The 136,697-nt window shown below is 34.4% G+C and overlaps 3 protein-coding genes across 5 annotated transcripts; 1 reads left to right on the top strand and 2 right to left on the bottom strand.

Annotated features, from left to right (window-relative positions):
* Nucleotides 1-2,854: 2,854 nt before the first annotated feature.
* On the bottom strand, nt 2,855-14,516 carry LOC149078217 (mitochondrial tRNA-specific 2-thiouridylase 1). Its single transcript, XM_089241813.1, has 8 exons — nt 14,223-14,516; nt 13,550-13,715; nt 13,010-13,176; nt 12,113-12,285; nt 11,181-11,301; nt 9,925-10,025; nt 8,421-8,648; nt 2,855-3,009 (listed from the first exon to the last, which is right to left on the bottom strand). Exons 1-8 carry the CDS (start codon nt 14,311-14,313, stop codon nt 2,863-2,865), a joined length of 1,194 nt encoding a protein of 397 aa, XP_089097939.1. The 5' UTR covers nt 14,314-14,516; the 3' UTR covers nt 2,855-2,862.
* A 158-nt stretch (nt 14,517-14,674) lies between these two features.
* Nucleotides 14,675-33,013, top strand: slim (scruin like at the midline). Its single transcript, XM_089241812.1, has 10 exons — nt 14,675-14,932; nt 18,015-18,169; nt 18,703-18,787; nt 20,454-20,608; nt 23,929-24,065; nt 24,158-24,242; nt 25,809-25,863; nt 28,326-28,373; nt 31,245-31,384; nt 32,520-33,013. The coding sequence occupies exons 1-10, from the start codon at nt 14,803-14,805 to the stop codon at nt 32,763-32,765; spliced, it is 1,236 nt and encodes a 411-aa protein (XP_089097938.1). The 5' UTR covers nt 14,675-14,802; the 3' UTR covers nt 32,766-33,013.
* Nucleotides 33,014-49,276: 16,263 nt separating this feature from the next.
* Nucleotides 49,277-132,106, bottom strand: LOC149078215 (uncharacterized). Of its 3 annotated transcripts, XM_089241810.1 has the most exons (25): nt 131,774-132,106; nt 121,398-121,706; nt 118,404-118,542; nt 116,977-117,137; nt 116,578-116,625; nt 112,296-112,435; nt 111,202-111,371; nt 106,336-106,383; nt 105,037-105,189; nt 104,400-104,584; nt 103,968-104,088; nt 97,101-97,210; nt 95,175-95,258; nt 92,217-92,355; nt 91,223-91,321; nt 86,492-86,850; nt 85,880-86,123; nt 85,260-85,484; nt 76,937-77,084; nt 75,898-76,178; nt 69,336-70,196; nt 64,363-64,573; nt 64,004-64,132; nt 60,062-60,243; nt 49,277-50,874 (listed from the first exon to the last, which is right to left on the bottom strand). In XM_089241810.1, the coding sequence occupies exons 2-25, from the start codon at nt 121,511-121,513 to the stop codon at nt 50,578-50,580; spliced, it is 4,650 nt and encodes a 1,549-aa protein (XP_089097936.1). In that variant the 5' UTR covers nt 121,514-121,706; nt 131,774-132,106; the 3' UTR covers nt 49,277-50,577. The 3 variants fall into 3 exon arrangements, with proteins under 3 accessions (XP_089097936.1, XP_089097935.1, XP_089097937.1); XM_089241809.1 differs by lacking the exon at nt 131,774-132,106 and having other exon boundaries at nt 106,336-106,386; nt 121,398-121,633; XM_089241811.1 differs by lacking the exon at nt 131,774-132,106 and having other exon boundaries at nt 69,336-70,193; nt 106,336-106,386; nt 121,398-121,633.
* Nucleotides 132,107-136,697: the final 4,591 nt, after the last annotated feature.

Raw genomic sequence — 136,697 nt, 5'->3', positions numbered from 1 at the left:
CGCCTAGGTATCTAGTGTAGTGCATGTATTTTCAGTGCTACCATCTGTATTTCAGAAGTGAAATGTAATGATTGAATATATGTACAGTTTGTAGGCCTGTCGCGAAACTTTTTAACAGGAAGATCGGCTCAAATTGCGAACCACAGAAAACCAACATCAGCCGACCACTAAGGTGGAACCAGTGGGATGTCCGTCACTATGACACCACAGTGGCAAAAACAAAAAATGTAGCAACTGCCCGGGTAACAATTGAGGATTTTTGAGTTGATCAGAGGATTACGTTGGGAAGGGTATAGAGAGTCCACCTCCCACATCAAGACGATCAAAAAATTAAAAATATGTATTAGTTAGTGTTTTGTTGAAAAATTAAAAATATTGAAAGAAAATACTTTTACATGTTGTCGTTTTCAATTTCTGTTAATTTAAAAGGCTTTTTAAAGGTTGGTGACTGAAAATTCTTCTGGAAGGGATTCCTTTTGAAATATATATAATAAATATATATAATCCTATCTCCTTGATAGTTCGTTTTAACGGAATAACGGGCCCCCGGACAAAGAGGTTTTTCTGAGGCTCCCTTACCTGGCTAAAAATACCAGTTACCCAATTTGTATACTCACTGCCGAAAATTTTACCAGATCCCATTGTTATGAGGCTCCCCGGCCGTGCCTAGATGAGCCCATGCTTTATGACAGCATTGTCTTTTTTTTCAAACCCAGTGTGCCCCTCCCACTAACGGTCGATCCTGCTACCACTCCCTAAATTTTGTCGCCTGGGGCAGTTGCTTCCCTGCCCTGCATTTGAGAGTCAATTTCTTCCAATTTTTTTCCCTCGTGAAGTGAACTTGATGCATTTTGAATTATCGTTATCTATCGTTTATGCATTGATGTAAAAATAGCTTTGATACCATCTGTTGGTTGATATTGAAAATTTAATAAACATACATTGAATTGGATATTGTGCACATGCTGACATCTAGAGACAGCTCATAATACTCGAGTATATCAGATTGGGTTGCTGTATTTTTGAAATATATGACATCCATATTTGTTATGGGCATCTTTTTCTCAACCACTTTATTGGGCATTTTGGCTGTTATGGTGTTGTATTTGTCTTTGGAAGAAGAGTATAAATTTTCGCAATTTGCAAACACCACTGATGGCAACTGCTAAACTTGACTGATGATTTTCAATGTTGTTAAGATATAGATTAAGCTCACTATGGAAACTATTTACGTTAATGTTGCGTTGATAGAGCATTATTATTTTTATACTGTATAGATATACAGATGTGAAAATAATTTCATAAACAAAAATAAAAGTTTTCAATGCACTGCAATACTTTAATAATTGTAAATACAGTAAAACCCCTTTTAATGGACATCCCTCAGATTTGGTCACCCCTCTTTTATGGCCAAATAATAATTTCTTCTTGTATAATAAATAAATGCATTTCAAACCCCTGATTTACGGTTACCCCTCTTTTACAGACAAATTTTTTTGCCCTGCCAGTGTCTGCAAAAAAGACGTTTTACTGTACATGTACTTGACTACATATTTTCCTCGATAGATGGTAGTATATTTTAGGAATTCCGCCCCCCCCCAAAATATCAGACCACAAGCTACCACTGAATTATTACACTTCATGCATAGTTAGAAAAATTGATGGCAGATGGTAGCACTACACATAACAAGCCTTACCGGAAACAAACTTCACGTTAGGTTCAAAACCCATACACACACATTCTGGCATGTACCAATTTATTAGAAATTCCGTAGAGGAATGTGCACGGGGTGCATGTATGGTTAAGTAGCGCCAACATATCCAGGATGGTGGATTGGCCACAGTGGACCTGTGGCATGGCCTGCATGCTTCCTGCACTTAATGAATCCACTAGACTTCTTCTGCGGCAACCCAAAATCATTAATCTATGAATACACTTGTGGAGTCTGAGGAAGAACTTGTTGCCTAGATTTCTGTTGCTACTGGCAAGATTAACTTGAGACCAGGCCTCTGCAAGCAGGTATGTTATATGTAGGTTGCACCATTCCTTGTGCAACAGTACCCTACTACAGTAGATGCCACTTCGAGCAGCTACTGTGAGTGCTTGCATAGCCTGTCACATTGGTATGTTTTATTTTCTCTGATATCCACGACCTACGACTGTTTCTGTACTTAAGTTTTCCAACAAATTTTTTTGCCCACCAGTGTCTGCAAAAGAGGGATTTTACTGTATTCCCAAGAGTATGTATCTTTGAATATGACCAGATGCATAAATTGTTTCCATGTATATTATGCTGTAGATTCTAAAAACGTGTCAAAAATATTTATGTGGATAAATTAATTTGAAAAATTAATTTTTAAAAAAATTAGTTTTTAGAAATTCAACTTAACAAGTTGGCGAATTAGTCCAATACGTTCCTTCCTCCCTATCTAGAAATTTTTGAGCATGACATATAAAACTTATGCGTGTGAGAGAGTATCTTTTCATTTTTTTATGTTGCACCAGGTATAAGTTTCAGAAGATATGCTTTTATTTTTAGCCTGGAAAGGTACCTAAGTGAAACATAATAAAATGCATATATACATACAACAATAAAAAAAACCCAACTTAATCCTTTATATATGGTTATCACCAAGTGGTAATAACTATAACTAAGAATGGTACCTTGCAATTTAATGCTCCAATATCATGGTGTTGCACAAGTATGGAATTTTGTATCAACTTGTATGAAAAATATTGTCCAGCAATTCACATGTACTGAAATTTGTACGGTAATCAAGTAGGTGTAGAATCGAGAGGCACCACTACACTTTTTACTATACTTGTACTGTAAGTGCAAAAAATATATATAAATAAAATAATTAAAGCTGTATTTTATTATAAAATTGTGGGTATTTAACAACAGTGGATAATTCAGGGTAACAGTTGGATAGATGATAGAGTGATGGTCCTCTCGAAATAATTTTTGCACTCCCTAAGCATTCATCTTCTTTATAAAAGACTGCAAACTGAAAGGAGAAATTACTTGTCACTAAAATTGCTCCATACGTAAAAAAGACTGTACATTACATGTATAAATATAAGTATATGAAGATCACAAAATTTCTGCATTGATAAATGCAGAAAAAAATTTCCATTTACAAAAGCAATTTTTATTTAGCTAAAAATTGGCGAATGCCATCCCACAATTATTGTAAAAAACATTATCAAGATTTTGATTTTTTTTCCTAACACTAAGACCGATATTTCGTTCCACCAAGAACTGATACTGATCAAAATGACCAGAGGTTGATTTTCACTAAAAAATCTCAATTTTCTTACGTTTTTTAATGTTTAAATATAGTTATGAATGTAGGAAAGCAATAGAATATAAAAACTAGAGTTTTCCAAATAAATTTTATAATTAAATTTTATTTTTGACCTCTTTGCTCTAAACGCACATGTGTACTTATTCTTTAATGGTTTAAATGTTTTTTTAATGGTCATTTTTCTAAGTTAAGACTTATTAAGGTATGCAAGGTTTTTTATATATATATATATATATCAAACTAATTGATTAAATACCTAAGTTAAAAAGAAAAAACTGGAAAAATAATCAAAGGCCATTTTGACATGATGAACACAAATCAACCAAAGAAAATTTAATGATCGGTTTTAGCTCAGGTTTAGAGAAGATAATACCCACCCAAAAGTTTGGTGGAAATTTTTGGTAAATTTTCATGGTATCTTTGGTGGTTAATGTTTATAATGTCAAACACATTATAAACATTATAATAATTGCAATTGTATTCACACCACCACACTTTCCAATACCTTCATTACATTAGAAACACATTTTATGCATACAGATTTTTTTACACATTGAAAATTTGTAACCTCTTTTGTTATTGCATAGCAGAACCTGACATCCCTGTCTTTTTGTTGGTGTAAGGAAAGGTTTCTGTCTTAGATAATGCTTGTTGTTAGCAAAATTCAACTTTCAATAAGAAATAAATTAACTTTAAAGTTTCCCCCCACTTACAAATCGACCAAGCATTTCTTGAGACTACGTCAAATGTTTTGGAAAATGCCCACCAGCAAATGAATGATATGTGCACAGAATGTTTTCAAGCCATAACAATAAACTTTATTTCATTATAAAACTTGGTGGTTTCAGAATTTTTCTCACTTTGAGAATATATATTTCAATGAATTGAATGTGGTAGAAGAATATTTTCCTTACCCAGAAAACACTTTCTTTATCTTTATGTGTGAACGAATCAAATGTGTTTCATATAATTTCCCTAATAAATTTCATGTGAAATTTCTTTTCTGTCTTTTATTATTATACCTACCAAGGTAGTATTACAGTGGAACTTCGGTTAACCAGCTTAATTCATTCCGCCAATGTGCTCGTTATCCGAATAGCTCATTATTTGAATCAAACTTCCCCATAGGAAATAATGGGACCTCGAATAATCCGTTCCACAATTATTCATTCTCATAAAAATGACTAATAAAAACGGCATTCAATAATTAAACACAATAACAATAATACATAATAGGTACAATAAAATATACATAATATAAATAAAGCCATAAATAAACATACAATATGATAATGTTTACAAATTAGCTTACTCTAAAAGATGAGAGAGAGGATTATTGTTTAGGACAAATTTACACTCACTGTTGTAAACGTAATTTTTTTGCGTGACTTTCAAAAAGAACGTTATTCAATGACACTTGCTTTTGCTTTCTTTTTAGGATTTCTGGAAAATGAGAAATTAGTGTTCATTCAACAGATTCATTGCTCACACACTGTTACAGCTTTATTTGGGTGGTTCTTTTCTACAAAGTTTTGCACAGCTTCCCATACTCCATATATCTCTCTAATCTCATTTTATGTGAGGGACATCTCCTTACTTCTCTCTTCTTCAGATAGCATACCGTCCATAAACTTTTGCTGGTGAGTGCATGAGATCCATTACTTCATCCACCATCAACTTCTAGACATTTTCCACCACTAGTCTCCATAATCTCCCCAAAGCACATAATGCCTTCGACAAGTAGTGGCTCCTGTTCATGAGCTAGCCTGAATGTCACATTCGATAATGCAATCAGCTCACAGTTTCGCCAAGTAGAAGCGCATATACGCATGGCTGCAATGCTACACATCTAATTTCATATCGTAAATATTCACGCTTACACGTGTGTTAATTTTTTGAGTGAGGCGCGCTTATCACTTATCAGAGACTGCAGGGGAGAATATTACCCACAATTACATAACACGTGTGGGCGAAAGCAAAAAATCATCAGTTCAGTTGTGATAACGTGAAAATAAAGTGCAAAAGTTTTGCTCGTAATGCGAATCATCACTCGTTAACCGAGTCAAAATTTGTTTAAAACTTTTGTTCATTATGTGAATTGCTCATTAACTGAACCACTCATTTACTGAAGTTCCACTGTATTTTACTTCAGTATTTTAGCAAATATTAATAAAGAAAAACAATCGTCACATCCTCAAATTTCTACTAGATTTCAGATAAAATTCAAATGATTTTCATCACTACATTTTTGGCCACATTAGTATTTTTTTGTAATTAGTCAATCATTAAGGATGCTTTCAATTAGCTGAAGTCAGCGTGTCTATGTTAATAGAAATCTGATGCCACAATTTGATGAAATAACTTGTGCATGGCTATGAAAGTGCCTACAATGTTACTATTCAAATTGACCAATGATGGTCCTTCTAAGCATACCTAAAAATATATAGGCTGATTTTTTAAAACATTTATGATAGCTGAACATCGTAATATTTAAGCATTTTCAGGAAAAGTCATGAAATTTCAACATTCTAAACAATCTGGTTCATCATGAAAATAAAGTGAGATTAAAAACGGTCAAAATGGCCAGCATGGTCCTTCTATTGTCGCCTGCAGGGGTGGCTTAAGTGAGGATGCACCCGGCCGGCAGGTTAATAGAGGGCGGCAACTTAGGCTTTAGTTAGACACTAAATTTATTTTTAAAAATTCTAATAGTAAAAACTAACACGACAATGCTTTTGAACCGTACTTTGACAATAAAGAGTGATAAAACTTGAGGAAACGGACAGGGACTAGAATCGTAATACCAGAAATAAGAATATTTTCTGTCATGGGGAGGGGGAGGAAGAGAAGCGTGTGTTTAGTACCCCCCCCCCCACCCAAATTAATTTTTTCTGGAACAATCAAATAAATCAAAGGAAAAATTTGGCTTCTTGTCCGGCTCTGGAAAACCAGAAATGAATTTGAACTACATTAAATTTTTTAACAAAAGATGACACATTATAATTCCTCTTTAAGGGATAAGTGTAAGTAATAATCATGCTACCCCCCACGAGGGTGAGATTGACACGACTCCAATCAAGGAATGATTCTTGTGGTTTTTTTCATGCTATGCATTTACCATTGAGGGCCATGGTAAAGGTCCTAGGAGATCTGCTTGCATGTTGCAGTGGCCATGGTAATGATGACTCATTAATAAAAGCTGTACCGCAAGGATCAAGTTACCTGGTGTAATTAAGCAGTAAAATAAACCTGAACCAAAATATGGGACAGTTTCTTTAAAAGCAGGAGGTATGGTCATGCTTATTTTCACACAATGAATAATGATGCGAGGCTTTGTTTAAATTTTTTTTTTTAATCAGGTTTATCCCAGCGTCACCTAAGCTAATGCTCTATCAGTCAGTCTTTAGGGGAGGCACATGAGGCTTTGCACCTGAGCAACTGGTAAGCTTGAACTGCTCTTATTTACTAAATAACCAGGTTGCATAAAGTACTTTAATCTTTGTGCAAACATATAATTTCCATCATGCACATCTTATTTAACCATGAAAACTAATAGGGTTTGCATTATTCAAGTTTTTGATTATCCAAAGTAGGTCCATCCCTCATTACCTAAGATAATCACTATAGCCTAGAAGTTTAGGCACTATAAATAGTTAAAATAGACAGGCAAAAAGGCATTTATAATTGATGGAGAAAGAGAAAATAGCTAAAAAAAAACTAAGATGTTAAGGGTCTGAAAACTGGCTAAGGAATAGATTAGCCAAGTTAAATTGATAGTATCAGGCTAAAAATAAGCATTTCTGATCGCTCAAGTTTGGGGTGATTCATTTGAATGCTAAATGGTGCGTAATTAGTTAACATGCAAAATAGTGCTCGCTGAAATGGAAAAATAATATTGCAGTGTGAAATTATTTCAAAAGCATTTTCATTATAACCTCATATTTCACATAATTTTCAAATATTAAGCTTTGTATTTGGTCTGGTCTGTATCGATTTGTCAGAAGATCTGTTCAATTTCTGAGATGATTTTGTTGTCACATCTAAAATAACTATGCCATGGGGTTGTTTTTCAGCGTATTTATGGTGCAAAATAATCAAAATCATATGATCCCAAGACTAAAGCCTTTCTGTCAGGTTATGTAATGTGTGAACAAACATGTTATATGAAGCACGTGGAGGAAGAAACAAAACTTCCAATTCATTCCCTGATTTTCTTAAACATGGTGTAGCAATTGTCTGAAACAAAACATTCTTGTCTAGCACCATCCAGCCAAAGCATAGTTCATGCATAAGTAAATAATTGTATACAATTGTGTAATTCTGTTTGTTATAATTAGCACTCTTACAATCTCAATGATTTGATTTCAATGGCTCGAACATAGCTTTCAGATAGCAATCAACATTGATTGCTATCTGAAAGCTATGTATAGCAGAGGAGAAAAGTTTTTTTCCTTTCCATGTTTGACAACACCAAACTTTCTGTCAGAAATTTTTGCCTTTTGTGTTTAAATGGATTGAAAGACTTTCTGTCAAGAATTACTACAGTCAATGTTCATTTTAATGACCCCATATAACAGTGATCAGCAGAAAAAGTCCCAAATGTTTTCATATAACAACTATGCTATATGTTTTCCTTAGGATATAATGGTCTCCCAATATAACACCTGTTTTTCATGGAACGATGAGGGCCATTATAATGAGCATCGACTGTATAATGCTAAAAGTTTAAGATTGTAAAAAAAAACAATTAATTTTGAAATTCTCAATGCTAATATAAGTTCTACGTTCTGCAGAATAGGGCCTCTACAATTCCAGGATAAGCATAAAAAAAGGGCAGAACAGTCATTTATGGCAGAAAAATTAAAAAAATATGTTTTCACAAAAGTTTTAGAAAAGGCATTTATGGCATTTTGCCTGAACTTTCAGGCTCTAATAATCACACATCTATTGTAATTGCAAGTTTCATTCAATTCTGATGCAATGTTTGATCTTATAAAATACTTCAAGTGAAAATCACATATTTTATCAAAACTTCTTTTTAACAGGTGATGAAATCAATTTCTTAGTAACTATTGCTATTTCATAATAGAGATTATTCAGTCAATTTGTACCTGGCCAGGTGTGAGAGCTCTCAAGGGCTTTTCCAAAAAAATCTGTAGACTATCATCGTCTTTGTTTTGAAAAACCATGCATCTCATGACTGGCTCCCTGTGCTGAAATCGGAAATCACAAACAAAAGCTTTCGGTCCTAGTTGCTTAAACATCAAATCAGAAATCCAATGAGGTTTACCAGTCATGACACTTTGATGGAACAGCGCAGGATGATTTCTGCCAGGAACCTTAAAGTAAAGAAACCATGACAATCAGCAAGAATACAATTTGCACATTTTTCCTGAAAGTACCATGACATTTCAATGTTAGAAAGAAGGTATCAAAACAATCCATGAAATAAACATGATGATCTGGTAGTTTTTGTCACACTGGATTGATGCACAAATGTGTCAAATACTAAAATTTAGGAAAATGTGTAAAAAAATTAAATTCACCTATCACATTACACTTTTACTCTTTAAGCACCCAGGTTTTTTCTTCCCTAGATGCCCGAAACCCAGGCTAATTAGAATACAGTTACTTCTCTGCTGCAGCCATATACAGGAGAGCTGAAGAACTGGGGACTATATTTCATGGCAAATTCAAGAAGGCTTTTTTTCCATCTCTGAGATATGTGTGCTAATCACAGTGGGAATTTGCTTGTGTGGTCCTCCTGACGTCTCTATTTCTTAAGTGATAACACCAATCTCGGCAAGGAAAAATTCCTGCTAGGTCTCAAAGTCAGTTTTAAACTCTCACAACTTTGGAACATTCTTTGCCATATTCGATGGATACTTTAGGATATAGTAACAATTTGGGCTACAGCAACTGTAAATTTGATAACTAAGCATGCGAAACAAGACCCATAACATTTGATAAAATATTTACACACTATGATGATTTACAAACTATACATTGACTATAAGCCATCACTTCTAAATATAGAAAGATCTAATTTATGGCCACCTCATGGTGAAAGAGTATTGGGACACTGAAAAGTTATTTATTTTCTACATAAAATAAGTATACCAAATGAAATATAAATATGAGTACGATTTTAGAAAAGATAATGAAGATTTTTGTAAGTACATAAGATTAATGAAAACAATAATTTAATCATGAAAGTACTGGAACAGCCAGAACAAATAAAAATAACAGACCATATGGTCACTGACATTGTATTTATGTACTTCACTGTACTTGTTATCAAAAATATGGAGTCAATGATACAATCACATTAAGCAGCAGTTTTACAACAATCATGCTGTAAAACAACATCACTAGGCATTCAAATGTCATTTATATAACATGATGTTGCTCTCCACTTGTTAATGCAAAATATACAGAAAACTGGATGTTGTCTTCACAACATCGTTTTCCATATATTTTGCAAATGTCATTTATTTTACTTTCCTATACCCACTGTAATACTTTTCATTAAGATAACTATACTGAAGTATGGTTGAAACAAGGAAACTATGATAATCAGTCACACAACAGTAATATAAACAGTCATTAACTCACAACTAAAATTTCGTCAGTTTCAAGAACTTTATCGGCAACATAATATGCTGTTGGTTTCCCAGGTAACATGCACCTCTGGCCTATGGTCCAGTAATGTATACCTGTTTGGAAATGGAAAGAGAGCAAATGATTTTAAGAATTATGCTTACAGCATGAAAATGAGAGAAGGATTCAACTGTGCACTGCCAAACTCTGCAACAAATCATGTATCAAATTTTTTTAAAAATACATCCAAAAAACCTGAATGTTTTTCATCTATAGAAAAATATGGATATTACAGCAAATTAAAAACTAACAAAGTAGTCAACTGAAACCACTTAATCAATAATCTGGCTCAAAAAAAAAACTAATTTTTCATTAAATTTTCTAAATCATATTTATGATTTAAGGGAATGAGCAGCCTGTGGTCAATATTACCACAAAGGGTGTATTACATTGTGTTACGAAACCTAACTATGTAATTACCCACTGATATGTGTAACCTCTTCGCACAGAGAAACTCGATGAGATTGTATGTTATGCTTGTCTATGTAAGCTGTTCAAAAACAGAGGTGAGAATTTGCAAATGGATGAATGTTTCAACCAAGTGTAGTGACTGTGAACTCAAGATTTCAATTTATAAAAATGTACTATTTGTTTACATGAAATGGGGTGAAACGTTTAAAAAATGTCTTTAAATGAAACTGTCTTTTTTTCACTCCGATATTGCCACGATTCCTGAATATGAGTAGCATAAAAATTACTGGAAAAAAGAGTCAGATGAAATATTTATGATACTGTACACACTGCACTTAATCTTAACGTTAACTATCTGGAAGACAGAAGTGTATGGAAGTACTTTTCTTGAAAAAAAAAATTAAGTAAAAACTAAAAAATATCTCCAATGCAATGTGTATGCGAGATTAAATTGACTGCTGCAAATAAAAAGACATGTTTCAAAGCTACAAACACAACTGACAACAGTGGATGATAAAGGAGAGAGTTAACCAGTCAACTGGCTATGATTTTTCAGTCTAATTATGTCAATTTTTGAAAACTAATTAGTTATTATTTCAATTTTTGTAATATTTTTATTGATGATTTAAAAACACAGTTGAAAACATGTGAAGTCAGTTTCAATATATTCATAAAAAATTTTAATCAGGAAATATATTTTATGAGCTTTAAACTTCACAGTCATTTGTGGTGTAATTTTTTAAACCATTGAATAGTCTTGTTAAAACTTTAATCAATTAATTTACCTTAATGAAACAAACCTTTGTGTTTTCCAATAATTTGACCACTACTTATATCAATGAAATTCCCAGGCTTTGGTTCGATATAGTCATGGATGAAATTCTGGAAATTTCTTTTCCCGATGAAGCATATGCCAGTACTCTGAAAAAAAAACCTCAGAAAAATTAAAATGCTAGGTGCAATGTAAGCTGCCACTTATCATATGCCATTTCATTTGATAATTGAGTATATTCATTTTGTCAAAAGAAAACCACCCTACAATAAAACACAACAGTATCAAATATCAAAGAACAAAAACATAAACTACCATGGTATGATTGGGGAATCAAACTCCTCACTGATTCTTTAGAATAGAATTTCTCACAACAGGGGTTACTGAAAAGATCACAAGGAGTACTGTGAGAAATAGTAATAAATAGTAATGGCAAGCAACTCTAGAAAAACTCTAGTACATGAGTAGTTATTTCAAGGGTAAAAAGGTCGAGAAACACTTTAGAAAGGGCATTCTCTTCCATGGGAAGTGTGGCAAATTAACTGTCTCACAGATTTTTATTCTTTTGAGTGTTTTATACCGCACTGGCGAGCTTCTATATATATTCACTCAACTTCTCTAGACAGCCTCACTAAAACCAGATGCTTATCAGTTTATTTTTTAAGATAAGAAGGCAGAAGAATCGCTAGAATGTGACAGTATGGGCAGTTTTTGCAATAATATATAACAAAGGGATTTTGATTTGTTCGAAGAACCTGGGCTTTTGCTGGTGGAATAAAGTTTCTTATCATTTTCACCCATACTTTATATGTGTACAGGTTAGCACATAACTAAAATGTTCTTTTCTTGTAACTGTGATTACTTCTAGTCAACATATCGCTACATAATGTTGCCAAAACATTTTGTTTAAAATTATGGTAATCAACATTTTCAATAAATTTCAAAGGAATTAATAGCCACCTCTTTTTTATCTGCTATCGTGTGGAAACCGCATTCCCTCGCAATCTTCTTCACATCTTTTTTCTTCAGATCCCCAAGTGGAAAAATAACCCTTTGAAGGGACTTTGGAGAAACTTGTGATAAAAAGAATGTTTGATCCTTGTTTTTATCTACTCCTTTGTAAAGATGGACATCTAAGTAATGAACAGGATAAAAAAAAATTCAAATTCTAAAAAAAAAACAGATCAAAGGAGAAAAATTTAGAAAACACATGTTTATTAACCTGGGAAAACTCGCTGCATAAGATTTTCTCTTACACTGTGAAATATTTTGATTCCCACTCATAACAAAGAAAGGTTGGAGTTTCCACTCTTGTTTTGTGAGAGTTTTTCTCCACGCTCAAGTTCTCATGCAAGAGCAAACCTAGCGATTTCTGGGTTAATGATATTTTTAATTTTTTTCATTGACAGCAATTTTATGTATGAAGGGCTAATATAATACACTCAGAATCATGTTTTTCACCATGAATTTTGCTAAACTCTCCCCCCCCCCTCCCCACACACACACACCGAATTGTGTATAATTTGGACTTCAAAGAGTTAATGGTAAAGGTTGCTAAACAAAGCTTCCTTTGGTTCTTAAACAAAGCTTTAAAGAATTGCTGTTTTAATTACACTAAGAGAGAAACCTAGATGGCACAGAGTTTAATACAGCCTTTTTATTCATGGAGGAAATGTCCTGGTTTTTACCAACCGTGCAAAGCTGAAGAATGTTAACAAATATGGCTTACATGGGCATATAATAAAAGTGACATCTGAAATAATTAAAAAAAAAATAAGAAGAAAAGAAGTTTTCACATCGAAGTCAAACAAAATGGAAAGAGCCGGATTTCAAATTACAGAAAAATATAGTACCAACCATCACTGTTATGAGTGCGAAGAATTCTGGCGTAGTGCCCAGTTGCTACTACATCAGCTTTTAATTTTCCAAGGGCAAATGTCACAAATTCGTCAAATTTTATTTTTTGGTTGCATAATATATCTGGATTTGGAGTCAACCCATTCTTGTATTCAAAGAGCATTTCACTGCGGGAAAAAAAACCATCACATTATTATATAAATCAAAAATATTGATAAATAATACTAATGAAACACGAGAAATTTATTCTAGGTTTTAATGTGTTTTTTCCCATCAACAGATTTCATTCAAGAGAGAGAATAAGCGTAAATAAGTTTCAGTCCTATCATTTCATCCTCAATACATCACTTTGTTTCTTATTTTAAATAATTGATGTCCATCTGGTAGTTCAGTTTAGCTTCAAACACATTTAACGACAGGGTAAGGAATGATTACAAAAAGTTTGATTTTTTTAGCACAAAAAACTAAACATAGAACCTAAACCTGCAAACACAACCTACACAACACACAACCCATAAATAAACCTATAAACAAACTTACCTAAAAACGTTGTTCCAATATTTCTTCACAAAATTCACTTCTAAAAAGGGTATTTCAAGTTTTTTACAGACATATTCTGCATCATTCTTATCATCTTCAACTTGACAATGACCAGTTTCATCGGCAATGTCCCAATTCCTCATAAATATGCCTTGAACATTGTAACCTGCAGGAAGAAAAATATTGAAAAATATAATTCGCCGTGGCACGTGAATCAAATGATAAACACATTCAAATAGATTCATCATCAAGACTGATAAAAACCATTACATGCGGTGAGGCAGAATGAAACAAAACAATCTATAAAGAAGGCAGCAGGAGCTTGTAGGTCACGAGCGGCACAGTGGTAAGTCTACCACCATGAAGACTACCATCAGATTAAAAAGAAATAATACATTCTGCCGTTTAAGCGGGTAAAAGCAGGTCGACAGGAACTACGATACGACCGCCCAATGAATTTTCACAATCTTTTTTACCCCGCGATAAAGCGATGCACCATGGACCAGGGTTGTTTGCGCCACGTGAGTCTTTGTGCCTGGGCGGCAGGTGAGCTCGAACCGTCCCTGAATCATCCCTCCCACGTGTTGACCATGAGATGCTAAATAAAAATAAAGTAATTAATAGTATAAAGTAAAAACTAAGACGTATATCAGTAATTAAGAACGACAGTCACCTTTTTGTTTCAGTAGTATAGCGGCCACGCAGCTGTCGACACCACCCGATATGGCACACGCGACATTCCTAACTGAAGGTGCATACATCATTCCAAATCAGGCATTGGACAATTCACGTCTTCTCTTCGCCTGAATCTTGGGCATTTAAAAAAATATATCAACAAACTTAAATGGAGAATTCGAGACGGCTGTGACCCGACATTGGCTCACTCTTACCATAGAATTGAGTCGGCCATGACCAAGGAGGGTTGTCATCTAGTCAGGAATAAAAGACCACCTATATATATTTTGTTTTGGCATTATTTAATTATTTTGCGAAACCATAATAAATTAATTCTATCAGCTGGAATTATTTTCGATAACTTTGAAAAACGTGTTATCCGATGTGAGGTGTTTCTCTTTCGGTAATGTTTTTCCAGCAGCCAGCACAGTAACGATTGATCATCATAAGGACGCGCTCTGTGGTCTGTCGTGAGAGGTGGTGGTAAACATTCCATCAGATGATGTTTGTGTTGAATCTATTTTAATTTTAATCCAGAGGGTCTTCTTATTTATTTGGTGCTGTGTAAAAGTTTCATCATGGCGGCGGAAGATAAAGTTGGACATTTGTTGGACGCGAATTATTTCCCAGCCAGCAAGCGACGCATGAAACAAGCCAGACCTCCCTACAAATTCTCTCCATACAAAGTCATCCACGTACATCCATCAGGCATGTATTAGGCAACCCGCTTCTATATAATTTCACTTACCGCACCGATCAAAACTTCCATCGTTGCGAAATTATTTGTATTGGGTGTAAAGGAAACCGATAACAGTGATATTGAATTCTCCGTAATCGAATGAATTGATATTTTTTTATCGACACCACCGTGGTTGTGAAAAACTTGATGAAATGGGAGTAAAGTTCATGATACACTTGAAAGTTGAAACTATGGCAATTTGGAATAATATTCCTGAGAAATAACGTAAAAACTGAATTTCAATTAAATTTAACAATTGAAGGGAGTTTTTATGCAGATCAAGTACATGCACGTTTTTAAATACATATGCCTAAAAACTGTCCTTTATATTGTAAAATATTGAGAAAACCAGCTGATATTATATAAGCCAGGGATTCTGAAACTTTTTCCACCCACATCCCCCCCCCTTTCCAAAATCAATGCTTATCCAGCAGTTGAAAAATAAATAAAATCTCTTCAAAAAAAACTTTTGTCAGCCAGTGCTACGTAGTCACTGACAAAAGTTGGCGGCACGCAGTTTGGAAACTCTTGGTATAAGCAGTAATAACATCAAAGCTAATTTTTATAGTGAAGATTTTGCATGGCAAAACTCTCTCTACTCAAAAATCGTCAGAAATAAGGCAGATACCAAGAAATAATAAAAAATTCCTTATGTATTTTGACATGCTATGGGTGTAGTTTTCAAAGGATGAGAATAACTCTGTATCAACAATCGCCTCTATGACAATATTATTCTCTCGTCTCAACGCATCTTTCACAGTGTTAACATATTCCATCTATAATGATAACTCATTTATAATGATCAATTTTTTTTCTCCTGCCCTTTGAGTAGCATTATAAGGTGCATCAACGTAGTTGAATACAAGACATTTTCCATATGCAGTGAGACCTCACTAAAACAGTGCTAAATATAACGGCAAATCCCGCTGCAATGATATTTTTTCAAGTCTTGTTTAAAAATGTAATGTTAAACTGCTACCTCAATGTTAAACTGGATATAATGATAATCTCTCTACAAGTTTTTTTCCTTGGTCCACAGAGTATCGTTAAAGCGAGGTTTCACTATAAATGCTATAGTATTCCAATTAGTAGGCTCATATTCTTAATGGGTGGGCTCTTGTAACAAAAATTTTTGTTTTTGATGTGTATAAAAATTAGATTTGAAAGAAATTCTTGGTTTCTATGCCCTTCGATCTCAGTTTGCTTCATGGGGGAAAACAAAACTGGTAACAAGATACTGAGTGAATATGAATAAATATTTTTGCAAATCCAACACTCGACTATCAATATCCTCTTGTTCACTATAACAGTGATTGACTAGTGGCCATGGTGAGCAGAAAAACTCCAGTGCTGCATAAAATTTTCTCCAAAATTTAAAATTGTATGACTGATAAATTGAGCATGAGTGTGTCTTTTAACATAAAATGGTTAGGTTTAACCCCCGAAAAGTAAAAAAAAGTTGAGAAATATTTTCTCAAGCGATAAGCCATGCTTGAATACGAAGGGATTTGGCTGGCGCCTAATTTTTTTTTGATTCTTTAAGTTCTGCATGATAACCCCATCAATCAAAGCACCTGCTAACTTATTAATAAAACATCAAAATTAGGGAATTTAACTTTTTACCAGTCAAATTAATATTTGAATTTATTTTCCTAAATTTTTTTCTGTCATCTTCTCGTGTGATCCTTTAGTTTAGAGTTATCAACCATAAAATTCATGAAAACAAATTTTCTTACATGTTTTCTAGACTTGCTCATGTCCATAGAAACAACATGCCCATGAAACAAAAACAAAAAAGCTAAAATTCATTCATTCTTAAAAATAGGTGATTTGAAAAAATTAAATTTAGTTCATGAGTTTAGAAATTAATGAAATTTTTGTTTTGTAAATTAAGTTTGGAATCTCTTCATTTATTGGAAAACAAGTGCTTTCATGTAAGAAAATATTTTTTTCTAATTCATGAAACTGATGTTCCTGATTGGGAACAGTGGCCATTAAAAGGGTAATGTAAATTAATTCAGATTTAATGAAAAATAATGCCTCGATTGGTGAAATATCGTAATTAATGAAAATTCAAAGTTAAAGAAAAACTATTTCATAATTGAAAAAATAAAAGCGAATTTCTAAAAATTGAGAAAAATTCTGGAGGGATAAAAACTAAAAGGTAATGAAAATTCAGAATTGATGGCAATTTAAGATTTAGAAACAATGGCTCTGATTAATAAAAATTTGGAATCAATGAAAATTCCTATATTAATGACAAATGGTCCCATAATAAATTTAAATTCAGACTGATGAAAATTCAAAACTAATAATGAAAGAATAATTCTGGAATTAAGAAGTAATTCATGATATCATATTTATGTGCAAATAATATTGATTTTCCACAATATTTCCTAAGATAATGCAAACTCCTACAAATTGTATCCTCATGTCTCAATTTGCACTGCCCCTCTGATTTCCGTTAGCTGCAAAAAGAACATGCTGCCTTACATCAGGTCACAAACGCTGCACACAACTCAATTTGTACCTTCCCAAACTTTTGTCTAACATATAGGACTATCCACTCCACTAAACATCTAAAAAAATCTTTTTGCTGACCGAAACGTCTCCCAGAGCAGAATGTTTTGCATTGTTCTGCAACAAACCCTCGGCCAACTGGAAATGGTCTGCAGTGAAAACCACCATATTAGTGTTTTGTACACTCTTCTTCCAGATTGCTTTGCAGTAGCGCTGATTGTATGGTGATAGATTTCACCATATTTTTCTTTGGGGACTGGTCTTAGCCCCTTTGTGAAAATTGGGCAGATTTTCCATTCATTGTACAAACTGTGTGACATTTTATTATAGAAAAAAAAAATGTTGAATTCTACAAATTTTTGCATAGCTAGAAATTACGATGACTTTCTACCTTAATTTTATTTTAGGCATAGAAATCTTTTCTTCGCTGTGAGAACTTGAGTATGTAAAATGATCTGGTTTCATGAAATTTATTATTTGTAACTTGTTTCTTTTTGTATTTGCTAATGAACTTTCCTCGATACCTCATAGGTTTAAGGTTTCCCAGACCTCGCAGTGGCCATCGCATTGTTGCAGATAGCGCTAATATCTACTGCTTTGGTGGTTACAACCCGCATTCTTCTGATATACCAGACAATGAAAGAGGTGACTTTATTTTAATGCAAGCGTGTATGCTATTCAAGGAGGTAAGTTACAACACATTACCATTGGTTTTATTTCTTTAAATTGATGTATGGGCATTCCCCCTTACTTTCCCCCAGTGACAATGATGGATGCAACTGATTTAATGTATGTACAATGCCATGGTGTCTTAATCTCTCCCTCCCCATGTCTATTTTTACTTAGGAATTCATGCAATATTTTATTTCAAATCTAGTTTCTGTTTTAAAAAAAGTTGAAATCATGCACTCATCAGTAAGCCTTATCTATTGATGAGCGTATATGGCAAATTATTTTGTCTAATATCTGAGCGATTCGCAAAGTGGCCAGCCATTTTGCTCATTCGCTAGTTATTTTGCAGATTCTCTAATATTTGCAATTCAGGTTCATTTTTGAAAATTAATTGGTCAAATACAATTTATACTTTTCAATGAAAAAAAAATGGTTATTCCTACGCTTCAATGGCATAGCAGTTCTTTAGTCTGTACTAGATCCTGTATTGTAAAAATGTGAACGATCAGATGTAAAAAATTGTCATTTAATGATTTGATTTGTGCAGCTTTGGAAATTCAATTTTGCATCCAAGAAATGGACCAAACTGAAAACTTCTGGTGGTATGCCGGAGGAATTGGCATCTCATGCAGGTGATAACAATTTATTACATTTCTCCTTATTTAATTTTGTTTATACTTATGATAAATCTATTACATCTCCCATTATAATAATTACCGTGTTTAAACCCATCTGTCAAAATGCTTACGTTTTAAAAGTGCAACTTTGGGGGATTGCAGCAATTATACTGATGCTGTGCCTATGAAAATTTTACTTTCAAAGAACACAATCTTCAAGAAATTTACTTGGCAAACTATAGCATGCTGGGATTTGTGTGCGTGTAGAACTACTTTTGCAATGGCCTTTCTGTAGTGAAGGAAAATGTATTACAAAAAAAAAAAAAAAAAAATCCTTTTCCTTCAGTTTCTTTCAGTAAGCTAGATTCAAATTTCTTTTTCTCGAGAGGCTTTATAAAGGAATCTATGAAATGTATTGTACATTGAAAAATGTGATTCATGACATGCACTAGAAGGTTTCTAACACCTTACAAAGGCTGAGTAAAGAGAAAAAGCAAGATTTTAGCTTAAAGGGAGAAAAAAAAGAAGTCTTGTTTTAGAATTAAAAAAAACAAACCAGAAAAATTAAACATTTTCCAACTAATTACGTAAGAAAGGAAAACAGAGTTGTCACGTTACACCAATATCCAATACCACTACCTTACACCAATACCTTATGTCTCATTTGAACAAACGGGATGTATGGTCACCGTACTTGCAAACAGAATTTTTTTCCACATATAGTTATCATTTGGTTATTGTTATCAGAAACCAGAGTCTTTGTGATCGCATTAAGTGGCATGAACTGTATTCCTAAATGTTAAAAAAATAATAAAATGAAACAAAGTCTCAAATAATTGTCAAAATATAATACAGTTGAATCCCGTTTTAACGAATACCATTATAGCGAAAATCTCATTTTAATGAACACTTTTCTAATCCACCAGATAAGTTCACATAGAAACAATAGAAAAACCTGGAATTCCTTTATAACAAAATTTTGTTATAACAAAGTGATTTCTCCAGTCTCTTGGAGTTTGTTATAATGGGATTTGACAGTATTCATATTTTCAAAAAACAAGGTTTTTTTATTTAAACATTTTTTCCCCCATTTGAAAGAGGTGCAAACTAGAGACAAAAGATGTTTCACACTAAAGATGTCTCTGGTGGAAATTGGTTCGCATGATTTTTTTCATGATCAACACCACAATTTCTTCACGCTTCATGCACTAGACCATATATTTTTTGTCATTTTTGTAACACAAGAGGCATATTTTGTCTTAATACGTGTTCTCTTCGTGCTGGGTCAATGACTCGAAGCAGTTTTATTGAGCCATTAAGCTTCATAATATCAAAAATCTTTATTTACATCATTGGCACCTCTAACAATAAGTTCATTACTCTCTCCACTGTTTGCTCTCTCCTCTTCTGATACCTTCAAAATGTCTTCCACGGTTAGAGTAGTTTTTCTTATAGCTATTTTACTTAGTACTATTTAATTTTAAAGAAAACAAATATTTTTATAAAAAACCAAACTAGAGCCAAGAGCTAGCTAAAGCAATTGCTAGATTTGTTTTTTCACTGCTTGTATTATCTGAATTTGACTAAATTTTTAATACAGTTGAACTCAATATGTGTTGCAATTTTTCAATACTTTTTATTGTTTGTAGATCTTTATTTTCATTCATTGCTTCAATTTCAGTTCTTCTTTTGGGTCATCATTTGTTGGTGTTTGGAGGGACAGGCGTTCCATTCGGAGACAGCAGTAGCAACAGTATGCATATCTGTGATCTCAAGAGTTTGAAGTGGTCAAAACTTGATGCCGGTGGGGAACATCCTCCTCAACAGTATGGCCAGGTACTGAATAGCTTTTTTTTTTTAATTTCTAACAAATACACATTACACAAATACTGGACAATAACACACGAAAAGGAATACAAAAGAAAAAAAAAGACACATACATATGACGAATATACACTATGTGGCCCCAAGGGACACTAAGTCCTTCCAGGAAGCCAAAAAAAAAGACATTGTATTATATTTTTTCGCCGCCAAGTATGCAGTATAATTATAGAAAAACATAAGAAATTTAAGACATGATGTATAACAGTTCAATGTAAAATGACAATCCATATTTAGTGAAATTTAAACAAGATAATGCGAGTGTTCTGGATACAACATTAATACACATAAAAATATATAGTTTTAAGCAGTAATTATGAAAAAAAAATTGTTAATTTTATATTTATCTACCTCTTTTATGAACAGTTTCAGAACATTTCATTATAATTTTGAATACTCTTTGCATATATGTAAATTTCATGTTTGTGGTTAGTATTATCAGTAGTGGGTTTTTTGACTGAAATGAATTCATAAATTTAGGAGCAGTAAATGAGAAAAACTTTTGAAAGAGACATTTTTTTGTTTTCAGCACTTCAAAATCATGTTTGAATTTCGCTGTTGTTCTATTTATATTTCTCTGAAGCCAATTTTTATTTTTCATCGCAAAGTTTATCATTCAGTGAATATATAATTGTCTGATGTCTAGTGTGTGACAGTTAATTTTTCTATTGTTTCCAGTATAGGCCTGTGTTAGCATATTTCTTACCTTGTTATATGTGTTACTTAGTTGCATGATATACAGTGGTATGCTCCACCCCATGCACACAACCCATAAGTTATAATTGACAAAACCCACGCGTAAAAGACATCTTTCAAAAATCCTGCCCTATTAAATACTTGAGCTTGTACAAAAGAGCTGTGTAAAATCGAATTTTTTTGTTATTTTATCTCAATGAATATTCCATTTCAAGTCATTCTGTATTGTTACCCCTAAGTATTGGTATTCATGCACTCTTTGGATTCTTTAGCAGGTGCAGTTTTGTTGTGCTTGAGGATGACAGATATGAATTTTAATGGGGATTCTGTGTTGGAATTTAAGCCTCTCATGTTAGTAATCTGATATTTGGGCTTTTGTACGTTCAGTTCAAGTTTGTTTGCAACCATCCACTGATTAATACGTCTCAGATCATCTTCTGTCTTTGTCATTAAAGTTGTGTCATTATCCTCTATGTACTGAGCTGCATCATCGGCAAATGAAATTAATTGACCGTTTAGTTTCAGTTTACTGAAGTCGTTTATGTAAATGAGAAATAATGTGGGACCAGAAACAGATCCCTAGGGGACCCTTTTTTGAACCTGGAGATAACAACTCATTTTCCGATTTATAACTACTGCTTGTTGTCTGTCAAAGTAATATGTTTTGAAACATTCCAATATTCGTCCTCGTATACCAGCTCTATGTAATTTTCCTGTTAATACAGTCAAATTCACATTATTAAATGCTTGTTTTAGGTCTAAATAAATAATAGAGTATTTATTGTTATTGTAGCCGGTATTTAAATAGTGACAGATTTTGATTATAGCCATTTCAGTGTTTTTATTTTTTTGAAAACTGAATTGATTCAGGGCCAAATAATTGTTATGGTTCAAAAAACCCATTAGTTGTTGATTAATAAATTTTGATTCACTGATAGATGAATCAATGAGATGTTTAAGTACATCAATATTGTAGGATGCAATTATTTTTAGCATTTTTGGAGTAAGGCCATCATATCCAGTTGCTTTAGTTTCATTCAATTCATTTATTGTTCTTTTCAAGAAAGGGATGTCAATATCCATGCATACCATTGAGTTTATAACATCATTCCTGCTTTCACTTTGATAAGTACTTGCACCAAGATTTGCATTATTTAAATTTCTTTCAATAAATTCTCTTTGTTAAATTTGTTTGCTAAAACGTGTGGATGCTGATGAATTGGTAGAACTTGCTTCCCACTATTTTCATTGAGCACAAAATATTTTAAGTATTTCCATTGCTTTCGTTTGTCAGTACATGCAACACATTTAGCCTTTTGATACTCTTGTTTAGCTTTTCATATTGAATTTCCAACATTTTATCATAATTTTTGTATTCTGTTTCATACGATATTATATTAGGATATTTTCTATATTTTTTATACCAAGTGAACCAAGTAACATATAAGCCCCGTTCACATGTGCAAATATTGCGGGAGCATTGGGAGTTCTAGCACCCACTTGACGACTTTTTTCCTTCGTGAGGAAAGAAATGAAGAGAGGTCATTGGTGAAAATTCTTGAAGCAGATTTTAAACCCACTTTTTCTATTTCCCATGTGAACGGGGCTATAGGCTGTGATGCCGTCTGTGAGCACTTGAACCAACCACCAAACTGAAGAGATAACTGAATCGAAGATAAATTTGAATAGCTTTTTCTCAGTTTTGATTCAATGGTGCTTGGTTCCTTTTATATAAAAGCCGTTCAAATATGACAAGGTCACACTCAAAACTTTCCGACATGCACCAATTCATTAAGCAGTTAAAGTTGCCCTTTTTTTTTAGGACTCACGATCATCTGGTTAATGCATCAATTCCTTGGTTAGTGATGCTGAATTTTACTACTTGAATGTCAGTTTGGACAAAGACATACCTATTTAGATTTTCAGAATTGGCTAAATGTTTTCGGTCCTAGTCTATATTAGAGTGCATTAAATTACTCCTAATATGACTGTGATAAAACTTATGTCTATGGTTAGTACAGATAATCTGTATTTTGAAGGTCCTGTCTGCACCATATTTTTTTTTATAAATGAAATATTTTTTAAATATGTTGCACATCAACCATTTCCTAATCAGCAAGAAATTTCTATTGTAAAATAAATTATGACATTACTATTCAAAGTAAAACAAGGAGAGGCTGTAATGTTAATTATAGGTAGACTGGCAATACAGGATGAATATCGAGTAATTTATCAACTTTGGGGTGCCAATTGGTGTTGATTGACTATGCCTTGCTTGCATTCAAATTGAATGTAGTCATCCGAGACTGACCATACTTTGTGAGTTGAAAATCTAGTAACCCAAACACAACAGTCAGTTGGTAGTATCTACTTCTTTGCTGCCTACACGTACTTAGCAGCAATTGCTACTATGAATAAAAGATTATTCTTCGATTGTACAGGATTGCTTATATATAAAATATAGAAAAAAAAAAATTTTCCAATCCTGATCAGAGTGCATTTTTTCTTTTCTTTTTTGCATAACTTGATAGAGACTGCTGTTTTTTCAATTTTGGTGATTATCTCTCTTGTATTGTTAGGCTATGGGAATCAGTCAAGATAAACTTTATGTTGTTGGTGGCACAAGTGGTTACGAATATTCCATGAGTGTGCATTGTTTGGATTTGAAGTCAAAAGCATGGTCCGAAGTTCGTGTGACTGCCCACCCTGAACCAAGGTTAGTAGCCCATGTTTTTACAATTGTTATGAATATAAGACATGTATTAGTTCATTTTTGAAATGACTGCTATGCTTCTACTGATTTTGCAGGTACAGACATGAGATTGCCATACATGACAGCAAACTTCATGTGTTTGGGGGTGGCACAACTAGTGAAACATTTGGCTTGAAAAAGGCAGGTATCTCTCCCGTATGGTGTTTTAGTTATTAACTTGTACTTTTCATTTGACGTATATTGATCCAGTCTCTAAACACTTTGAGACAGTATCAGCAGTGCTAGACTCTCTCTCTGTACTTTATCATATAATTGTGGTCCATCCTCATGCAATGATTATCCCCAAAAAGGATCTGAAATGTAGTGGAACAAAATTTTTTTAGGGTAATTTCCTGCATATCATATGCAGGGCTCCCGCTCAAAAAATGAGAAAAAGTAGGAAAACGCAGGACTAAAAAATGGGGGAGGGTAACCCCCTTAGACAACATAATCATAGCATAATGGAAAAAAATCACTAAAAAAAATTTTTTTTTGCAAAAAAAAAAAATTAGAAAATTAAAAAAAAAAAAAATTTAATTTTGAATTAACTTTCCCCCCCCCCCCCTAGCACTATTTCAGTCAAGCCAAAACAAAATGACAAATGACTTGGTTACAAAACCAATTTTTGGCCAAAACAGTGCACTAGCAACCACAGATAATTCTTTGCTGTCTCTCCTCATATATATTACATTATTTTTTGGAGTCTTCCAAAGTGACGAGCTTGTCTACTCTCTTCGACGAGGCACAGCAAATTTCGAAGACATACATTTTTTAAGAATGATGCACCTTCGAGACCACTTTCGAAAGCACAATGCAAAAAATGTGTAAATTACAAGATCCAATGTATATAAGGTGAATCAGGTAGTTTTACTGCGTTGCTCATCATTTTTAAAAAATTTCTGTTTTGTTCACATTTTACTGTTCAATGCCAGTGTAATCATTTTTGACAAATGAAGCACTTCCATTTCTAGCTCTTTGCTGAGCATTGTAAATATTGTTTATGCCTGTTCATGCCTTAAAAATACAGAAAACAACTGAATGCTATTGGGTAGCATCAGAATCACCAAACCTAGAATAGGCCTAATGTATCCAACTGCTTTGAAATGCAAACTGTTGTTTCACCTATTTGCACCATAATTTTGAATGATGAAAGTTACTGTCCAAGACCACAAAGTAATAAATACAAAATTATTTTTCCATCCAGACAGAAATTTTTAATGACTACTATACTTGTTGAACCCTCAAACTAAGCAAATGAAAAATTAATCAACCAAATGGTCCACATACCCCCACACCCCCAAATTACCTTAAAAATGATACAATTTCTGCTTTGGCAGAATAATTAATTGCATTCTCCAACATTTGTAATATTTGGCAATATATCAATAATTTCCTGCTCAATTAAAATCAATTACACAAATTTTGTCGATAGGATTTGGTAAAAAAGTAGGAAAAGTAAGACAAAAACTAGAAAGTTGGACAAAACCAAGAAAGTAGGACAAAAGTAGGACATTTTACCAAAAAGTAGGAAAAGTAGGACCCCTGCATATGCCATCGTATAGTCTACACCGGTATATAATCTGCATATGCTAATTAATATCATAGAGTTCTGGATGGTCAGATAATTGAGATTCTTCTGTAATAATGAATTATCATTTATTACTTTTCCTATCGTAAAATTCACATAATTTTTTCATTCCGTTGCAGATTCCTGTGTTCAACCTGCATAGCCAGATTTGGGAATGTGTTCCAACGTCTGAAGGTGGGAATTTTTCTTCTGTAAAATATGATATAACATTATTTATTGGAGTTGTGAATTATCGTTTTTGTGTGAATTCTTTGTTGGTGAGAATTTCTGAATTTGCTTTGTCTTTTCTTGTGGGTACAGGGGTCATTCCCGAAAAAAAAGTGTACAAACCGTTTCCAAGACTATAATTTTTTTACAAAATTTCAGAGCATTCTGATAGTAATTTTTATTTTTTTCTAGTTCATTTAATTCTCTATCTTATGGTACTTCTTAATTTGTTTCAGATGGTATCTAATTTTTTTTAGATCGTTTTTTGTTGCAAAACCTAAAAATTAGCTGTCCCAGCTTAAAAAAAAAAGTGTTAAACAAAGAGACTTGGTGCAAATCTGGATTTCCCCCCCCCCCTCCCGTCTTAAAATGTCCACCACCACTCTGTTACATTCATTTGGAAAATATATTTTTATACCCGATTAAATCTGATAACACTTTTCAGCTCATTGAAAGGTTTACTTTTAATGCTTGATCCAACAATTTTGGATTTGACTTTTGTAAAATGACTTAATATTCACGTTATGTCTTTAGTACCAGATTTTTCTTTGTCGGATGTCCACTCTGTTACGTCATTATCGTAAATAATTAAGGTTTTTTCATCTATATCAACATCCAGTGGTAGTACATAAAGATATGCTTCAAGATATGATGAAAGTTTTCATCAATCAATTAAATATCTAATGAAAAAATCATTTGAATCCACTATTCCTCCAAAATCTCAAGCAATGCAACAGAATAGAAACTATGATTTAAAGTAAAGTTTTCTTAGTTAAAAGGTTTTGAAGGTTTAAATTGCATTTAATAAGTTATTTATTCAATTTAAACCCTTTGCCACATTCTCCGTCATGTTATTTTTTCAGTTAAATACTCGTATAAAAGTAAAGTAGTATAGATCGTTAAAATTACTGCCAGGCATAGATACAGGGAGACGTGTCATAAGGGGCACTTTAGTATGAGTAAAGGTCGTTATATGACAGTACATTCTGTATGAGACAGAATTCATTTATGGGACAACCATTATTTCCTATATTATTTTTGCTTCCAGGCTCTGCTCTCCCTATTCCACTCTGGATCACTAATGTGAGGCATGAACGTGAGATTTATACCGACATCAAATTACTATTCAATCCAGCCAAAAACTTTTGAAATAAAAGAGAAATCATCCTGATGATATAATGTACAGCTGAGCAAGTCCAGTGTCCACTTTGACCAAATTTTAAACATTTTACCAGACCAAAATTCAAACTACGAGGGGGGGGGGGGGGTGTTTGATGCGATGTACTCATGGGGTGAACACTTTTCAAAGGGAACCTATCACATTTTGTACATAATTTTTGAAAAAATAAAAGTGCATAGCCTATTTCGAATATTTGAGATATTTTTCGCTCAGCTAAACATTTCTGTGCACTCTAGTTTCAATGATATCTTCTCTGCTACGGGAACCATTTTTCCAGTTCACAAGCAAAAAAATTTAAGAACACTCAAACTAAGATGTTAAATTATATATTACCACCCCATTGTCTGTCAGAAATAAAAAGTTTTGATTTTAAGTTGCTAAATATTTATAAAATGTGAACTTTTCTGTATGTTGTTTCGAAAAAATCATGAAAATGTGAGGAAAAAAAAGTCAATGTTTTTAAAACTTTTTTCAGCATATATTTAAGAAATAATCTGATTTCATTATTTTAAGAGATAAAAACAGCGTAAATAATATTTATTTTTTTACAGCTATATTTGCTTTCGTAACAGAGTAGACATAATCCATGAACACATAAAACCCAAAAAATGAATTATTATTACAAAATAAAAGTGAAAAATATTTATGGAATATTAATCTTCAAATCATTGGCTATAATTTGAGATCAGTTTTATTTTGAAAATTCAACTATAAATTTTTCATGTCAAAAATGTGGAATGTACACTTTATTTTGGGAATGACCCATAGTTTCAGTTTGAAGCCAAAAGTATTTTTTTCATGCATGTATAGGATCTGTTTTGCCAAACTTTAATCCATATTCAATAGAAATTCTGAAGTTCAAACTTAATACTGAAATATGTTCATCACAGTTACAAAGTATAGTGATACCTTGACTTATGTCAGTAATTTGTTTTTAGACTAACGAAGTAAGTCGAGAAAAAATTTTCCTCTGATAAAGCCCTTCCCTCTCTTCAGGAGGAGGGTGAAGGTGAACATGCTGATTTTCTTATTTTTTCTTATCTATTCATCTTTTTGATGTGACTCTCACAGGGAAACATTTCCATTTTAAGACAGCCATGTCAAAAGCCTTGCTGGAGATGATGTAAATGAGGGTCGTAAGTTAGAGTATTAGTGATATTCATAGTCCTCCAATATGAAGAATGGATTAAATGTGCCATGTGACACATTGGTAGTGTGTATGCTGAATTATTATTACTGTTTTTTTTAGATGCACCTGCTGCAAGATTATGTCATGGATGCGTGAAAGTTGGTGATGGTAAGCTTTCAGAAATGCATTTATTAACTTCGTAATTGTGTGTTGGTGAATTTGAAACTCAGGAGTCAATGAGACTTGAATATAAATCTCGTTAGACTGGCTATCCTTTCGATTTTCAAATTCAGTGCAATCTTGATGTAAAAATACTCTGTACACCAAAAAAAATTTTTTTTTTGTACAGAGTTTATGAGTTTATATCAAGCATCATTGGACTCAACCTTATTTATGACATTGTTGATTTTTCTTCTTTGTTAGCATCATTCATGACCCTAAAAATAGTGTTTGTTAGCATTTATTCACCACAGAAAAATGATACTACAGGGGTGTTTATATTGAAGGAGATATATACAAAAAATATCGTTTTAGCACTTTTAAAATATTGTTAAAGATTTATTGTTATATCAAATATCCTTGTAGTGAGGTTTCAGTGTTTCCATATACAGTAGGCTCGATAATCTGGTCGTGCGTTAATCGGGCCCATCCAGTAATCTAGCGTTTTTCCTTCAAGCCAAAGAAGAGGCAAACGTAACTGCATGTCTGTGCTTAGAAATTTAATAAAGTACACGTTGCTTAATGTGATCGCATTGAGACAGTTTCTTCATCCACAACTGAATGATAACTATATCAGAGAAACATCCTAAAGCAAATACGATAACCATACCTCCAGTTTAATCAAAAAAAGACTCATTGGTTTTTCTTTTCCACAAAACTGATTGCAAAATGTTCAATCTGGTTTTACTTTTCTATGTTGTTCTTAAAACAGTATAGTTTTGCTTTAAGCTACAAAATTTTGCATTTATCGTCATCGTTCAGCCATTATGAGGAGTCTAAATGAAATCATCTAATATGTTTTACGAATTACGATAATTTTTTTTAATGTAATGGTGCACTTCATAGGTAACCTAAGAAAGTCTTTCAACCGAGTAACAGTGAATCGGATCTGAAAGAAACTGATGAAGAACTGATTGAAAGGGCTTTTGTATTTTTACATTACATTTGTGTCTAGTCTAGATGAGCCATTGCAAAATTAACCTCAGTGTCAAAATGCATAAAAAAGCTTTTAACAGAAAAAAAAATTATAACAAATTAAGATCCTGATAAATATAAAAGAATTTTTTTCCCATTTTATGATATTGGTCTGTTCCATACTTTGCAAAAGTCACAACAATACCCAAATCATCATAATGTCTGGCACACCCTGGTCTGATATTTGCTGGATTAGTGAGAGTCTGCAGTACTTCATCTGTAATATTCGGGTGAAATAAAGTTGCCTATCTTAGCTATATCAGCACTATGTACTGAGTTGGCATTGGTGTCTCTCATTGGGTCCACTCAAACCCAAGTGGATGTTAAAAAAAAGGTTCCTTTTCTGGGAAAAAAGGCTGTAGAGAGTTCAAAATATATAACAACTTAGTGCCACATTGTGCAAAGTGACCTAATCCCCAATTTCACCAATTTTATTGAAAACTAGCTATAATACCCGGCGCTGCCCGGATTTTCTTCAATGAGGCTTTTTGGATCATGCGATATCTCCCTCTTTCTTTGAGGGACATGCGAACCGTGTCTAAGTTAACCAATATGGTGACTTCCAGCGCAACTCATGAAAGAAACAAATCTTGATTTAAAGAAACGTAGAAATTAATATATATTTTTTCCTTTTTTAAGGGCGCTAAGTATTTCGATCCCCCCCCCCTTTTGAACTTCAAGTTATCCATCTGCCTATTCCAGCTTTCAAAAATGCTTAGTTAAAGCTCTGGAATTTCTTCGATATACTTTATGGGCCCATAATTAATTTTAAAACATCCTAAACTACATGAATTCATGTAGTGTTGTGAATAGTTATACTCATGAATTCATGTAGTATATTAAAATATAATACGCTGAGACATTAATTTTCATGCTTGAGAAGATGTAAATAAAAAGTTGAAATCAATGTTATTGCATAGATATCCAACGCAAAAGTAGGTCCAGGGCTAATTATTTCCTATTTAATCTCCTGGGCTTCGTATATCTCTAAGCGAACTGAATATTTCAAAAATTTGGAATTCAATAAAATTTTTAAAATTATTGATGTGGCAGGAAACCCCACCAAAATTCCGCAATTCTACATTAAAATTGGCAATTTTAACACACTATTTTTCTATGAGGATCATCCTTTTCCTGACCCTCAAAGCGATGCTGATTATGACGTCATTCAAAAAACCTCATTACTGGGAGTATTGAAAATGTTGCAAACCATTACAAAGGCATAAACTATTGTAAATATACTGACAGCGTTGAAGAAATGACAAACCATTGTAAAGGCATATGCAAGTCTTAAACGCATTGCTAGGGAACCGCGGTAATCAAAGTAAACGTTCATAAAGTGATTGTTGACCGACAGTTTTTTGCCCATTTGGGGCATTTGCCCTGTTCTGACGAAATTTTAAAGTAGCTTATTGTTCAAGTCAGGTCCCATTTGGCTTAATATGCAAAATTTGGTGACGATCGATTTAAAATTGTAGATTTGTATAGAGAACACGCGCGCGCGCACAGACAGACACACAGAAAATCAGTTTTATATATATAGATGTACTGGTGAGAAAGGGGTTGAAAAACTTGATCCGTATCATGTTTGAAAGATTCTACTTATATTTATCATCCAACTTATGGATAAAAATCAAATTAGGTTACAAAAAACAAAATATCTTGGAACGAGCTCTACTTTGAATTACACGCTTGATTCTTGATGAACTAATAATGATTGACGTTTAAAAAAATGGAATGATGTTAAAACAGTTGAACCATTATGTTCATGAATCCTGTATGTTCATTTTCTTCATTGATCTGATATAAACCCTGTATCTATATTAAATATTTCTTATGTTAAAGATGTGTTCATCTCTGGCGGACACGATGGCGGAAGCATTTTCCCTGATGTTTGGGCATTGAATTTAAAGAGTTTGAACTGGAGGAAGCTGCCATATAATCTTATTGAACCTGTTTACTTTCATTCAGCAGCAGCATCACCTGTAAGATTCTTATTTCTATAAGCTTTATATGCAAAAGTGTAATTCAATAATTTAATTAAAATAAACTGAAGTTCCCTCTCTTTATTTTAAAAATACAGTAGAACCCCTCTTTATCAGTCACTCTGTTTTATACCATTAGTTTCTGATAATCCCAGCTGAAGAATGAAGCGAATTAACATTAACAGCACTCTGATATACCATCTCAATAATTTCATACTTTACCCCGATACACTGTCACTTTTTGTTTATAGTCTCAAAGTTTCAGGGTTGAACAAAGAGGATATTATAGCATGACATGAATTAACAAGCCATCACTTTATGGAAAAACACATTTAATAGCACAAAACACAACATATAAACGGATAAAAAATACAGGAACGCAGCTAAGTGCATATCACACTAATCACTACCATCATGACAGTCAACTGCAGAGTCTCTTCTCGACGAAATTTTCACTCGAAGCACCATCTGTCCTTAAATCGTTAGTCTAAATTCCTTCCCTCTCTGGGAAAACTTTTCAGGAAAATAAAGAGGGAAAGTTTTCTTCTTATAACAACGTTCAAGTAAGTATGTACACATTGGAAAAGTTCAGTCATTTCAATTCTCACAAGTCGAGTACCAGATATTTGAATACCAGTGCCGTGAAACAAGTGAAAAAGAAAAAATATATAGGCATATTATATTATTAAGACAATGTGCAATTACTGGAACAATCCTCAGTGGGGGCTTTTATTTTAATACGAGGCTTTCCCACTCTACAGTGCTGCTGGCAGGTCTTCACAAATTTTTCTACATCTTTATCACAGTTCGGCCAGTAATCATTTTGAACAATGTATCTTTTGTCTTTGTAGTACCAAGATGAGCTGCTGTGCCCTTGTGGCAAATTGTCATCAATTCAAATAACCCTTATTGAAATTTTACAAAAAAAGTGGAGATGACCAAAATTACGGAAATGTCCTATAAAATACATCATATCGTCACAGTATATATATATATATACACAAGTTTCTGGTCTGCAGACTGAAAAGGTTGTGCACCTCTACGTTAGAGGTTTGACTGTATTTTTAGTTGTATAGTTTGACCGAGCATATCTGATATAAAAAAGAATAATTGTATTATATTTGGTTTTTTTCAGGAAGGAGAAATGTACATTTTCGGTGGTGTTACTAATGCAACGCAAAATACAAGGACTAATTCTCTTTACCGCATGTGGTTGAAGATCCCGAGTCTGTCTGAGATTTCCTGGCAAGCTATATTACACTACATGCCTCACATTTCTCAGCTGAGACCCGAACAGTTGATGTCCCTCGGAATCCCTAAAATATTTCTGGATAGAGTTGATTTTGATTGCCATATTCAGTATTCAAAATGTTACAAATAGTATAGCTTCGTTAGTCATGAATAGCTCTCTCGCTTTTCCACCAACGTCGCCCTCCCCCTCTCTTGTACAGATTTGCAGGACTATCATGTTCATAGCATCATAAAATATCTTTTATAATGTAAATGGTGTGCGCGGAAAGAATAGATATCGATGCAAAAGAATGAAATTTAAAAAAACTTTGTAAAGTAAAAGAAAAATGTGAAATTAGGTTACATAAGTGTTAAAATAAAACTTTGTTCTGTTTATGACTTGTTTGTCGATTCTTTGCTGAGTGTCTTGTACATTTGATGAAACTATTTCATAGCTGCCAATTTTGGAGAATGAGAATTAGGGAGATTTTTGTGCAAATCCAAATTCCATATAAAAACTATGTTAATGGAGAAACAACTGTAGTTAGGGCTCTCTTTTACGAATAGGCCCGCTAGGGCCACAACTAGGTGCTCATTTCAGTCGGGGCAAAGGAGCATTTTGGCAAACCCCTTGTAATGTCGGAGACGTTAAAAGGGAAATTTTTCCATTTCCATGGTCCTACGCATCAGCCCTGCCTACAGCCTCGGATGTATAGGAATAAAGGTCATAGCCCCCACAAGGACAGGGGCCCCGGAACGATAATTTTTTCCCTCTAGAAATTTACTACAGAGAGGCCCATGAAACATCCCAGCCTAGGGCCCCCGCTGCAGAAATTGTGAGCCATAATGAGGGCTATTTTAAAGCATGGGACCACTTGGGCATAGCTCGAGGCCTCAAGTGCAAAGAAGGCCTCGTATGATAATGAGACGTATTTTTCGAGTGCAAGTAATCATATATATAAATTTGAATGTAGTTCCCGCCAGGTGGATCTCCAGAAAAATCACTTTGCATGGAGGGGCCGCCAAGATGCTGTTAATAGTTAATAAGACGGCCCTGATATAGCAGCCCCCGCTAATAAGATCTAGTACTGTGATTTTCAGAAGTATAGGGTGGGCAAAAAGTCCATAAATAACCGAAATAAACAACGGTTTGCAGGGTTAGCATCGCTAGGTCACAGGAAAAAAAACAGGTGGCACTGACGTACATAAGATATGTAGAAAAGATATGCAAATAACGAACAGAATGCCTCAGAATCGATTATTACACCAGTATGTGTTTCACATGACCACCACCACCATGGGATAATATATTGCAGGCGAGTCACAAATCCAGCAACGGCAGAGTGCAGTAGGTCCACATGCACATTTTACAATGGGGAACTGATTGTGGATTAGGAGTGTAAGTTCTTAACCATCTCATTAGCATATTTCCACTGAAGTCACTCATACCAACGCCACCCATTGGTTGTTGTTTGTCATTTTTTCCATCTTAAAAAAATTCTTGTGACCTAACAATGCTAACCGTTTTTTATTTCGGTTATTTTTGTGGTTTTTACTCATTTTTTACGTTTTTATGGACTTTTTTTTTGCTCACCCCGTATGTAAATTGTAAGGGGACTGCGGGGGCTCCATGATTTTTTGGGCCCCAAAATGTGAACAGCATTTTTTCAGACTAACGAAACATTAGATCTTAATCGCAGGGAGTCCCAAAAATTTTGCTTTTCCTGGGAGGGGGCACATCACAGTCAGGCCCTGACCTCAGAACATCACTTTGCGGAGGAGGGGAGGGGCCATGATGCTGTATATACAGTCCTATCTGTAATTGAGTATAATACGATTCCAAAGCATGAAATACTCATACAAATGGAGAGGAAAGCAATATAATCTATTCTTATACACAAATATGCTTGGAGGAAATTGTTTTTTCTTCCGCTAAATTACATTAGATACTACGTTTTCAAATGAGATCTCTTCTTGGTAAGTCTAATAAGTCTTGGTAACTATCTGCAACATTATTTGGCAGTTGAAACTACTTCGAAATTAAAGAGAGGCCTCCAAAGTTCAGAAAATTCTCATAGAAAAGCATTAGGCACTTGCAATATTTGTGCCAAATGGAAAACGCGATAAATGCCAGGGAGAAAGAGGCAACCCGGAATAATTTGATCTTTGCCGCGTTGCCATCTTCACTAGATAATACCTCCATGATCTAAACAGCAACAGATGTTATCTCTCATTTTAAGTGTTTAAATCGCTATTAAATATGTGTCTTTGTTCAATTGAATATTCTGGTTATAATTACTTACACTCATCATTAGTAAAAAAGATATATCAACAGATCCAAAATGATAACAAACTATAGACAGACAAATATAGTCCACGCTCGTTTTTACAAACCCATATGGACTTGAAAATTTGTTTGTAAAATTGAGAATTCGTAAATGGGAGAGATCAAAAAAATGTGGGAAATAAAAAATGACTTAGTTAAAAATCACTTTATTTGACAATTTCCAAAAAAAACCACAAATTTTCGTGTGACTGATCATAACATTTTGTGAAATATTCAGTAATCAATGATTTTAGCTTCCCTTCTTTCCATTCATTGGTGACAGCTGCACTTTCTCCGCATATTATCTGAAAAGTCAGGCGATGTCTTTTCATTTCTGCAGTAATCCGTCAGATCTTTCGAAATTCTGCAAGTGAAAACTTTGAGGCAAATAATTTTACCTGTTGTTTCAAAAGGTTTCCATTGATTTGAATTTTTACCTCCCATTTTCCTCAGTCAAGGAGAAAGTGTTGTTTCGAGCTCAGGAAATCTTTTTTCTGAAATATTTTCAGGATGATGGAATGATGCTGGATTCACTTGCCTCAGAAACGATCTTTTGCCGACATTTGATTAGGGGCCGTTCAAGTATTATGTTGGCAGATTTTAAACCATTTTTGCCTTCCCCCGGTCAGTAAAATTTTATCAGTTCTGCTCTCCTACCTGCTAACGCATGTTGGAATCAGAGGCGTATGACGTGGTATTGGGGGCTCGTGCCCCCCGACAATGAAATTTTTTTTTAAATTATAATTTCTTAAGAAAATACCTTTATATGTTGTTATAATTAATTTTTGTTAATTTCAATGCTCTATTTGAAGGTTAACTTCTTTTTAAGAAATTCATTGTGACTCATCCTCTAAGCCATATATGCTAAACCCGTCTCTCAGGGTTACCTGATGTGGGCCACCACATCAAACCTAATTTTGTCAAAATGAGCTAAGCAGCACATTTACAGATCACTTGAGTGACCTGTGGCACAATTCCAGAACATTGAAGCAGCCCATGGCACATTTTCAAATCACTCAAGTAGGCTTATGGCACATTCACAGATCACTTAAGTGACAATTCCAGAACACTTAAGCAGTCCGTGGCACATTTAGGGATCCCTTGAGTGATACGTGGCGCAGTTGTAGAGCACTTAAGTGGCTACCATTGCAGTTCTACATCAGAAGTTACCACTGCACATTCCCAGATTACTCAAGTGATCTGCAGCATAATTACGGATCACTTGAGTGATGTACGGCACAGTTCCAGAACACTTAAGTGGCCCGTAACACATTTCTAGAGCATTTGAAGGATCCATGCAAGGGCATAGCAATGAGCTGAGTTGGGGGTATGGTCCCCCGAAATGTGTGAAAATGACCAAAAAAAGGGAAAAAGATGGCCAAATCTATTGTTCTATCACTTTGGTCCCCCCCCCCCCCAACAAAATTTCCGGCTACACCCCTGGATCCATGGAACATGTAGAAATCACTAAAGTGGCTTTGTAGAGGACTTATCAATAAGGAGAATGTTACTTCAGGTGTCCACAAACTAGCGAAAGGTTTTCTCGTTTTTTGTGAACAGAGCAAGATGTCATTAAGAATATTCCACATTTTTATAAAGAAAGTGTGATGATGTAAGCATCATTCGGAACCCCCCCCCCCCCTTGTCATCAAACCCAAAATCCCCTCATCAGTGCTGATGTAATACTTGAATGACCTCTTAGAGTACTCAATTTATTTTTTGGAATCCCGTACGTTTTGACAATTTCTGTCTTAAAAAGACATATATTAATAAGACATAAATAAAAGACTTCACACATTAATTTTTTTCTTCATCTACTGCCAAGCACATCTTTTCTGTTTTGTTGAAATTGCGAAGAGAAAAGTAGACAAACAGCAGTTAGTCAAAGTAGATTTCGTACTCATACCATTTCTCAAACTACCAGTTTATCCAATGAATAATGCACAAACAGTGAATTATGTTGTCAATGCATCTTCACTTCATTGTCAACCCCACAAACAATCAAATGTGAACCTGGATATTGGGGATGTACAAAATGAATTGGTGACCTCTCTACTTCTTCCTCTTTTTCTGTTTTCTCTTAAGACATGTAGAATGTCCAAATTGAAATTTATTCTTCGAGTTCGTTGTAATCAAAAGTAAAGTAACATGTAAAAAAATAGCGGAAGGAAAACAAGTTCTAAAATAGAGTTGATAGAAATGGAAGTTTGCAACATGGAGTAGATTTTAACATTAGCTCTATGGCCAGTGGTTTATTTACTTACACAGGGAGGCTTTTTAGCGAGCTATAGCCCAAGGTAGCAAATTTGAGGGAATGCCAAGAAAATTAGTAGAATGGGAGAAGGGCGGAAAAATTTGTGTTGTCTCAAATAAATCTGCCTCTGCCGGGACTGTATCAGTGAGTAATAAAAAGAGTAACCTATAGAGGTTTGCAAGCATGTGAGTGAGCAAAAGAGTGACCTACAGAGCAAGAGATCATGTCAGTGAGTGACTTAGATCTTGTGCAAGTACGTGAATGACCAAACAAAAAAGACAGAGAATGTGTAAATGATCAAAAGAGTGACCTATAAAACAAGGAACCATGTCAGTGAGCAACCTAACGAGTGAACTAGAGCAAGTGCAAGTATGTGAGTGAGCAAAGCAGTGTGCAAGCATGCGAATGACTAAAAGAGTGGCTTAGGGAGTGTGTGAACATGACTTGAGGCCTGCGCGTGCTTTGGTCCATGACACTTGGTGAATGGCTAGGAGAGACGCCGAGGAATCGGGAGTTAAGATTTGGTATCCAATCCAAGTTGGATCCCCAGTCAGTGTAGATAATAGTTATATTATATTAATTTGTCCTCTGAAGACAGCACTCATAGTGCCGAAATGCATTAAGAATTCCGTATTTTTCTATGTATTTGACTTTTCGTTGGTCTTGTTTTAGAGATATTTTTTATTTAGAAGAATGTGACATCATCCTAGCCATTGCAATTAGCACATAGTCGCCAATTGTCATCAAACAATATGGTAGATTACCTGTTATTACTTAATGCACTCAAATCAGAAACACTTCATCGGTTCCAAAACTACACATAGATGAATGCAGGGGGAAGTGCGAAGGAGGTGATTACTCACACCCCCTTGTGAGAAAATTGTATCATTAGCATAGGCTAGGGGTGGCCGCATACAGTCCGTAAGGTGATTTTGTGCGGCCTACAACAAGGTAAAAAAACTATTATATTAATGTGAAAAAAAAGATATTTGTGATTTGACAAAAACAATTTGCATTTTCAACGCACAAACACAAAACCCTTTTAAACACACAGGTCACATGAGTGATTGCAAAGAACTACTGTGGAAGAGTTTCTTGCACAATCATCAGGGGTCAGTGGTGGTCGCCATTTCTTGACACACATTTATTCGTTGCCCCACAAGCCTGCGTGTGCCTTGATCTATGACACTTGATGAATGGCTAGGAGAAATACTGAATACCACCTGAAATACTGAGTTCTTTGGTTTCAGTTTCACCTCCCAGGTTTTGGTTTTTGATGTGGATGTAGGCTGCTCCAGTAGACCCCCCCCCCTTCCAATTTCGACCCATCAGTATGGTAGCTAATCATGAGATGACAGGGTCCCATCCTTTTTCCCAGACATGATTCTGCTGCCAGCTCCACCTTGACATATCACATGGTAGAGTTTACAAAGTCCTGCCCGAAGGATATTATAAAATGCTGCTCAAAGAAGGATAAAAAAAACAGTCCCGGGCGAATTCCTCACTGAAGCCGGGAATATTCTCGTCAATTAATATGACTGAGTAGTTGCCTTTGAACTCTTAAAAACCTTATTTATCCCAGAAATGTTTCTTCTATTTTTTGGAACTCAATAATTTCTAATTTCCAGATTTTGACAATATTTCTCATGCACATACCTAGGCTCTTTACTAGCCAGTCTGTAATCCCATTATCAACCCTGAGGGCAAAAATTTGAGTCTGAACTGGTAAGAAATTGTAATCCACACTGCAGCTATTTATGCACAGTTTCCTTCTGCACTGATTTCACTGTATAAAAGAGAACATATAAATACTCATTCCCAAATAAATGAATTCAGTTAATAATTCAATGATGATCACTTATAATTAGTATTTAATTAAATGAAGAGTTAAGTTAATAAATCCAGTCAAAATGTTTGTAGCCTTGAAGGCAAAACAAGCCATCATACTGGGTGTGGCTTGAATACCGAAGTTTTGTCCCTGGTGTGGCTCGCGACACTGCGTCTGACCACTAATTTGGCCCTCGAACAGAGAGAAGTTAGTCACCACTGGCATAGACGGAAGGGAAAAGGTAGACATTTACCCTCCTGTTCACCATACACACCCCATTTTAAGAAACTGTATCTGCTTATGCGTGACATATGGTCATAATTCTAGTCTCAATAGGATAGTTAAGGTTCTGATGGCATTTTGTTAATGTGTTATTAAAAGATTTTCTTAATTAGCTCAGGCGAGAGTTGGAGTTAGACTGTCCTCACATGGGAATACTGAAGTCTGACGACTGATGGAAGACAACACATCTGTATCCACCGGATACTATCCAGGCGATCCAGCACACATATTTCTGTGGTGAGAAATAATGTCACCCTCCGCTATCCGTACGAAGTATGAATGACTGGATACTAAGTAGGGATAGATGAAGTTCAGAAAGAAAATTCACACTCCACTGTGGGGGATCAAATAAGACCATACCATGGCGGGTTGAACTCATGATTCGGACTCACAAGGTTGGAGTCTTGTTAGCCTATTTGGAGGCATATCAAGAGCTTTGATTATAACCATCAGCAGCAGAAAAGCCCCCCGTGAGGAAACTCCCATATATGCTTTAACTCAAATAATTACTTATATTCACCTATCAAATAAAAACACAACTGTTTATAATTCTTCCATTGAAACTGGTAACTGGTTTCTGATTTAAAAAAAAGAATATGGCATGACATTAATATAACGTTTTATGAGCAATATTTGTTAAATAGGATCCAGACCAAAAACCTTTTGATACTGGTCTAGATACTCTTGACCACAATTGCAAAAAGCCAAGGAGGAGGACTGTCTTCTCTTTGCGGGTTTTATCAATGTTATTTTACAACTGTTAAAGTTTTGCAGCAGACTTTATTGGGCAAAAAATTATTAATTAATTAATTACAATGTACCCAATATTTTTTTTAATGCAGCAATTGGTCGCCAATTTCAATCAAAATATTACATCAGTTGTGTTTTTTTTATTTTATAGGTGACGGCAGGCGTTCTAGTTCAGCGGTTTTTTCACCAGTAATATAATACTGTACCGAGTGTGTAGTTATTTTCTAGAGAGGCATATTTTTTGCTGATAAAATTTTATTTTTATCTGTTAATTGTTTATGGACAAAAGGCAGGCACCATTTTTTTCATATTGAATAAGTTACAAAATATGATGTTGAGTCTGAGAATGTGTTTTGGCATGCAGTTTTCTTTTGCTATGCCGAAAAAAATTCCTCGTATTAGGTAGCATGTGATTTTATCATTTTGTACGATATCAAAATTCTATGCACAGATAAACAGGTCTGTGCAAGTGACATAAAAGAGTCCCCTATCAGAAGTTTTTATTCAGATCAGGGTTTTTTTTAAGCAGGCTGATGTTTAGTACTTTTTATATTTCATAGGAGGGGCTTTATAGCATGGGTTCCAATGTGTGTGTTTGTAATATAATTTATTGTTTACGTACTTGATATGGGAGAGCAAGTCCTAAACTCGGACACGATGGCATGTGAACCTTTGGTAATGTTCCTGACATATTTTTACAACAGATGGCGCCACTACACAAACAATGAACAATTATTTTACAACTAAAACAGAACTGCCTTTAATACGTATACATTTTTGTAACAGTACTTTTCAACAGAGCATATTTATTTATTATCCGGCATCGAGTATTTTTCACTCATTCTCTGAAATCTGGCAATATGTCTTCATTTCAGAAACAAAATGGGTGAAACAACACTCTCAATGCCTGATAATTAATACACTCTGTTGAAAAGTAACCTCAACAGAGGCTACTTTTCAACTCATATTCTTTACTTATAAGTATTATATACTTATATTCTTTAATAAAATATCCCAGGGCTGTCTTGACACATGGGTACGGCCCAGAGGACCTTCTCAGGTGCATAGGAGCACTCTGATAATGGGATCAGATGCTGTGATAAATAGCAGGTGCCGCTTGGGCAAATGCCTAATTTTTCTGTGCAGAAATTCGAGCAAGTCACAAGGGCTACATAACAATAGGGGCCCTCCGATGAGGGCTTTCTCTGCAGACAGATTTACTGTTTTTGTCAGCCACAAGACTATTGTTTTTACTCAGTTCCCTAGGTTTTGAGATTTTTATTAACAGCGCCATGTGAAGTAGAATGGGCAACTTGACTCATTCAAATCAACTTGATTCTAGTGTCGAGGCTACCAGAATGATAATATGGTTATACTCATAAAGCCATGATATACATAGCATTATGGCTATATGAATATAGCTTGATCGATTTAAGTATCTGTATGAGGACTTTACACAGGGATACTAAAGTCTGCCGACTGATAAGAGACTAATTGAACATGTTTATTTCTATGGAGCTCCTCACACTAGGATATTGGAGACAAAATATCTGAAGCAACAGTCACTGGCGAGTTGACGTGCTAGTCGAAACATTTGTAACGTATATACAGGGTGATTATAAAAAAACTATCCCGACATATGGGCCCCTAACTATCATACCATTCACAGAAACAGAATGAAATTTTGGCATAAGGTATTAGGATGTATGCGCTCAAGAATGAAATGGAAAACAACAGTGTCACTCTAACAGTTACGGTTACAGTGAGAAAATTTCGAAAATATCAAATGGCAACACCAAGTTTTTTGTATTGGAATGCGATCTCCATACTGAAAAACACTAAATAGCATTCGAACGGCAACTGTAGCATGAAAATCACCGGCGGTTGATAGGCTAAAAGTGAGGACAACCAATCAGGACAGAGAAGCAGCATAAAATAAAGCATTTTATTGTGTTTCACAAATTTTTCACATGACCTTGTGGAGGACTAATCAGGCTGGGATCTCAGCCGAAGAAACGGTGTGACGAATGAAATGAACATTAATGCTCTGGTGCACGGCAAAGTCCTTTTTACTTTTTCCTTGCCTAGCTCCTGGGATTTTCGTGCTACAGGTGCCATTCCAACGCTATTTAGTGTTTTTCAGTATGGAGATCGCATTCCAATACAAAAAACTTGGTGTTGCCATTTGATATTTTCAAAATTTTCTCACTGTAACCGTAACTGTTGGAGTGACACTGTTGTTTTCCATATCATTCTTGAGCGCATACCTCAAAATACCTTATGCCAAAATTTCATTCTGTTTCTGTGAATGGTATGATAGTTAGGGGCCCATATGTCAGGATAGTTTTTTTATAATCACCCTGTATACATAACTCCATAGTATTTCTTCATATTTTCACCATTCCAGGTTGTACGATGGGGTGACCAAGCACTTTGGATTTAACTTGTATTTTCAAAAGAAATGCTCCCTGATGCAGGTCTCCCATAATCACCCCGACTAGAATTTGTATTATTTATATATATAGGACAGGCATACATGTGCGTGTAGGAAGAGATATAGCAAAAACTTTTTTGGCAACGGCAGGCACGTTGTGCGGACACGTTTTATTTTCGCTCTTCAAAAAAATTATACTGTATATTTTTTCAAACGTATAATAATTCCTGTTTACTAGTTGTTTTTATCCGCTCAAAATTATTACAGGTAAATTTTAATTATTTGCTTCATTAAGTACAAAAATCGTCTAAGGTATGCCTAATCGAAATATGTCTTGCAAGTCCTGCTTGAATATCATATTAGTGGATTCTGACCGAGTCCAGTGCTCTAAGTGTAAATCAAATTTTCATCATCTGTGCGGTGGTATCAGTGAAAAAGCTTTCAGAAAATTCACATCCGATAAAAACAAAAAATGGTTATGTGCAATGTGCCTTCAAGACTCCACAACCTCATCAGCAAGATCACAAGATGGTGAATCGGAATCCTCTCAAGACATCCTTCACAAAATAATTCAACAGAACAACGAACTTAAAGAGTTCGTTTCCCACAAGATGGATGAATTTACGCAAGCAATAGACTTCAACAATGAAACGATCAAAGAACTAAAAACAACTATTGAAACTCTACAAAAAACAAACAATGAACTGATCTCCAAAAATGAACTCCTTTCTAAAGAAAATATCGAGATGAAAAGGGAAATGAAAAATTTGCGTTGTGACATGATCGAACTAAAGCAGTATTCCAGACGTACGAATATCGAGATTTCAAATGTTCCAGAAACTGAGAATGAAAACCTCCAACAGATTTTTGTAACGTGCCGATGATCCCCCGGCGTAAAAGTCCATAGTCGCCGTCACGTGATCTGTTGTTGTCATAAATGTTACTACTCATCGGCAGCGGTGATTGTATGGCGACGATCAAGGCCGATTGTGATGTCCGCCTGCGATCACATGCAAATGAGGCAACCTTGAAGCCGATTGGCTTGCTTAGACATGTGCGGTCTGAAGTTTTTCCTTAAATACCGGCCGTACATTGTAACAATGCTCTCTCACTCCGCGTTCATCCTTTGTTTGTTCTTTTCAACTGAAGCCCTCTAGTAGGACGGTTCACCGTCTTGCTACCGTATCCATTGGCCTTAGGCTGGGAAACTAAGCTGATAATGAGTTAAAATGCAGTAATTTAGTGTTTGAATCCGTTTCCCGGCAGGTCCAGAATCGAGAAAAAATTAATTAATCTTCACAGTCAAAGTTCTTCATTGGAACTGATCAAGGTGGTCCGACCCTCAACCGAGAGGCCTCCTGGTACTAATCGAAACGATCCTGCTCTCAACCGAGAGACCTTCACTGATACTTGCAGAGAAAAGCTACGTCGAAGTGACTAACAACATCGGATATCCGATCAGCATAAAAGTTTGACTGTTGATGATCATCAATTGGTGAGCCAGTATCTTTCTGTTAATGTTAAATAGAGGGCTCCATGTTGTACTAATCTATTGTTAAAATTGACTAACTTTATATTGCATTTAATAAATAATATTTCATGCGAAGGTTTATTTACAATCATTTTCCACTTGTCGCTTGCCATCTTATTACTGGATATTTCGAACCGGGCAAGCAATTCCCATAAGGGACGTTGCATTTTCACGAATATAGATGCACTAGTGAAAACAAATATCTCCGAAAATATAGTGACTGCTCATCGTGTACCAACATTCAACAAAGACAGGCCAAAACCCATTATCTTACAGTTCACATCAAAAATTATCTGTGACAACATCTTGAGAGAATTAAAGGATTGCCGAATCAAGGCTTCCGAAATAAATCCAAGATTTATGGACGTCTCTGTTTATTTCCGTGAACATCTCACACCCGAACTAAAATCACTGTTCCTTAACGCGCGAAAGTTTAAAGTGGAACACAACTATAAGTACTGTTGGACCCGTGATGGCAAAATATTCTTACGTGAAGACGATTCATCCAGGATCTTTCGTGTAAAATCTGAAGACGACTTACATTCACAGATCCATTGATTGAAATAAACAATGATTTCCAATCCAACTGTATGACTCTAACAAACCTGGATGAGTTAAAACACAATTTGTTGGTGCAGACGACAAAAACTAAGTCATATTGCAATATCTTCCATGTAAATATACAGAGCTTACGCGCTAACTTTGATACCTTAACCGCTTTACTATCAGAGTATATGAATCATATTTCAATATTAATTCTTCCCGAAATTTGGATCTACAGTAATGAAATGGATTTATATAAAATTGAAGGCTTTGATTCGTTTTTTAAATGCAGAGATAGTAATCGGTCGGGAGGCATTGCAGTTTATACACGAAATTTGCTAAATTTCAATCAAATCGAATTTGAAATGTCAACTGCAGAAATATTATCATACAGCAAAAAATTGAAAATTGCATTAATATCACTATATCGCTCTCACAGTTTTACTATCTCAAATTTCAACACGGAACTGGATTCTGTCTTAAAGTTTAAATTATGGAAACATCATAATAATAGGAGATATGAATATAGATTTACTCTGAAATAATTTAATACTGAAATAATCCCGATGTACTTGATTATCAAAACAATCTATTCCAGGTTGGATTTCAATCCTTAATAAATGAACCAACCAGAGTTAAAGATACCTCGACTTGTATCGATCATATTTTTATAAAAAATCAAAATCATAGAACATCATTTTCCTCTGGAATATATATCAACGATTTAACCGATCACTATCCCGTTCTTTTAAAATTATATTATGACAAAATTCCAATTTCCAAATCTAATGAAAATCCCCCTCTAAAATTATTAGATAAAAAAAAACTTTTAACTTATTTTAACAATTATAAATATCTCTGGTTGAATAATATCGACTTAAATTTACAACATCAGTATTTTACATCCACTCTGAACTCTATTAACAATAACTTCGCAACATATCGAAACAACAAATTTAAAAAAAATTGGATGACGTCTGAAATCTATGCCCTGATCAAGAGAAAACAATTATATACCAGATTAAGGAAACATCCTCATGATTTATTATTTAAAACTGCTTATAATTGTGTAGCTAGGGAACTGAAATTGAAAATCATAAACACTAAAAACGAATATTATAGAAAACAATTTATTAAATGTAATTCAAACCATCAGTAATACCATCAATCATAAAAACCAAAATTCAATTTTCCCAATTTTTTCTAACAGCTTGGAACTTGCAAATCAATTCAACGCCCATTTTAAAGATATCAACAATGGTAATCTAGTATTTAACGATACTAATGAATTCAAAAATTATTTATATCCAACTGTAAATTCTTTTTGTTTTGTTTGATGTAGATAATACTGAAGTCCTAAATAATCTAAACAGCTTCTACAAGAAATTTACACCTGACTACGATGGTAACAGTATATATCTTATGAAAGAATTTGCACGAAATAATATTGAATTCCTAACAAAATTTATTAATACTACTTTTTATTCAGCCACATTTCCTGATTCCTTAAAACGAGCAACCATCACTCCGATCTATAAATCTGGAGAAAAATTCCCTTTTTTAATTACAGACCTATATCGATTCTCCCAATTTTTTCTAGAGTTATAGAAAAAATTTTATCATCTAGAATTTATAAATTCCTTAACCTAACAAATTTCTTTGCTGTAAATCAATATGGTTACATAAAAGGATGTGGTACCGAAAACGCTCTATTAAACTTCTCTAAATTCGTTTATAACAGTATTGACAGCTGTAAATTTACCCTGGCCATATTTTTAGACATCTCAAAAGCTTATGACAATGTAAATCACTCAATTCTCATTAAGAAACTCAGTTCTGCTGGAATCAGAGGTAATACATTGAACTGGTTCACTTCATATCTAACCAATCGTAAACAAAGAGTTAAAATTAAAAATACTCTAAGTGACTATATCACTATACAGAGAGGAGTCCCCCAGGGATCAAATTTAGCCCCCTTACTTTTTATAATATTCATAAACGGCTTATGTAAACTAAATATTCATGGTACTATGATTACTTACGCCGATGATACAGTTCTTTTATATTCTTCCAACGATCTTAATACACTAACAACTAAAATAAATCAAGACCTGCGCTTAATCAGAAAGTGGTTCCTAGCCAATGATTTAACCCTAAATCTTTCAAAGACTAAAGTCATTCATTTCAACTTAATTTACTCTGAAATTGATTTTAATCTAAAATTCCATAGCCCAATATGTTTGATGAACCTCGACTGCTCCTGCCAAAAAATTCAGCAGGTACAAAATATCAAATATCTAGGACTTAATATTAGTAGCAATCTAAAATGGAAACTTCATACACTAGAAATAGCGAAAAAACTATGTTTTATTGTATATAAATTCTATTATCTGAAACAAAAGGTAACGGCAGAATTTCTGAGAGAAATTTACTATGCCTGGTTTTATTCAATTGTCAATTATGGTAGCATCATCTGGGGTGGCAATTACAAGACAAATCTACAGCCTATTTGTTCTATTCAAAACAGATGTTTCAAAACTATTTACAGTGCTCGTTCTCAAATCTCAATTTACAGAAATTTAAATCTACTCCCCATAAGACATAACGCCATCTACCGAATCATACTCTACATGTATCGTAATAAATCAATATGCACTCAAAGAGAGTCCATATCACTGAGAAGACCAAACGAAATTTATTGCATGCCCTCATTTAGAAAAGAAATATTTCGCAAACATTTTTACTACCTTGCTCCTAAACTATTTAATGCTTTACCGTTGGTAATGCAGAATATATCTAGGTTTGCATCATTTAAAAAATCACTTTTTCAATTTCTAATAGCAATAGACGATATAGATGTATATTTTCATTTATAGAAGCAAATTATATTATTATCCATACGCCTGTAGTTGCCTCATATCAATTGTTATTATATCAAATGCTACTGTTATGTGAACATGTATTTCAGCATAATTATTACAAAAAATTATTTTATTATTTAACTTCATTTTTTTAATTATAAGTTTTGTGTTATTTTTTGTTTCTTTCGTCTTTACCTTTAATTAGTTGCTCTGTACAGGCTCAGGCCTCTAGACAACAAACATTGAGATTTGACTGTTTCATGTATTATTTAACTTTGGAAACAAATAAAATATTTTATTTTAAAAAAAAAATCCATTCCCCCTCCAAGATAGTTTTATTTTTTATCGCGATACATTAACACTTAAATGATCGCATATTATTTCCCATAGGCCTACTCTAAGACTAACGATTTTCTTGTTTGGAAACTAAAAACAAATACATATAGGAAATTAAAAATCAAGAAATCTTGTTGCCTGTCTCGGCATTGAAACACGAAAAATCTTGTAAGCGGTCGTTTAAGTGTTAACAACATGGGTGCTTTTTCTTATCAAAATAAAGCTTCATTTTAGACCTACCTTTTCTCAAAATAATGGATATTAGCTACGTGAATTTGACTTACCTTTAAGCAATCACTTGCTCTCATCAGGACTCATTCTTTAAATTGTGATGTCTCTAATATGGGTATGTCAAAAGTTAATTCCTGGTGAGTGTTTATTTCCTCATTCCACAGAATGCGATGAATTTAAAATAAGATTCCCCATAATTCTGTGGCCGAAACAGTGCCATCTTAACGAATGGGCCCACCCAAGCATGGCCAGGGACCTCACAAAAATGAAAACTTGATAAAATTTTTGAGAGTGAGCATGTGAATTTGTGCAGGTTTCCAGCCTGGTAGGGGGCCTCAGAAAAAACACTTTGCCTGAAAGGGGAAAGAGCTCCAAGATTATCTTAAAATGACACTATGCCGAAACGAGTCTATAATGAATAATCTTTTCAATGTGTTAAATGTGCCTGTATGTATGAATATACATATAATTTTCTTCTACTTCATTTTTTATAGCGTAGATGATAATATCCGGCTAAAATACCCAGCTCTGCCTGGATTTTCTTCAATTACTCGTAGAATTGAAAAAGTGACAAACCATTGTAAAGGAATGAACTATTATATACATAATACTGGCAGCATTAAAGTAATAAACAATTGTAAAGGCAAATGTTTGTCTGAAACACATCAACCTCCAGGCTGAATGAATGAACGCTAGAACTTTGCCACTGGACTTATCCTGTTACCGAGATCTCTTCCAGTCCAGCTTCATGGCAGAATCGGGAACACTTTATTTTGTGTCATCAACCTCCAGGCTGAACTTCACAGGTTTCATAACTTTCCAAAATCATTTCACAGCAAAATTTCATATAGCAAAGGATTATCTGCACAACTTTGTTTTGTAAATGTCCCTCTTAATGCAATTTAGTAGTTTTGATCCGATTCCTTCAGGACACCACCATGCTTTTGAAGCAGTGGTTTTTAAATCCCAGTGTTTCGGGTTCATAATATATATTGAGTTTTCTGCTCAAATTTTGCATGATAACAGTTTAAATATAAAAACTGGCATAATTTTTTGTCAATCTGTTCTGTCAGTAGGGCCACAAATGGGGAAAGGTAGGTAGGCATGTATGGTGCGCTAGAACGCAGGGTGCTGCATTGACCTTTTGTTTATTCAAAATTACAGAGAAGAACATACCGTTCAAGATTGCCGATCACATTTGGTTGACAGGATCATGTGTGATATACAGCTTGTGCATAAGCAAGACAGAAAAGTAAGAATCCATCAAAGAAAAAAGAAAATTGGCATGTTTTAGTACTAGCACTTTATATCACTCAGTTTGGTACAAGTGCAACATTTTAAAAGCAATAATCAACAACAATGAAATAAAAATTCACGAACTTAAAAAATAAATTACAAAGTAATGTACAAAAAAAAAGGAAAAAAAAATTTACGCAGGCCCAAAACCCTTCGCTGCTTTCTTTAGTGTCGAAACATTGATGACAATTATGATACAAAATGTAACTATACACAGGAGAAAAAAAAAAGATGTATTATGGCTATATGAATATAACTTGAGCAGTTCCAGGCGGGGCCAACCGTCCTTCTTCTTAACGTAACGAACAGTTTTTCTTGATGATAGCGAGTATTTATACATTGTACATTGATTGAGAATAAAATGAGAGGATGAGTGGGATCATAAGTATGTTAAAATTCGCTAGCTTTGCAAGTTTTTTCTATGCCATTATATATTTATTTATACTTATTTCGTCGACACAATTACACATATACTGTACAGTAAGTTTAGTCGATACAAAAGAAAAAAAAATATGTACATTTTTTAATGATTTCACAGGATGTTTGCGATAATAACACGAATAACACACGGGGAAAATTTTTGCTTTGATATTAATTAGACCCAGCAGCACCTGTTAAAAATCAATTTCATCACTGGGCTTAGAGATAAAAAAAAAACAAAAAAAAAAAACTTAACAGATCTGCAACAAAATTAAAGAATCTTGTTTTATGGGAAATACAAAAAAAAAGTATTGCATAAACGATCCTGAGGACTGTAAACTAAGAGTGAGGAAGCGGATGCCCCTCTGGCATCAAATCTATGCTTTGAATCTCTGTCTGCTCATTCAACATCACATGTAACCTTGGTCTCACAGAGCGAGAAATTTTTTCACATCCATCTGCGGGGCCCCAATGATTATCACCAAGCATGAGAATTTCAATGCCAGAAACAAAAATAAAAAAATGATGCAATAATGTTTTGCATTTTCAGTAGAAAAACCAACAAAACATGCTGTCTGTTAACACTAGCGCAATAGTTCTACAGAACTACCTGTGAAAAATGAAAACATACCTGCCATTGCATGACAACCAAATGAAAAGAAAAAAAGATTAAACTGCTTAATTAATCTACGAACACCATCCAGTGGGAGACAGATGGGACGCAATATATATATTATATATATATAATAGAATGAAAATCGTTATCAATGAGATGATTGACTGATTAAGTAAACAGGGATTATCTTTCCAGCTATTTTTTAAAAATTGTTTCATCATTTGGCTGACACACCAACAATTTTTTTTCTTGTCTTCACTTATAAGCTCTGGATTTAAAGGGTGAATTAAAAACAGAATTTTGTGGAGTCTGGGGTTGGGTGGCCCCTGCATAGGCTTGATTATTATTCGGATAGAAGAAATGTGCTGTTTGTGACATCGCTGCTTCGCTATGCATTGGAACAGAGTAAGTACAGCCTTGTTGTGCAGTTGTAGAAAGAGGAGGTGGTGGAGGAGGAGGTGGCGGCGGGACGGCCACGGCCGTCCCTAAAGAATGCATGGCCGGAATCAGTGGTGTGTGATTCTGTCCTTCCGCATACTGTCCCGAGGGTACCTATACATATACAGAAAACAAATGAAGATAATTTTGAGGATAATATGAGTACACTGAAAGAAAATCAACAAAAACAGAAAAATATGCCTTAATATCAAAAAAATAATGGAAATAACTATCCAATGTGATGAGATGGCACCTATAACAGGAATTTCTGAAAAACAGATTTTTTCATAAATGAAAATGAACTTGTAAAAACTATCCACTTTAAATAAATGTGACATCATGATAGCCATTGCAAATTAGTGCAAATTCACCAATTATCACCCAACAGAAGGTAAAATTACCTGTCATTAACACAATAAAATCATGGCAAGAAAAAAAAAATGCCATCGTAACCTGAAATCAGAGCGGTCAGACTTAACAAGGTGCATGGTCATCCAGGGTTGTTTGGTTTAAACCTTGGTTTTAACCAAGTGGTTTTTTTTACAAAAAGTTCGGTTTTTTTCAAAAAATCAAATAAAAGTTGCCTAAATATAATTTTTCTCCTTGAAAAATATCATATTGGTTTTCTTTTTCTACCCTTCACACATTTTCTACCCTTTGGCTACATTCTGATGCTCTATCTTTAGCAAATTCATGAATAAGGATTGCATCACACATCTAAATGTAGTGGTGCATTATCTCACAGGGTTTGTTTTTCCCTTCACAAAGAAGCAGCAACAGTAGTGACACCATCATGCTAGGGGCAGGTGGTCCTATAATCCAATAAAGACATCAGCTGTCCTTAAAGGACAAAGACTGGTGTACTAGTAGTTACATTACCTCACATACATTTTCATTCCCATAAGAAGTAGCACGTCTCCTACTGTATATCTCCCAGTCTTAATATTCAATAGCAGTTTTTTTTATACTTTCACACTGTTAAGCCCAGTTAATCAGGGTTCTACTAAATAATAATAACAGATTTATGAAAAATGATCAGCTATATACAGGGAGATTATAATTTGAATTTTGATTCTCCAAAACTATACAATAAGTACTGATCAGAATGACTTGAAAATTTGCATGGATACTCCTGAAGCAATGGAAGTTTCTTTCGCAAAAGAAAAAAGTGCAAAATGTGCAAGTAGATGATGCTGTACATCATGACCATGGCATACTCCGATTCTGTTGTTGAACAACAATTTTTGTGCTTTCAACCTCAGGTTGGACAACATATTTAACATTTCTTAAGTAAGTTGTAGTTATTTGTTCAATTACTTCGTTTTTTGTGATGTTTCCATGAATTATGAAATCATGCAATGCTATAATTAAGGTATCATTTTGCCATGACTGGCTATCGTTTCCATTCTGCGAGCAAATTTCCCACATGTTGGATGATGTCATTAATTTTACATTTTTAAGTATTTTTTCCCCTTTACCAAATAAAATTGCATTTTTTTCAGGAATATTCATGTCAATTTTCAAGTTATTTTGACAATCGTTCTTTTTTTACAGTGTTTTGAAATCAGAACCTTAGTTATAATCACCCTGTATATCGTAAATCATTGCTAATTAATCTGCATTATTTATGCTTCATTAAATACATTATATTCACTTAATTTTTATTACTTTTTTCAAAATAGCTTCCTAATTAAGCATACTGAAAGTAACTGGAGAAAAACCTTTATATACTATATGATTAATAATAACATTGAAAGAATTTTCAAACACCACTGAGTTGAGCAAAAAATAATTAAATTGCAAAAGTTGGTTTTTGTTAAAATGTAAGATATATTTATTGTAGTATGGGAATAGTGTTAATTACATTAATAACCATTTCATTTTAGTTAATTATTAGAAGTTTGAATGATTTTTCAGAAATTTCATTGTTTTTAATGTTAATACTATTTAAAACAAAAAACCGGTTTAAACCAAAAAAACTGTTTTTTTTACCAACCCTGTGGTCATCCAAGCCACCAAATCTTGCAGATTTGACTGTTGAGAGGCTGAAACTTATGGTGAATTTTGTTTTTTACTCATTGAAATGGAACATTTCTATGCAATTGGCATCAATTTACTTCATACGTGTGACATCATTTTTGGGAGGGGGGGGGACAGGTTATGCCACAGTGGTGGTCTGCTGAAGTTGGTTTTCTGTGGTTCTCAACTTTGAAGTGTGACTGCAAACCGATCTTCATATTAAAAAGTCTTGTCACAGAGAGCAACAGGCCTACAACAGTAAAATCTTCAATCATTACACTTCACTCATAGTTCGAAACATAGGAGGCAGATAGTAGCACTATAACAAGCATTACACAGAAACAAGCTAGACAAACAATCATTATTGTCAAACCATGTCTTTACCCAGAGGCAGATTTATGGTCTTGCCACCTATAGGGGCTACATAAATTTTATCACATTTCTCCCATTTGTGTCAAATTTTCTAGACTATTCTTTCCCCAAATTTGCCACTCTGACCTATCTGCTTACATACCTATCTCCTCTTCATGTCACTCTTTTGGTCACTCACTCACCTGGCCCCTAGCTCTCCACGTCAGCTATTCTAGTCGACCTATTTTGATGCGCAGAGCTATTTGTAGAATCAACTTGTAAGGCCTACCCATATCTCAAAATTTAATGGTGGTAAGGAATGGTCTTATGGGGAAGGGGGTATATATATATATAGTAGACAGGATTGGCAGGTTTTTGACACATGGCAGTTTAAACCGCGGTTTAAACTTTCACATCAAAAAACTCCCGTCAAAAACCTTTGCCAAAACTGTCAAAAACCTCAAAAATACAGCTTTTTAATATAAAAATTTCCATTGGAAATGCACACGTTAATTGCATGTAATGTTTAAAGTGACTATGTTATACAAAGAATAAATATTTAATATGATTCTAAAATAATTGTCTACTCTCTACAAAATTATTTTGCACAATATAAATTTTTTTTTTTCCTTATAAAATATACAATTTGAATAAAGCATAGCATAAACATGAAAGGGAAAACTATGGAATGATTTGACATTCTCTGATTCAAAATGATTCTTGACCTTCCAAAATTTCTTCAACTGCTTATATATGTGTGCAATGATATAAACCGTCTGCTGTCCTCTTTTTACAACAGATAAGTGTTTAAAAAAGTTTATTACATCATGTATGCAATGTTGATTTCTGTTATTATTAAATTATCTAGATAACTACTGATACTTAAAACGATACTCTTATTGCGCATAACATTGAAATATATCTAGCGACCAAAATACTAAATTTTAAGACTAAAATGTCATTTAATTTGGCAATGCTAGCTTGTATATGTCTAACTTAGTTATTCTTACTTTTGCACTATGATATGGTACATTTACTAGCATTTATAATGCAATGGTTTTCCAATTGAAGCTGTATTCAAACTTGCAAAACAAATGCTTTGGGTATCAAGTTTTGTCAGCTCTGCTTTGGTTGAAAATACTCTTTAAAGCTCTGTGAATTTATACACCCTGATCTAAGAAATTTTTAGGTGAAAATAAATGAGTTTAATTAGTGCATTAACAGATGCTGTGTGAGAATTTTTATATGGAACAAAATTTTGGGCAGATTAGAAAATTTGAAATATCAAAATAGATATTTTTCCTCAGTAATTATCATTCTGAATATAAAACCCTTTAATCAAAATAAAAGTAAGTGTTTTGTTATTTAACATATCTATCAAGTTAACAAAAACTATTTGACATCACTGACAGTAAGATTTTGATAGTTTTAATACCGAGTTAGTTTCTGGGGTTAAAAACCTAACCCTAATGCCCTATCATACATATTTTGAATAAGCAGCTCTATTCCACTTAGCAAATTGAACACAGGTAATGAGTAGCTTAGATAAATAAACCGTAAAATTATATTTTATATGTTCTAGACTCTTATGTTGAAAAATTCAAAATTGCAAATTATAATATTTTGTTTTAATTATTGTAATAAATTAATGTTTAAAAATAAAACATTGTAATATGTCAAAACATAGTTTTTCATCATGTTGTACACCTATTGTGTTCAAAACATTATCAAAAGGCATTCATTTAGGTTTTTGACAGTTTAAACCCGTTTTTGACGCTTGTCATGTCAAAAACCCAACCCTGATAGTAGGGAAATGTAAAGTAAAAAAAATATAGACAATCGAACATTTGTAAAAAGTCTATACCATGAAACTATGTTATTTGAAAACTTTTGAAATTTATTATAATATATCTGTATTTATATTCTCACATACAACTAATATACAGGTTAAGAGATGTTTTTTGGCCCCAAATATACTGAGAAATTGAATTTTCTGGATGTTGTGCCAAAAACAAAAATTGGAAAAGAAAAGTGATTTGTCTCCTCTGGGAATCGAACCTGGGACCCCTTGCAAATGGGCACTTGCCTGGTATGCAAGGGGACCTGGCTAACAATGAAAGTTTTCACACCCAGTCTTCATCATTTAAAACCATCACCAATAAAGCATTATGTCAGTTCCAACAAAAAAATGTGACTACCACTGCACGAAGTTCCATCAAACATGTCAACGTTTTTCCTCAAGAAAACCACCTCACTTCAATATGCAGCAGAAGGAATGCCATGATGCTTCCCATAATTTTCAAGCTGCTTTTGAGAAGTCACAATCTTGCAAAGTTTAGTATTTTTATGGCATTGTTCATTACATTTGATGAGAGTTCATTCAAAAATTAATTACTTCACTACTTGATGTGTTTGATAGTGGTCTGCAAAGAAGGTCTTCTTGACAGCTTTATGAATACTGTAACCATAACAAACAAATAACATTAAAACCAGTCAACCCAGAGTTGTCAGAGGGTTCATTTGTGGTGCGAATTTGGTGCACCCAATGTGGCTGATAAGTGTATTTTTCACTTCATCAACCATATCACTCATCCGGTATGATGCTATTCAACAAGGAAATGTTAAAGAATAACTTAACAGATTTCACATAAAGCCAACAATTGACATTAATTGTACTAGTTTCTTCCACTGATATGAGCTTTGTGGTAACTTATAAGGTAGGGAGCTTCGGAACACCTGCTGCCTAGTCTGCCACGACTTTAGCAACTTTTTCCCAGCAATAAGTCGCCAAGACCATCATAATGGGGCTCTGGGTTGCTGTATTTTTTAACATCTCAGTTTTCACTGGGTGATACCAGGTGGCACTAGCTTTGTCAAACTGATTTTTTTCTTTTGTTCACTGCATTTTTTTAAAAATTTGAAAAACAGCAGTTGTTCCATTGTGAATTATTATATTACTCCTTTCTCCTGTCACTTGGATTTTTATCTACTGGTCAAGTTGTATCTTTCCATTTTATTATTCGTTCCGTTTTATTATTTTGTTATATTTATTACTTATCCATTCCCATGCCTTCTGTCTTATTAAATTATTATTTAAAAGGAACCAGAGAGAAACTTTAATGTCCAGTATTCTTTATGCCCGATACGTTTATTATTTAAAAAAAAGAGTCTGGGTTTTATTTTTTTCATACTGATGTTTAGTATAAAAAGTATGTCAGTAGACAATATGTATATATCTTGTGTATAAAGAAGAAAAAAATCAGATGGTTTATAATTCTGGAAGGGTCCCTTCAAAATGACACTGTAGTGTACCCGGAAATACTGAAGTGTAAGTTCACACATTTTCGCGAATAACAGAAAGGCCAACCTTAATTTGTTCTTGTAAATCGCACGTTCAAGTAACTTTCTTATTTCCATTTCTGTTGTGGATGGTCTTTCCCTCCCCATAATAAACCACTTCTGTTGCTTCTCGCAAACAAAGATTGAAATGACATCACAAATTCTGTTGTTTTTTTTTTTTTTGTGAAAAACTCTTCAGAAAAAAAGCTGGAATGCATTGCTTGGTTATCATCTGGCATTAGTTCATCTGAAAAAGAAATGGAGGAAGCTGCTGGTTTGTCCACTTTTTTGAAAATTTCACTTTTTTTTTCAAAGTACCTGTTGGCAGTGATCTGTGTCAAAAAGAAAATCATGGAGTGATACAAGAATAACCAACCTTATCTTTATTAATGTAAAATGCCAGAATAAGGGTATATTCCAGGGCTGCTACTCAAAAAATGAGAAAAAGTAGGAAAACGCAGGACTGAAAAGTAGGATGGGGGAGGATAACTCCCTTAGACAACATAATCATAGCATAATGAAAAAAAATCTCTAAAAATTTTTTTTTTGTGAAAAATAATTAAAAAAAATAAAATAAAATTTTAAATTCTGAATTAACTTTTTTATTGTAGCACTATTTCAGTATCCTGTAAGATTGACTCAAGCCAAAGCAAAATGACAAATGACTTGGTTACAAAACCAATTTTTGGGCAAAATAGTGTGCTAGCAACTACAGATAATTCTTTTCTGTCTGCCTCTCATAATATATTAAATTTTTTGGAGTCTTCTTAAAAGTAGAGTTTGTCAACTCTCTTCGACAATGCACAGCAAATTTTGAAGACATACATTTTTTAAGAATGACGCTCCTTCGAGACAACTTTCAAAAGTACAATGCAAAATGTGTAAATTACAAGATCTGATGTAAATAAGGCAAGGTGAACCAGGTAGTTTTACTGCATTGACCATCATTTTTTAAAGGGATTTGTTCACATTTTACTGTTCAATTCCAGTGTAATCATTTTTGACAAATGAACACTTCCATTTCTAGCTCTTTGCTGAGCATTGTGAATATTGTTTATAAATATACAGAAAAATACAAAAAATACTTAAAAATACAGAAGACAACTGAATGCTATTGGGTAGCATCAGAATCACCAAACCTAGGATAGGCCTATGTATCCAACTGCTTCGTAATGCAAACTGATGTTTCCCCTATTTGCACCATAATTTTGAATGATGAATGTTAGTTAACTGTCCAAGACTATGAAGTAATAAATACAAAATTATTTTTTCCATCCAGACGGAAGTTTTTCATGACTACTATACTTGTTGAACCCTCAAACTAAGCAAATGAAAAATTAATCAACCAAATGGTCCATATACATCCCCCAAATAACCTTAAAAATAATACAATTTCTGCTTTGGCAGAATCATTAATTGTATTCTCCAACATTTGTAATATTTGGCAACATATCAATGATTCCCTGCTCAATTAAAATCAATTACACAAATTTTGCCAATAGGATTTGGTAAAAAAGTAGGACAAAAACTAGACAGTAGGACAAAAGTAGGACAAAAACTAGACAGTAGGACAAAAGTAGGACAAAAACTAGACAGTAGGACAAAAGTAGGACATTTTACCAAAAAGTAGGACGAGTGGGAGCCCTGGTATATTCTCATTTACAAACTAATTGTGCGAGTTCGGTTGGGTTTGAAGAAACAAGCGAAACATGAACCTGGTAATTGAAAGAGCCATTCTATGAGAAAGCCTGACTCACGTGTAAATAAAAATCATTCAAAAGCTCATTCAAAATGTTCGAGAACAATTACACTAGTTAACAATTCCTTCTAGTCTTCTTTTCATAACATGAGTGAAGTAAGTTTTTCTAGACTGATTTTGGGGTGCTGAATCCAAATATGGTAGTAAAAAATCTCCATCACATACACTTTTTTCTATATGAATGATGGTAATTTTTTGAAATACATGTACACTAAGAAAAACTTACAAATCTCGAAAATGGAGATAATTGGTATATTTTCTTTATCTTAATAAAAATTATAATATATTTGTTATGATAGTTATTTTATCATATCCATACATCGTTATGTATGAAATAACAAAAATAATTTTTTTCTCTCATACACATAATATCCACAGTGCACATACATGTACAAAAAATTAAATTTATGCTAATTTTTCCAGTATTTTATAAAAATTCATTTTTTTCTCTTATGTATCGTGTGTTGTCTTCTTTCTGCAGAAACCAACAGTAATCACTCATCATTGAAGGGTTCCATCTGTCTCGGTTCCCTAACTTCCCCCCCCCCCACAATTCATTGCAGATGTGAATGAATGTGATGCAGCGAGTTATATTTTATACACACACACACATATACATATATATATATATAAAATCCTAGTTTCCTTATTTGAGGAACTGTAAATAGTACATACTCCATTTAGTTCTCATTTGATTTTGGAAAATTCACTTTTAGGTGCGAGAAACTTGTCCACTTTTGTCCATAGCCTTCATAATGTTTTCCATCAAGGTCCAAGGGCAAATGCAGGATCGACTTAGCAGGGGTCAAAATGTTTAGGGGGTTCCAAGGATGTTCTTCTAGATAAATTTTTAGTTATTATTCTTTAAAAAATTTTAAGTTAACAGATATTAATTAAAACGACTGATAAAGGTGTTTTATTAGTCTATCAATATTTTTATTTTTCACAAAAAAATTATAATTTTTGTCTTTGTAGGGACATAAGCCCCTATTCCCCCCCCCCCCGTATACACCTCTGATCAGCCCCAATTTAATGTGAAGTGGTGGCAGCAAAACTTATTTGGAACATTAATGCATCTGCATCATTGACTTAGCTCCATTTATTGACTAAAGGGTTCTACATAACATAAAGCCTGTATTTCTCTTTCCATTAAAAAAATGAAGAATACAGAAATAATCAGAATCATAATCAGAAATAAAATCAGTGTTGCCATTCCCCAAGTTTTACATGGCAAAAAACAAATATAATTTCTAGTATCATTTAACACACATAGCCTAACTATGTAAGTTTTGAAAAATATTCATGAAATTAAATACCATGTAACAAAAAACTAGATGTGATGGCTATTTTTTAAGACCAGATCTGGAATCGGCACCCAAAAATTAATTAAGAACAGCTAAATTTTTCCATATTAGAAAAGCCTTCTAGACTCATGTTATTTTTGTCAATATTTTAACTATAATTTTTATTCCTTCAATAATTGCATTTATTGTTGTCATTATCAGTTTTCTTATTAAATTTTTGAAAACTCAAATTAATCTTAAACATTTAATTACAAAACTGTTTTTTTCTTTTATCTATGCTAATTTTTATAACCAAAAAAAGTTATCCAAACATCATGTAAAAAATCTGATGGCAAATTAGTTTAGTATTCAAAATGTTTGAATGATATGTTATACTGTTTTCGAATATTTTTCCTGTCCTGCAATATTTTTCATTTCCTGTTTATATATTATAGCTTTTTTGTTTCTCATTCTTTGATTTTGCGTAAAAGTTTTATTTGTTTTCTTGGATCAGCTACAGAGCCCCTGAGAAAAAATAAATAAAACCAACCTTTGACACGATGAATGAAGATGGTTGTGCGTATGTTTGGGGTGGTACCCCTCCTGCATAGTTGAATTGAACTGGACCAGTAGTGTCGCTAATCACTGGTGGAGTACAGTATGGTATCATTTGATGAGATAAATCCTGCGTAGGGTTGAGCAATGGGGTGATGGTGGCCTGATGCTCTGCATCTAAAAGAAAAAAAAAATTCACTGACCAATATTGATTATACAAGTTCTGAAAAAATATCCCAATAAAAGGAATGTAGAAATGTTTCAATTTCATTCACGGAAGAATTACCTGTTTATCGAGTGAGCTTGAAAAGAGTTTGGGTTTAAGTACAGTATAGCCCACTTATAATGACCTTGCATATAGCGAGAAAAATAATTTTTTGTACGAGCATATATTAAAAACTATATGTTGACTGAAAAGAAGTGAAATAGTGCAAATAATCGAAGATAAAATCTTGTTATATCTATGTTAAATATTGCAAATGAAACAAGCGAATGTTTTCAATGCTTCGCCTTTTGTTAAACAACTCAAATCCCCTACAGAAGTATCTACTCGTATCCAAAATTTTCCAATCCAAAATTTTTTAAGTTTGTTAATTTTGAATAAGTCAATTTTCTCTTATACTAATTAACTGCTGGGCACAACGAAATGTAATTTGGGGAAGGGGGAAGAGAAATTAATACAGAAATGACGCTGTGCTGTACTCTAATAATTTACCTGGGTCTTATTTGAAAAATCTGGGTTCTTTTTGAGTGAAAATAGGTCCCTCTCGAAAAAAATTCTCTTTAAAAAAGTATGGTCCCTCACTTCCCCAAAAATTCACTGGTATCTCTATGAATTTTTTCTAGCATGCCCCAGGTCTTTGATCACCTGCTTATATCTCTTCGTTGAGACAGCAGTGGGCCATGTTCTTGTTCCATTTCTGCGAATTCAAATAAATAATTCATTAATAAAAACATGTTCTATCCAAAGGTTCATTCACTTTCATTGTCTACTCTAGCAGGAAAAGCTTGCAAAGAAGCCCATTAACTGAGAATTTAACATATGGAATTTAACAAATGTAATAAATCTAAAACAAATACACAGTCGATCCCGCTTTTAACGTTCCCATTTAGAACATTTTAGTACGACTTAAATTTTCACAATCCCAACCAGGGTTTAAGCTAGATAAAAAATTCCTTTCACAAAAAAGCGAAAATGGGGAGAAAAGCTTTAGCAAAATGCTAAAATGCTAATGTAATGATGTACACACTTTTGCAAAAGTGGCTACCACTTCTTTCACATTTTAAGATTTTCTTTCGCATTTTGCAAAAAATGCAACCATAGCTTAAACCCTGATCCCAACTCAGGGTAATTCTCATTAAGATTTCCCGTTTAAAGTGTTTATGACAGTTTTTTGAAAAACATAAGCAGGATCCACTGTAATTAAAAGTTAGAGGCATACATTTATATATTTACTAATAGATTGATTTATTAATATTCTTCTGATTGATTTCCATTTCGTTAAAAAAATCTTGGCTCTCAATAATATCTTCTGATTCCCTATTGATATAAAAATCCTTGTGAAGTGATTTCCTGGTAGAATGATTTTATTTTCTCACCCTGATGGTCCACCACTCTGACCTGTCGCCATTCAACTGCCACATATTTTCACATCTCAATATGGGAGCTATGTCAGATTTGTGTGTTGGTGAAACTTAACAGTGTGCTTATGTGTGTGCCCGGCATTTGGCGTGCTCTGTGTTCAGTAGGTGGTGTCATCTATCTAGGGCCTGAAAAGAGTTTGGGTTTAAGTACAGTATAGCCTAGAAAGTATCAACTAGATACTTTCTTAAATGGGGCAAGCAGGTATTTTGGCACCCCCGTGTTATGTAGACGCTTATAGAATATAAAGGGTAAATTTGGCACACCCTCTAGTCCAGAGCACTAGACCTGATGCTCCCCATCGCACACCCTGGATCTGCATCTATCCTTCAAATTGGTAATACGTGGATTTGAAATTTAAGGTATATATATTTGTGTTGTAGGTCTGTGTGATTGCTGTGGCAACCAGAGGTTTTTTTTTTCAAAGGAGTAGCCAACTCAAAATTAGAAAACCTTAGAAAATCATATTTTTAGCCAATTACCATTGCACAATCACGGGTTCTAAACCTGGATTTTCACCAAAGGTAAAATCTGAGAATGGGGGGGGGGGGGGGTTAATGTTGGCCCATGCTCCCCAAAGATCAAAAGTTAAAAATATTTTTGTAGAAAATAAAAATATTGGAAAAAAAACACATTTTCATACTATACGTTAATTTAAAATTCTTTTTGAGTGTTAGTGACCTCTAGTTAGTTTCTGTGAAAGAAATCCTTCAGCCTTCCAAAAGTTGATTCTGCGCACACACTAGTGATTTTTGCGATGAGATGCAGTGACACTACCACATAGCAGCTAGATGACAAAACTGTGAATATTCAAGGTAGACAAGGAAACAGTTATTTTCCGGATATTATGCTGAGGTGAGCTCGGAAAGAAAAGTCATCACGTCTCTGCCGGTCTCAGCATAATATCCGGAAAATAACTGTTTCCTTGATATCTCTGGCTGAGAAAGAAGCCATCTATATCTCTCTAAACCGTCCCACCCGGGGGCCATTTCCTGAAGTTAAGAGAGGCTACTAATGCCTCTACTTCAGCGCCTCACGACACAGTGCGTGAAATCAGGAAGGCAGATTCATGTGTCTCCAGTGGTGTAGATGGTAGCATGCTTGCCCGGTATGCAAGAGGCCTGGGTTCGAGTCCCGGCGGAGACGTGATGACTTTTCTTTCCGAGCTCACCTCAGCATAATATCCGGAAAATAACTGTTTCCTTGATATCTCTGGCTGAGAAAGAAGCCATCTATATCTCTCTAAACCGTCCCACCCGGGGGCCATTTCCTGAAGTTAAGAGAGGCTACTAATGCCTCTACTTCAGCGCCTCACGACACAGTGCGTGAAATCAGGAAGGCAGATTCATGTGTCTCCAGTGGTGTAGATGGTAGCATGCTTGCCCGGTATGCAAGAGGCCTGGGTTCGAGTCCCGGCGGAGACGTGATGACTTTTCTTTCCGAGCTCACCTCAGCATAATATCCGGAAAATAACTGTTTCCTTAATATCTCTGGCTGAGAAAGAAGCCATCTATATCTCTCTAAACCGTCCCACCCGGGGGCCATTTCCTGAAGTTAAGAGAGGCTACTAATGCCTCTACTTCAGCGCCTCACGACACAGTGCGTGAAATCAGGAAGGCAGATTCATGTGTCTCCAGTGGTGTAGATGGTAGCATGCTTGCCCGGTATGCAAGAGGCCTGGGTTAGAGTCCCGGCGGAGACGTGATGACTTTTCTTTCCGAGCTCACCTCAGCATAATATCCGGAAAATAACTGTTTCCTTGATATCTCTGGCTGAGAAAGAAGCCATCTATATCTCTATTCAAGGTAGAGTTTTGCATTTTAGATTTTTTTTCTTTTTTCTGAACGATCTCTCAGAAAATGTTCTATAATTTGAACAGGCATTCCAAATTGTTTAAGATTTTCCAAAAAATGTGCATTCGAAATCTTGTAGGAACAACACAAATTTATGCAGTATAGATTGTCTTTGAATGCCAGCAGATGGCTGCAAAAGTATCGTAATTTCCGGTATATAACCGGAAGGGAAATGAAAACTCAGAAATTTGAAAATTCCGTACACTGCCTCTCATTCAGGAAAGCAACTAGGTATCTATCTAATTCTTTAACAATGTGTGTATATCAATGCAATACAATATACAAAGTAGTAAAACCACTTTTTGAAGGTCGGAATTTTCCAGGTATTTGATGTGCTATAGCACGTCATTGGCAACTCTGTGATATCATAGTTAGAAGACAATTAGCATATCACATTTCCGGTGGTCATTTAAAAGAAAAATCAAGATCACTCATAACTTACTTGTTTTCGACTCTTCTTTGGAGTCAGTGATGTCTTCAACTCCAAACTCCCTTTTCAACCGGTCTGCTAACTTCTCTCTCTTCTGTGGTAATGAGGGTGTAGATTGTTGTTTAACCTTTGATTTCTCCCCTAAGTTCATAATAAATAATTTTTTTTAATGTTGGAAAGGCCAAACAAAATATCTCTTATGCTGTATATAGCTGAGAAAGTATTGCTAAATTGGAAAGGTCACAAAATGATATAACAAATAACAATGCACAATTCAATTTATGCTGATCAGTCAGATGATAGCCAATGCTATTAAACATGCAAAAACAAGGAAGTAGTAAATAGGTAAACAATCAAAACTAAATGCTTACCTTTGTCCTCTTTTGAAGAATCATTCGCTTTAGCATTCAATAGAGGTGTTTCAAACAATGGAAGTGCAGCTAACTTTATCTCTTCGCTGCTGGACACCTCCAGAGTTGCAGTAGACTTCAAAATGCAGTTGTTGCTCTTTTTCTTATCGGCGCTCACCGGTAAAGGGCAATGATTGTCCCGTTTCCTTTGTCGGTACTCTGACAATGTCACCTAGGCATTTTAAATGCAATATATATATGAATAATTTATACAAAAAAAAAAAAAGATTCACTTTTATAGACATTACTTAGACCATTTATAAAACTTTTTATCAAAAATAAGACAAAAACATATGAATCAGAAGAAAAACCTTTTTTTAATAGTCAGGTAAATACTGCATTTTCAGAATTTTCATGCGTTACAATTGTTTGGGATGATGAAAATCAATTTTTTTTAATAATTGTATATTTTTGCTCAAGATTTTTTTTTTTTCATAGATGGAAAGATTTTTTCTTCAACATTCAGCAGGGCTAACTTTCAAGGCTTAGGATTAGCATGGCTTAACAGATGAACACAGGAATGAAAATATGTTATGTTTGTGAAAGATCTTGGGAAACATTTGGAATTGAATTAGTGAAGTTAAACTGTGTAACACCCTAAAATTAAACAAGTTCAATGCACTAGTAAATAAACCTACAAAATATGTCTAATCTGTGATTGTAAGTTGCATTATATTCCTACAAGCTCTGTTATCAACAAATAAATGCCTTATCACCACTCAATGGTTCAACTAACAGCCAGCAGAAGTGGAAAAAAAGTTACTCCAGTGCACAAACAAATTTGTACAATGAAACCTGTATGAAACAGAACATCCAGAGACTGAAATAATATTCTACTTTAGACATTTTTTCATTTCAAAAAGGTACACATTAATCATTGATGAGAATATTTTAAAATTCTGCTGAAGACAGATTTCAATCTTATACAGATTTTACTGTATTATGTCTAATACACTGAAACCTCCCATAATGGCCACCTCCAAACAGGCATATTTTCTTGGAACAGAATGCATCCCATTGGATGGATTGAGGTCACCCTCCGTACAAGGATTTCTGAATAACTGCTACTTTTTCACATGAAAGTGAAAGAAAGTTATACATTATCACACAAGAAAAGTAGCCCACAAGATTTGCTCTCAAAAGTTTTTCTTTCTTGAACTCTTTGAACATAAAAAAAAGTATGGGTTCTTCCCTGTGTCAGTACTTTCCAAGTATGGTTCGCGAACTACAAGTAGTTGGTAACAGGTGTGCTAAATGTGTTTCACAAAAGAAAAAAGCAGAAATTAGTGTTAAAATATACAGGGTGGGCAAAAAGTCAGTAGAAACTTTAAAAATGAATAAAAACAGGAAAAACAACCGAAATAAAAAACTGTTTGCAGGGTTAGCATTCACTAGGTCACAGGAATTTTTTTAAGAAAGGGAAAAAACTTTAAAAAAAAACATACAATAAGTGGTGCCGGTAAGAGAGACTTTGGTGGAAATATGCAAATGAGATGGTTATAAGAACTTGTGCTCCTAATCTACAATCAGTTCACCGTTGTAAACTGTGTATGTGGACTTGCTGCACTCTGCCGTTGCTGAATTGTGACTCATCTGGAATGTGTTATCTATCCCCTGTGCTGGTGGTCATGTAGAACACATACTGCTGAAATAAACTATTTAGAAGCATTCTGTTCATTATTTGTGTATCTTTTCTTTGACTTGTGTATGTCAGCACCACCTATCAGCTATTTTGTTTCGTTTCCCCCCCCCCCTGCTTTAAAGAAATTCCAGTGACCAGGGGCGGTCTTAGGGCAATGCGACCGGTGCAATTGCACCGAGCACCAAATGAGAAGGGGAGCCGAAACACATGCGTTAAATATACATTACTCAGGGGTGGGAAGTGACTAAGTCCATTTCGGAGCAGCAAAATTCAGGATTTGGAGCAGTTTTGGAGCAGCAAATTCGGGATTTGGAGCAGCAAATTCTGGATTTGGAGCAGCAAAATATGAGATTCGGAGCAGATATTTATAAATTGGAACAGTGAAATTAACAAGAATATTTTCGTTAACCCTCAACCCTTTTCAAAATAAACTGCACTGTATTTTGTTATCAAACATATTTTCGTCAGCTTGATTTTTGTGTTTTAGGCTTTTGACACCTTGTTTGAAAGAGCGGCTATCATAAAATTTTTTGCACCCATCTATTTAAGATGATTTTTGCTTACTGTGGGCACTATTTGCTGCCTTGAACAGCAGCACTTCAAATGAGCTAAAAAAATTTTATAAGTTTTTAATTTTTTTATACTTGGAAAGAAATTGTTGCAAAATGGGAGAGAATTTCGGAACAATCAACTCGATGTTTGGCGATTCAGCACTCATTATCTGGCGAGATTGGTGATCTGACACTCGCTATTTGGCGAGATTGACGATTTAACGCTCGCTATTTGGCGAGATTGACGATTTAACGCTCGTTATTTGGCGATATTGATGATTTAACGCTTGTTATTCGGCAACATTAGCGATTTAACGCTCGTTATTCGGCAAAATTAGCGATTTAACGCTCGTTATTCGGCAAAGCTTCTAAACTAACATCCGTAATTCGGCGGACATGCGCTTTTTACTCCCGGAATGAAATTTTTTTCACGAAACATAGGGATTTAACACAATGACAATCGACTACAGTAATTTCTGCTGCTTCCAGTGACTTTTTCTTTAAACGGAAACACTCGAATTTGCACTTTAAAGCTGAAAGGCATTGCAAGCCATCTTCAGTTCCACGATCGCGGACAATATCAGGGTTTCGCGATGGAAAGCCCGATCAGGGGCCGATAGTTTAAGTATAGTGGAATAAAACACGCTCTTCTCTCTCGTAAAGAAATGTTTCGTGGCTAGCAGGAACAAAATTTTTTTGGCATCCTTTCCGAAATTCCGGGCATACTGAAGAAAATTCGCTATTTGGCGCAGAAAAATGCGAAAATGCTGCAAGATATTAGTTTTGGCGCAGTGCGGTGCAATTGGCGCAGAGTTCCCACCCCTGATTACTAGAAAAATATCTTTAAGATACGTATTTATAAAAAAAACTATAAAATATACATGAAAAATGACAGATGAGAAAAAAATTGGAGGTTTGAGTGTATATAATATTAATGTTATTTTTCGAAAAGAAAATAATATGGGCAGTGCACCTATATACGAACAGCACATAGATTTTGGGAAATGGTTTCTGTCCGCTCTAGGAGGAGCGCGAAATCCAAGGTAGAAGACCAAAAGAAATTTGACATATGTTTTGACATAAAATATTGGTGCTCCTTTGAATGCATCAAAACGAAGCAATTGAAACAAACATTTTTTTTTTTAATCAGGTAGGTCAGAGGGGCCCAAATATAGGTCCAACTTGGGTAGAGATTTTGTCTTGAGCTGCCCCTGAGCGCAACATATGTGTGCGTGTGTGGAAAATTTTAACAAACCGTGCATACATACAACTGAACATCTTTTCGGAGTTTCATGGATCTTGTTTCAGATACCAGGTGAGTAACGGTAAAGGTTCCTATGAGGTTCCTAGACAGTATCTCTGTCTAGGTGACCTTGGCAAGGTGTGGCCACATCAAGATTCTAAAAAGACATCTAATCTTTTTTCTTTCAAGAAACTAATGAGGAACTTCCAATCGACTTTCAAAAAGGGACGAAAACCTCAATATAAATTCTATCGAAATGAAAATCTGGTGATCCTAGCGAAATTCGATTTGAATTTTTGTTGTATTAGTTTTCTATAAGATTTGTAAGAATTTTAATAATCTTTAAGAAAGTAATTTTGTAGGTAAGTCATTTCCTTGACGTTAATCTATATATATAAAATTGATTTTCTGTGTGTATGTTCTCTATACAAATCTACAATTTTAGATCAATCATCGCCAAATTTTGCATATATACTGAATGGGACCCGACTTGAACGATAGGCTACTTTAAAATTTCGTCAGAGCAGGGAAAATGCTCCAAATGGGCAAAAAACTGTCGCACAACAATGGTTTTTGGGCCTCAACAATCACTTTTCGAACGTTTACTTTGGTTACCGTGGTTCCCTAGCAATGCGTTTAAGACGTGTATATGCCTTTACAATGGTTTGTTATTTCTTCAACGCTGTCAGTATATGTATAATATTTATGCCTTTATAATGGTTTGCCACTTTATTCAATTCTCCCAGTAATGAGAGCTTTTTGAATAGACACCATCATCAGCATCGCTTTGAGGGTAAGGCAAAGAATGATCTCCCATAGAAATCAGTGTTAAAATTATCGATTTTAAACTGTAGAAATGCGGAAATTTCGGTGGGGTTTTCTGTCACATCAATAATTTTAAAAATTGCATAGAATTCTCGATATTTGAAATATTGAGTACGCTTAGAGATACGAAGCCTAGAAAATTAAATATAGTGCTCTCATAATATATTAAATTTTTTGGAGTCTTCCTAAAAGTAGAGTTTGTCAACTCTCTTCGACAATGCACAGCAAATTTTGAAGACATACATTTTTTAAGAATGACGCTCCTTCGAGACAACTTTCAAAAGTACAATGCAAAATGTGTAAATTACAAGATCTGATGTAAATAAGGCAAGGTGAACCAGGTAGTTTTACTGCATTGACCATCATTTTTTAATACAATACCTCCCTAATATACAAATATCCATAGCTATAGGATGATCAGCTTATACAGGGAAATCATGAAATTCTATGTGTTCAGCTACCTTGCAAGGAAGGTATTGATTGTTTCAATATGATTTTGGGATATTGCTGACCAATATCACAATAATATTGCAATACTGTATATGGATCATTTTGAAGAAATTAGACACAAAAATTAGTGACCTCAGGTACTTGACCCCAGAAAATATCAAGGGTTGATTGTATACACAGTTTATGTTCTTCAACAAACTCAATGCAAAAAAAAAACCATTACCTTACGCTTTTTTGGCGCTGACAGATTACCATCCAGGTGACTTTCATTACTTTCCGACAATGATGCTGCACCATTTTTTGATGGTGTCTCTTCCCCAATAGACTCACATAGTTCTCGACGTTTCGAAGTTTCTGAACCTACCAAATCACTTGTACAAACACTGTTCTCAGTTATAGACTCGCCACAATCAGTTGTTTTTTCAGTGATTTGTGCGTTTACAGCAGATTGTACAACATTTTTTGTTTCCCTGCTCAGTTTTTCTTCTACATCACAATCTACTGATTCATGAACCATTTTATTGCTTTGAACTTTAACATCTTCCGTGTTTCCGCTTGTTTTGTCAGAGCCGTTACTCAATGAATCAACTGGATCAGGAGTATTTTCTTCTTTTTTGGAACAATTTTGTTGAGCACCAGGATGTTCTTCACATTCATTCATTTGGCTAATTTTAATATCACTATTATGCATAGATTTATTGTGTTTTTTCACATTTACATCTTCTGTCACAGTTTTAGGTCTTTTTAAATCCTCTTCCAAATTGGATTTACTGTCGCACGAAACACTCTCTGCAACTATTTGTATAGTTCTCTCATCATCTGAACCTGTTGTTGGCTGCGTGTTGTCAAAGAGATTAGATTTATTATCCAGATCTTTTTCAAGATCTGTGGTTCTCTCAAAATTCATTGATGAGCTATCTTCGCTGCTGGCTGTGTTTTCACTACAACTCTCAACTTTGACAGATAAACAGATTTTTGTATCATTACCACACTCTTCCTTTTTCATTTCTGGAGATGCACAAGTGGGAACATTTACACATGCATCAATTTCTTTCACATCTCCTTCCAAAAGGTTTTCTGGCTGCTGGAATTAAAATAAACACCTTCAATTACTACACATCCTTCAGTACCTGATTATACAGTTGAAATTAGTTAATACACAAGCATTTCTATAAATCCACTTTGGTAAGTTACTTCAGGGTGTCTACCAAATATCAAAAGCAAAATTATCTAACTTTACAGGGACTTTTAGGTGACTTTTCTCGCATTTCATTTTTGCCCCTCGCAGGACTCCCACTCAAAAAATTAGAAAACAGTAGGACGGGGGAGGGTATCCCTCTTAGACAAAATAATCATAGCATAATAAAAAAAAAAATCCATGGAATTTTTTTTTTCATAGCACTATTTCAGTACCCTATAAGATTGACTCGAGCCAAAGCAAAATGACAAAAGACTTGGTTACAAAAAAACATTTTGGCCAAAATAGGGTCTTAGCAACCACAGATAATTCTGCCCTCCTCCCTCACAATATATTACATTATTTTTTTTTGGGAGTCTTCCACAGTCCAGTCTGTCCTCTCTTTGACAATACACACAGCAAATTATGAAGATATGTAAGTGTTTTAAGAATGACACTTTTTCGATACCACTTCAAAAAGCAGTGTAAAATGTGTAAATTACGAAAAAAGTCTGATATAAATAAGTCAAGGTGGACCAAATGGTTTTACTGCGTTGTCAATCTCTTTTGAAAAGGATTTGTTTAAATTTTAGTGTTCAATACCAGTATAATCATTTTGCCAGAGTGGCGCAGTGATAAGATGCTCATCTTCCACAATGAAGGTTACCATCAAGGTCCACGGGTTCGAATCCAGGGAAGAACATCAGAAATAAGTTCTTTACCTACTGAGCCTGGGGCGACCACCAATAGATGGTGCCTTCATTTCTCACCCAACTTCCCTGGTTGGAAATTGCCGTATGGTGATACATGACCGGAGTTCGTGTGTGGTAAAGTAGTGTAATCATTTTGAAAAATGAAATATTTTCATTTCTAACTCTTTATTTGAGCATTGTAAATATTGTTTATGCCTCTGCATGTGCTAAAAATACAAAAGATGATTGAATCTTATTGGATATCATCAAAGTCATAAAACCTAGAATAGGTCTATTTACCTAACTGCTTTGTTATGCAAACTGTCGTTTCACCTATACACAAAATGTGCACCATAATTTTGAACGGTGAATGTTAGTTACTGTCCATGATCATGAAGTAAGTAAATACAATTTTTTTTTTTCAACCAGAAGTTTTTAATGACTACTCTACTTGTAGAACCCTCAAACTAATCAAATGAAAAATTACTAAACCACCAAATGGTCCACATACAACCGCTCCCAAATAAACTTAAAAACAATACAATTTCTGCTTTGGCAGAATCATTCATCGCAATCGACTACATTTTTATCATTTGGCACTATGTCCGAGATTCCCTCAATTAAAATCAATAACACAAATTTTTTGATAGTATTTCATTAAAAAAGTAGGAAAATAGGACAAAAACTAGAAAATAGTTCAAAAGTGGGATAAAAGTGGACTCCAAAAGGTAGGACGAGTGGGAGCCCTGCATTCGACAAAATGAGCCATGCTGGGACCGTTTTCTTAAATCAGTGGTTCCCAAACTGAGAGTAGCGATCACCTAAAGGGGGGGGGGTTAATAAAATAGGGGGTCTTAATGAAAGAAGGAATGCAAGTGAATTTAGAAAAAAAAATTAAATTTTTAAAAACTTTTAAATTTAAAATTGATTTAAATACAACGCCCCATAGAAAGTGGACCTTAAGGGCTCAAGACACACAAGCCCACAAAGATCTCAGCTTAGGGGGCCCTACTGCAGGACGTGGGGCCACTACACCGGTGGCTCTTAACCTTTGAAATCCTGCGGCACAGTTGATTTCTTTTTCTTGATTGGAAGGCCTGGGCATATACAAGAGTAATGGGAAATAAATGGGTAAAAATGAAACAAACTACTCATGGCCCGGTTTGGCGGATGCCGGGGCCTGGCAGTTGAGAAACACTGCACTAGATCAAACAAGGGTCCTTCTGAAGGATGGATTTCACATACTCCTTTTCTTATTCATTTTTAGAAGTTTCTTTTTTGTCAGCTGCCTCCCTTGCGTAATTCATGGTTTATCAACAACTTCCCAAAAAGTTTGGCAGATATTTTCACCATATAAAAGAACCACTTCAAAGCATAAATAGGCCCAGGACAATCAGCATTATTGCTTTTTCATGCCATTAAATCACTACAGAGCCCCCACCCAGTGAAAACTATAAGTTGAGGACCTGACTAAGATCCAAGAGTCTTTCTCCACGATGAGGGGGAAAGGTCATGTCCTTTTTACAGAAAACCAATACTCTGTTCCCAAGAGGACTCCCTACTGCCATGGTCTATAACAGTCCCCCCTCCTCTAGTCCGGACAAACAAAGAAAGAAAAGTTCTTTTTTGTTCACCCAGTCTAAATAGCTTTTTTGCCTCACCCATATAATGTATGCCCCAAAGTAAGGTGGCTACACATTGACATTGTTCTTTTCTGTTGCCACTCTTCCATCCATCCCTAAAGGGCAAAAAAAAAATAATAATAAAACCCGAGAAGAAGAAGAAAATATTCAATGCCACAGTTTATCCAAAGCCTAGATTTTAAGGGGGGAAAAATCAAAAAAAAAAAAAAAATCTCTGGAGAATCAAAAAATATGTCACCTTCACTCAAATTTTATAACTTTCTTGGGACTTCGTGACTTTTCCATGATGATAGACACCCTGTTCATAGCATTAAGAATTTCACGCTTTTTACAAGTGCTCAGTAAGAAATTTGTTAAATATACGAAAATATTTTGGGGATCAGAAGTAAAAAGTTTTTCCAAAAGCATTAACTGTCAAAACAAAATGAACTATTGCTTCCCCATTCATGTCGGAACAAAGAAAAACCTGTTTAAGAGCAGAACCTCTTCCCAAAAACAGGGGCCCATAAGGGGTGTTTTCAAGGGTTTTTCAGGGGTGAGGCGGCCCCTCCTCCTATATAAGTTAGTTTAGGAAGTGAAAAGAAAATAATTCTGAATAAGTAGTAAAAGCCTAACTCTCTCATAAATATCCGAGGGGTGACATTTTACTGGTCTGAATCTATTTCTACCAAGTACATACCATATCACTTTTCCTGGACAATGCAGAGTATTTTACTATAACTACTACTAAACCATATATGGTATAGTAGTGTACACTATACCATATTTGGTATAGTGTTTTCCAACGTCTTGACGCCTACAGCCTCGTGCTCAATGCCAACAAATCAGTCCTGGCTGTCCCTGAACTAACTTTCTTGGGCTATACCATCAACGCCCATGGTCTCAAACCGCTCGCAGACAAAGTCGCGGCCATCAAAGACTATCCACCTCCTGGAACGTTAAAACAGCTGAAACGTTTCCTCGGTATGATCGCATTCTACAAAAGATTCATCCCACTATCTTCTCAAATCATTAATCCGCTCCAACGTTGCCTTAAAGGTAAATACAAGCCAACACATGCGCTCAAACTCACGGAAGACCAGCTGAAAGCTTTCACCGACATCAAGCACGTGCTCGCCGACGCAACTCTACTTGCTCATCCGCATCCGAACTCTTGACTTTTTCTGCTTACAGCAATGGTATGCATGCTGGAGCCGCTCTCTGCGAACTTTCTTCAGATGTTCCTCTGGTTCATGACAACCACACCAACGCATCCTTCGGATCCTCGACAAACTGCTCTACACACGACCGGTGGCTATCCATGCTCGTCGCCAATCGGCAAGGCTTATCTTGGCAGCTCCCAAACACAACCGCCTCAAATAAGGATCCCCCATCGACTTACTCGATCGCTTGAAACCCTTAACCTCGTTCAATTCTACTCAGAAATTTAAGAGTACTTACGAACGCGAACTATTGTCTATTTACCTCGCAGTAAAATATTTTAGCTATCAGTTGCAAGGTCGTCACCTTACCATTGTGACTGACCATAAACCAATTTCCCACGCATTCCACCAGAAGCTCGAGTCAGCGTCTCCGATCGTCAGTTGTGTTACATCAGCGAGTACACTACCGACATCCGATATCTGCTTGGCATTCTCAACACTACAGCAGACGCTCTGTCTCGGTTAGAAGCTGACGCACTCCATCTTGACGAAATCGACTATGCTCTTCTGGCTGACGCCTAACATACTGATCCAGAGCTTGCCACACTTCTCGACTCTAGTTCGACTAGAGTCGACTTCTAATCAAAATTCACTAAAAATTCAGCGAACCTTTCTCCCCAAATACAGAATTGAAAAATTTCATTCTCTATGCCATCCAGGGGTCAAAGCATCTGTGAAACTCCTCACCGACTGTTTCGTCTGGCCAAACATAAAACGAGACGTCACTAACTTTGCCCGTGCTTGTATCGCCTGTCAACGAACCGAAGTGCACAAACACACCCAATCGCCTCTCAGAGTTTTTCCTGTGCCGTCGGAGAAATTCGCCCATCTGAACATCGACATTGTGGGTAAACTTCTGAATTCCCAAGGTTACGAATACCTTCTAACCGTTATCTGCCGATTCTCAAGATAGATCAAAGCAATCCCAATCCAAGATACATCCGCAGAGACTTGTGCACGAGCATTATACTCCAAATGGTTTTCATGATATGGAATTCTGAAGACCATCACGACGGACCAGGGTTCGCAATTCGAATCGCACCTATTCCACAAATTCAACAGTTTGTTCGGAATAAATCACATCCATACAACTGCTTACAAACCCGATAGCAAACAGGCTCATCGAACGCCCACATCGTCAGCTCAAACAAGCACTGAAGGCTAGCATGACAAGTGATTGGGTCAACAGTCTTCCTTCGGCTCTCTTCGGCCTTCGAACATGCTTTCCACCAGACCTCAACGCCACCACTGCCAAAATGGTCTTTGGTCAAACGCTGAGATTGCCTGGATGAATTTTTGTTGAACAACATGTTCCGGAGCCAGCAATCACTTATCTCGACAAATTGAAACACACCATGGACACACTCAAGTCGATTCCGACTTCAAGACATGGCATCACAAGTAATGTCTACGTTCCACAAGCCTTGACGACCTGTACACACGTTTTCGTTCGCATCGACGCTGTCTGACGCCCTCTGCAACTGACCTATGAAGGTCCCTTCAAAGTGCTGTCGCGATCCGAAAAATTTTTCAGTGTACACGTCAAGAACAGGGAATCCGTCATCTCGATCGACCGAATCAAATCGGCCTATCTCCTCTACGACCAGTACCTGGACGGACCAGACATCGAAGTTCCATCAACACCAGAAGACAACGACTATTCCAACTACCCGACACATGTCGTTTGCGCCCACTACTACTCCTACTGAACATACCCATTCCGGCAGAATAGTCTGAGCTCCGGATAGACTAAATTACTCAACGATGTGACTCCGTCAATTAGGGGAGGGGTACTGTGGTGACAGCGTCCACCACAGGATGGCGCTGTCCTTGTAATAGGGAAGAGAAAGCGCCTGCACGATGTTGGACCTGAACTTGGGTTTTGCCGCTCAAACGAGACAGTCACGCAGTACAGTCGTTCTTGTAGGTTCTGTTTATTTGTGTTTAATTGTTTAATAATATCTTTGAATCATAGAAGGAAGTGTTTGTCATCAACCGCTTTATTCCTTCTATGACAAATGAAAATTTAAATATTGAATAGATATTCATACTTTGAAAGTACAAAACTCACATTTTTATTTTTGAACCAACTTTCCCTCAAAGACTTGAAAAGGTGTTTTTCCAATCCATTTCCTCCAGAATGACATTTATCAGTCAGACTATCGTCCTCGTTATTCAATTCAATATTAAGAGCCTTTGCCACACTCCTAGAATCATTCACACTGTAAGTAAACGCCTCTGAACTAGAGTGGTCTGGACTCGTTCCTGAAAATGTTAATGTCCATTCAGCAGATGATACAGACTGTAGTGTATTCCTCATTATTCGGCGCTTCTTCAAGGGTGTGAGTAAATCTGTTTCAAAAAAAGAACATGCATAAGAAAAAAAAGTAATTTGCAATTTTTTTTTGGAAGTAGGCAAAAATCACAGAAACAAGTTACTCATATCTGAGAGGGAAAATACTTAATTTACTTGAAATGTGGGGGAGAAGGATCGGCTTATACACGAATATGTATGATAGGTCATGAGGAATTATAAAATGAAATCGTCAAACAGGTTTGATGCACTGACCATTAAGCTATCAGATGGTATAATGAAACCAGGTCAAGATATCAAAAACATCCATTAAGGTGAACATCATTCCAGGTATCAAAAACAACATTAAACATGTTTAGAAATAATTTGGGGCGCGGTAGCCCAGGTCAATAAGATACTTGCCTAAAGTACCAAAGGATGTTTAGATGTGTCGCGAGTTCGATACCCGGTTTGTCCTTGTCAGAAAACTTTCCTGACACAGGGGTACAACAGAAACGGAGACATGACCACAAAAAAAGATTGCTACTGCAGGGAGTCCCCCCATCAAGGGGTTAGCGCACCAACATCTTGATGAGTATAAAAAATACACTGCCGTTCGGAATCAGCAATAAATTGTAGGTCCCGGTCTAAGTAGCCCTCATATGCAGAAAATGATTATGATGCGACAAAAATGATCAAATGATAGAAATAATCTTTGACAGAGAGGCATAGTAAGTGCTTTAAAAAAATCTATGTTTGCCTACATAAAAACTATTTTATATCAATCACAAAAAATTATCAAAAAGTTTTGATTTACCATCAGGTGTCGCAACACATGGACCAACTACATCCGTATGATCTGATGGACTGTATACGGGAGATGATGATGATGCATCACCATTTACTTCATTAACAGATTCAGGTTCCAAAGGTTCGCAATCATTCATAGCTTGTCTTAACCATCTCTGAATTTAAAAAAAAAAGAACAATTAAAAAACCCCATAACAATTCTCAAGTTCCTACAGTTCTCAGAGTGTGTCAGAAGTCTCGTAAAGCTATGTCACAGCTCCTAGGGGCATCATGAACCTATGTCAGGTGTAACACTAGTTGGAGAGCCCCTAGGGAACTTGCCAAACCCACCTCTATCCTTTGATTTTGAAACATGTCATATATTTGTATTTGTGAAATTTTATAATAGCATTTGTTATATTGTCCTCTTACCTTTTATAATGGTGCACAGTTGGGTAAAATCTGATATTTTCATTATCCGTAGACTAGAAAAATGTGCAATCTTGATCACGTCGCAATTTGTTATGGTTGTTGTTGCCACATTGATATTGCAAAATTTCTATAAAACTTCAATGTTGGTTTGCAAATTTGTTATACTGTTTTTTCATTGGTCATGTTCTAATATTTTTTCTGATATGGTCTGTCCCTGGAGCTGGATTGTGGCATACTTTTTCAGGTATAAATACCCGGAGACCTGATGATCAGGTCACTTCCTTTTGTCTGTCCACAGTTATAATCCTGGTTTAATGATCGCTCTTGGAGAACTGCCCGTCCAGCTAAAATACTTGATGTCATAGTTCTGCTCAATTTTCACTTGTGCAAACGCACATCACCAACTGGTTCTGGTTCTCCTCGTCACTTTGTTCAGTCTACATTATGCTTTGAAGTAGGGGTTGATCCACATGCTGCTGATCATCAGCTCCTGTGGACAGGCTTCCTGATATGGCACACCCGCCTGTTGCATTGGGTGTCCATGTTCCAGGTCATGACCCTGTTGTGCCACACTCGCCTGCCGCATCGGGACTCCATGTCACTGGATCGTGATCTCGTTCTTTTAAGCAACCATTGTGCTTCTGAAGCACCACTCCTGCTAGTTGCTCCGGGTCTCCACATTGTCATATCGTGACCTTCGCTCACTTCCTTCAAGGGCAATGACGTCACGCCTTACATGAGCTGTTGCTCAGCTGCTGCCTCACCAGTGTGAATGGACTTTCAACACGAGGAGAGGTAGACTATCACTACTGGTATGAGAAGACTTTTAATGTTTCTGTTATATCACTAATCCTTATTTGACCAATGTTGTTTAAAATGTTAATAAATCAATTGTTTTGTTAAACTTAAAAAAATCTTTTTCTCCACAATTATTTGTCTCTCTTTTTATACTTCTTGCACCAAAATTCTCCGGATTAGAACCTGGGTCGTACATAGGGAATTGCTGTAAGTTAGTGCTATTGATGTGTGCCTGTTCAGTGTTTGGAAATGGTTCTTTTCTATGCTATTCCAAAGAGCAGTGGATAAATGATGAGAGAACCCTTAGAGGAGGTATAGGGGTAGAGAGAGGGAAACCATTTCTTCCCTGCCTACACTGTGTCATGTGACTCGTCTTCTTCTGTGCCGGCAAATTTTCTTTTACTGCTATTTCCTATGGTGAATAGGATGAGTGGTTTGAAATCATTGTAAAAATTGGTAAATGCCTGTTGTGCGTTTATGGATGTTCCAAAACACAAGTCGAAAAGGACAGCTCTTCACGTTTCACATTTGTCTATTATCATTAGGGTTGGTAAAAAAACTTTTTTTTGGTTTAAACCAGTTTTTTTGTTTTAGATAGCATTAACATTAAAAACAATAAAATTTCTGAAAAATAATTCAAACTTCTAATAGTTAATTAAAATAAAATGTTTATTAATATAATTAATTTATTCCCATATTTAATTAATCAATAAATATTTCTTATATTTTAACAAAAACCTACTTTTGCAATTTAATTATTTTTTGCTTAACTCAATGGATTACTTAGTGTTTGAAAATTCTTTTAATGTTATTATTAATCATATATATAAAGATGTTTTCTCCAGTTACTTTCGGTATGCTTAATTAGGAAGCTATTTTGCAACAACTACAATAAAAATTAGGTGAATATAATGTATTTAATGAAGCATAAATAATGCAGATTAATTAAAGATGATTTACGATATACAGGGTGATTATAACTAAGGTTCTTATTTCAAAACATTGTAAAAAAAAGAATGATTGTCAGAATGACTTGAAAATTGACATGAATATTCCTTAAAAAATGGAATTTTATTAAGTACAGGGGAAAAAATACTTAATGTAAAATTAATGACATCATCCAACACATGGAAATTTGCTTGCAGAATGGAAACAATAGCCAGTCATGGCAAAATGATAACTTAATTATAGCATTACACGATTTCATAATTCATGGAAACATCATAAAAAGTGAAGTAATTGAACAAATAACAACAACTTACTCAAGAAATGTTAAATATGCTATCCACTGTGTTCTGGCTATGAGGTGAAAGCACAAAAATTCTTGTTTAACAACAGATCAGAATATGCCATGGTCATGATGTGCTTGCAATTCACCTTTATTAAACCAAATGCGGCCCACGTTAATATTCCTGAGGAACTTCTAACATATAGGGGATGCGCTGAAGCTTGCAATTCAACAAAGTTTGCAATCCGACCACTGTTCATAACATTTTGAGGTACCCGCCACAGCCAGAAGTTGCAAGGGTTAAGGTCAAATGAAGTGATGGTGGTCAGGTGTCGTGCAATCCTGTTATTGTCAAAATGGGTCTTCAGCAGCTGCTTTGCTGATATTGCAATGTGCATCTTGATAGAAGTTGTTCTATCCACACACTGATGCTGTGGAAGTGCCGAAATGATGTGGTTGCACACAATAAATTATACTGCTGGCCAAATACAGCATCATCTACTTGCACATTTTGCGCTACTTGCACTTTTTCTTTCCCCAAAGAAGATTCCATTGCTTCAGGAGTATCCATGCAAATTTTCAAGTCATTCTGACCAATAACTTTAAATAACTAAGATATTTCATATGAAAAAAAAATTATATTTAGGCCACTTTTATTTGACTTTTTGAAAAAAACCAAACTGGTTTTTTTTTTAAAAAAAAAATGTGGTTTAAACCAACAATGCTTAAACAACCCTGATTATCATTACATATTTTCATGTTTTTGAAATAATATAATATGCAAGTGTTCCCAAACTTTTTCCACCCTTTCCTCTATTCAATACTTATCCCTGAGCTCCACCGGCTCTCTTTCCGCAGTATTTGATGTACACACTTCATTTTTGGTGACTTTTCATTATTTCTGCACTTATCTCTGTGTACAAAAATTTCCGGAGATATCATAGTTTATACCTAGAATGGCCAAGAGCAGTCATTTTGGCTGCTATATGTAAATTGTAAATGTTTTTTCCTTGTGGTGGGCATTGACGTATACTTTTGCTTTTAGCTTATTCCCTATGATTTCCTGATAGCATGCACAATGCAACATATATTTACGAGTAACATACCAATAAGAAAAAATAAAATATTTTCATAGCTCTATACCACCATCCACTTTGAAAGCTTCCTAGGAAACAGAGGTCCATTCACAATGTGTAGAAATGGCTCTTAGAAAAAGGATGTATTAGAACAAAATAGACTAATTTTATAAGTGCTGAATGATATTTCAGACAATAAAGCTGAGGCGATACGATGCAAACTGACAACAAAAATCATGATTTTCTGCTATATCTAAACGAAAGAGAAAGTAACGATTCCAGAAGTGATTGGTCTGAATCAGATGATATTGATGAAAAAGAAAAACAAATATGTATTTTTTTAAAATTATATATTCTTCATAAGTTAATTTGTAATATGAAATTTTAATAGCCCCCCCCCCCAGTTTTGCCTCGATAGTGCAAATTTACAGTGGCATAATAATATATAGTTATAAATAGCGTGCACGGACAACTGAATAAAGTGAATAAAAAAGACATACATATAAAAATGTGTACATCATCAAAATGGAGCAATGTACAATGTGATGTAAATGCAATGTTTATCTATCTTTTTTCATGGTAAATCTTGTCCACAGCTGCCCTCTAATTTTTTATAGGAAAGTAATTTTATGGATACCCTGTATGCTTAAAAAAACGCCAATTTCTTTCAAAATTAACAATGTGGGATAATGCCTGATATTTCTTATTGTAAAAATTCAGTGTGATTAAATGTATTGCACTAAAAAGAAGCAGCAGTCAAAATCAGGGTTGGGTTTTTGACATGACAAGTGTCAAAAACTGGTTTAAACTGTCAAAAACTGGTTTAAACCGTCAAAAACTGTCGAAAACAGTCAAAAACCTAAATGAATGCCTTTTGATAATGTTTTGAACATAATAGGTGTACAACATGATGAAAAACTTACTTTTTGGCATATTACAATGTTTTATTTTTAAACATTAATTTATTACAATAATTAAAACAAAATATTAATTATAATTTGCACTTTTGAATTTTTCAACATATCTAGTCTAGAACATATAAAATATAATTTTATGGTTTATTTATCTAAGCTACTCATTACCTGTGTTCAATTTGTTAAGTGGATTAGAGCTGCTTATTCAAAATATGTATGATAGGGCATCAGGGTTAGGTTTTTGACCCCAGAAACTAACTCGGTATTAAAACTATCAAAATCTTACTGTCAATGATGTCAAATAGTTTTTGTTAACTTGATAGATATGTTAAATAACAAAATACTTACTTTTATTTAGATTAAAGGGTTTTATATTCAGAATTATAATTACTAAGGAAAATATATATATTTTGATATTTTAAATTTTCTGATCTGCCCAAAATATTATTCCATATAAAATTTGACGCAGCATCTGTTAATACACTAACTGAACTCATTTATTTTCGCCTGAAAATTTTTTAGATCAGTGTGTATAAATTCACACAGCTTTAAAGAGTATTTTCAACCAAAGCAGAGCTGACAAGACTTGATACCCAAAGCATTTGTTTTGCACGTTTGAATACAGCTTCAATTGGAAAACCATTGCATTATAAATACTAGTAAATGTACCATATCATAGTGCAAAGGTAAGAATAAACCAAGTTTGACATATACAAGCTAGCATTGCCAAATTAAATGACATTTTAGTCCTACAATTTAGTATTTTGATCGCTAGATATATTTCAATGTTATGCGCAATAAGAGTATTGTTTTAAGTATCAGTGGTTATCTAGATAATTTAATAATAACAGAAATCAACATGGCGTACATGATGTAATAAACTTTTTTAAACACTTATCTGTTGTAAAAAGAGTACAGCAGATAGTTTATATCAATGCATATATATAAGCAGTTGAAGAAATTTTGGAAGGTCAAGAATCATCTTGAATCAAAGAATGTCAAATCGTTCCACAGTTTTCCATTCAATGTTCATGTTATGCTTTATTCAAATTTTATAAGAAAAAAAAAAACATATATTGTCCAAAATAATTCTGTCGGGAGTAGAAAATTATTTTAGAATCTTATTAAATATTTATTCTTTGTATAACATAGTCACTTTAAACATTGCATGCAATTAACGTGTGCATTTTCAATGGGAATTTTTATATCGAAAAGCAATATTTGAGGTTTTTGACAAGGGTTTTTGACGTGACAGTTTAAACTGCGGTTTAAACCGTCAAAAACTGCCATGTGTCAAAAACCTGCCAACCCTGGTCAAAATGACTGCCAGTGGCCCTTTTAGGTATAGCATATAGTCCAGCCCATCTAGTGTTAGCAAAGAATATTTTCAAAAACCTGTCATGGTCACCGCTCAGTGGCGTCCCTGACAAAGGCTAGAGGTGCATCAGGGTGCTGCAGTGCACAGTTTCAGAACCCCCGATTGTAATAAATTGTTATTTCTGTTGTTTATCGGCACCATATTGTATCATGCTGGGACAGCCTTGACTGTGATGTTTCACGTTAGAACGGCTTTGACTGCATGAAATTGTAAAACAGTTACCATCAAGTAGGTCTTGGTCGTTCTGAGTGTTAGAAAATACAAATGAGGTGTTGGCGCTGCAACCAAGCCTCTAAAGCTGGGTGTTGTCAAGGGAATTTCCCTCTCTTTCATATGTAACAACTAATCCATGAGGACCAATTTTGGTTCTCTTCGTTTTTTATTTTCTTTTTACTTTATTTTACTGAATTAAATTTTGTCTGTGAAACATGTTTACCATAGGATCAGCTAACACCTAGGAGATATAGGTTGGAGGGTCGACCGATTAAGTTGCCTCATCAAGGTTTTCCTTGAAAACACCACCGTGAAGGTCTGCAAGTGATAATTTCTTGTCCTACGGACTGAACTTCAATTTATTTTCTAGTTTTGTTAATTATTATCACAGAATGACCAAGGAATCCTAGGCAGAATGTGTTGATGAATTTGTTACATAAGGTATTAAAGCTTGTTATTGTGAAGAATGATTATCAAAGTAAGTGTTTTCTAGTGTGATAAGTGATCTTGCATATTTTTCCCAATATTTGTCTTCACTTATGAGGCTATTAATAATTAAATCAAACTACACATTTTTGAAGTCATATCTGAAATTAGTTGCAATTTGATCTTTTTTTTTATGTTTTCTTAGTATGTTTACATGTTTCTCTTGGCGACTGTATTTTCTGCCAAACGAGATTTGTGTTTTGATGACTGAAACAGCCAAATTTTTGTATGCAATTAACATTTTGAAAATTAAAAGGTCTAAGGAGTGTGCTACAGTACTTTTAAAACTTTGTGTGAAAAGAAATTTAATTTATGATTTTTGAAAAATAAAAGTTTTCAAAATTTATTCCAATTTCTGATTTGGAATTTTTTCCCACATGAAATGAACAGAAAAAAAATTTTAAAAATAAAAAAAATAGTCTTTTCATAAATTTATTTAGTCACATGAAAAATGAGATTTCCCAAAATCATAATTACCAATTACTTAAATTAAATGTATGCTGATTAAAAAGTTAATTAATTGGATTTTGGTTTTTGGAGGAAGAAGTTTTTCCCTTTTTCAGGGAGAATTTTTAGATCACTTCAGAAGAAATGAAGTGAACTACTACTAAGAAGGTAATGCTAATGGAGATGTTTAGATTTAAATGTTTTACTGCAAATATATCACAAATTGATGCGAAACTTGTTCAAAGATACATAAGTTGAGGTGGCATTGCATATATAAATTACGTAAATGAAAATCTTCTCAAAGTGAATGGAAGACATTAATGAAATAATGCTCAATAAAGAGCCTATGTAACCGTCACAAAATTTTGTAACAATTTTTAAAAAAATTTTTGCACAGGCAATTTTTTTTCTTAAAAGTTGATTGCCTGGTGAAGGAAAACTAGACATGTAAAGAAAAACATGAGAAAATTTAAATTTCTAAGATAGTAAGGGTGAGGGAAATAAAGTTTCACCCCCTCAAGAAACTTATTTTTATTTCACTAAATTTTTAAATTATTTATGAACTTGTTTTCTCAAGAAAGCCCTAACTTCAAACTTGTTGAATTAAAAAATCATGATTTTTAAAAAATTATCACTTTCTCGGAGGTTTGTCACAGAGCTCCTCCAAGAACAGCGCTAACTGAAAACAATAGAAGAGGGAAAATAACATGCATTGCCAAGTTAGAGATAGTACCCAACCACTGCAACTCCTCTAATGACAATCACAGTTTCATGTGGACCTGCGCTGCATGAAAGAAATGAATAGACTTGCTCCCTATATATCTCCTTGAGTGATTTGACCTTCAGACTAAGCGCATGGCTTTAGGGCCGGGACGCAATCAAATATGGCATATCTCCTTAAGTGAGAACTGAGAAGGAAAATAGAACCACAAATGGCAAAAGCTTGAGAACCACTGCAGTAGAGCCTCTAATACTGGAAATAAAAAGGGACACAAACTATTTTAAAGTAGTAAAATTTAAAATACTCAATGGTTAATGGGCTAAAATAAGAGCCTTAATCATAATAATGGGGTTAACCATTGTGGAAATTGGATTTATTCCTATTTTGTATAAATCAAACAAAATTAGTTTCTAAAATTTCTTTTGTCATTGGCGTCATGTACATTTCTTCTCTAGCCCACACATCTTTTTATTTATTTACTTTTGCTCGCTCGTTGAAAAAACTATTTGGCTTGTTCCATATATAAGAGGTTTAGATTCAGAGATATTACTGCAAGAATAAAAAGATTAATTTAGGCAAAACCAAGAATAGAAATATGCATATCAGTGGACATTTAATGCAATACATATTTGTGGTGAGCATTAATTTTTTTCCCTACCTTTTTTGCAGAACCTGAGGTCTGCTTGCAATGAGTACCTCCAACGGAGCTTCGACGCATGTGCGCAGCAGATATACCTCCATTTGGATTATCTTTGACACAGTTTACATAGCCTATTCCTAGTGGAGGCTGCACTGATTTACAGTTCATTTCGTTCCTTATTGTGGATGAATTGGTAAGAGGAGCTGTATCATTTTTTTCCTGAAGCCATTCATGGTGTAAAAACTGAAAAGGGAAAATCCTCAAGTTGAATTTACGAACTCAACTCAGTTTTATACAAATAGCAAAATGAAAACTATTAAAATACAAATCAGATTTTTGCTACATAGAACCGAATAGGAAAATTTGAATAAAAAAAAACAACCAGAAACAATTTTCACACTAGGCAGCTAAGCATAAATGATAACCAAGTCTATATTTTATTGGCAATGTCCAAGGTAAAAATAAAGTCACTGAATTATGTATAGAGAAGAATTGAGACAATGTAAATGTTGTAATAAACATTGTTTTCCATTGAATTTCTCTCATTATAATTCCTAATTTCTAACACTAGCATTCCCAATACAATACACACACACAAAGTATATTTTTATTTGGATAATTTTCTTCCTAATACGGACCCGTTTTGTTTTAGGCAGAACAGGAGGAGTTACTGGTGTTGTAGCCTGAGGAGTGGTACATGGCGACGTGACTGATGATTCAACTGATGCAGCATCACTTGCTTCCACAGAGGATGCTGATGATAGACACTGCAAGCCATTGTCACAGTAAGATGAAGCTTCATCATTGTTAAAAATGTCAGAGCCCCCACTATTACTTCTAGTCCTCCTCCTTGTTTGAGTTCCAGATCCTCTTCGTCTCTTCCTGAAATAACACAATTATTATTTACGGAATGACAAACAAAATTTGAGGAAATTGTCAATCAATAGCAAATATTTTAACTCTAATCAAAGAATTAAAATTGAGAACCAACTCGCTTATGATGTTTGAGCTGAACGAATGCCAGAACTCTGTCGCCAAGATCTTTTTCAGACCAGTTTTATGGCAGAGTCCGAAACAGAGATGTTTGAGCCAACATTCATTGTTGTGAACATGTATTTTTTTAGATGTTTGAACCAAAAAATATTTTCACAAAATCCAATCTACTAAGAGACCATTCTATGAGCCAGAACCAATAAAGATATCACAATTAAATATGAAAGTTACATGTTTCATTTTTATAAATAACTTACCCTTTTTTGTTTTTTGCACTACTTTGTACATTTGTGGAGGGCTTTTCTTCTTCCATAGATCCTACAGTACTATTTTCACTAACAAATGACATAGATGGTTTTTCTTCTTCTTTAATGGCAGAAATAGGTGTAGAAGCAGCTGTAACTGTAGCTGTTGAACTATTGCTTTCCTGTTTCTCCGAGGATGTTGATGAGGGTGGTGGTGGAGGAGGTGGTGGTGGTGGTGGTGATTCTTCTTTTTTATGACTTTGCAGCTTCTGATGAGCAAGACGATCCAATGCCTGTTGCCGTCTTTTTGCTGCTTTCTCCATTTGGTCAAAAGCACGCATTATGGCATCAAGTTTGCGTTCCTCTCTGGTCTAGAATTTTGAAGATTTATAAATGGAATGAAATCGTTAATTTTATTTGACAAACATTTTATGAAAATAAATTTATTTAAACATGCAATAGAGTACTGCTCATATATTTTCTATTCACATTACGTTTCATACTCTTTGAAAGATTTTTTACTTTTTTGCTGGAAAAGTGCTATAGTCCTTAAATTTTTTTATTTGAGGACTATTAAAACACTTTTCCAGGCAAAAAGTCTAAGGACATTCCTATATATATCATGGTTGATAAAAATCATGATTTTTTCAAAAAATGAAACAATATTGTAGACAATATCAAGTTTTAAAAGATCTTGATTTAAAAAAAAACAAAAAAACATTATAGTTTAGTATACAAATCATATTTTAACAGAAATCATTTTATGTTTGAAACAGTATTGAAATTTATGAGGGAAAAACAATGTGTGTAAACCCAAAATTTGGAAAAAGGAACCACAGCTAGAAGCATTTCGAAACTGTATGAAGTTCTTTCATTAGTAACAAAGAAAAAGAATTGGAAGATAATGAAAATACTCCTTATAGCAGGAGTTACTTGTGTTCCAGACAAAGAGTTGAATTGAAATGACCGGCAGCAAGAGAAAAAGGAGGAGGAAACTTATTGTAGATGGTTGCTAGATTTTTGAGAAGGGTGGTGTGCTAGTTAGATTGTTGGCCAACTGATTTGAGTTTTTGTTGATGTGGAATGATTCAATGAAGTCCGAGTCAGACGGTGAGGGGCATTTTTGAATAATTTTGGCAGAAAAAATGTCAAATTTATGGTCAAATGACCAGGAATGTTGGGCTATGGATGAGCAGTTCTTGGTTGGTTACGTATCTTCTATGCTCACAGGGCTCCCACTCGAAAAAGTAGGAAAATACAGAACTAAAAAGTAGGACAGAGGAAGGTCCCTTAGACAACATAATCATAGCATAATGAAAAAAATTCCTAAAATTTTTGTTTTATTTTTGAATTAACTTTTTTTCATAGCACTTTCAGTATCCTATAAGATTGACTCAAGCCAAAGCAAAATGACAAATGACTTGGTTACAAAACGAATTTTTGGCCAAAACAGTGTACTAGCAACCACAGAATTCTTTTCTATCTCTTTTCATACATATTACATTTTTTTTCTTTGGAGTCTTCCAAAGTGCAGAGTTTGTCAACTCTCTTCGACAATGCACAGCAAATTTTGAAGATGTACATTTTTTAAGAATGATGCTCCTTCGAAACCACTTTCAAAAGCATAGTGCAAAATGTATAAATTACAAGATCTGATGTAAATAAGGCAAGGTGTACCAGATAGTTTTATTGCGTTGTCCATCTTTTTTTTAAAGAGATTTGTTTACATTTTACTGTTCAATGCCAGTGTAATCGTTTTTGACAAATGAAGCACTTTCATTTCTGTAGCATTGTAAATATTGTTTGCCTCTTCATGCCTTAAAAATACAGAAGACAACTGAATGCTACTGGGTAGCATCAGAATCACCAAACCTAGAATGGGCCCATGTATCCAACTGTTTTCTAATGCAAACTGTTGTTTCACCTATTTGCACCATAATTTTGAATGATGAATGCTAGTTACTGTCCAAGATCATGAAGTAATAAATACAAAATTATTTTTTCCATCCAGGCAGAAGTTTTTAATGACTACTATACTTGTTGAACCCTCAAACTAAGCAAATGAAAAATTAATAAACTAAATGGTCCACATTCTGCTTTAATGTGGACCATTAATGATTCTGCCAAAGCAGAATCATTAATTGCAATCTCCAACATTCGAAATATCTGGCAATGTATTAATGATTCCCTGCTCAATTAAAATCAATTACACAAATTTTGTTGATAGGATTTGGTAAAAAAAAAGGAAAAGTAGGACATTTTACCAAAAAAGTAGGAAAAGTAGGACGAGTGGGAGCCCTGTGCTCATTTAAACGGTATTTGAGGGCACATTTAGTTTGACCGATATGATAATCTGCATTGGCATGAAATGCTGTAGATGCCCCAGTTGTTGAGTGAGTCAATGGGATCTTTCAGTTAAAGGTGCTGAGTTTATTGATGGGGTGAAAATCACAGAAAGATTGTATTTTTGAAGGATTTTTGCAATACTTTGGCTGGTTTTGGGTAGAAAGGCAAAATGATCAAGTTTTTGTTTTCAGGTTTAGGTTCGGTTGAGGAAGTATTTTTAATGAGTTTACTGTGTAGAATGTCAATAAGAGAGCTGCGGTAGCCCTGAACTCAATATCCTAAAAGCAATAGCAGTCGATCGTGACTACCGTAGCTCTATTATTGAAAATCTACACACCAAACTCATTAAAAATACTTCTGCAACCAAGCCTAAACCTGAACACAAAAACTTGATTATTTTGCCTCTCTACCCAAAAACTAGTCAATGTATTGTAAAAATCCTTGAAAAAAACTTTCCTGTAATTTTCACCCCCCATCAATAAACTCAGCTTCTCTAAACTGAAAGATCCCATTAACCCACTCAACAACTGGGGCGTCTACAGCATTTCATGGCAACGTGGATGCTCCTTCAAATATATAGATCAAACTATATATACATAAATGTGCCCTTAAATACCGTTTAAATGAGCATAGAAGATACGTTAACCAACCAAGACTTCAACTGCTCATCCATAGCCCAACATTGCTGATCATTTGACCATAAATTTGACTTTTCTTCTGCCAAAATTATTTAAAAATGCTTTACACCGTCTGACTTAGACTTCTTCGAATCATTCCACATCAACAAAAACTCAAAAGTTGGTCAACGACCTAACTAGCGCACACCACTCTTCTCAAAAATCTGCCAACCGTTTATATACTGATATGTATCGGTTATTTTTTTGTGAGCTTGTGCTTAGCTTTATGTTTTGTAACTGTGTTTAAAAAATTTTAAATAAAGGAAATATCTATAATAATTATATTTTCTCCAACAGCATCATTATCACGTTTCCATTTGTGATTGGCTCTGCCATTTTCCTTCTGTTTCCTCTTCCTTTTTCTCTTGTTGCCGGTCATTTCAATTCAACTCTGTCTGGAACAGCAAGTAACTCCCGCTATAAGGAGTATATTTTCACTATTTTCCAATTCTTTTTCTTTACTACTGATGAAAGAACTTCATACAGTTCCAAAACGCATCTAGCCGTGATTCTTTTTTCCAATTTTAGGTCTACACGCGTTTTTTCCCTAGTATACTGTCTCACTCAAAAGGTAATTCTAGCATTGAAATTTACCTCAGATAAAAAAAAAATCAGTATTTAGTCATAGATATATATATATAGGTTGACCATATGGCTCATATTCCCCAGGACATTCCCGTATTTTCATGTAATTTTGGCCATCCCAACTTTTCATAAAAATGTCCCGTTATTTCCCGTATTTCCAACAGTTTATTTGAATTTTCATTTATATCTTTAGCTATAAATTATATTATGGTAATTATGATTTTAAATATGAATATCATATCCTATTTGTTATTTTCCATAGAATTCATTTAAATCTAATGCTTCAATGCAATTGCGCTTCATTTTCTTTTTTGGGTGCCTTTTTGGCAATTTTAGCAATAATTAGCAACTTAGTATCAACTTTTTTTAGTGACAAATGACCACAATTGTCACCAAAAATGTGGCATCATTTTTAGTGACAATTAGCAATTTTCCCATATTTTTATCGTGGAAATATATATATGGCCAGCCTTTAAGCAGCGTTTTGCTGCCAGATTTTACCCAATATCTTTTCAAGCAGAGATACCTAACGTATGCGTGACCATATGTCCTGTTTAGAACATTGTCTCATAGCTCAACGTTTTTTTTTGCTCTACTCATTTTTGCCCAGCGGAACATGGTTTAAGAATTTAGTTTGGGGGGAGACAAAATTGATGGACGAAATTCACATAAGAAATTTTTTTCAAGCACTTTTTGGCACTAGAAAATAATTATTTTTTTTCAAGGATTTCTAAAAACTTGAGAATGAACTTTTTTTTCAAGGACTGTACACACCTTGCATTAAAAGACAAATTATAAAGTCATACAATGAAAAACTGAGTTTAACAAAGGACATATAATTTATGTAGCTAGATATAGTTGCTCATTTTTATAAACTTGTGCAATTAGTTTGTAAATGGGAAAGATGTAAATGGACAAAAGAAGGCATATTGTTTGGGTTGGTTTGTAAATAAGAGGTTCATAAAATCAAGCAATGACTATATTACTATACTAGATTTAAAAATGGCAAATAATTTATTTGAACTTCAAAGAAAAGAAAACCTTTACAAGGCCTCATTTCTACTTCTTGTTTGATAACCATACAGATATAAACTTCAAACACACACCATTTCAAAAATTTAAATGGAAAAAATACCATTTTCCTTTTGTGCTCTTTATTCTGTTCATCTATATCTTGTTCATCTTGTGAAACCCTGTTTTCCACAAATTCTGTTAATGGGTCGGATTGCATCATCTGGCAAGAAAAAATAAATAAATTGTAACACATTTTTCATACTCTTCTTTAATTGGCAGTTTCACTTTTTTTATTGCCTTATCTCTTTATATGATTACAATTTCTTTGACATACTTGAACGTATATACTCAGACATATTTAAAAAAGTCTTCAAAATTAAATATATATAAAATATAATTTAAAAATATAATGAAAGCTGTGCATAGTAAAAATGCTCCTGCGCACAGAAAATCAGCATGTACACCATCAGTTGATATAGCCTCACCATATTAAAGAAAAAAACTAGTCTACACAGGAGGTAAGAAAATAATTAGACGAAACATCAATTTTAGACCTGCTTTATAACCTATTTGAAGTTGTAGAACCATATTTTAAGTGAATGTAATCATATTTTAAGTGAATGTAATCATATTTTAAGTGAATGTAACCGTATTTTAAGTGAATGTAACCGTATTTTAAGTGAATGTAATCGTATTTTAAGTGAATGTAATCATATTTTAAGTGAATGTGAATAGACCAGACTTCAATCACTAATGAAAAAATATGTTTTGTTGAAAGCATTCCCAAAACATATTGCTCTAATCCAGCGGTTCTTCAACCTTATTTGACTCACGGAGCCCTTTTCAGTATATAATTTCTATTGAGGAGCCCTTTTTTGTGCATAATTTTTATGGCAGAACCTTGAAGGACTCTTATTTACTTATCTATCAAATTTACTGATTCATTTTATTTTCCTCGAGTCACCGCGGAGCCCCTGGGAGGTGCACATGGAGCACCGGTTGAGAACCGCTGCTCTAATCTATAAAATTATATAGGTTTAAAACACAAATGCAGGTTAGAATCAACTATTGAATTGAGGTTACTATGTAATGCACAATTGTGAATTTATTCAAACCTTGGGTGAAAGGCTGGAGGTTTTGATAGGAGACCCCTTCGAAGATTTAGATGGTGACATTGCTATACATGATAATGAATGATTGCTATCTTCATCTGTGGAATGGGTCAGCTGCCTCTTCCCTCTCCTCCTTCGTTCACTACAGAAAAAGAAAAATTTTTGAAAGAGGTATGAAACACACAAATATACAAACCAAATTTTGCTCAACAGAAGAGAAAAATCCAGTTTTTAAAACATAACTGACACAAAAAAACTATGAGTTTAGCCTTAAGGGTATAGCTTATTATCAAACAGAAAGTTACATAAGAAAGACAATCAGCTTGACTAATACAGTCAATTTGCGATAAGTGGAACTCCGATAGCTCAAATATCTGTTTAAGTCCAAGTTTTCACTTAGCTGCAGAACTTTTTTCATATAAGTCAAAGTTTTCAGGAATGAGCGAAATTTAAAAAATAGCATTTAGCAATAGAATTTAGCAGATTCATTTGTCTACTTGCAAAAAGTGAAAGACTTTCTCACGAAAGAAAGACAAAGACAGTCAAAAATCACTGCAGTTTTTTGAGAGAAATAATCTTGTATACACTTTATTTCTAATTCATTTAATTTATACAAGTATCATGTACAGGATGGTGCAAAATGAACGTTATGGTTTAAAGGCTTTATAACTTTTTTATTTTTGAATAAATTGTTAACATTATTTTGTCAAAATACAGCATATGAATGGAGAATATTGTTAACTTAAATGTGAAAAAGTATGTCTTGCAGGTGTTGCCCATTTTCCGCTTCACAAAGTCATGCTCTTTCCAACACATGTTGCATGACTTTTTTTTTGAAAATTTCAGGGGTTATGGCACGGATTTCATTGCGAATATTGTTTTTCAGTTCAGGTATGGTCTGTGGCTTATTGGCGTATACTCTTCCTTTCAAATAGCCCCAAAGAAAGAAATCTGGAGCGGTCAAATCCGGCGAACACGACGGCTAATTGAAATCGCTCCTACGCGAAATGTGCTCTCCGATCTCCCGTAACAGAACCATTGTGTCCCTTGCAGTATGGGGCGATTTATTGTTGGCACTGAGGGTCCAGTCGGCACATTAAAATGTTGACGATATTCACGCTGTGTCAGAATAACTGAGTTTCCGTTTGAAAAATAAAATTCAATGATTTTTGTTCGTTGTTCTATTGTGTACTGTTCCATTTCAGATTCCCCAAGCCTTCTTTACACAATTCTGAAGCAAAAGAAAAAATTCAATATTAAATAAAAAAGTTATAAAGCATATAAACCATAACGTTCATTTTGCACCACCCTGTATATGCGTCTATTTACATAATAAAGTATGTATATGTCTAGTTTATTTTAAATATTTTTTTCATTCAATAATTATATGATCAAATTGGAATAACTTATCTTTTCAAATTCCTTCCAGTAGTTTGACATGTTTTACTAATATGATAACCATATTGACTGATTATCACTGTTATTTTAATAAATCTTTCTTTTTCTGAAATCAGAATTTCCGATAAGTTGAACTAACAATAACTTGAAGTTTTTGTCAGTCACTATACATTCGACTTAGAGATTTGACTGTGTTATTCTTCAAACTTAATCCAGTTCATGTCAAATGTAAAGACAAATTATTCAATATAACACACCACAATATGAAATTTTCTCAATAATGAACAGCTTTTGAAACGTGTTGCTTTAAAACATGAGTTTGTCATCGTGTTATCAATGCAGCTCTTTTTACTGCCTCAACACAATATGAACATATACAAGTGATTTCCCTTTGCTTGATGCTAACGTTCTTGGTGGAAGAGGAGCATCTGAACACAGCACCACTCGGGCACTTGTTGTACTAAGATGGAGACTTCAAATTAATAGATGTTACATGAAATTTTAAACTTCATTCATAATATTGATTGCCATAAGTTTAAATTGAAAAACTATTTTTGCACATGGCACAAATCCTTTAAATAAATCTCAATGAGAATTTTGCTCTATTAAAAGATGTAGCTATACATATTTCCTTTATTGGCACACTCATACAAGCAGAGGCCAGTACAATTATCTGTTCGTCTTGATGGCTTTGTTAAGCTTGAGTTTGATTACAGCTTTGGTCACTTAAGCTGTTTTTCACTGGCTTCTAAACTTTAAAGAGCAGATGGTGACAAATTTTCCCATTGAATTGGTGTGGTCTATGACTACAACGACATTCAAAAAATGCAACATTAAATCTTATCACTGTTAAAAAACAGTAGAAGACTGCCCATCAATCAACTAACACACATCTCCCATACATCAATAAAACCACTCACTTGTAGGATACAACTCATTCCCCAAAAAGAAATGAAAATATAGTAAATTGCCCTAGGAGATAAACCAAAGTTGTGAATGGTTTACACATAGACTACAGCCATTACAGGATATTAAAATAGGGTATAAAGTCTCAGTGCATAGGAATACTCAACTGGAGATTAAATTTGGTTTAACAAATTATCACGAGTTTATTGACAAATTATATCAAATTTAGAACAATTATCATCTGGACAACTGGCTTTTTTTTAATGTTGCTTGAAAGCAAGTTAATTGATATCAGTGTAGGCAGGTATATGATTGTAATATTTATTCATACACAGTGTCAGCGGGTACACTGGGTTGGTGGGGTTCTTGATTTTTTTTTTTAGCACTAATCCCAAATCAACATGATCCAACATTGCAACCACTGAATCTGTTTTGTTTATTGTTTTTAAAATTAGTGAAACTCCTGGCACAAGAAGTTTAAGGTTACACAGGAGACTGTACGTATATTTCCACGACCTATTTTAAAAACTCCTTCAATCCAAGTTTAAGTCACAACCCATGGTTGAGATACCACCAATAAAGACAACCCATCATATATAAATTTACAGACAATCTAAGAAATAACAGCATAAAAAAATCATTCATTATATTAATCACCTCAAGTCATGAGCTAAATTCTTATGCAGTAAAATCCGTTGACAAGAATCAGTCCCACAAGCACAAGGTACCATCTCATGTTCACTAAAATCATGAAGAAATAAAAAAACTTTTAAGCAACATCTCTGGAACAAATTAAATAACCCCTCTACAAAATCCAAATTGGAAAAACAGTTAAATTTTTTTTTTAATATAAATTAAGCCAAGATTTATAAGAAATATAAATACGAAATACGACTTGCAATTCTCAGGTTTTGCATGCATTAAGGACCAATGTGTAAGGACTAATGTAGAACAGTTATGTAGATTTGTTATCCTGCTATGATCAATCACAGGAAACTAAAGAAGGAATTTTACAAATAATTACACTTTTTCAGTATGCATTACTTGATGTTCACAGATTAAGTTTAGATTACCAACAAAATTATATTGCTTGCTATTACTATGACCATATACATTGATAGCAAAATTTTGGTATCAGTGGAAAAATTTTGTGTCCTTTGGAACCCAATATGGTTATGTATGTGTTCATATCTTGTCCTTTCTATGTGGCTTTTGTTTTGTCTTTTAAATTTATTGTGTTTGTTTTTGCAAATAAAAAGGAAAAAATTAACCTCCCTGAACTTAACTTTAACTTTTCTTAAACCGTAATAAAGGGTTATGCAGTTTAAAAGATAATGTTTCAGAGCGAAGACCTCATATGATTTACCGTATTCCTACTTTTAGGAAAGAAATTTTTCGAAAACATTTTTATTATTTAGCTCCGAAATTATATAATTCACTACCACTAGAAATACAAAATATACCCACACACGCAGCATTTAAAAAATCATTATTCAAATTATTAATTTCAAAAGATGTAGACTCTTACTTTGACCTTTAGGAGGAGCAATAAAATTTATTCAATTTAGCTTTGCCACTTTAATTATGTATATTTTTTCAATTAAAAAAATTGTTCTTGTTCGTCTATGTATGTGCGAGTTTCATTTTTTTTTCATGTATTTTTTATCTAATGTTCTGTTTTATTTTACATTTCTCGCCATGCATTAAGAATTTGGTCTTTTTTGTGATGTGTATGTTTTTTCGTTCTTGATTTTTTTATCTTTACATATTTTTTTTATTTGACAGTGATAATTTTGTCTCTTTTATGTTGTATATGTCTTTCTTTTTTTTTGTTTCTATTCATGTCGTATGCTTGAATTTGATTTGAATGATTCCTTCCCATCTTGAATAGACAAATTTGCAACCCTCCTCTGGATTTGCTTATTTTTCTGTACACATTTAATATCAATAAAGAAATGTGTTTTTACATACTGTTCAAATGAATTATTCTGTTCTTAAGAGTATGAGGTCTAAAACGGATAATGAGTAATAATCTGTATTAAAAGAGAAGTGTCCAAGAGCTTCCAATACAGCACATAATTGTTTGTTTTTATATACACGCTTTTGAAAAAAATGATTTCCATCAGTTATTGAGAAGAAAATATGACGTATAACATGAAGGAAAACTGATAAGCATTTTCTGACATTCACATATTACAGTGACAACTCATATATTTTAATTTTGTATATACTTTGAATCAGGGCCGGAACTAGAGGGGGGCAACTGCCCTAGGCAAGAAAATTTAGAGGGGTAGAAGTTTTAGATGGGATCAAACACCACCATTATAGAACTATCAAATTTTAAAGGAAACAAAATAATGTTTGCCCTGGGTGGCAAAAATCCTAGTTACAGCCCTGCTTAGAATAACTAACAAGAATTATTGTATTCAAAATAATACTACATTTTATAAGGAACAATATGTAAAAGCACAGACAAAATTCTAAAAAAACTACACACACTAATTTAAATTCAAAGATTTGGTTATAGATTAATATTTCAGTGCAAAGCTTCCATAGCAGTTTTCATGCAAATACATGACTTACGTGACTTTGGTATCAACATCAAATGGAATGGTGATTTCTTCATCTTTTGCGATGTCTTTTGTAGATGCTATGTACAAATGCAGTGAACCATTGAGCACCATCTGTTTGACCTAAAAGCCAGTAAATTTATTTACTTTTTATATTTTGGCTTACAGAGGAATAACTTGTTAGAAAATAGAAACTTCACAATGTTTCAGTGCTGCAAATTACACAAACATTGCTTAACCCTTCGACAGTTACGCATATTCAGGTAAATCCTTTGAAAATGGGCAGAGGCTGTTCAGGAAAGATGATGCTTTCCCCCATTGTCACGAGCAGGTAGCCGGATTTTCGGTGATTGGGGATCCTCCCATCGCAACAATACCTCAACAACATGAATAGACCTATTGTAGGTTAGCCACAATGGCCTCACTGAGTGTTTAAATGTTTACGAAACCTAGAAAATAGTTTTCCTTGATTTCTTGGAGAAAAATGAGAAATTTTCATTTTCACCAATTTCTTTATATTTTTGGATTCATGCAAAAAGATCATTATTTTAATTGAAAGATAATCATAAATAATTATTATTACATGAAAATCTCGAGTATTCGATTGGAAATAATGAAAACTTCGAGAATTCCAATAAATTCTATCAATTTTCACTTCTGAAAAACGCTTAATGTTTACTAATTTATTTTTTAATGAAGTAATGGTAAAAAAAATTAATAAAGAAATCACAGAACGTAAGTGGAAACGTATGAACAATTTTAATTTTTTTTTTTAATTCTTTGACGAAAATTATGTGCGTCTTACTTGAGTTTTCGACGACTGTATTTTTCCACGAACACTTTTATTTTTTTCCTTTCTAGATGTAGCTTATACATCCTTACCGGAATTTACGGTGATTGAATCGAAAGTTTCGTGAATACTCAATATAAAATCAATTTCTATTGTATGACACACATTGTGGACATTCAATGTTTACTGGATAAATGTCAGTCTATTAATTTATCTGTTGGTATTCAGTATGCGATGACACGAATATTCATATATGTACGCTACATTTCAAAACATTTTAGTGAAGTTTAAAAAAAATATTAATAATTAGCAGTTGATTAGTTACCATACAAATGAAATAATTTTTTTGGGGATAGTTTTGTCTTCGACAAAGTTTTGTGAAATGTTTGTCTTAAGCTGTCCCAATTATTTTCAATATGCAAGTTAGTTTTCATGAACTCTTTATACTAAGTGTCCTGTAAGCAGGGCCGGAACTAGAGGGGTGAGGGGTTCAACTGCCCGGGCGGAAACATTTAGGGGGAGACAGTTTTAGGTGGTTACAAAGAGCACCTTTAAAAAAAGTATATGGAATTTTAAAGTTGTGGCGGTGGCAAAATAATGTTGGCTCCGGGTGGCAAAAATTCTAGTTACGGTCCTGTCGGTAAGTACTAGCTCTGCCCTTATCTGATCAACCGTCCGTCTTAGAGGTATGATTTCAATTTAAAAAACGCTCAGCAGGCGTTCAAAAATTCCCCTGTACTAGTTTTGAGAGTAATAATACAGTGTGTAGCAAAATAAAAAAACTTAAATTTTTATACCGTCCTCCGTGCTTTCAATTAGAAAGTTGTTGTCCTGTCTCTCCCGATGCCAACAAAAAAATTCCATGGTGCCTAGATGCTATATTCACAGAGGTATTCGAATTCGAAAAACGGAGTAAATTTGGGAAAAGAACAGCGTTAAATGCGGGAAAACAGTTTTACACGCTTTTACCTTTGTTCTTCCCCAAATTGCCTCCATTTTTCGAATTTGAATATCTCTGTGAATATAGCACTTGGAAACTTGGAATTTTTTTGTGGATTGTTCATGTTGGACCAACACACTTTGATTTTGGTGCCACATTATTACAGAATTTATTCTGTAGCAAAGTCATTGATCTACGTTACAATGTTTTTAATAATTGGTTCATAAAAAAAAAGGTTTAACTAGTTGAATGAATTTGAAACGTTGTATAGTGGGACCTGTATGCCTGGGTTCCCACTAAAATGGCATACTCGAGGTGGTGGTGGAATTTTCGTTACAACACGACTGCACTAGTCTCTTACACTCTGGAGTTTATCCTAAGATTCGGATGAAACTGATGAAAACGAGCAATCGTTCTCCGAACTTGATATTAACTTCTCTCATCGAATTCATCTTCACTCAATAGAGCCAGTATAATTGTACTTATGGGGGTTTGCTTTTACTCACTAACTTTAACCTGTCAAATAGTATGAATGTTATACTGAATCATCAAAAACCATTGTGAAACACACATGGCTCAAAAAGTTGAAAAGAAGAGCGAGAAAGGAAATAGGTGGGAAAGTAGGAATGTGTGAGATCATGGGACAAGCATTGTTTGAAACACCCAAATGCTCATTTATTCTGGTGTTGGCTACAACAAGCCACGATGATAAGAGGCTTATACTAATGGGCGGATACAGATAACTTCACGGGCAGCAAATGAGAAATTCTTGTCTTTTTCTTGAAATTCTTCCTCTTCCTAGAATTTAGTTCTGCCTCGTTCAGTTATGATCAGCTCTGGTCAATACAACCAATTTATTTTGAATGAACTGCTTGCTTTCTTCCATGGGCGTCCACAAAACCTACTTTTGGGGAGGGGTAAAAAGAGGCACTGGTGGGATTGAAAAGAGGGAGTGTTCACAGAGACTCTTCCAAAAAAAATTGAGTTAACTCTGTAATCCAGACTGATCCGTAACCCATCACATTTGTCAAGCTGTTTTTTCTTTCAAACTTAGGCCGTAAGAGTTGAAGAAAAAAAACGAGTTTTTCTTCGTTTTATTTGAATGCATTAACACCTCTCTTTAACAGTTCTCTTTGTATAACCTTATAATCTTCACACATCAGTATAAATGCCTTCTCAGCTCAATATATTGAGCTGAGAATATATATTGAGCTCAGATATCTGATAATACAGATACAAGAATTGATCGGATAATCTGGTATTCGATGCTCTGCTCAAAGTACACTGCTCAAAACAATTAGGGGAGCACATGGTTTTAACAAAATTACGCAAAGATGTATACCGATAAGTAACATAAAATGAATCATCCATAATTTAAAGCCTAGCAGGAAACGGAAGAAGAAAACTTCATATGCAAATCAAAGTTCATGACGTCAAAAACCAGAAAAAGGAGATAAGGGCAGAAATCGGGATGTTGCAGAAACGTCTGTTTTACTGCCGTAACTGTGAAATTCGATTGCGCAGTATTTTTTTTTGAGACAAGGTGACTTGAGGATGTCTCAACAACGTAATTTACCGGAATTCATGGCATGGCGTGTTATAGGCAGACTGGAATCCGGGCAAACACAACGTAGTGTCGCGGACGCTGTTGGAGTCGCCAGAAGTGTTGTTGCAAGGCTGTGGAATCGATTCCAAGAAACAGGAAATGTTTCTTGCCGACCAGGGCAAGGTCGGCCACGTGCCACTCCAGCAACTGATGACCGGTATATACGGTTAACAGCCCGTCGAAAAAGAACAGAGAATGATACGCAGCTGCAAAGACGGTTGCTGTTGGCAACAGGACGAAGGTTGTCCAGCCAAACAGTACGTAATCGGCTTTATGAGGGAGGGCTCTATGCACGTAGGCCAATGGTCTGCATTCCGTTGACCCCACGCCACCGTGCAGCCCAAAGAAGATGGGCTGCTGAACATCGAGATTGGGAGCAACATGATTGGAGCCAAGTGCTGTTTACAGACGAGTCCCGATTCAGTCTGGAGTGTGACACCCGACGTGTACTGGTATGGAGGGACAGGGGCACTCGAAATAACCCCGCATTCGTTCGTGAAAGGTCACAATACAGACGAGCTGGTTGGATGGTATGGGGTGGAATCAGCATAGGCAGACGTACGGACCTGCATATCATTCGGAATGGCACTTTGACGGCCCGAAGGTATGCAGACAAGATACTGCGACGTCATGTCATCCCTTATGCTGGAGCCATTGGAGATTCCTTTGTTTTCCAGGATGATAATGCCCGACCGCATAGAGCTCGTCTGGTGGAGAACATGCTTGAAGCTGAAACAATACAGCGTATGGAATGGCCAGCGCGCTCTCCTGACCTGAATCTAATCGAGCATGTCCCAAACAAACAAAAAGATTTTTTCTTTTGTGACCATGAAATCCAAAATTAGGCATGAGCTGCGCGACCAAGGCCGCCTGTTACTGTCCGAGACTTGCAGATTGCACTTCTTGAGGAGTGGAACAGTATTCCCCAAAGTCTGATCGATAACCTCAGCGCATCCATGGCAAACAGGTGTGCAGCAGTCTTGGCTGTTCGAGGAGACCACACGCCCTATTAAAACTCATGCATCATGTCTAAACAGTACTTTTTTTTATCGTTTACATGTAACCAAATTGTTGCCCTAAATCATCTTTTCATGTTTTTTCCATATTTTCAAAGAATTAAAGCTTAATTCCAAATTTTGTTTACGTCTTTTTTCTGTATTGCGCATTGATACGCGTGTACTATCCATTGTATGCCAATACGTGGCTGCCTCGCACGGTTTCCTTCACTTTTTTGCTTGCTCCCCTAATTGTTTTGAGCAGTGTATATGCAGCTGTTTCTTGGGCATTGTAAAATATATTGAGCATGAGATTTTTTCTTTTGTGACCATGAAATCCAAAATTTTGACACACCACACGCTTTCCACCTTATTCTTCTTTCTACAATCGCCCAACTTCTATTCAGTGATCAACTTCACAAACTGTCTCTTTTTTTTCGGAATACCGAACGGCCGTTTCATAAAAGTTTCATCGTACTTCTTTCATTATTTTGGGAGCGACAGAATTTTCCAATGAACTGCATCGTATATGCAACCCATGAAAGTGGGCATTCTGTGATCCACGCAGTTTCGCTACAAGAGCACTTTTCTGAACACAACATTCACATTTATCAATCACAGAAAGAACAGACAAGACTACGTCAAAGAGGTGAATGTGATCATAGGCGTAGGCAGGATTTTCTCTGAGGAAGAGAGGGGCGTTTAAAAATATAATATTTCCTTGTGGGGGGGGTTAAGTTTTTTACTGCAAAATAACACTATTATATTGGCTCATGGGGGGTGGTTAGACCTTCCCTTTTGCGTTACTCAGGAATGTGGTAAATTAGGATTGGAAGATTGTGCAATCTTGGGAAAATGTCACTTCAAAAACTTCACAGAACTGGCTGCAATGTAGGACCTAAAGTTCCAGAAGTTTAAAATATTCAAGTTTGATGTTCGCAAAGAACGTGAAAGATGTGTAATGAATACTAAAATTTATATGTTTTTGGAATACATCAGCATTGTAATAAACTCGATTTATAGACTGTGAGGTTATTGAGGAAATGATATGCATAGATAATAACGAGAGATTGTAGTTGAAAAAATAAAGAAATGGTGAAATTGTGAAATTCCTTACATTTACTCATACAATATTGTTTGTCGAGACCGATACAAAAGAATGTGTTTGATTGTGACAGACTGTGATCAATGATAGTTGAGGGGAGAGAGTTTCTCCATTCGAATAGGTGTGAGGAAAAACAAACTATATTTAAAACAGTCAGAAGATGCAGAAATAGGATTTAATTTTTGTTGACGGTTTATATTCTGTTAGAGATGGATGGCTTAGTTACAATATCAAAGTTGAACACGGATAATTTTATATAGCACAGCTTAGCAGTAAATAAGTCAGTTTATGATGAGAGGGTGAAGGAGTGGGGGGTCCTTTCTTTACTACGAAAAAAATTCAGCTCAAGGGGTGTTAGTTTAAGGTTCATAGTTATTTTGAAACATCAATTCTGTATCATATACATTTCTAAACTAATCATCACCCGAAAGTTTCAAAAATCAAAAGAAAATCAAATATAGAAGAAATAACTGAGTGAAAGGTAAAAAAAAAAGCGATACTCTATTTTTGGACAGAAAAAAAAAATACTTCAGACCACAGAAACAACTTCAAGAATTCTATTTCCCTACAACAATTTGCACGTTTGCTCCTCAAGACAGCAGTTACAATGCAAGGGATAATAGCATTGTTACCGTGTGCTTTCTGTATTGTGTAGCTGTATAGAGCGTCCTACAATGGCATGATCTCTTCTGAATACTGGAGGAGGAGCTCGTCAACTGCAGGGGTGACAGATTTACACAAAGAAAGTAGGGGAAGGCAACTGATCAGGTCGGCCGGATATATACGGTGCTGCCCAGATTCGCCACAACATTTTTGAGCAGATATATACGGCGCTGCCCATCGAAGGGTTAAAGCTTCTGAAGACACTCCTCTTGATAGACTTCCAAATTAAGCAATGGCATAATGGATAAAATTATGCAAGAATAAAAATTGATAAAAAAAAATTAAATAATCTACCACTTCTGTTTGATTTGTACAGGACAACACAATCAATGGATTTGGTATTCTACTAAGATTATACACTGGAAGTTTGGGGTTGATTGTGCACAGCTTTGAATATTTATACATTAAATCACTGATAAATCTAGAACTGAAAATTTGCTGTAAATTCAAATTTCTGTACTGCCTTTCTAAATAGATCTACGGTAGGTTTGGATCAGAGAAGGAAAAAGTAAGACCTTTTAAATGAAAGGTAAATAGCGTATACAGACCCAGCTTGGATTCAAAATCTTTTTTTCAAGGATTAGTTATAAACTTAGCAAGAGATGTAATAGAGAAATATTAATAAAGATCAGTGTGATAGACACAATAGTTAAATGAATCCCCACATCAATGGATACTGTTAATGCTGAACTGCATATTAAAAATTTGAATCACACATTTCATTCCATTTTACATTCATATCCCTAAAACTGTAAATAATACCTCTGCGTAATTTACTCACTTCTGCGTTTGGCATGCATGACCTTCTGACAAACCTTGCATCATTTGCATAGTCAGTAGAATCAATGAATAACTCTTCGCCTGAAGACTGAACTTTGTACAACAAAACAAATGGGAACAACCTATACAATGAAGCCATAAGAATATCTAAAAATTCTAGAAAACATTCATTTATCAGACAAAATTCCATTAACAGCTACTGCATTTTCCAGCAGCATTATTTATGACACAATTAAATTCCTAAAATTAAAACAAATTACTGTATACAAATTACACACAAAAAAATTACTTAAGCTTTTTAGACCAAAAGTAAATCTAATAAATTTCTTTATTGACACTCAGCGTCCAAGGATCTAATTAAAATTAAAAATTTCAGAAAAAAAAAATTACAATGATTCAAGTTAATCATCTAAAAAATTACAATGATTTTTACCTCTGTTTAAAAAGGGGGTTAGTTAAATGAAATTCAGGTGATGAGAAGAAACGGCCCTTCCATTCAACTATAAGTTGATCCTTTGATATATTTTGCTCTGCAACAAGTTTTCTCATATTATCCGGGATTTCAACGACTCTATACAACTGAGCCTGCAGTTGCTTTGAAATTTTTGTTTCATCTCCCTAATAAAAAAACACATTTTAAATTTTTGAAGGCAAATTTTGAATACTTTAAAAATTAAAAATATTTTTTCATCATGATTAAAAAACAGAGAATACATTTTACACTGATTCTCATAAAATTTCGAAATACAGCTTATAAAAAATTGAATGCTTAAATTTAATCAAAAATGAATGCAAAGTCAATTATCAATTTGAATACATTTTTAAGCCACATATTCTTGACATCTACATTCCAATATCAATACTAAAAAGGCAAAGCTGCTAGGCATGTTTGTAACAGTTGGCTCATAAGAAAAAAGAAACTGAACATGAAGCAAGACCTTGAAACTGCAAGATGGTACTAAATGTAAGGTCACCAAAATCTTTACCTTTTGACTTTTTTTTCCTTATCAACAACTGTCAATAAAATTATGGAATGCATATGGAAACCAATTACAAATAATTGCACAAACCTGATTTTTTAATGCAGATGCTAAAGCCTTCACATCATCAGAATACCAATTATCAACTAAATTATTTTTTTTCCAGTCAAATGAGCATTTCCAAGCATCTTGCGCCTCTTCATCGGGGGTATTGCTGCAATTTGTCTCAGATTTGCTTCTCACCTACACAGAAATTTTAGATTATTCATTAAAAAATTCATTGTAATAAGAATTTCACCATACAAACTCATAATTAACCGACATTGTATTTAAATCTTTACATGCAATTGTAGTAACCAATAAACAACAAATGATTGTGGAGAATGTATTTGAATTTACATTCTAGAAAATATATAAAATATCAGATAGATAGCATACAGATATACAGACTTAAGTAAAACAATCCATATTGTTTTAAAAGAAAAAAACCATGACCCCTTCCATATTTTAAGATTCTGCTAGTTGTAATACAGACAACTACTAAATATTTTCATGTATAGATAATATGTCACGGCAGGTTATCGGCAGGAAATTACATGCTGCTTCACTTCTACCAAACACATTTAACCTTTTAAGCAGCGATGACAAGATATCTCACCTCCATAGAAGCCTTTTATTTGCAACTTATACATGCATTTCTTTTTTCTCTCTTTACGAATGTAATGAGGACTGAATATTATATCTTAATTATATACACCATTGGTCTGTTGTCAATGCCAATATATACTATAGTATCAATATGCCCTGGACAGATTATGTAATCCCTTGGGCTAATACATAAATGGTAATATATATATGTTTTTGTATATTGCGTCTGTATCGAATGTGTTTTTTGTTTTTGTGTGTATTATTTATTATATGTTGTATGTGTGTGTGTAATAAATTTCAAATCCCTTAGTTTGCACATGCTGAAAATCGGAAGAAAGCCTACTTCATTAAAAAGATATGGCATTTGGGGAGGGGGGACATTAGTAATTCATGACTGCTGCTTAAAGGGTTAAACTATACCATCAAGACTAGCATCGACTAGTAAAAAATGACATTATATGTCATTGTAAAGTCTAGTAACTTACAGCAAATATTCCTGATAAAATTTTAATAAAAAGAAATGAATGAGCAAAAATAAATTATGAATTAAAATGATTTAAAATATTGATTCAATTTATAATTTATTTTATTATTTATGATTTAATTAATAAAAAGCTGAAAATAATTTTCAAAAGAAAAGTAAAAAATCAAAACATTTTATTTCTTTCAGGTTTTAATCTTTTAAGAGTTGTTACAGTATTTTTAAATTTTTACTTTCAAAAATAAAAGATGAAAACATACCCTTCTTCTTAATTTTGATCTCTTCATTTCCATGCGCTCATTCAGTTGCTGCTTGAAAAAAAACATAATTTTAAAGTATATAACCATTGAATTTATTTTTTTACAAGATTAATTCATAGGTAAATGGAAATTGCATTGACTATGTGAACTGACATGAACTATACATGAAATCAAATGATTTATATCTGAAGATGCAGAATAATAAAAAATTGAATACTTGAAATTTTTTTTCTTTAAGTTCATGAAAATCAATCTCCAGTATTTATCATCTAAAAGCAATGAGACCACATTCAAAATATTCATAATTAAAAAAAATAAAATTCAATATTTTAATGTAGCTATGCAGGTAAGTAATCATTCACTCATTCAATTCATATTTAAAAATTACCACAGCTGCACGATAAACTAGTTTGTCAGGCACATAAAAGAATGAAAAACAGATTATGTGTGTACTTACAAGGTGAGTTCATTACATGACAGGGTATGAAATAATCATGATTTTTTTTATTTAAATTGTGGATTTTTAAAATTAAAATTAATTGACTGCTTATTAATTAAAACAAATCTTGTTAATCATTAAGAATGCATATTTTCGTATCACTTAACCATTTTTTCTCTTAATCACTCAAATTTAATTCAGCATTAATGAATAAACTACAAACAAACTATAAGCAAAAAATACGAACACCAAAAATCTGTGTTTATGTAACATGAAAGATCATTGAGCCCAAATTAATTTCATGGATTAACATTTTTTTAATAGAGAAGTACTTTCATTCATAAGCCCCGCCCCCTAATTAAAGTGAATGAGTAGTGACAACTCAGTATCACACATATGGTGCAGACATCTCAATTCACTCAATGCACAGCCAAAAGGCCATTCAGCATCAACTAAATAAAACAAATTCTATGACATTATTTCTTGCACAATTAATGGATGTGTTTCAGATGTGCATGATGTTGCTTAATAGTTTACACATTTTTATTCTTTCTCAGATTTAATGGGTTTTGGTAAAAATCGAGGAAACTAAAAATATGAATACAAAAGTAAAGTCGAAAACCCAATGATATTTATGCTGTTACAACATTATTTTGAATCAGCAATTAGGGCTTAGAATATAAGGCTTTACACAACAAATAATTCCTTTGTTTATACAAAAATTGCCATGTTTTCAAGACAAATAAATTCAATTGGTCGAATGGTTTATTTGTCTTGAAAACGTGGCAATTTTTATATAAATTAAAACCAGGCAAAGCTTCTCATTTTTGTAATAATTCCTTTGTTTTTTAATCAGGGGAATTCTAGTGCCACACATTGTAATGCATTGAAAATACTTAGTGCAGTTAAGCTAAGTGCCAAGAGAGTTCAACTCCTTATATTTTTCGGCAATTTTTTTCATACGCAAAATCTAGAAATAGAGCAGTTTTCTTTCTGCACCATATCTAGGGATTAAGTTCAAGTCTATATTTACCCCAAAGATCTTCTATACTTCTTTTAATCACGAACTTTACCACAGATCAGTAACATGCATACCTTACCAGGTTGCTTTTACTTCAATATCATTGAAGTTACGTAAAGAAAAAACAAAACTTAAATTTGATTTTAATCAGATTTTTAAAAAAATCTAGTGATTTTAAATCAAGTTAATTTAAATCAGCATACCCTTTTACACAATTTACCATGACATATTACAGTTGATATTCGTTATAAGACTACCTCTCTCATTCCATGGAAAACGAATGTTATATTAGGAGGTCATTATATCGAATCGGAAGGTTGAAGACAGTTAACTGATGAATAGAATTTTTATTTGGTTAAAACAAATTATATTTTTTTTATAATGTTAACAGTTGAAGTGAAAATCAATCTGGTTAGAAAATAATAAAATTGTAATAATCTATTACATGCACCTATGTACCATAATATTCAGGGTGGAGGTCAAATAATTTTTGGTAAACAAAAAACACAAATTTTGTTAATTTCTTTGAAAAAAAAAAAGAGGCGGGGCAGAGGTGAGTTTGGACATTGCATTGAATTGAATGGTCTTTTTGAGTCATTACATTGGATGAAAACCACTATGGGAGGAATAGGGAATATTCAGGATTTATTGTACCAGTTGTTATAATGGAATGGAGAAAATAGTGCAGGGTTATTATAATGAGCATCGACTGTATTTTTCAGTGATTCTCATGAAATTGGCTTACATTGTGTCCCCAGCAGTTAACATTAAATATTATTTGACAAAGAACTTTTTTTTCGCCAATTTCTACTTACATTCCAGTTTCTGAAAAGTTGCCACTTTGTTTTTAATTTTTTGATCAATAGATTTTTAAAATTTGCTTGAACAAATTTTCATTAGTTAAGAAAATGTCCTTCTCCATTCCATTTTTCCAATTTTAAAATAACTTTCTATCTTAAAACAAAAAATATATTTTTTCAATATAACATACTTTTAGGACCAGTATACTTTAATATTTTATTTTTTCCATAATTTTAAATATTTTTTACCAATAGTTTATAGTCCAAATGAAAATTTCCTTTTTTTTTCATTCGTGACATTGGGAAAGGATTGGTTCAAATCCTACAACACCAGTTGCCACTTATTAAATTTTGTACTGAGAAGCTTAAGAAGAATATAGCCTTCACTTGAACCTCCTTTTACATCAATTAAAATTGTAAATTAATTCACAAATCAGGTTTATTCAGGAAAAAAAATGTGAGTGTTTTTATTAATTGTCCTTCTATTTTTTTTGTTAGAAATATATAATTGAAAATTGTTTTCACTTTACCACATGTTTCAGTTCAGAGACATCTATTATTTCTGAAAAATACATGTTTTCAACATGCTTAAGTTTTTGATGTGTTGCAAAACATGTAAAAATGCCTTTCTCCTGGCATTAAGTAACCAGAATGAAGGTTTGATCAAAAGTTAAGGGGGGTAAAAAGTTAAAAAAAATCCAAATTTCTTGGTTGTAACATCAAGCTGTAGTAATGTTTCATCTAAAAACTTCTAGCAAAACAGAGACACATTAGAAATCAGTTGTCCCCATAAAATTGATTTATAAAGGAGAGAGAAACACGAATAAAAAAAGTAAAAATGCAATTGACAAAAGATTGTTCAGAGTATCAGTGCTTGGTGAAAATGATCTACCAAAATAAATCAAACATGTTGTGAATGTCAAGTATAAATATCAAGTGCTGAAGCAGGCAAAATGTCTCATTAAATTTGCCTATCTCTTAACCGTTTAAAGGCCAATGTATGCCTTAATATAATGGAACATAGTTTTTATTTACAAAAATATCAGATAAATATTGATTCAAAAATTTCAGGTTTTTTATCGTACATAGACGAGAGTTCAAAGTATTTTAGTATTATAAGAGTGAAATAAATTCGGAAACTTTAGGTTGATATAAACATTTTTGACAGAATTTTGAAATTTGACATTTTTTGGGCATTTTTTCCCCATTTCGATAAAAATTTGCCAAAATTTCAATTTTGAAGTAAATTGAAAATTATTTTGTGTGTTTCTACCACTTAATGTATCAGTCAAAGTAAATCAATTAGTTTCTTTGTACTGTTAAACGTTAAAAAGCTACGCACGTTCAAAAATGCATGTTCTATTTATGGAACATTGGCCTTTCAAGAGAGCGGGATTCTAGGGATATCTAATGTGCAGTGCGCTGCTTCGATTTGCCCATTCTAACCTCAGGGTGGTTGTCATCGTTTGACATGTGTATAGGGGCTAATTCTGGGTGATACGACACAGAGGAATGTGCTTTCTGAAGTGGATTGTTTATATTGGATGAGTACGTTTTTTATTCCTGAATTCTTAGAAATGTATATTTTTGCAAACTTCAGACTAATCAAACCAAGTTTGACAATCTTAGATAGTATTGTTGTGTTCAGCTAAGTGTAACTATATCAAAAAGATATCTCACATTAGAAGAAGCTGTAGGATATTAAGAAACTTTTTCAGATTCCAAATTACAGGATGCAGATATATGTTAATTACATGCTAATGAAAATGGGAACATCATGGATGAAGATGATATTGTTGAAAATGAACTACAGTAGTATCAACGGTTCAAACTACTGCATGTGAAATGCTATGTAATTTTGCAACAACGAGGATGTGGTGTTAGAAAACTCCTGAAATGTGTTCTTCAAAAGATGTAGGGCAGAAAAAAGGAGCAAAACGCAAGTGCAACACTCAAGTTTCAAGAAAAGCACTCATTTTCATGTTAAAACAACCAGTATGTGTTGCGAATTTGAATTTGTAGTAGAAAACAGAAAATTTCATGTGATAACTGTACACCAGAAGTAAATAATCGTTAGAATACAGGCAATGCCAGTTTCTGCTTTCACCTCTCCCCAAGTGCAAATGTTCCATTTATGGAACATCGTGAAAAACTAAGAAATTTTTTTTTTTCTTCAAATTTCAAAGTTGGTCTATATATAGGCATGCAAAAGGACCGCATATTCCAAATTTCAAAACAATAAGTGACTTTGTTCATAGTTCGCCTTTAAACGGTTAATATGGTTAAATTTAGATTAATTTTTTCATCATGAATTTTCAACTAACTTCACTGCTGATTCCATTTTACTTATTAGCAGAAAAAGAAGTTTCCCTAAGAATTGATTTGATTTTTTGGTTGACATTTTTTTTTTTTTTGTTCAATTTCGTGTCATAATGATCCATTCATATATGCGAGTAAAATCCTGTGATATATGTATGGGTTAAGATAAATAGCTACGGATGTGCAAGCAAAAATCCACAACCTTTTCTGTACAGACACACATGCACAACTTTAAAAAAAATACCTAATACAAAATCACACAATTAAAAAAAAAAAATAGCGCATACTTTAGACTGTGTTTTAGTTTTCTTCACAACAGCTGGCTCATTTTTAGGTTCTTTATCTATTGCACTCCTCCTTTTAGAAGTTCTGCTCTTACTTTTTGCATGAGATTCAAAATTTTGACTTGATGCTTCACCTTCACTGTCTCCAGATGTCATATTTGAAGCAGACTTTTCTAAATTGCAAAAAATTTCATCTAAATTTACACAAAATCGATGCATTTAAAAAAAATTCAAGTTGAATAATGAAGCTCATCAAAAGAAAGTTTTGTAAAATTACAGTAGACTCTTGATAATCTGGCCCATCCAGTAATCCAGCATTTTTAGAAGAGGAAAACATGTCGCTATGTCTGTGCACAGAAGTTTATATTATTTAAATGGGCTTTTCAATTGACTTCCAGTAATCTGGCGATTTCAATAATCTGGCATATCTTGGTCCAATATGTGGCACATTAACACAAGTCTACTATATTTGTTTTAAGAGATTCAATGGAACTGAAATTTTCTGCAAATTTAGTATTGAAATTTTCCTAACTAAGTTCTAACAACTTCAAATCTTTCAATTTGCATTTCTCACATAACTTGCCTTAGCTTCTGAGATAACAAGATATCTTGAATAATAGATTTTTTTCAATACTTGAATGATAATACTGCTTCAAAAATTAAACAAGCGTGTTCACATATAAAATCATTTCAAAAATTTAAAAAAGGGTAAATTGAAGGTTTGGAACCACTAGTCAATACTGCTAAAGGAAAAAAATTTCAGAAAAAACATTCACATTTATTTGTGGTACATCAAGTTTTACATGAAATCCAAAAAGACCAATCAAACCTGAGATTGGTGAGCTAGCCGATAAACTGAAGAATGATACAAACTTTACACTCTTATACAACCTTTACACAATAAATAGCTCCTACTATTTATAGTTGCTATCATAGCATTTATTTTGTTTGAAAAACAAGTTTCACAGCATATCATATTTAATATTCCCTGCTGGTCACCATGAAGGGAGAAAAACAAACATTCAATAATTTTGCTCACATAAATGATGTCATAAAAGACAATTTTAGTTAAGTTAAGCTTTTCTCTAAACACCAACCTCTTAAATGAACCTTTTTCTTAGATTGCAATATCTTAGCTCTGTGCTTATCAATCCTTCTGGGTTCACATTGCTCACATAGATAAGTTTCTGGAATTTTATTCCTATCCAATCCCATGCAATCAACGTGTTGCCAAACTCTGAGAATAAGAAAGAACAGTTAAGAATAATTCAAACATTATAAGATCACATTTGGAAAAGTTTAGTAAGCAACTCGAAACAAAAAAATTTTATGGAGCAATTATATATACGGCAAAGTCGAACTCTATTATACAACGGAAAGGGACAAATATGTTTATGTCTTTTCAAATGGTTGATTTATGATGCCGTAATATACATACATAGTATATATCAATTTCCAGAAATAAAGCTGCACATTATACAACTTTCAAAATTAATTTTTAGCTCATGTGACTAATTCAATTCAAGGCTACAGCCTAATCAGTAACATTTCTTCCAGGGACTCAGAGATTCTAATACATCTTGATGAACATTTTCACTCCAAGACAATGTTTAATGTTTGATCAAGAATATTATAAAACGCTCAAAGAAAACAGAAGTTAAAATAAACTTACAAAATTTCATTTTAATTTATTCAATTTTTTTAAACTTTTATTTGGTTATTGAATGAAAACTGCATGTGGCTTATAAGATGATGTAGCATGTAAATAAATAGCTGTACATTTCTATAAAAACATTTTGGCTGCGGTCCTTTTTCTGGACTGGCTGCAGCTTATTTACTGGAAATTACAGTGCGCATACACACACAAGTGGCCTTAATTTATAGAATTAGAATAATTACCACTATATCGATTACATGAATGATGAATGAACACCAGAACTTTGCCACTGGACTTATCCCGTTGCCGAGATCTCTTCCAGCCCAGTTTCGTGACAGAGTCTGGAACACTTTATTTTGTGTCATATATCGATTACAATATATATCAGCTACAACAAATTACTTCGAATTTCAAGTTTCCCAAGCATTGTGTCCAGGCTTGAATTTGCATGTTTCAAAGTATGAAAAAAGGTTTTCAGCATTATTACACATATAATTACTGTATAATTGATAATCATATACACTGGAACTTCAGTTAATGAGCTTAATTTGTTCCGCCAACATGATCGTTATACTTATACATAATACTTAAATTGCTTGTTATTCGAATCAAACTTCGCCATAGGAAATAATAAAACTGGCATAATTTTAAAGAAAGTATCTAATGACACTTGTTTTTGCCTCCTTTTTAGGATTTTTCCAAAATGGGGAATTTCCTGACCACTATATTGATTGTAGAATTTGCATTCTTCTTGGACAGATTCATTTCTCGCACACTGCTACAGCTTTATTTCACTAGTTCTTTTCTACAGAATTTTGCGCAGATTCCCGCATGTTACACACTTCTCTAACCTTATTTGAAGTGAGGCACTTCTCTCTTCCTCAAAAAAGATACCCCCCATAAGATCTTGCTGGCTGTTGCAGGCAATGGAGGTCCATCATTTTGTCTACAGTCACCTGGCCAAGCATAATTTATAAAAAGAACTTCAAGCGCTCATACGTGTTGTTACAATGTGGCATCTAGTTTGGTATCGTAAGCAGTCAAGCCTGTACACGGGTGTTTAATTTTCGAGTAAGGCACACTGACTGTAGGGGAGAATATTACCCACAATTTCACAGTACGTGTGGACGAAAGTGAAAAACCATCAGCTCAACTGTGAAAACATGACAATAAATCAGGCCCGTCATTTAAGGGGGGGGGGACAGGCTGGCTTTTGAAAATACACTACAAATGGTATATATATATATGCGTACCTTCAGTACATGCTCTTTGCCCCCCCCCCAGGAAAAAGTTGAAATGACAGCCCTGCAATAAATAAACAAAGTACAAAATGTTTGCTCGTAATGTGAATCATCGCTTGTTAATCGAATAAAAATTTTGCTTGTTATGCAAATTGCTCATTAACCAAAGTTCCAGTGTACAAGTGTTATTTTGTACATGTTGACATGTAAATAAGTTATAGTATGCAAATCCTACATTGTTTTTCAGTTTGCCCCAACTTTTTTGATGTTGCAGACCCCCCTGTAGTGAAGGTCAATGCTTCACCAAATCAGCATAGCATCAAAAGGTCAATTTCAACATCACCCTCCCATAAAATTTTCAAATGTATTTTTTTATATATAATTTTCATCATATAAAAACTAAACAAATTAATTTCACAGCACAAAATATGTCGTTCATGCAATAGCAGTTCATAGAAAATGATCTTGCAGACCTCTAACCAAGTAACACTGAGTCTGTGGACCACAGATTGAAAAACATTGTAATGTTTGATCTAAATGCCAACCCTTATATTTTATATAGGTTTTTTTGCCTAAAAGCATCAGGCATGTTATAGATTGTTATATATAGATAGATAGGATTTCATACATTGCCCCAGTGCATAGGTAGCAGGGCGTATGGTGCTTTACTGGCGAACTGTTGATCCTAGAGGCATACTTCCAACTAGAAAACATATCCAAATAACGTGTAGTACACAGATACGTTACTCACTGAGATATTCAAATTCGAAAAACGGAGGAAAGGTGGGGGGGGGGGAAATTGTTAAATACGGGTAAACCCTTATACCCATATTTAAAAAACCATATTTAAATACAGATAAACCCTTTTACCAGTATTTAACAATGTTTTTCCCAACTTTCCTCTTTTTTTTAATATCTCAATGAATATTGCACTTAAAGAAATGTGGAAATTTTTTTTGTTGGCATCAGGAGAGTCAGAGCAACCACTTTTATTTTAATAACTATACAACCCCTCGCAACATGAATGATATATCTGAACTACACGTTATTTGGATACTTTTTCTAATTGGAAGTGTCTCTAGGATCAACGGTTCACCAGCAAAATATCATATGCCCTGTTACCTATGCACTCTGTATTTATTTTGATCAGTTTTTATGTATATTTTACTTCAAGCCCTATTAAACTCTCTAGTCGCAATCACACACATGAAAGAATTAGAGTTGAAAAGATGTCTACAAGACAGTCTCAAAATTATACACAATGAGAATTCTGTTAAATTGAAAGAGTTTGATGTTAGGGACAGGGTTGGCAGGTTTTTGATGCATGGCAGTTTTTATTTAAAAACTTATTTTTATTGTAAAAGAAAGAATGACCAAGTGTGACTATGATATGGTATATTTACTAGCATTAAGAATACAATTTTTTTTCTAAAAGAAGCTGTATCTAAACGTGCAAAACAAATGCTTTGGCCATCAAGTCCTACCAGCTCTGCTTTGATTGAAAAATACTCTTTTAAAACTAAGAATCAACAACTGAGCTAAGAAATTTTTAGGTAAAAATAAATGAGTTTAATAAATGCATTAACAGATGCTGCACAAGAATTTTTGTATGGAATAAAATTTTAGGCAGATCGGAAAATTTAAAATATCAAAATAGATATTTTTCTCAGTGATTATAATTAAAATATAAAAACTTCAATTTACATAAAAGTGTTTTGTTATTCAACATATCTATCAGGTTAAAAAACTATTTGAAAGTACTGATAATAAGTTTTTAACATTTTAATACTGCATTGGTTTCTGAGGTCAGAAACCTAATCCTGAGCTCCTATCACACATATTTTGAATAAACTGCTTTATTTCAGTTAGTAAATTGAACACAGGCAATCAGTACTTTAAATAAAATGAACCATAAAATTAACATATCATCTGTTCTAAACTCAGTGTGTCGAAAAATTCGAAATTGCAAATTATAATTGTTACCTTGTTTTAATTATTGTAATAAATTAATGTTTAAAAATAAAACATTGCAATATGCAAAAGGTACATTTTTCATCATGTTATATACCTATTATGTTCAAAACATTACCCAAAGGCATTCACTTAGGTTTTTGAAGGTTTTAGACATTTTTTGACAGTTTAAACCAGTTTTTGATGCTTGTCATCCCCAAAGCAGAATGTTTTGCGATGTTCTGCAACGAGCCCTCAGCTGACTGAAAATGTTCTGCTGTAAAAATTCACACATGCATAATAGCGTTTTTCTACTCTTTTCTTAAAATTCTTCCAGATTGTTCTGCGACATACGTCGCACAGTTCAGCATATTCTGCTTTGGGGCTTGTCATGTCAAAAACCAGTAAACCCTGCTTAGGGAAAATGTTTAACTGAAACACATGCTTTGTCATCAGCAAATTCTATTGACTAAAATTAGAAGTTGCTAAAAACATTACTAAAATATATTAAAAAAAAAAAGAAATACTTACAAACACCGATCACAGCATATCATATACTCATCATCATGATCAAAACCACTGAAAATCAATACAAAATTTTAATTTATTTATTACCATGAATGTTAGAACAAAGCTTTTTTTTCAAAAATATTTTTTCTTTTATTTTTCAATAAAAATTACAGCATTACTCCTGGAAACTATTTTTAAATGTGAAAATTAGTTTAAAATTAGTTCAGACACAAAAATTACTATTATAAAGATGACTTGTATAGTGTTACATACAAGATCTGTGTCATGTTCATGTTGCCATGCTATTCAGTTGATTCTCTAAGACAAATTCCAGAGAATATTTTTTGAGAAAATCGGGTGAAGACATGCTTATTGAGCGCTTAACAAAATGATAATTCTCAGAAAAATATTTGCTCTTACCAAACACACCGGGTGATGCTAGCTTCATTGGCATCTTCATTTTCATACGTTGTGGTAATGGAAACTGTTTCAGTCTCAACTACAGGACTCGCATAAGCTGGTGATAGATGAGGGGACTGGGTAGGTGGCGTAGGCGGTGGTGGAGCACCATAATTATGGTCCTGAAAAACAAAAAACTATAATGATTAACAACAAAACCAGTTTTAGGATTGTACAACAGGTGGAGCCACACTGGGTCCAACAAAGATAGAGATAAATAAAATACTTATAATTTTGTTAATTATAAAATACAGGGGAACCTCATATAATGGATGTTGCTTATAATAGACAGTTAAAAAATTGTAATAATAATAAAGGGTGCTTTATCTGAAAAATTTTGTATTTCCAAGAAAGTGTTCAAACATAAATTGTTTTGCTGTTTTACATAAGTATGGATGCACTGCATGACTCCTACCAGTCACCAGCCAGAAAAACTGAGATTAATGCAGTGTGTATGTACACACCTTTTTCAAATCAACTTATGTTGAAGGCTGTTTTTATTTTATATATAATAAATACTTGATAATACTTTTTACTGTACTTTCATTGATGTACATCTTTGCTGCATTACACCCCTATAAGAATTATTTGTTATAAACCGGACTTTCATTAAATGGACAACCTTCACAGCCCCTATTAGTCAGTTATGACATTCTACTGTAATAATATTACAAAAATTGCTGTGCTTTAATTGCAATTATTTTAACATGTTTCAGATCTTTTAAAATGTTCAAGAAAATCTAAATAATATAAAGAATTATGAAACAAGACAGAATATTCATATAACAAAAAGGGTCTTGTATCCAGTACGGATGGCCATGATCAACAACTTTTTTAGTCATCAAGTTTTTGATTTAGTACATGTCATAAAACTATGATGTGTGTACTAAATCAAAAACTCTTTTGTTCTTCTTGATGAACTTCATTAAATGACCAGGAATTCGCAACAGTGGCAAGTGTATTCCTAAGACATACATGTTCACAGGTATATAAAAAATAATCTGTAGGCCTACTGATTGGAAAATTAGTTGAATGAAAAAAAATGCTAGTTACGGTTTAATATACAGAAGCCCCATGACCATTTTCAGTAGGTACTTTGCAGCATGAAAATTAGAGAATTCTAGGTTGGAACATATAGGCAGTTCTTTTCACCTTTACTAAATTTATTTATAATGGTGTTGACAGAGGCAAACTTACTGTTTCGATATTTTTAGATATTTTAAAGGTTTTTGATAATGTAAACCATTAGTCTTATTCAAAAATTTAAATCAGCTGATATCTTAGATCATATATTGAATTTGTTTATTGGTTAATGATTTATGCAAACTGAAATTTTCTCACTGTTCCATGATCACTTATGCCAATGAGTATGTATTAATATGAAATACCTGATAAGGAAGTCCAAAACAAGATGTGTGACGTTGGACAGAAACCTCTTCTTTCTCTGAATACAAATGCATGCTGCTAGTTGAAACATCAATCACCGAACTATCATCAGCAGATAAAATTGATAAATTTGAGTCGTTTCTGAAATACAAAATAAAGATCAAATATAGAGTTTTTTGTGAAATGATATTCAATCACTTGAAAAAGCTTTTGCTATACAATAGAAATTATCCAACTCTGCCTGACTTGGGCAAAGTCAGCCAGTTTATAAAAAAATCTAGGCCTTTATAAACCTAATCTATTATCCTTGTCAATAAAAGTGTTCCTCACTCTAAGAAAACTGATTTATCCACCAAAAATTTATCCACAACCAGTTAGGAGATCCACTAGACTACGACGTCAACTACACCCAGACAGCGATCTCGTACATCTGTTTAGAGAAGAGGAAGAAGAAGAGGAGCCTGAGTAGTCGAGAATAGTTTGATCCACGCTGGCTTATCGAAAAGCTGGATACAGGCAGCAATTACTGACGAATGTCTTTGGACCAAATCAAACTACACGGTGCAGCGATTAGATCAACCCAGCAGCAGATTGACAGCTTTCATTGATGTGATAGTTACTGATCCAATGAAAATCTCTGAAGAGAAGCAGATCAATTTTATCAAGAACTATTCCTGATTATGACGATTATTACGATGATTTTGTGATTTATAACCTGTGATTTACAATTGTGATTTATTTACATGAATCACTATTTTTCTATTACAAATTTTATACTTGTTTAATGGCAAGGTGCGTAATGGCACCTGCCCATGTATGTAATCTCAAGATCAATAAATGGTTAGGTTTCCCCGTAGGCACCCGAGTCCCAAGGGACAATGTGTTTATATCACTGAGTGTGACAGAGCCTGGGTGTCTCTCGGTTCCTATCACTATCACCAGAAAGTGTGAGGAATGACAAGCTTCCATGTTACACACACAAACATGTATTGTGTATTGATAGGATATATCTCTCGCCTGTTATAGTTTCAAATTAAGCTCAGGAACCCTCTTAGTGATTATTCAACTTCTAAAGAACCCTATCAAAGTGAGGGAATTATAATACACTTTGAGGTTTTTAATTAGAACATGTTAAATTTTACAGATAAAAAAATTTATGACCAATCATAAAAACAAGAAATTCGCAATGCATTTATATGGGAAATTTATGTAGCAAACTAAAAATATAGTATTATAAATTCTCATAAGTGCTGATATAGTATTAAACATGATCATATTAAATGAGTTCGACTTTATCTCGAAAAAAAAATTACCCAAAAGTACATTCTACATTTGTTACAAGCAAATACAGGAATATGTTTCACAGGACGAAAATAAAGATTTTCTCAACAATGCATGATAGTAGGGATGGGACAAATAGTGGTTTACCTAAATACCGAATATTCGGCTGTTGTTTTGGCCGAATATCAATTTTCTTCAAATTCATCAAAATTATAAATAAAATTGTTTTTAATTGAAAATGAAATTATTGGTAATTTTAAATATCGCATTTCAATTATGCAATTTATTATTTAAATAAATATTAAAAACTGTAGTAATTGAAATATTTTTATTCCCATGATACTGACAATCAAATTTAACGATGATATAGTCAAACTTGGTTAATTCGAAATCCACAGTCACTGGAAAGAGGATTGATTTATCCAAAATTTGAATTATCCAATTAATCTATCCTGGACCTGTAAAAAGTCTACAAAGTGCAATTTAATCCTCAACATTCATATGGGGGGTAATAGTTATCAATTATTAAAATTTTATCATCAGTTACAAAACTGTTTTCCAAATTTTAATTATTTGTGATTATAATAACAGGTCTTAGCTACTATTCTAGGAATTTCTTGACCATGCTTAAAGAAGTTTGATTTATCCAAACCTTAACCTTATTTATGGAAAGAATTCTTGATCATCAGTTACGAAACTGTTTCCCAAATTTTCCTTGCCATTCTTATGCTATCAAGGAAGCATACTTTCGTTAACGTATTACAATTTATACTTTGACTATAAAAAGATTCAGATTTTGAATGGTACACCTTGACTATAGGTTGAGCAAGATAATTAGTATCAAGCGGTACACATTCTCGATGCACTCTAGCTTAACAATATCAAAATAGGCATTAAATTATAATAGAAAGACTAGAGAAACAGAATATTCAAAACTTTTGCTTTGAAAATTTGTTGTTTAACATGATCAAATATAACCAGTGTGACTTTTAGAATTTTCTCAAACTAAATTTGCAGATATAAAAATCATATTTTTTTTCCCTCAAACTTGGAACTATCCAAAACATTTGAATTAAACAAGAAATTTTAACATTAGACAGAAAACTCAAGGAGAATTCGAAAAAGTTTGAATTATCCAAAATTTGAATTAATCAAGTTTGAATTAACCAAGTTCTACTGTATTGCATTTTAAAATTACTAAAAAAATCAATTTTTAATACTTGTCACAATTTTACATCTAATCAAAAAAATGTCAACCATTATTTACTCTCAACTAGTTAATGCCTTATAAAATTTACTACTTATTTTCTTATTTTGCCTCTCTTAATATGTTTCTTGTTTAGGTGCATCCTTCAGTTAGTGAATGTGTGTAATTCATGCTCACATCCACCTTACTGCAGTAAGATTCTATATTTTCAGTTTCATGTTTTCTTTATCCTAGAAATTCACCCTAACATAGCCTGTCTTACAGAAAGGGATATACACCGCAAAATAAAATATAATCAGAAAATTTTTAATTTATGTCAAAAATTCCAATGGATATAGTTTTTTGAAATTAGCTTGTTGTGCTTGGATTTACAGATATTCGGCCAAATACCTAAGCAATATTCGGTTGAGCTGAGTATTCTGCAAAAGAGCCGAATACAGAATAGTAGATGAATATTTGTCCCATCTCTACATGAATAGAAACAAAATAAAAGTAACATGTTACTCACTCTAGTCCTGGACCCATTCTGAGAACACTTTCAGCTTGAGCACTACATGTGGTGGTAGCTGGTGGAACGGTAGATGATTGAAGAAGGGATGGGCCTGACTGACAAATAATACTCATATTATGGGCCAATCGTAAAGAGATATAGTGGAAATGGTAGCATAAAATTCAGGCCCCCTAAAGCAGCAGTTAGCTGCGCTCAGAGCGTTTCTTGACATGATCTTGACTGCGGCCCAGTATCCCGAGTCGATGCATAGAACCAAGTTGTGAAACAATTGCGATTGATTTCATAGTTAAACAGCACTCCAAGTGCCTATAAATAAAACATTATAGCCATGTATAAACATCTGAATGTGTCATTCAATTTAAATAATACAGAAACTGGTGACAAAATACATTAAATAAGAATACATCAAATCAGAGTCAATCAAACGTTGGCATGCACTGCACACAAAGGTTTACCACAAAAATTTTCAGAATAGTTAAAAATATGTTAAGATACTCTCATAGACTATAGTTTTTCATTACCTCTGCGAGAAAGCTTTCATTGTAAATGAGGACTATCTTCTGATGTTGCGTTCAGGACAATGATATTTTTTTTAAATACAAGACATCTGGCAACCTTAAACGAGGGCAATAATAAAAATTGAGCAGCACCCATAAGATTTTTATTCTTGATATTGACACAAGCAGTAGCATATGCAAGATTTTCTTAGGCGAGGGGTTAACTTTTTCTTTTTAAGGAGAGGGTTATTTCTTACAACAAAAAATACACCATAGTCTCCGCTCAAGGGGGGAGTTTAACACCACCATGGACATACATACAGGAAAAGAAAACATTGGCCACCACTGCATTCGATTTTAAAAGGTATTTATTACATCAATAAAAAAACACAGCAATACAGCCCAACTCTTTAAAAATCTATTTTGACCCATGGTTGAGCTTGCTTTGTTTCATTCTGATGTTTTTCCTAGGTTTTTTTCCCGGCCTTTTCATTTTCAGCCCATAAGCAGAAAATTCTTTGCGATTTAAAACAATTGACATATTTGTGAATCTTTGCAATATTACTGCATATCTTTGGGAAAAAGCAACAACAATGAAATGGATTCTTGTTATTTACATTAGAAAAGAGTAATGTTAAAAAGCTGGGAAATCAACACAAAAATTTTCTCTTAGGTGGACTATGAAAATATAAAATATTGCCAATCTGGTACACAGAAACCCCTAATGAGATTCAAAACCCCTCTTCTCTCTCCTTTAAAAAATGTCAGAAAATAAATTTTAAAAAAAACTGCCATTTTTTTATGATCTAAAACGAATCAATGAGTGTTTTTTCCCACTCAGAAAATCCTCATATAACAATTTGAATTGAAAAAGACTTTTTGGCAATCCTATAGTTTAATATTAACAAGCTAATTCCTACTCAACAGGTCTGCGTTCATAGTTATATTTAACTCTATGTCAATTCTGCAGAGGGTGAAGAACAACTTGACGTTTTGAAATTGTTACAGTTTAATTCCGGATTAATTAATTTGTGCCCGAGTGCTCAAGATGATAATAATATGACAAAATGCAAGATATCAACAAGAAATTTCAATCGATTTTTCTTTTATGGGGGTTGAAGATAAAAAGATGTTTCTATATATAACTTTGGTAACATCTTTCCTCCATTTCTTGTTCTCTAGTAAAACACAAACGTAAATACTCAATTCCTATACTCCGTGTCTCTCCCCCCCCCCCAACCAAGCATCACGTGAGTAACTCTTATTCATGGTTGGAAAGGAGAAAAAATCTACCTTGTGACCCAAAAAAATCTTGACACAATATCACGCACGCGCCTAACAGGGTCAACGACCTGCCGAAATAATCTAATCTTTCAAAGAAAAACAGTAACCTAGTCTGCATGCTCCGGAAAAGAAGTTCGCCGTTTCCACGTGCAGGAAAAGCAAATTATACAGTCGGACCCGCTTACAACGAGGTCGGAAGAAACAGCGATATTCATTATAAGCGGACTTCGTTGCTTTGAAATCAAAATTTTTCGTTATATGTGAAACTTTGTTGTGTTCGTTATAAGCGAGTCCGATTGTATTTGTCAAAATAAAAATTCGTTTGAAAATACACTAATGGCTAGATTTTCCATATTCCACCAGAAAAGGACGAAAAATTTGATTCATGCATCCCATGGTACATTTTTTCCGCCCAGATAAAGAACCAGAGCGTTGGCAGGACCGATCTTTGGAGGGAGCACAAAAATTTTCTTCCCGAGAAATTTTGAGTTACCACCCTTCAAAAAGCATTCAATTCAACAGAAATAGGTTAATATAGCATATATATAAAGGTTATTTTATTTTCATATTTCATTTTTTTCACCGAAATGTTTTTCTTAATCCTAATTTTTGGTCGGCTGGGGGAGACTGCCCCCCCCCCCCCTGCAAAGAACCATCGTATGATTTTTTTTCCTATCTACCGCTGGGTTACATTGAGCTAGATGAATTAGAATACATTGACCACTGATATTTGATTGTCCAAACGGTATGGGAAAATGCATGCGATACGAACTCCATACTAATTAATAGTACAGTACAATAGCACTGTATTTCACAACACCCTTTTGAAACGAGATTGGGATACAAACTGTCCACTCTCTAGCCTGGTCTCAAGAAACTCCATCGGCTCGAAAAGAATCTAGAGCATAGTTTCCCAACCTTTTTTGTCCCATCGCCCTCTTCTTCAGAAATTTTTTCTCACATCACCCCCTAACGCAATCTAACCCATAGGATCCTATGTTATACCCGTAGCTTCTACCGTCCCCCTGAAACTTGCCATCGCCCCCAACGGGGGGCGTTAACGCCCACGTTGGGAATCACTGATCTAGAGGGTTTCTTACTAATGTAATTTCAACAAAATTGTATTCCTAAAATATCTCGCGGCACATCCTTTGGGAATTATCGAATAAGCTGAAATGTATAATAAAACGACGTCAATTACCCGAGGCGTACTCAGGAACTATCTCTTAATGGTGGATTGGGTATTTGAGGGTGGTGCAGGGAACTTTTTCAAAAGAAATTTTACGTTGATAACATTGAAAATGACATTTCATATGAACAGAAATTGATTAAAACAGCATATAAATTTTTTTAATTTCTGGTCGTCTCCAGGAGGAGGTTAATGGCCCCTAACCCTCCCCCTTTCTGCGTACGTCTATGCATTCATTTACGAGACTGATAATCGGTTATCTCGTAAATGTTACGGTAACAATTACGGTAAGTCAGCCACCTCGTCGGGCAATTTGCCTGTTGTGGCGTTGTATTTGTATATTGTAATTAAATAATGTCTCTTGAAAATCACTATATTGTACTTGAACCATATTTTCTTCGCGTAAGTATAAAAAAAATTATTCGCCGTAAGCGGCATTCTCCTTTACAAGGTAAAGTTAAATTTTCATGTATTTTTAGTTTTCTTGTATTCTACAAAAAAATGTATGTATATAATATATATTCATTATGAAACATGCGCGTAAAACTAAACTTGAACGGAAATGCTGTTTTTATCAGATAGGAGTTGGATGTCATAATCAGATGTAATCATATGCTAATAAGATCGGCTCCTTGGGAGAAAAGATATAATTGATGACTGCCTATTCAGTGCTTTAAAGAACATGTGGTACAGTTTTAGAGCTTCCTGTCTTTCAAACCGAGCACAACTTCGGTCTATCGCCATTGGCAATTTATTACCGATTGAGTTGTGCCGGAAGTGTGAATGTGTATACCTAACAGTCTAAGCGCGTATATGGTGTGTGTTAGAGCTGTTATCTATATTTGAAATCGTGAGTGAAGAGTAACGATTGAATATATGTAGCGTTGTAGGGCTGTTGCTCTCTGTGGCGAGACATTTTAACGAAACTTTAATCTTCTTTAGGCTGCTCTGGGAACCTCGGATAAACGTTGTCGTGACAAGGGAATCACGGTTGCAGTTTGATAACCATTAGGGCCGTTCAGGTATTACGTCAGCAAATTTTTTAGATTACTTAAGTGATCCGCGGCATAATTACGGATCACTTGAGAGATGCGTGACGCAGTTCCAGAGTACTTAAGCGGCCCGGAGCCATTTCCAGATCACTTGGATCCGCGAAACATTTAGAGATCACTAAAGTGGCTCTGTAGGGGACTTATCAATAGGGTGAATTCTAGTTCAGGTGCCTACAAATTATAAAATGTTTTTCCCGTTTTTGGGGTACCGAATAAGATGCCATTAAGAATATTTCATATTTTCATAAAGGTTGGTTGATGACGTAAGCATTAGTCCCCCTGACCCGTCATCAAAAGTCAGCAAATCAGGACCCCCCATCGACGCTGACGTAATACTTGAATGACCCCATTGGCTTAAATACTAAATGGAATAAAAAAAAAATTCCGGACTGCATACGCGTCCTCCCATTTTCTCATTAAAAATATTCCATTCCCTTTATGCCAGTGTATCTCAAAGTGTGTGTCACGGCGTCGTTTGTTTGTTGTACGGCGATATTGATGTGCGTACGTATTAACGCTCTGAGGTGGTCCGTTTATAAATGCACTATATGCATATACTTCCCTAAATTAGTCAGGGAAGACGCAGGTGAGAAAAATTTGAGAACGAATGCTTTAAGCCATGCACTCCTGACGGCAGGGCTTTACTAGGATTTTTGCCACCCGGGGCAAACATTATTTTGCCGTCCTCCCAACTATAAAATTCGATAGTTTTGTAATGGTGTTCTTTGTTCCCACATAAAACTGCCACCCCTAAATTTTGCCGCCCGGGCAGTTGCCCCCCCCCCCAAACTCAATTAAAAGGAATTTTGGTCTTGAAAGCTACCTCACTGACAATATTCCGCTTAAATTTAAAAGAACTCACATACAAATCCGTTTTTGTGCGAATAGGTTGTTCATAAACAGGAGAGAATCCTTTAAATTAATCCGCAAGTACCGTGTTCATATTGTAACTCCAACGAACTTGAGACCTGGGCTCACGTACTAATGGCATGTTCTGCTTAAGATTCATTTATATACAAGTATTTCGGCACACCCAGCCATGCAATCTCTTTCATTGCCTTTCTGAATAATTGTGAACAAAATCGTCTTTTCCATTTGCTGTCTCTGATATAATATCATCTAGAGATCTTTTTGTGGAATGAATCGCATCACTGATTTGGTTGGTTTTCAGTTTACCGCTGTGGTGGTCGAGTGGTTATAGTGACGGACTCGCGATGCGAGGATCCGGGTTCGAACCCCACAGTGGTGGTCGGCTGAAGTTGGTTTTCTGTGGTTCCAAACTTCAAGGTGCAAATGCGAGCCGATCTCCCCGTTAAAAAGTCTCGCCACAGAGAGCAACAGTCCTACAACGATAAATCATTCAATCATAACACTTCACTCATAGTTTGAAGGACTGGTGGCGGATGGTAGCACTACACAAATTGCATAGAAAACACAAAAACCTTCACGTCAGGTTTCACTACACGTACACGCACATTCCCGCATGTACCGATTCGTTGAGGGTTCCGCGGGGGGGGGGGGGGTGCATGTGTGGTGTAGCAGTAGTAGGTAGAGCCTCCTTAAAATGGCTCGGGGATCCATGATGTTCTTAAGTCAGCACCTCGTTGGACAATTTGCCTGTTGTGGCGTTGTATTTGTATTGTATAAAAATTTTTTCCAATGTTTTTTTCCCCTCTAACAGGTGATATATATATATATATTACTAATCATAACTGTCTGAACCTGCTGCAAACAGAAGGGTTCATTTTTAATAACTAATTTTTTTTTTTTTTGTTTTCTTCCAGAAATGATCATTTGTAATTAATTCTTTTACTATTTGTGTCGTACTGTATTTGTTATTGTTGCCACCTATTGCAGAGGCTTTTTGCCTAAAAATCAATAAAGATTACTTTACTTTACAGTTACCACCCCCTCAAGTTACGGCTTTGCCTAACGGGAGCATTTATCTTTTCACTTAATTCAAAAAAAAAAAAAAAACACCTCTACCTTTAAAAGTATATTTTTCACAAAAGAAAAATAATTCACAAATTCTCAAACTTTCTTGCTTTTTTTTTTTCAAAGGATCTCGAAAATTTTAACATCTACAGTGTAGAATCACGATCGAAATCATTTCGCTGGAAAAGATAAATCATTACACGTATTCAAGCCTGAAGTGTGAAGAAAAAAAAATTTTTTTTAAAACAAGCTGGAATGAAAATCGAAGCAATCATCAGAACCTGCTGGCGGTCCCTTTAAACGATAAAACTGGTTTGGAAAAACTGTGTTCGGAACGACGCAGTAATGCGCGGGCAAAAAAATTACAAGTTAAACAAAACGTATAAGAATGAAAAAAGAAAAAGATAAATAGAGAGAAGGCGCGCCTGTGAGAATATCCTCTACCCGTACACCAACGCAGATATGCGCGCGCAATGCCACAGTGAACACGAGCAAACCAAGGGAGAATGGGGAAGACCATAGGGGCGGAGTCGGATAGACGGGTCCCACTTCTATCGGAGGGACCACGGGAATGTTTGAAGAATACACACGTCGCTTGGGAATGTTTTTCTTCTCCCGAAAGATCTCAAATAAATGGTTGGAAATATTAAAAATAGAGAACAGCTAAATTTTATCAATTATTCCCCGTGAGCACTATATTTGAAGTTGAAAGAAATTTCACTTTCATTAGAGTATAGCAGTTAATGCTGAGAGAACATGTATAAAAGGGATGGAAGTGTAGATAGGACAAGAAAAATTAATACGTATTTTAAAAAAATGATCGATATTATTTACAAGAAAATTTTTTTTTTTCAATTATTCACCCTTTTTGAACAAAAAAAAAAACCTATTCTCACTATTTTCTTACACAGACTAATTGTCCAAGTTTCCTCAAAGCACATCTAATGGCAACATTTTCCCAATCAAATCTGTTATTCATTAAAAAAATTTCATTCATCCCCACTAACGTGCTTTCTAATTTCCCCAACACACACACGATTAAAAAAATACTTTTTTTCCTCAGAATACTATGCTGCAAATGCACTAATGATGAAATAATATACAAATACTATAGTCCAGCACACCTGGGCATATGCTACAGAGTAAACCATAGATTACAGTACAGTTTTTTCACCTGCAAAGATTTTACTGGTACTTTCAAAAAATGAAACCAGATAAACCACTCACTTCAAAATCTAATTTCTGAATAATTCAATCAATAGAATGGTTGAAGAGTGAATGATTTATTTGAAGAAATCTACAATTGATGGCCCATTGAATTACAAACGTAATAGCATTAGACTCCCTTCATAGTTAAAAACCTTTCATCAAAGATATTCTAATTAGTTTGACCCCCAAGTGAACTATGTCAACTATTCTATGCTGTGGGTAGCCACAAAGAAAAACTACAGAGAATTAAACCCCTCTTTGTATAATTTGATCTGAATTTACGTTTTTTAGTTCATTTCACCAGTCAACGACAAGTGAGCAAATTAAATAGGAACACACAATTTAAAATTTAGTGCACATTCTGAAGGGAAAATTACTTATGCATGAAAATAACACTTGAAATTATCAGCAACATTGGAAACTTTTTGATTAAAATGCAAACACAAAGGCTACAACAGGCAAAATGCCCAACAAGGTGGCTGGAAAAAGATGCCTATAAAAATATTGATTTTGAATACAACCAAAAATAAAGCAACCCAATATAAAAGCATACATCACCAAAAAAAAACATTGACATATATTTCACTTTATCAGAATATAGAAATGAATTATTTTGAAATTACGATCAGCTTGTCAACAGCAGAGGGTTGAATTCGGGAGAAGAAAAAAAAATATTTATCATTGTTCTTTCAAAATAAATATGCTTGGCTTTTAAGGAATTTCACTGGTGCCTAATTTGTTATGATTTTCAAGCTGTGTGCTAATCCTTGTATAACGTAAAATTCATTAAACTAATCAATTTCATTTTTTTTTAAAATGCAGGTTTTTGAGTGATATAAAGGTCTTATTTAACCAACTCCAGTTCCTTAACGTGCAATGAATTTTTAGCAACTTGAATTTTCTCCCCATCAATGATTTCTGACAGCTGTGCTTGATGAATCAGAAAAAAAAATTAGGTGCCACAAAAATATGTTAGAAAACAGACATTTCTTTTTTCAAGGAAAACAGTACCAAATAATTGTCAGACTTCTGCATAATAACATCTATCACTTTAAAAAAATGCTACTCCACCCATAACATCAGGCTTTAAAGGTGCCTGCCAACATATTAGCAAATTGGATTTACAGTACTTGTTATCAAGTTACTGTGCAAATTATTAACCGACATCATATTGAATCAGTGGGTAGGTACTTAATCGAGATATATTTTAAGTAAACAATAGTCAAAGATTGTTTTATAGAGCCAATAGAAAGACTTGCATGCTATAAATTACTGTACAGGCCAACACATACCTTAGGAACATAATGGGATCAATCAAAATACATCAAGTAAAGAACAGGATTAATTTAAGGTTGGTGCATATAAGATCTGGTTAGACGAGGGCTGGTTAAGGGAGGCTCTGCCATGGGCTACAAAAAATTTCAGTGACTATTTATAGCTATCAGTTCCAATGAAATGACTATATGGCAATATCATTGATATATTTTTTCTTGTACTATGCTAAATTTTTAATTCTCATAATAGTTATTATATCAATAGTGGCAATCATGGTCCAGACACCTTAGAGCAGGGACCCTAGGCTGGGACCTTTGGCCATACATTTCATGAGCCACTAAAAAGTTAATTTATAGCATGAAACACAAAAATAAAAATGAGAATCATTTCAGTCCACCCTGTAAGCTTAACCCTTGTGGGGTGCCATGGTAGGAAACAGAGCAATGACAGAACCTAGGACATGACAAAACGAATCAGAAATACTTTACATTTATGGGAAGACATAATTTAAACATGCTCCTTAGAAGGGTGGGGCTGATAGAGCTCCAGCCCTAAGACCCCGGGCAATCACCATTATGTTTTCGTTTTTTCATGTTATAAATTTTCTGTGGAAGGTTCCCAGAGAAGTCTTGCTTGCGGCTCGCAGTTTGGGGCCCATGAATTTAAGAGAATCAAACAAATTTTTAGATGTTTTTAATATACAAATACAACGCCTCTATAGGCAAAATGCTCAATGAGGTGGCTGAGAAAAAGATGCCCATAACAAATATGGATGTCATATAATTCAAAAATACAGCAACCCCATTAAAAGTACAATCAACAAAAATTATAAACAATATATACACATGATACAATGCCCATAAATAATATTATGGTTGTCTTATTTTAAATATGGATAGCTTCTTGATTTACCCTAACATGTTTATTGTATTTCTTTTTAAACGTGTCAATTGTGTTACAATTGATTAACTTCGGGGGTAAGCTATTCCATTTATTAACAACCCTATTAGAGAAAAATTCCCTGGGAATCCATAACCTTGCATTGTATAATGTCTAGATATTACCTCATCATTACCTATTTCCTGTGTCTATGAAGATTCAATAGTTAAGTACGGAAATAAAAACAACAAATTCCTCACCTGAATTTCTTTGACACTAATTGATGAAAATATTTCCTGACCATTAAATCAGAACATTCACGAAACTAATCAATTTTTCAAAAAAATATTGGAACATAGCAATAATCAACATGAAGATAAACGATCACAACGCAATGTCAACATAGACGTTCGACATGCCGATCATAGAATCATGTCGGTAAGCCATCCATTCAACAGCGAAAGCTAAACAGAGATGAAATTCATTCCGAGTTCCGATTGAACAAAAACATCACAAATGAAAACAAGATGCGTTTCGATCACCCATCTTGAAAAAATGGCGTCTCCATATTTATATTGAGCTGTTCGCGATCGTCCCGAGAAAAAGGTCGTCTGCAAAACCACGCAGAATATTCAAATCGCTTCCTTCCAATAATTTATTCACCGTTAATCAAAGAAACTTACTTTACGTAACACCATGTTCTAGTAATGATCGACCGGACCTAGAGCAACACGCGAAGGTCAGGGTTAAACGGCGACGTTGTGTCAAGATGGTTGACAGCCAACACCGATACAGGTAGAGCAGACGTAAACACACAGCAGAATACTTGAACTCTAACGAAACTCATCAGCATCGAAAATTACCAATGCTTAAACAGTTTTAGAATTTAAATACGTATGAAAACCAAGAAGGAATTCGGCTACCTACGTTCAGATTCGTTATAATGAGTTAGATCGTTTTTGACAAGATCTAGTTTGTTAGATCTTTTTCTTCTCGAGATATAACTCCGGGAAAAAAAACTTAATTTGAAATAATTCAAAAACCAAACCTCACCTGTAAATGTTTTTTTACAGGCACCTCAACATACGTTTTCTTCCCCCTTATGATGGTATCTGTTGCTAAGCGTCAGATGTAAACAAACAAAAGTAGCAACTTAATTTTCAAATCAGCAGGATCCAGAAGACGCCGATGTCGTGCGATCAAAATAATTGAATCATTTATGAACACTTGAAACGATTCGAGATCGGCATTTAACCACGCAAATTAATCCTTGGCATCGAACCAACGTATGTATAAATCAATTGAAAAAACTTAAAATGAACAGCCATATTGCCTTTCCAACTACGGGGTGAACAATGTACTAAAAAGACAGAAGAGATGAACCGCGGCCTCTAGGTTTCTGATCAGGCCACGCAAGATAATCTTTGAAATAAGATTTTTGTGTCGTCTTCGATATTCTTGGAAGAAAATCGTCTAAAAAATAAAGATTGGTTTTAAAATTCAAGTAATGTGTTTTTTTGAACCGAATGACACGGCTATATTAATAATAAGTTATTATCTTTCATATTTTTTTCCGAAACTTCTGGGAAAATTTCTTCGCAATGAAGAAAATGTTTATTCGGTTGTATATGATTCTCTTTTTTTTTTTTTTTTCACTTCTTCCACACTTATTTTCGTGATCTTTTCAAATGAAAAAATGAAAAAAAATGTCTTTCATCGGACTTTTTTCACTGGAGATCATTTTGATAACGCGCATTTGCTTCAAACATGGATGACAATTTCTCTACGGGCTTTGTCGTGTTTTGCTATTCGAATTGATGATTGGCTGCTGATCACTGTCCACTGTTTTCTGTATGTTCTCTATGTGACCATATAACCCATATTCAACGGGACATTCCCGTATTTCCACATCCAGACCTTTTTATAAAAACATTCCGTTATTTCAAAAGACTACTCGAATTTTTATTTTTTTAATGAAATCAAGAATTAAATAGTTTTCCCAACTCAATTGCCTCTATAAATATGAATATTTATCTCGTGTTTGTCATGTTCTGAGGTTTTTAGTAGAATTCATTTAAACATGCCCCCCCTCCCGCAAAGGTTGGACTAGCAGTAGCCCCAGGGGCCGTCTTAAGAGCTTCATTGGGCCCCCGGGCAAGTGTTTTTTTTTTGAGGCCCTACCTGGCAAATTTTCAAACAATTCAACCAATTTTCATTTTTCTCAGGCCCTATTCTCTTGAGGCCCCGGGTCGTGGTGGGCCATGCGTAAACACGGCACTGGATAGCCCTAGGGCCCGGTATTTTTAGGGTATTAATTCTCATAATTATTTTGTTCTTTAACGCTACAAGATTCCTAAAAGTGGGCCGAAAGACCCGCTTATTTTAAAGGAAATTTTACAACTCTTACCACGATTTACTTTCCCTAGCTTCATTTCCCGCTATTTGTGGTTTCTTCAGAAGTTTTAGCAGTAGTTAACAACTTTTCTTTACTTCGGCATCATTTTTGGGGGAAACTAGCGGTTTCCCACATTTATCTGCATTTGGTATCCCAAATTTCCTGTATTTTTTTCAAGGAAATATGTTCAGCTTACATATCCAGGAAAACGGATCTGGGGTATCGCCCTCCAAGGAAATCCTGAGTGCGAAAATGGATAATATACATTCCAGATGGCAGCATGAGCAAGAACACGAAACAAACACAACTCTGACAGCATAAATACTTTAGGACCAAGCATATGACCACACAATACGTTCGTTCCGGCATGTACTGATTTGCGTATTAGAAATTCTCAATGAAATGTCTTTGCAATGCTGTTGGTCTTTCTTGGCAGTCCAAGTTGATGAGTTACTCACCTTCCAGTGTAAAAAAAATTTATAGAGATATCACGAGTTCAACTCCCACTCAGTCGTTTTTACAATAGAATATTCTATTGTAATATATATTACACCTGCTGACGGAGGTATAATATAAATAGATTCGAGACAGCTACTACTACTACTATAAAACCACACATGCACCTCGTCCACATTCCTCTGCGAAACTTCTAACGTATTGGTACATGTCGGAATATGCACGGCGTGTAGTTTGTTTCTGTGTAATACTTGGTATGTGCAGTGCCGTCATCTGCCATCGGTCTGCAACTGTGCGTGAAGTGTAATGATTGAATAATTTTAACGTTATAGGCCTGTTGGTATCTGTTGCGAGACGCTGAGACAACTGCATTGACAGTGTTTCCCAAAATCGGTCCCGTAGTTGCTCCTAAAGTCAGTCCAGGCTGGCTGTAGAAACTATAGATATAATGGATTCTATGGGTTGGCTTCAGTTGGGGAAAGATGAGAAGAAAGAAAATCTGATGGAGGGAGCGATGAAACAAAAAGTTTGGGAAAATCTGGCTTTTAGCACATCGCTACCGAAGGATTTCGTGAAAATCGTGATCTTCCTGAATATGATTCCCGTGGTCTGCCAAGAAATGCTGGAAGACCAGACTATCAATACTTCTAGGCAGTGGCAAATACCATGAACCATATTCTCGTGGGAGCACGAGATGCATGTAACTTGGGAAAATATATAGATCAGTCATCTTCCTAAAATACAGGAAAGGATCCTAAAATACAGTTGAAATCTTTAAAGAATAGAGATTGTACAACCTCCCTGCAATATGGATCTGTACCCCTGCCAAACCGAGCGAAACAAGCACGGCCGTAACATTCTTTTCTGGAAGCAACTTGAAGTACTTTTGAGACCCTATATCTCCGTACTGGAAATGTTCAGGTATCTGAAACTCATATAGGAACTTATAGGCATACCCAGAGCATTTAACAAACTTAATTCAATTTCTGAATTTTACATTTCTATCATCACGAGAAGCATAGGCGGAGATAGACTTGGAAGTCTGGGGGGGCACGGTCATTATTGCCGGGGGGGGGCGGTGATGGTGATGTCATTTCATCTATCCATATATACATTTCATCAGTCGACTCCACTTTGACTCTGGGAGGACAATGCCCCCACCCTCCCGCATCTCCACCCATGATGAGAAGTTTGAAAGTTTCGTTTTTTTGACACTGATTGACTGACTGACTGACTCACCCATCATCAAAAATCTCTGGCATTTCTAGCAGCCCTAGGAACATGAAATTTGGTATGAAGGTAGTTTTTGGGATACAAAGTAAGAAAAAATCGTATTCTAGGATGATCACATGAACCGCAGTAGAGGCAGAAGACGGGAACTTAAATGTAATAAGGTCACGGAAACCGCATTCTAGAAAGAGCACGAAAACCAAAACTAGCAAAAAAGAAAGATTGCGCGACTCATGTTTTGCTAAGACCATGTGAACTGCATTCTAGGAAGACAGCGGTAACCGTAGTGCATTAAGATTACGGAAACCGCATTCTAAGATAACGGAAACGCTCTTCTGAAAGGATGACGGAAACCACATTTTAGGAAGACCACGGAAACACATTCTAGGATGTTCACGGTAATCGTGTTTTAAGAAGTCCACGGAAACCACATTCTATAAGAAGACGGAAATTGCATTCTAGAAGGACCACCTAAGCCGCAATCTAGAAGGACCACGGAAACCAAAACCATAGGAAAATCACGGGATTCACATTCTTAAGTCCCCGTAAATCGCATTCTAGGAAAACCACAGTAGATGCAGAACACGTCGACCGAAACGTAATAAGACCACGGAAACCATAATCTCGGAAGACAACGGAAACCATATTCTAAAAGGACCACGACAACCAACACCAGAGAAAAAATAATATTTCGTGATTTAAATTTTTTTTTTTTTTTTGGTAATTCACATGAACATCGTTCTAGGAAGAGACCACGAGAGCCGCATTCTAGATTGGCAGATTTCGGGAACCATATTTTAGGCTACGTGAACCACATTCAAAGACCATTCCGGACCATGGAAGCCGAATTCTGAAAAAGTACCACAGAAACCAAAACCCTTAAGAAGACAACGCGATACATATTTTTAAGTCCACGTGAATCGAATTCTAGGAAGCCTATATGCCGCAGTAGAGACAGAAGACAGAAACCTAAATGGACACGGATCCACATTCTAGAAAGAGCACTGAAACCAAAACTAGGAAGAAAAAAGGAAGATTGCGCGATTCACATATTTTGCTAAGTCCATATAAACCGCATTCTAGGAGGTTCATGAAAAACGCATTTTAGGAACACCAGGGAAACCACATTCTAAGAAGTCAGAAATTTAATTCTAGAAGGACAACGTAAACTAAAACCATAGGAAAACTACGGGATTCACTTTCAAGTCCGTGTGAATCGTATTCTATAGGAAAACCACGTGAACCATAGCAGAGGGAAAACACGGAAACCGAAGTGTAATAAGATCACGGAAACCACATTCTAAGAAACACATTCAAGGCGGACCACGGAGGGAGAATTCTGAAAGACCACAGAAACCGAAACTATAAAAAAGACCACGTGATTCATATTTTCAAGTACACGTGCATCGTATTGTAGGATGACCACGTTGTTATGAAAATACAGTAAAATCCTCTTAACGGACACCCCTCAGATGCGGTCACCTTTCTTTTACGGCCAAATAATATTTTCCCCTTGTATTACAGGAGTATTCATTTCAAATCCCTGGTCAACGGCCACCTCTCTTTTACGAACGAATTTTTTTTTATCCCGCCGGTGAAATCAAAAGAGAGGTTTTACTGTATTATTAGCAATATTTATTTGAAAGATCATAAAAAAGTGATTACGCTTAAATAAACTTTCAAAAATATGCCCTTATTCTGAACATTCTTTGATTTTATGTATTTATATGCATTAATGCTAAAAAGGGCGAAAATATCATTTGCATATAATCCGGACTCTATATATCAATAATATCGGATGAATTTCGTATGAATATGTGATCAAGACATGTATTCGATCGAAGTCTAGTTATGTTTTGCATAAATCACACGTGACGTTGCATGACCAGCACTGAT

The sequence above is a fragment of the Pholcus phalangioides genome, unplaced genomic scaffold, assembly GCF_987345545.1.
Source record: "Pholcus phalangioides strain wild (caught in Gottingen) unplaced genomic scaffold, Ppha-v1.0 ptg000014l_1, whole genome shotgun sequence".
In the NCBI taxonomy this organism is placed as follows: domain Eukaryota; kingdom Metazoa; phylum Arthropoda; class Arachnida; order Araneae; family Pholcidae; genus Pholcus; species Pholcus phalangioides.
The sequence above is the reverse complement of the archived record's forward strand: the minus strand, read 5'-3'. Positions and strand labels throughout refer to the sequence as shown.

What these genes read in the sequence shown, in the direction of transcription:
- LOC149078217 (XM_089241813.1), bottom strand. Translation starts at nt 14,313, where the DNA reads ATGATGTATGCACCTTCAGTTAGGAATGTCGCGTGTGCCATATCGGGT. An exon ending in TATACTACTGAAACAAAAAG is followed by an intron (nt 13,716 to 14,222) that starts GTGACTGTCGTT and finishes TTCTTCCTGCAG; the next exon opens with GTTACAATGTTCAAGGCATA. An exon ending in AATTATTGGAAAACACAAAG is followed by an intron (nt 10,026 to 11,180) that starts GTTTGTTTCATT and finishes ATTTCCAAACAG; the next exon opens with GTATACATTACTGGACCATA.
- LOC149078215 (XM_089241809.1), bottom strand. Translation starts at nt 121,513, where the DNA reads ATGAGTATTATTTGTCAGTCAGGCCCATCCCTTCTTCAATCATCTACC. An exon ending in GATCAAAATTAAGAAGAAGG is followed by an intron (nt 105,190 to 106,335) that starts GTATGTTTTCAT and finishes ATTTCTGTGTAG; the next exon opens with GTGAGAAGCAAATCTGAGAC. An exon ending in AATTTAGCTCATGACTTGAG is followed by an intron (nt 92,356 to 95,174) that starts GTGATTAATATA and finishes CTTTTTCTGTAG; the next exon opens with TGAACGAAGGAGGAGAGGGA.
- slim (XM_089241812.1), top strand. Translation starts at nt 14,803, where the DNA reads ATGGCGGCGGAAGATAAAGTTGGACATTTGTTGGACGCGAATTATTTC. An exon ending in GGAATTGGCATCTCATGCAG is followed by an intron (nt 18,788 to 20,453) that starts GTGATAACAATT and finishes CTTCAATTTCAG; the next exon opens with TTCTTCTTTTGGGTCATCAT. An exon ending in ATTCAGCAGCAGCATCACCT is followed by an intron (nt 31,385 to 32,519) that starts GTAAGATTCTTA and finishes GGTTTTTTTCAG; the next exon opens with GAAGGAGAAATGTACATTTT.